This window comes from Giraffa tippelskirchi, chromosome 10, assembly GCF_054371585.1.
Source record: "Giraffa tippelskirchi isolate mGirTip1 chromosome 10, T2T-mGirTip1v1.2.pri, whole genome shotgun sequence".
NCBI classification, from domain to species: domain Eukaryota; kingdom Metazoa; phylum Chordata; class Mammalia; order Artiodactyla; family Giraffidae; genus Giraffa; species Giraffa tippelskirchi.
The window spans coordinates 58,936,321-59,080,499 of record NC_137284.1 but is presented as its reverse complement, the minus strand read 5'-3'; the positions used below and the strand labels follow the sequence as shown (position 1 = coordinate 59,080,499).

Here is a 144,179-nt window from a genome sequence, read left to right as displayed (position 1 = left end):
ACTGGGTGAGTATGTTCATTCTGACACATTCTTTATAATTATAGAAACATTAGTAGCTTCAACTGTCCAGTCAAGGTGGGAAGATTTGGGGCCAGTTTTATTTTCCAATATTTATTATTAATCTTTAATGCTCACGTTTTTTCTAGGGTGCACATTTATAATTATAATAATAATTTATAATCAATGGACAAGAGGCATGGAATAGCCTCAGTGGACATCTGAAAAGAAGTGTAAAAACTGGAGAACCATATCATGAAATATCTTCAAAGACCAGTTAAAATGCCACACAACATGTTGTCAATGATAGGCAATGCTTCTGGGAGTCTTGGAAGGGAGAAGGGGAAAACTGGGTGAGTACTCGGGCCATCACAGAGGAAACTGCTGGACAAGTTGGCAGTTTATCCAGCTGAGTTCTTCAAAGAGCAAGGTAACTGAACACACAACTGTGAACCTCTTTAATCTAGTATCCTCCTTGTCAGGTTAATGAAGGACATCCTTGAAGGAATTAAATGAGGGTGGCCTTGCAGCTCTGTGTGAGGGTGTTAGGCTCAGTCATGTCTGACTCTTTGTGACTCCATGGAGCTCACCAGGCTCCTCTGTCCATGGAATTTTCCAGGCAATAATACTGGAGTGGGTAGCTATTTCCTTCTCCAGGGGATCTTTCTGACCCAGGGATCAAACCCAGGTCTGCTGCACTGCTGGCAGACTTGACCATCTGAGCCACCAGGGAAGTCCTCTGCCAGGCACAAAAGGAGGTGTGGAGGGAAGTTGAGGATTCTGCTGTTACCATCTTTCTGTTCCCAAGCCCAGAAATTTCTTTTAAAAAATAATAATGAAATATCTTTACCAGTTTGTGTTTTTCCCAATTAGAGAAAAGAGAGTCTAGAGACTGGTTTAGGGATTTGGAACCCAGGTCAGAGAAGCATTGCTGGGTAAACATTACTCTCTGCAAGCTCGTCTTGCTCACTGGGAGCAGTGCAATGGCAGCTTCTGACAGATGGTTTGGTGATTTTGTTATAAGGAGTTTCATTTTCCAAGAATGAATTATGAGGACTTTTTTACCCTCTCTTTTGTTGTCTTAGGGCTATCTTATCTGAAAATGTGTTAATTAAGTTATCATGCATTGCTAGCCCTGCACATTTGGTACAGGCAAATTACTTCTTTTTTTAAAAAAAAAAATTAGTTTATTTATCTATTTTTTAACTTTACAATATTGTATTTGTTTTGCCATACATTGACATGAATCCACCATGGGTGTACATGTTTTCCCCTTCCACAACCCCCCTCCCACCCCACCCCCCATCCCATCCATCTGGGTCATCCCGGTGCACCAGCCCCGAGCACCCGGTATCATGCATCGAACCTGGACTGGCGATTCGTTTCACATATGATAATTTACATGCTTCAATGCCATTCTCCCATATCATCCCGCCCTCACCCTCTCCCATAATGTCCATAATACTGTTCTATTTGCCTGTGTCTCTTTTGATGAGACAGGGTTATCTTTACCAATTAACTAAATACCATATATATGTGTTAGTATACTGTATTGGTATTTTTCTTTCTGGCTTACTTCACTCTGTATAATAGGCTCCAGTTTCATCCACCTCATTAGAACTGATTGGAATGCATTCTTTTTAATAGCTGAGCAATATTCCATTGTGTATATGTACCACTGCTTCCATATCCATTCGTATGCTGATGGGCATCTAGGCTGCTTCCATGTCCTGGCTATTATAAACAGTGCTGCGATGAATATTGGGGTACACGTGTCTCTTTCAATTCTGGTTTCCTCATTGTGTATGCCCAGCAGTGGGATTGCTGGGTCATATGGCAGTTCTATTTCCAGTTTTTTGAGGAATCTCCACACTGTTCTCCATAGTGGCTGTACTAGTTTGCATTCCCACCAACAGTGTAAGAGGGTTCCCTTTTCGGCACACCCTCTCCAGCATTTATTGCTTGTAGATTATTGGATAGCAGCCATTCTGACGGGCGTGAAATGGTACCTCATTGTGGTCTTGATTTGCATTTCTCTGATAATGAGTGATGTCGAGCATCTTTTCATGTGTTTGTTAGCCATCTGTATGTCTTCTTTGGAGAAGTGTCTGTTTAGTTCTTTGGCCCACTTTTTGATGGGGTCGTTTATTTTTCTGGAATTGAGCTGCAGGAGTTGCTTGTATATTTTTGAGATTCATTGTTTGTCCATTGCTTTATTTGCTATTATTTTCTCCCATTCTGAAGACTGTCTTTTCACCTTGCTTATAGTTTCCTTTGTTGTGCAAAAGCTTTTAATTTTAATTAGGTCTCATTTGCTTATTTTTGCTTTTATTTCCAATATTCTGGGAGGTGGGTCATGGAGGATCCTGCTGTGGTTTATGTTGGATATTGTTTTGCCTATGTTTTCCTCTACGAGTTTTATAGTTTCTGTTCTTACGTTTAGATCTTTAATCCAGTTTGATTTTATTTTTGTGTATGGTGTTAGGAAGTGTTCTAGTTTCATTCTTTTACAAGTGGTTGACCAGTTTTCCCAACACCACTTGTTAAAGAGATTGTCTTTTCTCCATTGTATATTCTTGCCTCCTTTGTCAAAGATAAGGTGTCCATAGGTGCGTGGATTTATCTCTGGGCTTTCTATTTTGTTCCATTCATCTATATTTCTGTCCTTGTGCCAGTACCGTACTGTCTTGATGACTGTGGCTTTGTAGTAGAGCCTGAAGTCATGCAGGTTGATTCCTCCAGTTCCATTCTTCTTTCTCAAGGTTGCTTTGGCTATTCTAGGTTTTTTGTATTTCCATACAAATTGTGAAATTATTTGTTCTAGTTCTCTGAAAAATACCGTTGGTAGCTTGTTAGGGATTGCCTTGAGTCTATAGATTGCTTTGGGTAGTATACTCATTTTCACTATATTGATTCTTCCGATCCATGAACATGGTATATTTCTCCATCTGTTTGTGTCCTCTTTGATTTCTTTCACCAGTGTTTGATAGTTTTCTATATATAGGTCTTTTGTTTCTTTAGGTAGATATATTCCTAAGTATTTTATTCTTTTCGTTGCGATGGTGAATGGAATTGTTTCCTTAATTTCTCTTTCTGTTTTTTCGTTGTTAGTGTATAGGAATGCAAGGGATTTCTCTGTGTTAATTTTATAACCTGCAACTTTACTATATTCATTGATTAGCTCTAGGAATTTTCTGATGGAGTCTTTAGGGTTTTCTATGTAGAGGATCATGTCATCTGCAAACAGTGAGAGTTTTACTTCTTCTTTTCCAATCTGGATTCCTTTTATTTCTTTTTCTGCTCTGATTGCTGTGGCCAAAACTTCCAAAACTGTGTTGAATAGTAGTGGTGAGAGTGGACACCCTTGTCTTGTTCCTGATTTTAGGGGAAATGCTTTCAGTTTTTCACCATTGAGGATAATGTTTGCTGAGGGTTTGTCATATATAGGTTTTATTATGTTGAGGTATGTTCCTTCTATTCCTGCTTTTTGCAGGGTTTTTATCATAAATGAATGTTGAATTTTGTCAAAGGCTTTCTCTGAATCTATTGAAATAATCATATGGTTTTTATTTTTCAATTCGTTTATGTGGTGTGTTACACTGATTGCTTTGCAGATATTGAAGAATCCTTGCATCTCTGGGATAAAGCCCACTTGGTCATGATGTATGATCTTTTTAATATGTTGTTGGATTCTGTTTGCTAGCATTGTGTTAAGGATTTTTGCATCTATGTTCATCAGTGATATTGGCCTGTAGTTTTCTTTTTTTGTGGCATCTTTGTCAGGTTTTGGAATTAGGGTGATGGTGGCCTCGTAGAATGAGGTTGGAAGTTTACCTTCCTCTGCAATTTTCTGGAAGAGTTTGAGTAGGATAGGTGTTAGCTCTTCTCTAAATGTTTGGTAGAATTCAGCTGTGAAGCCATCTGGTCCTGGGCTTTTGTTTGCTGGAAGATTTCTGATTACAGTTTCAATTTCCATGCTTGTGATGGGTCTGTTGAGATTTTCTATTTCTTCCTGGTTCAGTTTTGGGAAGTTGTACTTGTCTAAGAATTTATCCATTTCTTCCAAGTTGTCCATTTTATTTGCATATAGTTGCTGATAATAGTCTCTTATGATCCTTTGTATTTCTGTGTTGTCTGTTGTGATCTCTCCTTTTTCATTTCTAATTTTGTTGATTTGATTCTTCTCCCTTTGTTTCTTGATGAGTCTGGCTAACGGCTTGTCAATTTTATTTATCTTCTCAAAGAACCAGCTTTTGGCTTTGCTGATTTTTGCTATGGTCTCTTTTGCATTTATTTCTGCCCTAATTTTTAAGATTTCTTTCCTTCTATTAACAGTTGGGTTCTTCATTTCTTCCTTTTCTAGTTGCTTTAGGTGTAGAGTTAGGTTATTTATTTGGCTTTTTTCTTGTTTCTTGAGGTGAGCCTGTATTACTATGAATCTTCCCCTTAGCACTGTTTTTACAGTGTCACATAGGTTTTGTGTTTTTGTGTTTTCATTTTCACTCATTTCTATGCATATTTTGATTTCTTTGATTTCTTCTGTGATTTGTTGGTTATTCAGCAGTGTGTTGTTCAGCCTCCATATGTTGGAATTTTTAATGGTTTTTATCCTGTAATTGACATCTAATCTTACTGCATTGTGGTCAGAAAAGATGCTTGGAATGATTTCAATTTGTTTGAATTTACCAAGACTAGATTTATGGCCCAGGATGTGATCTATTCTGGAGAAGGTTCCGTGTGCGCTTGAGAAAAAGGTGAAATTCATTGTTTTGGGGTGAAATGACCTATAGATATCAATTAGGTCTCACTGGTCTATTGTATCATTTAAAGTTTGTGTTTCCTTGTTAATTTTCTGTTTAGTTGATCTGTCCATAGGTATGAGTGGGGTATTAAAGTCTCCCACTATTATTGTGTTATTGTTAATTTCCCCTTTCATACTTGTTAGCGTTTGCCTTACATATTGCAGTGCTCCTATGTTGGGTGCATATATATTTATAATTGTTATATCTTCTTCTTGGATTGATCCTTTGATCGTTATGTAGTGTCCATCTTTGTCTCTTTTCACCACCTTTGTTTTAAAAGTCTATTTTATCTGATATAAGTATTGCTACTCCTGCTTTCTTTTGGTCTCTATTTGCATGAAATATCTTTTTCCAGCCCTTCACTTTGAGTCTGTATGTGTCCCTTGTTTCAAGGTGGGTCTCTTGTAGACAAAATATATAGGGGTCTTGTTTTTGTATCCATTCAGCCAGTCTTTGTCTTTTGGTTGGGGCATTCAACTCATTTACATTTAAGGTAATTATTGATAAGTATGATCCCATTGCTATTTACTTTATTGTTTTGTGTTCGAGATTATACACCCTTTCTGTGTTTCCTGTCTAGAGGAGATCCTTTAGCATTTGTTGGAGAGCTAGTTTGGTGGTGCTGAATTCTCTGAGTTTTTGCTTGTTTGTAACGCTTTTGATTTCTCCTTCGTATTTGAATGATATTCTTGCAGGATACAGGAATCTGGGCTATAGATTATTTTCTTTCATCACTTTAAGTATGTCCTGCCATTCCCTTCTGGCCTGAAGAGTTTCTATTGAAAGATAGCTATTATCCTTATGGGAATCCCCTTGTGTGTTATTTGTTGTTTTTCCCTTGCTGCTTTTAATGTTTGTTCTTTGTGTTTGATCTTTGTTAATTTGATTACTGTGTGTCTTTGGGTGTTTTGCCTTGGGTTTATCCTGTTTGGGACTCTCTGGGTTTCTTGGACTTGGGTGATTATTTCCTTCCCCACTTTAGGGAACTTCTCAACTATTATCTCCGCGAGTATTTTCTCATGGTCTTTCTTTTTGTCTTCTTCTTCTGGGACTCCTGTGATTTGTATGTTGGTGCTTTTACCATTGTCCCAGAGGTCTCTGAGATTGTCCTCATTTCTTTTAATTCTTTTTTCTTTTTTCCTCTCTGTTTCATTTATTTCTATCATTCTATCTTCTACCTCCGTTATTCTACTGTTGGTTCCCTCCAGAGTGTTTTTGATCTCATTTATTGCATTATTCATTATATATTGACTCTTTTTTATTTCTTCTAAGTCCTTGTTAAACCTTTCTTGCATCTTCTCGATCCTTGTCTCCAGGTTATTTATCTGTAACTCCAATTTGTTTTCCAGATTTTGGATCATTTTCACTATCATTATTTGGAATTCTTTATCAGGTAGATTCCCTACCTCTTCCTCTTTTGTTTGATTTGGAGGGCATTTATCCTGTTCCTTTACCTGCTGGGTATTTCTCTGCCTTTTCATCTTGTTTATATTGCTGTGTTTTGGATGGGATTTCTGTTTTCTGGCAGTTTGTGGTTCCTCTTTATTGTGGAGGTTCCTCTCTGTGGGTGGGGTTAGACAGGTGGCTTGTCAAGGTTTCCTGGTTGGGGAAGCTTGTGTCGGTGTTCTGGTGGGTGGAGCTGGATTTCTTCTCTCTGGAGTACAATGAAATGTCCAGTAATGAGTTTTGAGATGTAAATGGGTTTGGTGTGATTTTGGGCAGCCTGCACATTGAAGCTCAGGGCTATGTTCCTGTGTTGCTGGAGAATTTGTGTGGTATATCTTACTCTGGAACTTGTTGGCCCTTGGGTGGTGCTTGGTTTCAGTGTAGGTATGGAGGCGTTTGATGAGCTCCTATAATTTAATGCTTCCTGGATTCAGGAGTTCTCTGGTGTTCTCAAGATTTGGACTTAAGTCTCTGGTCTCCGGTTTTCAGTCTTATTCTTACAGTAGCCTCAAGACTTCTCCATCTATACAGTACCAATGATAAAACATCTAGGTTAATGATGAAAAGTTTCTCCACAGTGAGGGACACGCAGAGAGGTTCACGGAGTTACATGGAGAAGAGAAGAGGGAGGAGGGAGATAGAGGTTACCAGGTGGAGACGAGGGGAATCAAAAGGGGAGAGAGCAAGCTAGCCAGTAATCACTTCCCTATGTGCTCTCCACCATCTGGATCTCTCAGAGATGTTCACGGAATTACACAGGGAAGAGAAGCGGGAGGAAGGAGACAGAGGTGGCCAGGAGGAGAAAAGGGGGAATCAAAAGGGGTGAGACAGATCCAGCCAGTAATCAGTTCTCTAAGTGTTCTCCACAGCCCAGAACACACAAAGAGATTCACAGAGTTGGGTCGAGAAGAAAAGGGGGAGTGGGGAGATGGAGGTGACCTGGTGGAGAAAAAGGAGAGTTAAAAAGGGGGAGAGAGCAATCAAGCCAGTGATCTTGCTCCCAAGTAAAAATGGGTACTGAAGATTAGGTTCTTGAAGATACAAAGTTGATAACTAATACTAAAAAGCAAAGATTAAAAATCTAGAGTGGAGGTTAGGTTCTCAAAATACAATGTTAAAAAAAGAGAAAAAAAAGAAGAAAAAAGAAAAAAAAGAAAAGAAAAAACCCACCAGAGTCACAAAAATTATAAAATATATATATATGAAGTTTACTTTAAAAATAAGGTCTTAAAAAAATTAAAAAAATACAAATCAAAATAGTCATTTTTTTTGCAAGGTAATAATAGGTTATAAAAATGAAAATTGAAGGAGTAATAGGGGACTTAAAAATAAAATAAGGAAATAAAATAAAAGTTAAAAAATTAAAATAATAATAATAATAAATGCTTTAAAAATGATAATAGTAAAAATATATCTAGGGCTTTCTCTGGAGCTGTTATGGACAGTGTGGGGTCAGTTCATTTTCAGATAGTTCCTGGGTCCAGCTTGTACTTCTCAAGGTCTCTAGGCCCCTTCCTATGTAGTCAGTGCTAACTACAGGGTTTTAATCTGTTGCATCTGTCACTTTCAAAGCGGGTCCCTCTGTTTCTTTTAGCTTCTTCTGATTGCTGGTCTCTTCAGTTTCTAATTTCTGCCCTGACACAAGGGGGGCGGTGGTGGTCACTTTTTTTTTAGTCTCACTTGTTCAGCCGTGCTGTGGGGAGGGAGGAACACTGCAAAGAAATCTCACTGGCGTGTGTTCCAATGTTTCAGCCACACTGGGTTTGCCCCCACTCACGGTGTGTGTGCTATCCCAGTCTACACTGCTCAAGCTCTAGGTTACACTGCCGGGAACTGTCTGAAGCGGCCCCTGGGGTTGCCTGTACTTCCCAGGTCTAAGCCGCTCAAGTTCAGGTTCCTGGGAACTTCACAAAGGTGCAGACTTGGTTGAGCCTGGGTTTTGTGCCCTTCCCAGGTCCGAGCAGCTCTGGTGACCAGGTTTTTGGCTAGTGCGGTCGGGGGCTGTGCCTTTTTCCCCTTCCCCCAACCCAGTCACTCGGTTTTCTGGGTGTACAATGGGCGCAGGTTCCCAGGTGTGCCATGCTCTCCCCTGGAGAGCTGATCTCTGGCTGCGACCCTTTAGGTGGGTGTCGACCCTCCAGAGTCCCAAGAAGTCCTGGTTAGCAACGAGATCTGTTTGCAGTTTGGTATAGGATGCCTCTCTGGGGCCCCGATTCCACCCTTCCGGCTCTGGCTGTCCTCACTCGCCTGCCTCCTGTGGGAGATGGGCTGGTCCACAGCCGGCTTGCTCTGCTCCCGCCCCTCCCTGCCCAGCCCCCGCTTGCTAGCTGGGGATTTGCGAGTCTGGCCTGTGTACCCACTAGGAGTTGCTGTTAGGTACGTAAACCACGGGTTTTACTTATTTATTTATTTTTCCTCCCAGTTATTTTGCCCTCTGCGATTCCAAGGCTCGCCACAGACCCACCGGAGAGAGTGTTTCCTGGTGTTTGGAAACCTCTCTTTTTTAATACTCCCTTCCTGGGATGGATCTACATCCTTACCTCTTTTGTCTCTCTTTTTATCTTTTATATTTTGTCCTACCTCCTTTTGAAGACTATGGGCTGCCTTTCTGTGTGTCTGATGTCCTCTGCCAGCATTCAGAAGTTGTTTTGTGGAATTTGCTCAGCGTGTAAATGTTCTTTCGGTGAATTTGTGGGAGAGAAAGTCGTCTCCCCATCCTATTCCTCCACCATCTTAGGACTGCCTTGGCAAATTACTTCTTACGAGACAGCTTCTCCTACTTAGAATAGCAGCAGCAGCAGCTGCTGCTGCTGCTAATTTGCTTCAGCCATGTCCGACTCCGTGCGACCCCATAGCTGGCAATCCCCTGTCCCTGGGATTCTCCAGGCAAGAACACTGGTGTGGGTTGCCATTTCCTTCTCCAATGCATGAAAGTGAAAAGTGAAAGTGAATTCGCTCAGTTGTGTCCAACTCTTCGCAACCTCATGGACTGCAGCCCACCAGGGTCCTCTGTCTATGGTATTTTCCAGGCAAGAGTACTGGAGTGGGGTGCCATTGCCTTCTCCGAGAATAGCAGCTGAAGTAATTCAAACCAAGAGAGCAGTCCAGAAGGGTCTGGCTTGAGAGGTGAGCTGGGCAAAAGAAAGAGTTGTCAACTAAAAAACTGCACAACTGGAGAGTTGTGAGTTAAGTTATATTTTGGGCAAAGTGAGGACTGCAGTCTGGGAGACAGCACCTCAGTCCTGGAGAGACTGCTCCAAAGAGGCAGAGGGGCAGGTCAATATATCAGATTTTGGTGAAGGGGGAGTTCAATGCAATTAAGCACTCATTTTACAAAAGGTTTTCTGCTGGTCTCAACAACCTGATGTCATCATGAAAGGATTTAGTGCTTTTCTATATGAAGGGATGCAAGGATTGGTATCATGAAATCAGCTCCTGAAAATATATAACTATCTAAAGACCTGTCCCACCAGATTCCCTGGAGCACAGAATGACTCACTCCACCCTGAACTCCTTCAGGAGGTGTTGAAGGCCAACAGCTGTAGCAGCACAGTGTTCAATCTCCACAGAGGCAGATGGCAAATCCTTTGTTGGCAATGCTCTTGTTGTTGTTCAGGCACTCAGTGGTGTCTGACTCTTTGCAATCCCACAGGCTGCAGCACCCCAGGCCTCCCTGTCCCTCACCATCTCCCAGAGTTTGCTCAAATTGTGTCGGTGATGCCATCCAACCATCTCATCCTCTGTCATATCCTTCTCCTCCTCCTTCTCCTCCTGCCTTCAATCTTCCCCAGCATCAGGGTATTTTCAAATGATTCGGCTCTTCACTGACAAAGTATTGGAGCTTCAGCTTCAGCATCAGTCCTTCCAATAAATATTCAGGACTGATTTCCTTTAGGGTTGACTGGTTTGATATTCTTGCAGTCCAGGGGACTCTCAAGAGTCTTCTCCAGCACCACAGTTCAAAAGCATCAATTCTTTGGCGCTCTTGGCAAGTGCCAATTTGTAGTTGGCAGAGTAAAGAAATGAGCAGACCAGGCTCAAAGGCAGGCAGGATTCCTGTGGTGGCCCTTGGTTAGGTCCATTTCTCTTTCTGTTTTTTCTCCTCAAAAGAGACTTGTTATCCACCCACTGATCTCTGTTTCCCCAGGTCACTCTCCCAGCTGCCTTCCTACTAAATCTCTCTTTGCTGGCTAAACACTGGCCTTTCTCAGCTGAGAGCCAGCCAGGAAAATACTATCTCTATCTCAAATTGGCTGGAGTTTGGTACTCTAGGAATGGAAGCAACAGTTATGGTCTTACACTGAGTGAGTTGGGTATTCATTGCAAACAAATGACCATTTTTGTTGTTGTAGTTTAGTTGTTAAGTCGTGTCCGACTCTTTTGTGACCCCATGGACTTAAGCCTGCCAGGCTTCTCTGTCCATGGGATTCTCCAGGCAAGAATACTGCAGCAGGTTGCCATTTCCTTCTCTGGGGGATAAGCATCTACTGTCTTCAGTGGCCCAGGGATTCAAAGATTAAAATGTTTCTGTCCTTGGGTAGTTTGGAACCTGCTTTGGGGGTAAAGTGATTGTTTTCAAGAACAATAATAAGCTCAGCAAGACAGATGCAGCCCTGTGTTATGAAAGGAGGATATTCAGAGAATTTTCTCTACTGCTCTCCCTCCCGTCACACGAAGCAAACTTCATGTGTTTGTTACGTCCTTACGGTGTTAGGACTTTGTGCTCTCCGCACTCCATGACTGTCTTATGTGACCTGGCACACAGTGTTTGTAAGCCATTATTTTGGAGCAGAGTATGCACAGGTGTAAATCAGAAAGGGCTTACTAGTCATGAGAAGTGATGCTGGAGGGTCAGGGAAGAGGGTTGGAAGAGCATTCTGGTCAAAAAATAATACATGTGCAACTGTCCAGAGACAGATAATCCCTGCCCAACTTCCTGGGCTCACTGGCTCCCACTTCAACCAGGAATTTTGAGGGATTTCCATGCAGGTATACGAACATAAGACTTCCCTGGTAAAAACAGCTTAGTTGGTCTCCTAACTTTGACATTAGTTAGGAATCCTCATTGGCTTGCCTTCTCTTCCTCCCATTCTTTCATTCTTCCCCTTTCCACTGCTCCTTTATGTCCTATTTCCCGTTTTCTTTTCCCTAAGGTTCCCAAGCCTTGCTCATCCCTGCAGGTGAAAGAGGGCCTCAGTACACCGAGCTCATCTGAGCATTCCTGCACAGATAAATGCTTTGGAGTTGGTCTTTTGCATGGCTCGGCCATCCTAACTCCCTCTAGTATTCTTTTCTGTGCCTGGCAGAACCGAAGTTCTGAGAGTTGATGTGGCTGCAGCATGACATAAAAACATTCATTTTCCACTTTTGTATTTTGCCTCTGCAGTATTTAATGAAAATCTCTCCTCTCTCCACTGCCTCACCACCTAAAAATCTGCATCAAGTTCAACCCTCTACTCTTCAATTCCCCCCAATGGAACTTTTCACAATGTTTGGGCTCCCCATAAGATCTGAAGATCCGGTTCATGGCCTTGATAAAAGGCTGGTAAAATGTTTTTTGTTTTTTTTTTTACTTCCATCTTCTCCGCTGGATTGTTCAGTTTTGGCTTTCTTATCTTCCCTTGCATCTTAGTAAGATTTCCTTCCAGATATATTTTCAAATGACAACAGCACTGCTATCTTCTGAGACGCTAACATCACTTTGGCTACTTTAGGAAAAAAAATGTGTCTGTCTTTCCATCTTATTAAGAAGCATCTGCAATCTCTCTGAAAACACATGAAAGGGATACACAGAGGGCATCCTAGAATCTGAGCGGCCCGTTGAAATTAAAGCCCATTAATGTTTTTTATGACATCAAAGTGTTACCCATGCATTTTTAAAAAATGTACTATTTTATTTTGGATATGGGTAGGGTAGGATGTAAAAGCCAACATATTTGCTTCTCCGTTTATCATGGGAATCAAAGAAGAGGGAAAAGAGAAAAGGGAAGAAGAAGAAAGACAGCTCTGACTCTTTTCATCTCAGGTTATTTCTGAAACGACAAAGTGATCTTTCACAATTCTCAGAGCTCTCTTCTTATTGCTACCGTGCCTCAGCTCTCAGGGGTGACTTACCCCAGAGAGGGTCACTTTCAGCCTCTGTGGCTACTAAACTGAGGCAGACGTAGCCACAAGGTGTCACTATTGCTAAAATAGCTCTCCGCCTACAGATTTCCATGTGATTATGCTTGTATAACTCAGCTTTCATTTTGTTTTTAAGCAGGGTCTTTGGGAGAGGCACTTTCGGATTGCCAGGATTAGTTGCCTCCTTCATTTCAAACACACTGTGACCTTGAGCGAGGCTTGGATTTCTCATCTGGAAATTGGATAGAAGAAAACAATTCCTGTTTTTCAAGATAGCTGTCAGCTTTAAATTAGAAAACCTTGGTGTAGCTGAGTTTCACAGGCAGCACAGGAAAAGCTCTCAACAGCACTTAGCTCTCTTAACTCAGAAAGTGAGGACTGTATTGGGAGACAGGAATGGGTGAGAAGGTGGTGAATTTTTGAGCCTGCCTGTCTGCCTTCCTTCCCTCCCTCCTTCCTTTTGATTTTAGAGTTTGCAAAAATATCATAGTATATTACAGAGTTCTGGCTATTGTTAATAGCTGTGCTATTAAAATTATTTGGGAAAAGCTAAACACTACAGCTTCCTCTGACAGAGTCAAAATATTAAAGTCATATTATAGTGTTGAAGGAGTCCTGCTATAAAGAAACCTGTTTAATCAACCTGTTTTTTGGAATCCAAAGTTACCCAAGTTTCTTGGAGCCAGGAAATATAATTTTTTGTTTATTATCACCCAGATTGGGCAACTTTAGTCTGTTCATTTTTTTGTTTTTTTTAATTGGAGGATAATTGCTTTACAAAGTTGTATTAGTTTCTGTGTACAACAGCATGAATCATTCAAAAGGAAATGGCAACCAACTTTAGCATTCTTGCCTGGAAAAGTCCATGGATAGAGGAGCCTGGTGGGCTACAGTCCCTGGGGTCGCAAAGAGTCAGACACGACTTATCGACTGAATAGCAACAACAGCAATACATATATCCTCTTGAGACTTCCTCCCCTCCCAAATTCTATCCCACCTTCTAGGTCATCACAGAGCCCTGAGCTGGGTTTCCTGTGCTATATAACAGCTTCCCACTATTTAGTCTGGTTTCACTTCTTTGTTGTATAGATGAGAAAACAGGAACCCAGAGAGTGAGATTTCGTTCATAAAACACATGTCCTGATTGTTGAATATTCAGGAATTATGTGAACAGAATATTCTTGGAGCCCAGAGCAGCCCAGCCCCAAATATGCCTTAATTGCATGTTGATTACTTTGAATTAAATTTACTGACAACATGGGCAATGCAAGAGGGACACTTTGACCCTCTTCTCTGTCTCCCTGAAAGCAGGAAATAAATCTCTCATGTGAAAAGTCCCAGCATCTGTAGATAGAGGGCCTCCCCTATCTCTAGAGATGGGATATTCCGGCCAGGAAGCCCACAGAGAAGGTGAAATAAAAAACCTTGTTACTTCTTTAATTTTATTAACCCATACCCCAAATTGGTTTAGATTCTTAACTAATTGAGAACCCAAAGCCTGAAGTTTCTTTGTCCTGTTGATTCCTCACAAATGTATTTGTTTCTTTATCTGAAAAGTATAAAAGCTGCCTGCTTTGGCCACTTCTTAGCTCTCATTTCTAAGAGACCTCCATGAGCACAATTAAAATTTGTTTCTTTTTCTCCTGTTAAAATGTTTTTAAAAAAACACATGTCTTGGATGTGGTAGAGCTGGTCTGGAACCACTGCTGTGTTGGAGTTGGTTTGTACCAGCTCACATGAAAGTTGCTCCTCTCTTTCCAGTCCTGTGTTGAGTGATAACCAGGTTTGTTTGCTTGATGTGAAGCAAGTCAAAGGCTGAGATGAGGTGTTGCACAGCTGAAGAAGAGTTTATTCACAAAGCAGCCAGGCAAGAAGATGGGAGAACAAGTCTTAGACCTGCCTCCCAGAAGGCCAGCTGTTGGAGTATTTATGAGATAAGCAGGTAGGGGGAAGGCTGGGGGAAGGCCGCTGGAGGCAAGGAAGGGGAGGAAATCTATGTTCTGCGCAGGCGCATTTGGGTCACGTGCTTTTGCTATTCAATATGGAGGCACTTAGCATGAGCTGAGGGTGGGGTTTCCAGCCCTTTGACACCTAAAGGCCATTCATCTGGACAGCTGCACAGGCCCAGCCTTAGGGTCCCAGCCAACCCCCCAGCCAGCCTGCCCTGGGAGGAGTTGATTCCAGGTTCCTACCAAACAACTGGATTGTGTAAAGGTAGGAAGGTACGAAACTAAAGACAGGAAAAAAGAAAGGAAAAAAAAACCAACTAAAATAAACTTAATCAAAGAAGGCAGTTTACAAGCAAAGAGGTTCTCTTATATGTTACTCTGTAAGACAAGTTCAAAATTTTCTTTTAGATATCAGCTCCTGATAACTATATGGGGCAGTTTCAAGGCTGAAAGCTTGAAATCAGCCTTGGTAGGTAGGAATAGCTACACCGCAGAAAGTGTCAAGCACCAAAAATTACTATTTGTTTTCTTCAGAGAAAAGATTTACCAGCATACCAGCATGTTAGAACACAACCCCACATTTCAATGAGGATTTTAGCTTCTAAGGTACTTCAAAGTAGGTATTTTGGTAGAGGAATGACTAAAGTTCAGAATCTTAGTACCACTGAAAATGAAGTGAAAGTCATTTAGTCATGTCTGACTCTTTGTGATCCCATGAACTGTAGCCTGCCAGACTCTTCTGTCCATGGGATTTTCCAGGCAAGAATACTGGAGTGGGTTGCCATTTCCTCTTCCAGGGGATCTTTCTGACCCAGTGATTGAACCCGCGTCATTCTTATGTCTCCTGCATTGCAGGCAGGTTCTTTACCGTCTGAGCCACCAGGGAAGCCCAATACCACTAAACGCGCATGCATATATTGATGTCGTTGGGGAGAGAAGCAGGATATAGCCCTCCCATGCTGGGAGGTATTTCAGTTTCCGTCTGGGCTCTAGTCTGGCAGGACATAAATTCAGTTCAGTTGCTCAGTCGTGTCCAACTCTTTGCGACCCCATGAATCGCAACATGCCAGGCTTCCTTGTCCATCACCAACTCCCAGAGCTTGCTCAAACTCATGTCTGTAGAGTTGGTGATGCCATCCAACCATCTCATCCTCCGTTGTCCCTTTCTCCCACTGCCCTCAATCTTTCCCAGCATCAGGGTCTTTTCAAATGAGTCAGTTCCTCGGATCAGGTGGCCAAAGTATTGGAGTTTCAGCTTCAACATCAGTCCTTCCAATGAACACCCAGGACTGATCTCCTTTAGGATGGACTGGTTGGATCTCCTTGCAATCCAAGGGACTCTCAAGAGTCTTCTCCAACACCACAGTTCAAAAGCATCAATTCTGCGGCACTCAGCTTTCTTCACCATCCAACTCTCACATCCATACATGACCACTGGAAAAACTATAGCCTTGACTAGACTGACCTTTGTTGGCAAAGTAACGTCTCTGCTTTTAAATATGCTATCTAGGTTGGTCATAACCTTCCTTCCAAGGAGTAAACGTCTTTTAATTTCATGGCTGCAATCACCATCTGCAGTGATTATGGAGCCCAAAAAAATAAAGTCTGACACTGTTTCCACTGTTTTCCCATCTACCTCCCATGAAGTGATGGAACCAGATGCCATGATCTTAGTTTTCTGAACGTTGAGCTTTAAGCCAACTTTTTCACTCTCCTCTTTGGCAGTCAAATTTCAAGATAGAGGAAGATTATTTGCTAACTGGCCAGTATCTCTTCCAGCCCAACCTTGACTCTTGGAGTAGCTTCAGAGACCAGAACAAATTCAGTGACTCCATCCATCCCACTGCTGGCTCACAATGGTTAATTTTGTAGGTTCATGGGGTGTTATGATCTATCATAATTCATAGATTCATGAAAGTCTCTCTTACCAATATATAAATGTTAACAGGACTCGGGAGGTTGACAGCCATCACTGGAGTACTTTTTTCCATGCCACACACTGCATTCAAAACTTCTCACACTCAGTCCTAGTCTTACAGAGGAGAGAACTGAAATGCAACCAAGTTTAACAATGTGTCCATAGTCACACAACTAATACCCATCTGCCAGACTTTAAATAGCATGGTTTACCCTCAAGCCACTTTCAGCATCCTGAGGAGAAGCAGAAAGGAGGTGCCTGGCAGGGACATTTTGTGAACAAGAAAATACCCCAGAACCAAGGAAGAAACCACTGTTATGGGGGGAGCCATCTGCCTGCTCTGTGTAAAACCCACTCTTGCCTTAGACAGGACAGTAGAAATGAACTAGCTCCATGCCTAATGGTGGGATATTAGCTAAATACACTGGGAGACAGATCGCTGGTTTCTGAACAGAGAGAATATGGAAGTTAAAGTAGCTTTTACAAATAATAGTTTGGGTGTTAAACCAGAATGACAAGCTGCTTCATGTTTTGGGGAAATGGTTTCATATCATTCATTGATCGTTTCAGTTGCAACAACATTAGCATCAGCAGAGACTCTGAAGTTTGAAGTAAGATGGCAGCTGAAAGCAGGAGAAGCCCAGAGCCACGTGGACACTGGCAGGGGGCCCTGGACTGTGGGGTTCCCCCAGCAGCGAGTTGATGCTGTGGAAGCCCAGAGCCCAAGTATAAGAGAGTTGGGACCACTGCTCTGTCCTCTGCATGTTCCTCAGCTCCACTTCTAGCAGCAGTGGGTGCCAAGAACCCAGCTTTGCAATAAGAGAGGCTAAGGACCCCTGGAAGTAAAGAAGAGGACATGGTCACTCCAGCTTCACAGGGGTGTGCTTAATCCTGCTTTTCAGTTTGGAGAAGAAGCACTGGAGCCCTGAAACCACCTTTGTATTCAGGCTCAGGTATTCAATTTGTGCTCTCTCTGGTCTACTGGTTGAGCTTCACATAGATATATCATCTTGGAGGGCTTATCTATTGTTGATAAACCTGAATTTGACACCACCAGATTCAAACCAGAAATTACTTCCTATACCATTATTTACGGTTCAAATCAGATAAACGCCACTTCTCGATGATGGATTAGAAATCTGTTGGTCACAGTCAAGCATCCCCAATCAAGCCCTCATTATTTGAGGATGGCTGAATTGTCTCTCTTTTTAAGCATGGAGTATGCTCTTTAAGGGCTTCATTGGTGGTTCAGTGATAAAAAATCCGCCTACCAATGCAAGAGACATAAGAGATGCAGATTCAGTTCCTGGGTCAGAAAGATCCCCTGAAGAAGAAAATGCAACCCACTCCAGTATTCTTGTCTGGGAAATCCCATGGACAGGTTAGCCTGGCAGGCTTCCAGTCTACTGGGTCCCAAAAGAGTTGAACACAACTTAGTGACTAAACAACAACATTTTTTTAAAAATATATATATATAAAGAAAAGTCCTGGGCTGAGCATCTTATATCCTGAAGTGGAAAAGCTGGAAGTGAAGTCTATCATGACCATAACTCCCTTCCAAGGGGGTCTGAGAGCAGCTTTGATGTGCTTGCTTATATACGTAACCAGGAACTTCCCTGTAGCTCAGACAATAAAGAACCTGCCTGCAATGCAGGAGACTTGAGTTGGATCCCAGGGTTGGGAAGATCCTCTGGAGAAGGGAAAGGCAACTCACCTCAGAATTCTTGCCTGGAGAATCCCATGGACAGAGGACCTGGCCGGCTACCAGTCCATGGGGTCACAAAGAGTCAGATACATCTGAATGACTAACACCACTACTACCACCACCTCCACCACCACCATGCTCTGCATTATATGGTCCTGGATTATTCTTCCACTGCAGCTGTAGGACACAGCCTGATGGCAGGACTGGCTGACCAGGAAAAACCATCAGATCATAGTTCTATATTCCTTCTAGTGTGACATCCGTAGAGAGCTTGTGGCCTAGCACTAGATTGTTCCCCCAGTTTACAGGCTTCCCACCAAGGAGAGTCAATGAAAAGTTCAACCCATGCACTCAGCAAGAGTAATCTGCACACGCCCCTGGATTGGGAGCTAAAGCAGTTTAAGAGTGACAAAACATGAACATTTAGAGTCTGATAGAATCAGAAGTCTAAAAAAATAATAATAATAGAATATTAAATAAAATAGCAAGCACTACCATCCCTATGATGAAACTTTCACTGCCTACCATTTTATAAGGCACAACAGATTCCAAAGTTAATTGTAAAGTGGGAGGACAACTACATCACAGTTGTGTGCTTATCTCCCTCCACCACAGCAGCCCATTAGCACTGCTTTATCAGAGGATGTTAGAATGCAGACACATCAACAAAGCTCATTTATTAATGCCATGAACAAAATTAGATCATCAGAGCTTATTCCTAAATTTTTGGATCAAAGCTGAATATTAATAAGTAAATAGTTCAAAACAAAAGAGTGCATAGGCTACAGAAAGCTCTCGTCTCCCAGTCGCCCTTCCCAACAGGATTTTCTCCATCTTTGAACATATAAAGTTGGCTCTATTTGCCTAGGTCACCTGTATCTTGGTGACTTTCTGCATGTTATGGGACAGGGGTGTGAGACAACCTGTGTTCAACCCCTGTCTTTCTCCTGTTTCTCTACTCTCCTCCATTATAGAGGCTTCCTTAGTGGCTCAGTGGTAGAGAATCTGCCTGTGATGCAGGAGCCATGAGTTCCATCATGGATGGGGAAGATCCCCTGGAGTAGGAAATGCTACCCACTCCAGTATCCTTCCTGGAGAATCCCATGGACAGAGGACCCTGGCAGGCTACTGTCCACGGGGTCGCAAAGAGTCAGACATGACTGAGCGACTAAAAAAACAACTCCTACGTTATACCTTGCCTCCAAAAGATCTGATCTACTTACCATTCGATGAATGTAATTTATTTTTCTGTCCCTGTGTGTCCACCTGTGCTATTGTTTCCAGCTGGAGGCACCTTCCTTTCAGTTTTAACTCTCAAGTACTACTCACCCTTCAAAACTCAGCTAGAAATCACCTAAGCTGGCCCTGAGAACAAGATACAATCCTATCCATCTGTGGTCATCTGAAAAGATTATTTTTAAGTTTTTGTGTGTATAAGAATCATATGTGGAGCATATTTAAAATGTAGATGTCTAGAACTTAATCCCAATGATTCTGACTAAACAGATCTGGGATGAGGCTCCATCATCATCATTAAAAATATATACGTACCATGAGTCCATTCTGATGCACTAAGTTTGTGGACCATTACTGCTATAGATTGATGTACATGTTCCCACCTCCAGTTCACAGACTGAAGCCTAGTCTCCATTGTGATGGTCTCAGGAAGCTTTGGGATGAAGTTCTGAGAGTCAGGTCCTCATGAATGGGGTTACAAACCTCATAAAGGAGGGTCCAGCAAAATGTCATTTTTAAGGCAGTTCTCATTTATTCTCATTATAAAAATAAAAAGTTTTTGTCCCTATCTTTAGGACAGCAAGAAAATTTGTCAGTTTTGAGGGCACTGTTTGTATTCAGTGCTCATGGTTGTGACTTGATTCCAGCTAACTCATCAACACATTCAGAAGTAGCTGCTGCTGCTAAGTTGCTTCAGTCGTGTCCGACTCTGTGCGACCCCATAGATGGCAGCCCACCAGGCTCCATCGTCCCTGGGATTCTCCAGGTAAGAACATTGGAGTGGGTTGCCATTTCCTTCTCCAATGCTGCTGCTGCTGCTGCTAAGTCGCTTCAGTCGTGTCCGACTCTGTGCGACCCCATAGATGGCAGCCCACCAGGCTCCACTGTCCCTGGGATTCTCCAGGCAAGAATACTGGAGTGGGTTGCCATTTCCTTCTCCAGTGCATGAAAGTGAAAAATGAAAGTGAAGTCACTCAGTCGTGTGTGACTCTTAGCGACCCCATGGACTGTAGCCTACCAGGCTCCTCTGTCCATGAGATTTTTAGGCAAGAGTACTGGAGTGGGGTGCCATTGTCTTCTCCGTCAGAAGTAGCTGAGGAGTCTCTATGTCCAGTCTGAGTTGTTTGACAAACAGCCATTTTCTCATTTCCTCCACCGGAAAAAACTATGGTTTCTCATTTGCTCAGTGGCTTCAGTCATGTCCGACTCTTTGGAAGCCTATGGACTGTAGTCCACCAGACTCCTCTGTCCATGGGATTCTCCAGGCAAGAATACTGGAGTGAGTTGCCATGCCCTCCTCCAGGGGATCTTCCCGACCCAGGGATCAAAACCATGTCTGTCTGCATCTCTTGCATTGCAGGTGGCTTCTTTACCCACTGAGCTACCTGGGATATCCTTCATTAAGCATCACCTAGCTAAACTTACTGAACTATTTTTTTGCAGAGAAGCCTTGACCCTATTTTACTTAATTTGCTTTGTATTAAAATTGTTCGATTAGACCTGGGAAGAAAAATAAGGTGTGCTTCTAATGTTTATATGAAAGCCATTTTTCTAAATGAGTTCCTGTATGAATAGATATAGCATTTTATCAAAAATTAATAGTCTTGTCCTGAAAAAAACCCATAGCACTATACGTTAATTATCCAAAGCAGTGGCTTTATTTATGACCTCTTTGACACAGACTTTACCTCAGTAGTCTCAACCCCAGAAGCTGTGAAGAAAAAAAAAAAAGGAACTGAATGTAGGTTTTCAACTGGAGTGATGGTTAATTACTTCTGTTCTACACTATTTGTCCTGGAAGGTCAGGAACATGTTAATGAGTTTCAATTAAGTTACTTCTACAAAACTAAGTTTAGCTTTGGGAAATTCTGCCAAGAAACAGATTGTGTCACATAAGGTGAGATGTTGGATGAATATTGTCTTGTTAACAGTGAACATATACACCTGACCCCTTTACTTTTCCATTATCTGTGATTCAGAATCACTGATGTGTGTTATGGGGTTAAGGTCGTGATTACAAGTGGCTGAGGAGGAAGCAAAAGAATTAATAGGCGAAACAACTGTAACTCTAATACATTCTATGAAACCTGAAAGGAGTTTTGTGGGCTGCTACACCCTAAGCCTTGTCAGCAGAATGCTGATGTGGGAAGGTGCGTGGCTTGAAAGGAGAGGTGGGAATTAGAATATTTATCAGTGTATTCTTCACAGAACACTAATCCGTTAAAAAACAAGCGAGGAAAAAAAATTTTTTTCAACGGCCAAAGAATTTGGGAAACATCATATACTCTGTCTTCTCATGCTGCCTTGGGGATTCATACAACTGGAGATTCTGAAATTCCTACAATTAAAGAAAGACCAAAAAAGTAATTAAATTTGTTAACTAATCGTGCATGTGTGCTAAGTCGCTTCAGTCATGTCGGACTCTTTGTGACCCTATGGACTGTAGACCGCCAGGCTACTCTGTCCATGGGATTCTCTAGGCAGGAATAGTAGAGTGGGTTGCCATGCCCTCCTCTGTTGTTAACCAATACCTTCTGATATTTTCCTGAACTCAACACTTATCCTGAGAACCATCCGTGAAAATTATGTTCTGGTGTCTGGGAATCTGAGTCTGGGGAAGATTCCTGGGACTTCCAGAACCACTAAGAAAGACCAGTTCACTGTGCCTAAACTATTTATACAAACCATGTGGTTTATGAAGAAAACTTGGCTTTCCAGAGGAGTCTGGGGTTTAGGGATGTGCTAGGCAGAGGCTGCCTATGTCAGTAGCCCCCGGTAAAACCTTGGACGTGGGGTATCTAAAGAATCTCTCTGGTTGGAACATTTCACACATGTTGTGACAAGGCACTGCTGGGAGAAATTTGGTGCATCTGTGAGATTCACTGAGGAAGGAGCCTTGTGCCCAGTTTTCCCTTTCCTAAGTGTACCTGGTATCATTTCACACTAATACTGCTGAGTCCTATGAGTCCTTGGAGCAAATCACTGAACTTGAGGGTGATCTTGGGCACCTCCAAACACAGGCGGTGAACAAGAAAGACACGTTTCTGCCTGCACAGAACTCACCATCTAATGATATTGGTAATAAACCAATACTTATAAAAATGATCTTTTATAAGCCCATAGGCTTAAGATAAATAGTTTATAAGTGTTTCTCTGGTGATTCAGTGGTAAAGAATCTGCCAGGAGACACGGGGTTGATCCCTGCTCCCGGAAGATCCCACATATTGTGGAGCAACTAAGCTTGTGTGCCATAACCAGTAAACCTGTGCTCCAGAGCCCGGGAGCTGCAACTGTTGAGCCCACGTGCCACAACTACTGAAGCCCATGCACCCTAGAACCCTTCTCTTGTTCTCTGCAACAAGAGAAACCATTGCAACGGGAAGCCCTTGCAGCAACTAGAGAGTAGCCCCTACTCGCCACAGTTAGAGAAAAGCCTTCACAGCAACGACGACCGAGCACAACCAAAAATAAATTCGAGAGAAAAAGACAAATGTTTTTTTAGAAAAAGGAAAAGTTCAAGTTCTGTGAGACAAGTAATAGCAAACAGAATCTGGATAGGAAAAAGGAAATGAGAATTAAGCTGAAGGATGGACAGGAGTTGATAAAGATGAAAAGAAGGGTATGAACAATTTAGACAAAGGGAACAATGATTACAGAGACTAAGACTGTTGGTGATGGTGCACCTCATAAGCAACAAACCAGTATTTGAAACGGTTTCCAGGCTCTCTGTTAAATATTTCTTCTATGGCACCCCTAACGCAATAATGCTCAACACTAATACCATCCAAAAGATGCCTTTGGTCCATCTTAACCTCTTCACCTCCCAATCTTGCCATTATATCATGTATTTATCAGAAGGAAGTCTAGTCATGCTTAGAATATTTATAGCTTGAGACTGACCTCAGAGTCAAAAGATCTGGCTTCTGTTATACATACACTATTGGCCAGCAATTGCACCATTAGGTATATACTCAACAGAATCGGCACACATACATACACCAAAGTAGATGTCCAATGAAATTCGTAACAGAAAAAAACCATAAATGACACAAATGTTTCCTATAGAAGTATGGACAAACAAATTACGATGTATTTATATAATGGAATATTATACAGCAGTGAAATAGAGGAAAACAACAGAATGGAAAAGACTAGAGATCTCTTCAAGAAAACTAGAGATACCAAGAGAACATTTCATGCAAAGATGGGCTCGATAAGGATAGAAATGGTATGGACCTAACAGAAGCAGAAGATATTAAGAAGAGGTGGCAAGAATACACAGAAGAACTGTACAAAAAAGATCTTCATGACCTAGATAATCACGATGGTGTGATCACTCACCTACAGCCAGACATCCTGGAATGTGAAGTCAAGTGGGCCTTAGAAAGCATCACTATGAATAAAGCTAGTGGAGGTGATGGAATTCCAGTTGAGCTATTTCAAATCCTGAAAGATAATGCTGTGAAAGTGCTGCACTCGATATGCCAGCAAATCTGGAAAACTCAGCAGTGGCCACAGGACTGGAAAAGGTCAGTTTTCATTCCAATCCCAAAGAAAGGCAATGCCAAAGAATGCTCAAACTACTGCACAATTGCACCTATCTCACACACTACTAAAGTGATGCTCAAAATTCTCCAAGCCAGGTTTCAGCAATACGTGAACCGTGAACTTCCAGATGTTCAAGCTGGTTTTAGAAAAGGCAGAGGAACCAGAGATCAAATTGCCAACATCTGCTGGCTCATCAAAAAAGCAAGAGAGTTCCAGAAAAACATCTATTTCTGCTTTATTGACTATGCCAAAGCCTTTGACTGTGTGGATCACAATAAACTGCGGAAAATTCTGAAAAAGATGGGAATACCAGACCATCTGACCTGTCTTGAGAAACCTGTATGCAGGTCAGGAAGCAACAGTTAGAACTGGACATGGAACAACAGACTGGTTCCAAATAGGAAAAGGAGTACGTCAAGGCTGTATATTGTCATCCTGCTAACTTAACTTATATGCAGAGTACATCATGAGAAACGCTGGGCTGGAAGAAACACAAGCTGGACTGAAGATTTCCGGGAGAAATATCAATAACCTCAGATATGCAGATGACACCACCCTTATGGCAGAAAGTGAAGAAGATGTAAAGAGCCTCTTGATGAAAGTGAAAGAGGAGAGTGAAAAAGTTGGCTTAAAGCTCAACATTCAGAAAACTAAGATCATGGCATCTGGTCCCATCACTTCATGGGAAATAGATGGGGAAACAGTGGAAACAGTGTCAGACTTTATTTTTGAGGGCTCCAAAATCACTGCAGATGGTGATTGCAGCCATGAAATTAAAAGACTCTTACTCCTTGGAAGGAAGGTTATGGCCAACCTAGATAGCATATTTAAAAGCAGAGACATTACTTTGCCAACAAAGGTCTATCTAGTCAAGGCTATGGTTTTTCCATGGTCACGTATGGATGTGAGAGTTGGACGGTGAAGAAAGCTGAGCACCAAAGAATTGATGCTTTTAAACTGTGGTGTTGGAGAAGACTCTTGAGAGTCCCTTGGACTGCAAGGAGATCCATCCAGTCCATCCTAAAGGAGATCAGTCCTGGGTGTTCATTGGAAGGACTGATGTTGAAGCTGAAACTCCAATACTTTGGCCACCTCATGTGAAGAGTTGACTCATTGGAAAAGACCCTAATGTTGGGAAGGATTGGAGGCAGGAGGAGAAGGGGATGACAGAGGATAAGATGGTTGGATGACATCACCGACATGATGGACATGGGTTTGGTTAAACTCCGGAGTTGGTGATGGACAGGGAGGCCTGGCGTGCTATGATTCATGGGGTCGCAAGGAGTTGGACACGACTGAGCGACTGAGCTGAACTGAACTGATACAGCAGTGTATTTGAAAAAACTATTGGTACATGCAGCAAGATGGATGATCTCAAAAAATACGATGATCAAAAGAAACCAGACATAAAAGAGATCATTTATACTGATTTATATCAAATTTCAAAACTATGAAACAAGTCAGTGGTTATAGAAGTGCAGAGATTGGTTACCTTGAAGTATAGTGAGTGACCAGGAGTAGCATAAGTAGCATTGCTGTTGCTAAGTCACTTCAGTCGTGTCCGACTCTGTGCGACCCCACAGACGGCAGCCCACTGGATGCTACTAATATTCTATTTCTTGATCTGGGTAGTGAATATATAAATGTGTTCAGTTTGTAAAAACTTACAGTCCATGGGGTCACAAAGAATCGGACATGACTGAAGTGACTTAGCACACAGCAGCATGCATGTCTTCTAGAAACCTCTTCATTTAAGAAGAGATCCCAGTCTCCCACCTCCAGATCCCTGATATTTGTCCAGCATTATAAGAGGGCCTAAAATGTGACTGGATTGCAAGTATAGTTGAAAAGGTAGAGGAACAGAGGTGATGGGGGGCTGAGGTAGAAACTGATATCTTAGGAAGCCGTAGAAAGGACAGTAGGTGTTACAGGACAGGTTAGAGAAGGTATAACAAGACATTACAGTGCTTGGATTTAGATAAGAAAGGAGAGACTTTTGCACTCCTACATAAGAGAAGGGCCTGGTTTTCTGGGATCTGCATACAAGGTGATTGACAGACACAATCTGCTTCCTACTTCTGTCTTCCGGCCCAGCCAGAGCCTTGCACTCATCCATTTGATGTAAAAGTTCGTGCTTAGTTTGTCAGTCGTATCCAACTCTTTGTGACCCCACCCATGGACTGCAGCTGGCCAGGATCCTCTGTCCATGGGGATTCTCCAGGCAAGAACACTGAAGTGGGTTGCCATGTCCTCCTCCAGGGGAACTTCTCAACCCAGGGATTGAACCCAGGTCTCCTGAATTTCAAGCAAATTCTTTGCTATCTAAACCACCAGGGAAGCCTAAGAAGACTGGAATGGGTAGCCTATCCCTTCTCCAAGGGATCTTCTCGATCCAGGAATCAAACCGGGGTCTCCTGCTATCTAAACCACCAGGGAAGCCTAAGAAAACTGGAATGGGTAGCCTATCCCTTCTCCAAGGGATCTTCTCGATCCAGGAATCAAACCGGGGTCTCCTGCATGGCAGGTGGATTCCTTACTAGCTGAGCTACCAGGGAAGCCCTTGATGTAAAAGAGGTTGATGCAGAAGACCATAACAAGCATGGTAGCTGCCCTGAATGATCTTCTAATCTTAAGCCTTCACAGAGATGAAAGCTTGCCTACAGTGAAAGTGAAATTCGCTCAATCGTGTCCGATTCTTTTTGATCCCATGGACTGTATAGTTCTGGAGTGGGTATACTGGAGTGGGGAGCCTTTCCCTTCTCCAGGGGATCTTCCCAACCCAGGAACTGACCTCAGGTCTCCGGTGTTGCAGACGGCTTCTTTACCAGCTGAGCCACAAGGGAAGGCTAAGAATACTGGAGTGGGCAGCCTATCCCTTCTCCAGCAGATCTTCCCGACCCAGAAATTGAACCGGTGTCTCCTGCATGGCAGGAGGCTTCTTTACCAACTGAGCTCTCAGGGGAGCCCAAGCTTACCTAGAAAGTGACAAAAGTGAGGGTGGGCAGGGTGGGGTGGGAAATGAGGGGTGAGAGGTGGAGCCTAGGTGAAGGGAATGGGGGAATGGGAGAAAGTGCTGCATATGGGAACGCTCTCCAGAAGTAGGCTGGTCACAACTTGCCCATGAAAAAACTCAAGAAATTTTGTTATCTAACTTCGTGTCCCTTTTCCTCTCCATTCTATCACTTCCCCAGAGCCTTTTGTCTTGTCTGTAAAAGAAAGGCACAGAAATGGATAATCTCCTAGGTCCTCGCCAGCTCTGACAGCCTATGACTAATCCTTGCGTGTGAATGCAGTGCTTCACAATGTAATACCACGTTGCCTTTGGGGAGAAAACTATACTGAGTGTGGAATTATGAATTTGACCTTTGAAATTTAAACTGTTTTGATTGTATTTTTACTGTGTTCCTAAGGGAGCGGTTCACGTTGCTTTTGTATTTGAAAACTAAACATAGTTCTTAGAGGGAATTGGTGAAAATGACGATTATCCATCATGCAACATTGGGGTCTGTCTCAAGGGCTGGTTAGAGGGCGTGTGGCTATTTGAGGTGGAAGAAATAAAGCAGGAGAGGAAGTTTATTATGCCAAATGCAGTGCCCACTAGAAATCCTAGGAAACACAGCCTCTTGAGCTCAATGGGATTTTGAACCACTTGCTATTTGAAATAATTCACTCTTGCCTAAAGGTATAAAAAATATTTTTCCAATTTTCCTCTTGAAATATCACCAGCTGTCCCAGACATTTTAAAAAATAGCAGTATTTGGATGTATTGTATTTTAAAAAGAATCTGCAAGATTCAGCTTACTTTTGCCTTAAGGCTTTGTGACTTTACATTTGCAGTCAATTTGAAAAATAGTTGGAGAAATCTGTTCAACTTTGAACACAATGAGACTTACGCATCTCTCTTTCTTAGACTACATGATGATCCCGTATATTTTGATAAACAGCCAATAAAATGACCCCTAGGAAAGAGGTAAATCATATCCGTATCTCTAAATGCTTCTGGCAAGAGAACATGCTCTTTTGGGGACATAAATTGAACCCAGCAACAGTTCCAAAATCTTTCTTTTGGATGAACCTAAGAGAATTCTTAGTTCATAATGGCCTGGAGGAAACCCCTGAGTACTATATGAATTATGTGGCATCTTCTGAAAATGGTTATTTCCATATTTTGTTTAATATGTGACATTTGTGTCAAGAACTCTGTGGATTACAGATATGGACAGAATTGTTTTATTTATTACATCAGCTTATGTTCCCTGTGGTGCCCCACAGGTAACTGAGATAGATTTAATGGAAGAAGATTTCTTTCTTTTCATTGTTGATGTTGTTCAGTCCCTCAGTCCTGTCTGACTCTTTGTGACGCCATGGACTGCAGCCCACCAGGCTTCCTGTCCTTCACCATCTCCTGGAGTTTGGTCAAACTCATGTTCATTGAGTCAGTGATGCCATCCAGCTATCTCATCCTCTGTCGTCCCCTTCTCCTCCTGCCTTCCATCTTTCCTAGCATCAGGGTCTTTTCCAATGAGTCAGCTCTTAGCATCAGGCGGCCAAAGTATTGGAGTTTCAGCTTCAACATAAGTCCTTCCAATGAATATTCAGGGTTGATTTCCTTTAAGATTGACTGGTTTGATCTCCTTGCTGTCCAAGGAACTCTCCAGAGTCTTCTCAAGCACCACAATTAGAAAGCATCAGTTCTTTGGCACTCAGTCTTCTTTATTTTTTTGTTTTTAAATTACTTTATGTGAAAGTAAATTATGTCCTACTGCCTTAGGTCAAGTTCCTGAGAAACTGGTTCTGGGACAGAAGTTTGTGAGCAGGATGTTTACTGGAGAGGGTGGGTACTCTCAGGAATGATGTCTTTGATGGGTAAAGGAAGTAAGATTAAGTAGAGGAAAAAACTGACCTGGGGGTATATGGCTCCTATGGCCACAAATTCACTACTGAACTCTGTGAGATGGTTAGTTTTATGCATCAATTTTGCTGGGCCAAAACATGCCCAGACAGTTGGTCAAACATTGTTCCAGGTGTTTCTGTATTCCAAAGGGAGGGTGCTTCTGGATGATCTTAACATTTGAATTGGGAGATTGAGTAAAGCCAATTGTTCTTCCTAATGTGGGTGGGCTTCATCCAATCAGTTGAAGGCTTAACAGAACAAAGGAATGACCCTCTTCCTGCCTGGTAATTTTCAAACTGAAATATTGATTCTTCTTGCTTGAAGTTGTTCACTGGGATATCGAGCTCTTCCTGATTCTACAGCAGCTTGTGACATTGGCTCTGAAGATCTTGGACTTGCCAGCCTCTATTTCCATAACTGTGTAAGCCAATTTCTTATTATAAATCTCTCTCTCTATGTTGCATTTGCAGGAGGAAAATTACTCCACATAATTCTTCTAGAGATACCTGGGGACAACAACATTTTAAGAAACACAAATCTACTGGACCCACTCTAGGAGGTACTGACCAATGACAAAGCCATTCCTTGTGACATTCTGGCCATTGGGACAATCACAATAACTCTTGGTGAAGTGCATTCTGCCTTGAATTTTAGTATTCACATGCCTTTTAGGTAGCAGGGAGTTTTTTCATCCAGCTGAAAATAAAGAAAATGTATATTCGATTGAGTTTTCTTTTTCTCTGTTCACTGAGTGAAAGACAGACATCAGCAGTGCAGAGAATTGGTATAGGAGATTTGCAATGATCAAATAATGCTTGGAAGGCTTGATTTGAACTCTGGCTTCTTATTTAGACATGCTGACAACTCTGAAGGCATTGTGCTGCTCCATAGCTTGGACAGCCAAGCAACTAACCATGAAATAGGAAAAGAATTTCAAAACAATTTCTTAAGAAGTGAAATGTGAACAATAAACTTACCAATTCCATTTAGTCATTTTTATTGACAGAAACTTCCTGTTTGAATATCTGAATGAAATATTCATTAATAGATTGTTTAAGGTACTGTATACTGCCTTTATTTTTAGAGGGATTTTTTTAAAATAAAACTAAACAAACTTCCTTCCTTCTCTCTCTTCCCTTCAAAGGGTAGTTTTTCCTACAACATCTACAAACAAATGTCACAAAATATAGCACTTGATCATGTATTCCTTTGCTCTGCATATATAAAATAAGAAAATGAACTGAAAGCACTTTGAAAATGTAAATTACCATGTTCCTATAAAATTACTATGACAACATTGGGAGGGCTGGATGAGTTCTTCTACTGTTGTACAGGCTACTGGAAAATAAGAATTTGTCTTCTGCTCTTTTTGTAGCCCTCATGAGTCTTGGCATGGACTGAGGCAAATAACAGACACTTGTTGACTTGACAATATTTTATCACCATTTCTAATCTCACATTTACTCTCCATGTGTGTGCTCAGTCGTGTCCAAATCTTTGTGACCCCATGGACTGTAACCCACCGAGCTCCTCTGTCCATGGGTTTCCCAGGCAATAATACTGGTGTGGGTTGCTATCGTATTCCAGAGGATCTTCCAGACCCAGGGATCAAAGCCACATCTCTTGGGTCTCCTGCATTAGCAGGTAGATTCTTTACCACTAGTGCCCCCTGGGAATCACTATAGTTCCTCTCATTAAAATCTGATAAAAATTGATTCCTAAAACCATCAAACTATCACCTATATTTTAAACACATCGGATAATGACTATAGGAAAGTTGGGTGCTCTTGCATTAGAAACATGTAGCATCTGGCCTTTCTTCCATTAATTTTCTCCACGACAAAAATTGCCTTTGACCTTGGGAGCTCTTTCCTGAGAAGCCTGACTGTGACTCCAAAATCCTAAATACTGAATAAAGGATTCCCTGCCAGTTAGTGAGGGTTCCTACTCAATCAAGACTCAGGGTGACATCTTTATCAGATTTCTTCTAGATATTAATTCCAAGTTATAAGTCCATTTAGACTTCTGGGAAAGAAACTAGTTAGGACATCATAAAACTTGAGCTTCAAGGCCAACACTGCCACCAGCAAGTTGAATGACCCTAGGCAAGTGATTAAATGCATTGGAACATTCATTTTCTCAGCTTCAATTTAAGTGATTTAAACCAGATGTTCTCAAGGTACCCACTGCCAGTTGCGGAGCTTTGTGATGCAGTGGATGGAAGCTAGGCAAATCACAATTTTGGGGGGCTCTCAGTGGTTGTAAAAATCAAATTTTAAAAAAATCCAGTAAAATATGCTTTTTTCTCATTCTTCTACCAGCAAAAGAACACTCAGGCTTGACATAGCTGCTACACATTTCCATGAGCTTGTGTTTACAAATTCTTGATGATTCTTTAATTTTTATAGTTTCTGTGTGAGGCGAGCAACCACACTGGTTGTAACTGAGGTAACCAAGACTTGGCTGCACAAAGTATTTGGAAGGGTCTGTGGCATAACTTAATTTTTCTGCAACCATTTTCTGGGTCCCATCTCTGGATGGCACATTGAGACAATGAATGTAGCTATTCCTTCACACTCCTACAATGGCCATGCTCTGACTCTAAAGTAAAAACTTTATACCACAGTTCATTCTGAGAGGCTTTGGACAATGATGTTGTCATATGTCTGGATCAGAAGGTTCCTAATTAACCACCCAATCAGCCAAGGATGCTGCAGTTTATAAAACTCCAGAAAGTGAGCTTCCCTGCTCTGTTCTGTTCTAGCCTTGAGCTCCAGGAGGACCACAATTGTTACATCATGCCTGAAGCCCCAAAGCCACCTGTGCCTCTCAGTGGCTTGATACCCAGCTCAAACAGACCTACCAGGAGCTATTAACATGAGGTGAGGATGGTATGAGGAAGGGGATGTGAGAGTAATATGTAAAGTGCAAAGCAAAAGCATGGTATTCTCTGTGAGAAAAAGAGAAACATCACATAAACATGGCTGAAATTTGTTTATATCATGAAGGCACATCCTGAGTGGTCACAAAGCAAGTAATGATAATATTTAGAGTTGTTTTGTAACTTCTTGACTAAAGCGCAGTGGCAATCACAGAGTGTTTGTCATCCATGACCGGTGCTTCTAGAACTTATCTGAGGAAGACTCCTCAGTGTGTGTGCCCTCTTCCTATTGGTATTTCTCTTTGTCTCTCCATCCTCTCTCGCTGTGTCTCTCTCTGTCTCCATCTCGTTCTCTCTCTCTCACACACACACACAAATACAGAAGCACACACACACTCCTTTATAACAGCCTAACAATTTTGATCACAGGGTTCTCTGAGGACTTTAGACAGAGGTCCAGTTATTTTCTATAGCTTCCCAAATTGTTTCTTTTACAGGGATGTTTACAATCTTAGAACGAAATCAATGAGTCACTGTATGGTTGACAAACACTCTCATTGCGACAATGATCTTTTTTCCTACGTGCAGGTTTTACTAAGTCATACTTACAACCTTGTTGTTTGTGGGTAGAAAGCCAATTTAATTTGTATTTCACTGGATATTCATTTAATTATATATTAACTAGGAGTAAACTGTATACAAATCTTATCAAGTAACTTGGAGACCTCAAAAGGGCCTGGAATTTGTGTGGCATCTGAGAATTCATAAATTTTCCTCCCACGTGTGACAGGGTTAAGGAAGACTCATCTCACAGAATTCTAATACTTTTATGAGAAGTTAGAGAGAAATATGAGGACAGGCAGGAAACTTATTAAATCTGTTTATCACCATACTTCTAGCTCTCTCAGTTTGAACAAAGGACCCAAGTTGAAGGAAGCAACTAATGCTGTGTTGACAAGCAGATGTGTAATGGAGATCTCGTTGTTTCCCCAAGTTGTTTTGAACTACATCTGCTGTATTTTACTTTTTCGGAGGAAAATAGGTTTTTAAGTTCCTCTGTATGCTGTGTAAATTTTAAACTACCTGGACTTTTCAAAAAAATCTGTATGTGTGTGTTAGTTGCTCAGTCCTGTCTGACTCTTTGTGACCCCATGAACTGTAGCCTCCTAAGCTCCTTTGCCCATGGAATTCTCTAGGCAAGAATACTGGAGTGGGTTGCCATTTCCTCCTGCAGGGGGTCTTCCCGACCCAGGGATTGAACCCAGGTCTCCTGCATTGCAGACAGTTTCTTTACCATCACCAGAGACACCAGGGAAACCCCTTTCAAAAAAATAAATTCACATAAAGTATGATTTCATGGATGAAGTTCAGTGTCCAAGAGAAGTTGCCCCCTGGTCTCACTTGTTAATGAATGTGGTCTGTCGTGGTAACGGGAGGTTGTTGTAATCAGCATAAAATATCAAATCTCTAAACACCTGTGAAAGTTTTCTTCCTCAGTTCAAGGTAGACTGAGCCACAGTCTCCTGCGAAATTCAAAAAATACGCATCTGAAAAATCAATAGGACCTGGAATAATGCCTAGGACACGGTAAGCTCTGGATCAATATTTATTCTTTAATGAAAATTAAACATTTTCAGATGGAAAGCAGTATATCCTCTACATTATCCTAAAAACCATAGAAAACACAGCTTGGAAGGGCATTCAAACTGCTATTCCCAAACATCAAGCGCACCAGAAAGGTCTGGAGACCTCCTGCTGTTCCAGGCTGACCTTTTCCTGGCCAGAAATGAAAGGAGTTTGGGAGGTCTGGGGTGTCAGGAAGCATTTAACAGGAGGCTTCCTGTGTGCTGTTTTCGGTCTTGCATAAATCCTCTGTTCCTTATTAGCTCCTGAATGCAGGTGCGAGAAGGGCCGGCAAGCTGGCTCCTGGGAATAAGGAATGTATGCATTTCCTTCATTAGCTTTTCCATACGGTGAAAAGTAACTATTTGCGACCTTCTTCCTTTTTGATATAGAAAGTGATTATTTACAACCCCCTCTCTTTGAGATGGATTCTAGCCTCATGTTTCCTGGATGATTTGTAAGATTTTTCATCCTTATCTTTGCTGAAAAAATCTATCTTGTAAGACGGTATATATATGCCCACATTATGTTGAATAAATGCCCTTGTTTCATCAGAGAATGGGTCCCCGTGTCTTTTTTCATTTCTTTCTCTCTCTCCTTCAGGCTACTTCTATGGAGCACAGGGGCCCGCTGTGCCTACTTACTTGCCCAGGCTTTCAAGACCTCTTCGAGAGGGCGCCTGGAGCCTACGTAGGCGGTGCTAGCTCTTTGTCTTAGAGTTAAATTGGCTTTCTGTGTAAACCAGAGAATATCAGCCTCTTTCCTTCTTTCTTTCTTTCACTTTCTTATCGTCGACTCCATACCACCAGGTTCTGGTCCATTAAAGGATCCCAACATGGGGTTGACACCTGGGCAGTGTGTGTTACTCCAGTTATGGTCAGCACTTCCTTATAAACCATTATAGGAGAACACCAGTGTTTCAACAACCAGTAAGACTACACATCGTCCAATCAGTCCATGAAAGTGAAGTCACTCAGTCATGTCTGACTCTTTGCAACCCCATGGACTGTAGCCTACCAGGCTCCTCCGTCCATGGGGTTTTCTTAGTCCAGTATATGAAAGGAGTGGTCACAGCAACAGCAACAACATTCCTCATCCCCTTAGGGCAGCGGTCCCCAACCTTTTTGGCAACAGGGACTGGTTTCATGGAAGATGGATGTGGGGAAGTGTGGTTTGGGGATGATTCAAGGACACTACATTTATTGTGCACTTTAGTTCTATTATTATTACTTCAGTTCCACCTCAGATCATCAGGTATTAAATCCTGGAAGTTGGGGATCCCTGCTTTAGGGGATAAAACAAAGGGTAGAACATGTGCAGGGCAGAAGCCCCTCATTCCCAGTCTTCAGCATCTTGTTTTATTTCTCCCACCTCTGAGAGAAGAGGCCCTGGAAGGGGTTCCTGGCCAGGTCGATTTAGAAGGGCCAACCTTGGAGCTGCTCTCTGAGGGACGTGCTGATGCTCTGCCTGCAAGCGCTCTGTAACAGCAGCCAATGCTGATGAGAATAAATGATCACAGTGCTTGGCCTTTGAAAGGATATCAGGGTGACCCAACAGAAGTGCAGGTGTCTGATCGGTTAGGCTAACTCAATCACAACAGCTACCATATTTGATTTGGAAAAAGAGCCAAGAAAATTATCGGCCAGTTAGCACCTGAATGTAAATGTTGATCTAGTTTACTCATCTATACTAGGATCATGACACAGCTAAAAAACATTCCTCTGTTGTGATTAAGCCATGTGGATACAAACGACTAATATGGATTTACAGTTTACAAACAGATATTAATCTTACAACACAGCATGTTCTATATCGTTTTACGTTTAACCTATTGCGACATGGATGCTCAGCTAAGCCTTGTGGTCTTGCACTTACTCAAGCCTTCTCGTCATTGAAACATGCTTATTTGCTCTATACTAAAGATCTCTTTCAGAGATCATCTTCAGTCTTCCTTTTCCCTTAGCTTGATGACTTGTCATTTTCCAAAATAAAAACAGTAGCAGTATCTTACTATTTGTAATTCTTGAAGATCTCTTGAAATAATATTAAATATAAACTACTAATAATCTGAGGGAAATATGGTTATCTTTGGTCTAGAGAAAAGAGAATTGGTACTTAACTGTTTCTTGAAAGGGGAAGATACAATCATATTCTCTTTAGGAATGAATTTTTTATGGATGATATCCACAATCACGTATGGAGGATAGGGTAGATATGTAAAAAACTGTTTATTTGTTTATTCTACATTGTCTGAAGAAATGTTAACTAAAGTCCTAGGCAATTCTTTTCCTACTGTCAATGAACTTGTAGATACATTTGATAAGGACATAAGAAGTTCAAACAGCACTATTTAAATTTTGACAGCATGGATTGATTTACCATGAATGAAGACAAACTCACTATTCTTTCTTTAAGAGGAGTGAAACTTGTTTGTTGCACAGAAAAAGTCAGTAGGAAAACTGGGAACACAGACATAGGAATTAATGCTGTCAATAATGGGTTGGGTCTCTGTCCTTCCCACTGACTTCCTCTCTGCAGTTGCCACTTGCAACTAGCTCTTTTCCTGACTGGACCTGAAGTCACTTGTGTGGATGGAACCAAGTCACTCTGTTTTGGAAACCAGTCTCAGAAGTGATTGCATCTCAGGACTTCCCTGGTGGTCCAGTGGCTAGGACTCTGCACTCCCAATACAGGGGCCCTGGGTTCGATACCACATGCCACAACTAAGGGTTCAGTTCACATGTTGCAACTAAAAATCTCTCATGCCACATGAAGATGGAAAATTTTTAGGGCTGCAACTAAGACCTGGCACAGCCAAATAAATAAATAAATATTTTAAAGTGGTTGCATCTCTTATCTCATGGTGGTTCTCAGTCTAACATCCTTGACCAATACTAAGTCTTATTCCTGCATGGCCTGTTTGCTGGACTCTATGCTTCATACTACTGGGAAATTCCATGGACAGAGGAGCCTGGGAAGATTCCCTGGAGAAGGAAATGGCAACCAGCTCCAGTATTCTTACCTGAAGAATCCCATGGACAGAGGAGCCTGATGGGGTCCATGTGGTCACAAAGAGTTGGACATGACCACCACCATGCTTCATAGGTAAAAATTTGTGCTGCCCTTGGGCCATACTACTAAGTTGTCTGTGTGCCTGGATACCAATTAGAATTGGAAAACCAGTCAAGACACACTAAAGAGTCCAGCTCTAGCCCAGGAATTCTCAGAGGCATAGAAGGGCACTTTCATGTTTATTTTCCTGCCCCCAGGATTTCTGGTTGTCATCTCCATACATTTTTTCTTTTCTGTACACAGGATAAGGCGATGCCTTTTTACTTGGCAAAGTCTATAATATTGAAAAGTTGTCACAGAGCACAGATCCATCTGACAGTGAATCAATAGTGATTATTAGAGCACCCAGCTATCTTATTGGCTATGTGGTTGTGAATAAGAACACTTGATGCCTTGTATGCTGCAGTCACTGTTGGCCGATTACCTCTAACTCTAACACACAGACACAAAGAGCAACAAAGTTTTCCTAAACTGTAAAACACAGTTCTCTTGATTCTTCCTTCCAATTTCTCATTCAGTTCCAAAGGGATTTTGATTACTTCAGAGCACTGACCAAGATAGATAGCTAGACACTAGGGAAAAAATAACAAATGACAGATTATGAAAAAAACCATAAGACATTTTTGAGAGACGTAGCAAAAAAAATTCTAGTAAAATGTCCTGAAATACCTAAGTACAGTAATTATGTGGAAAATAAATGGGGCAAAAGCAAGAAACTCCATGTTATGTTCTCTGACTGAAGAATAAATGACCAGTTATCTACTTGTGGTGAGTTAAATAATGCCTGTGTGTGCTGTGTGCTTAACTGCTCAGTTATGTCTGACTCTTTGTGACCCCTTTGACAGTAGCCCACCAGGCTCTTTAGTCCATGGGATTCTCCAGGCCAGAATACTGGAGTGGGCTGCCATGCCCTCCTCCAGGGATCTTCCCGACCCAGGAACTGAACTTGCGTCTTCTGTGTCTCCTGCGTTGGGAGGCGGATTCTTTACCACTAGCACCACCTGAGAAGCCCATTTCACGTCACTATGCACTTACAGTGAGTTAAGTAATGCACCACTCTCCCAAAATACCTGCATTCTAAAACCTGGAATCTGAAGTTTAGCTTTTTTTGGGGGGGAAAAAAGATCTTAAAGATGTGGCTAAGAATTTTGAAATGAGGAGTTGTCCTGCATTAGCCAGGGGAGCCCTAAATCCAATCACATGTGCTCTTATGAGAGGTAGGCAGGTATCGAAGGTGATATAAAGACACCTCTACAGAGGAAGATATTAGAGTGACATGGTTACAAGTCAAGGAATACCAGTGGTTGCCAAAAGCTGGAAGAGACAAGGACCAGATTCTCCCCTAGAACCTCTGTGGGAGGCTCCCAATGTCTTGATTTCAGCACAGCAATACTGATCTCAAATTTCTGCTCTCTAGAACTGTGATAGAATACATTTCTGTTATTATAAACCATCAGCTTAAATGTTTGTGATCATTTATTATAGTAACAATAGGAAACTAATATTTCATCCATGAATCAGACAAAAGATGTTTTACTGAAACATGCCCAGTAGGCATTTATCTCAGGTTGGTGGCACTCTTCCCAAAAAAAAAAAAAAATGCAATTATTGAGTAGAATTTTCAGAATGGCTTTCTATCTTGGGTGTCTCCATTCCTTCTACTTCTCTTATTGAAAAAAAATGCAGAGTATTAACTTGGCTAAGCAGATATGGCTGCTGATGTGGAAGGTTTCATCAGCAGTGGAGAAGAGGGAGAACGAGAGTTATCAGTCCTGAGATTGCAAGGAAGTCAAATCAGATGAGGCCTGGCATGATGAGTAAAGATAATGTTGTACCAAGGATTAGGAGAGTTGAAATCTAACACTGGTTTCCAGTGATTACTTATGTCTTCCTGGGCAAATGACTCTGTTTCTCTAGGTCTCAATCTCCTCATATATGAAATAAGAGAGCCAATTAGACACACTTAGTAATTCCTTGAAGCCCTAAGATTCTACAGCTTTATCCAGCCTAGAGTTGGAATTAAAAAAACTGTAACAAGCTCAGCCTTATGTGTAATTAAAGAATCGTAGTCACTTATATGTGTATCAGACATCTCACTATCCCCATCATATGTACATCACACATCAGGCATAAGAGTGTGTGTGTGTGTGTGTGTTTGTGTGTAAAATTCCTCTATCCATTAAAAAACTTCTGGATGAAATGATATCACACAGAGTAAATACATTTATCAATCTTCTTTGTAACTCTTCTCATTTGGTCATTGTTTGGGACATATTACACTATAACTTAGTTTATACATCCATGTCTTGTTCAGTCTCTAAGTAGTGTCCAATTCTTTATGACCCCATGGATTGCAGCATGCCAGGCTCCCCTATCCTTCACCATCTCCCAGAGTTTGCTCAAATTCATGTCCATTGAGTCAGTGATGCTATCTAACCCTCTGTCGCTCCTTTCTCTTTTTGCCTTTAGTCTTTCCCAGCATCCTGGTCTTTTCCAATGAGTGACTCTTGCCATCGGGTGGCCCAAGTATTGGAGCTTCAGCATCAGTCCTTTCAATGAATATTCATGGTTAATTTCCCTTAGGATTGACTGGTTTGATCTCCTTGCAGTCCAAGGGACCCTCAAGAGTCATCTTCAGCACCACAATTTGAAAGCATACATCTGTCTCTAGCACTAAACACTAATTTTCCTGAGAGAAGGAACTGAACCTTATTCATCACTGACTCCCCAGGATCCAGCACTTAAATGTCAATAAATATTTGTTGGACAGACATGACTGACTAGCTGGTCTTGCCTCCATGACAGGCTATCAGAACGCACATGTGACATTGAATGGAAGGTCCCAGTAAGGGCGTAGCATTGAAACAAACAAAGTAACTTGCATCTCCTATCCGTAGTGGACAGTACCATCCTTAAAGCATCTGCTGCTGCTGCTAAGTCTATTTAGTCATGTCCAACTCTTTGCCAGGCTCCTCTGTCCATAGGATTCTCCAGGTAAGAGTACTGGAGTGGGTTGCCATTTCCTTCCCCACCGTAAAGCATCTTTTCCAGGCTCTTTTTCATAGCTCAAAGACTTTATCATATTTTCTTTGGGGAGAAAACTGTATATGTGCTTTATCAGAGGTTTGCCTTTTTAGAACTATTATTTATCTCTCTAAAGCACCATTAAATTGTTAATTGAAATAAGAGACAATTTGTAACAGGGACTTGAAGAAGTGGTAATTAGAAATAAGTGCTGTATTTCGATGGAATGCTTTTCCTTATTATTAGCTTGCCTGTCAATTCTTTTTAAATTACACTGTTTGGTAGATGAACTTCAGGTATTTTTCCACTGAAAAATGACAGCGAAGAAAATTGCTAAGCAAGGCGACAGTAGGTAAAGAAATGAGTATTTGGTTGGGCTACATTAATTTTATGATTTTTCTCACCATTTTTTAAAAGAATTAATCCAACTTGTGAGGAAGAAAATGTGCTGCGTTATATATACTCCACTCTACCTGAAAAAATTAGTCTACAGACACAATGTTCTCAAGCCCTGGATTAAGCTTGCTTTGTAAAAAGATACTCTTTAACACTTATGGTTTAAAAATCAATCCATTAGAAGGTCCTTAATTTATAGCATCTTTAGGAGAAAGCACTAATACCAAACTAACAATAAATTAACAATACTGCACTCAGAGTTTTTGTTGTTCAGCCACTCAGTTGTGTCTGATTCTTTGCGACCCCACGGACTACAGCACGCCACTCAGACAGGAGACCCTGTATTTACTCTGAACTCCCTCTGTCACTGTGAACCAAGATGTCAGATGTTTTATTTCTTTTGAGGCTGCCCTGGGTGCTGCTGGGGTCATGGTATCCTTTCCACATCCTCAGGCAAGTCATTCAAATGACAACTATAGTTTGTAGTATAGGATCTGTTTTATTACACTCTTGACACATCATCTAAAAAATATATACTCAAATGAGTTATAGTTCAGTTCAGTCGCTCAGTTGTGTCCAACTCTTTGTGACCCCCTGGACTGCAGCACGCCACACTTCCCTGTCCATCACCAACTCCAAGAGCTTGCTCAAACTCATGTCCATCGAGTCAGTGATGCCATCCAACCATCTCGTCCTCTGTTGTCCCCTTCTCCTCTTGCTTTCAATCTTTCCCAGCATCAGTGTCTTTTCCAATGACTCAGTTCTTTTCATGAGGCGGCCAAAGTATTGGAGCTTCAGGTTCAGCATAAGTCCTTCCAATGAGTATTCAGGACTGATTTCACTTAGCTAGATATACTTTAACTAATGTGTCAGATTTCTTTCCTTCCAAATCAATTTTTATATTTCTGTTAAATTTGGTCCCTGGGGAAGTTGTGTCCTTACTAATTGGTCTGTGGGTGCAAACAGATCAATTCTAAACTGTTCCTTCTCAGCACCGGACCCTCTTTTCTGTTGTTACTAGACTGCTTTCTCTGTGCCTCTAGTCGCAACACCCCTCTTGCTGGACCATCTTCATCACTTCTCTGCTCTTCACTCTGCAATTGCTTTTTAAAGATCTCTTAATGTCTGTTTCTTCTAAATGCCATCTTTCTCTGGCTCCACCAACTAGGCTATAGACTGTATTTCTGTTAGTTCACAGCTTATTATTAAATGATTATCCCCCAATTTCTATACCATATCATGAGATAGGAATCGTGAAAAAAATTTCAAAACTCTTATCATGGGGCTGGGATTTTCAAAATATTCACCAGCTTTAGCAGAATATGAATAGAGCTGTATGTAGAAGAACATGCAGAATTGCATGTAGCTCTTGAGTTCTCTTACCCAGGTCACTATTTTTGGATGGTGTCTCAAAAGAGTTGAGAAATCCCAGCCAGAGTTTCCTGGGGAGTTCAGACCCCGTGAGAAACTTTATCATAATCAGTTAATAATTGCAGGATAATTTATGACATTAACATTTATTCATTCACACCCTCATCAGCCACTCCAGACTTCAAACAAAAGCCAATCAACTATTAGGCAAAATTTCTCCAAATGGTACAGCAACGTTCTGTCTCCCAAGTCTTACTTTCATGCAACGGAGAGTGTTGTAATGCTACCAAGGTCACACTTCTCCTGGGGCAGACCCAGGGAAGCAAGTAAGGGAAGAACAGAGTGGTGTGGCTTTGGGAAGTCAGAATCTTCCAAGATTCTTCATTTGCTTTCCTACTTACCCACTACCCTGGGGATTAGGGTCTTGAAGAGTAGAGGAGATTAACGGCCACCATCAATGTTATCCCCTGATTTAAGTTGCAGGGCATGAGCCACCAGACCTCTGGGCCCAGGGTCACTCATCAGTTTATATCACTGTGAGTTGGTCCTGGCATATTAAAAAAACCAGAGGAAATGTCACTTATTCAATAGAACAAGACAAAGTGGAATAAAGAAAGTAAATTACGGTGGGGATAGGATGCTGTTGGAAAGAAGCAGGTGGATGGATCTCGGATCTTGATGGCTAAGATCCATCTTGGGTCTTAAATGGAACAGATTGCTCTTCCTCTGGGGAAAACCAAGAGTAAATAAATCACTTGGTGCCCCTTCAGCTCCCTTCATTCTCTGCATACTTAAAGCGCATATTTAAAGTGCTAATCTGGACTTGCTTCTGAATTTCTAGATTCACCTGGGTGACTTCCTCTTTGATCACTACCAAAGTTATCTCCCTTAATGCAAATCGACAGTCTAAAAGCCATAAGCATTTTCAGAATAAATCAGGATCGACATAACTAAATAATACAGTGAGAGACTTTATCAAGAAAATGTAATATCTAGGTCAAATCAAAGTCACACAACAGGGCTCCCCGAGTGGCTCAGTGGTAAAGAATCCACCTGCCAGATCCCTGGTCCGGGAGGATCCCCCATGCTGAGGAGCAAGTAAGGCCATGGGCCACAACCACTGGGCCTTTGCTCTAGGTCCCCGGAACAGCAACTACTGAGCCCACACGCTACAACTACTGAAGCCTGAGCACCTAAGGCCTGTGCTCTGCAACAAGAGAAGCCACCACAGTGAGAAGCCCAAACATCACATCAGAGAGTAGACCCAGTTGGCCACAACTAGAGAAAAGCCCATGTAGGAATGAAAACCCAGTGCAGCCAAAAATAAATGAAATAAAACTATATTTTTTTAAAGTCACTCAAAGGAACAAGAATTTATTTTGTTATAATCCCTTGCCTCCAAATAGATTTTGATTACTTTGATTACCAAGGATGTTTGGCAAAGAAAGCCAGCTTGGGACTTGCAGTCACAGTCCTAGGTTCTTTTTCTGGGTTGGCTACACAAGCTTTGTGACCACAGGCAAATCATTTAACCTCTCTGTGTCTTTCCTCTGTTTTCTCATCTGTAAAATATGGATAATAATGCATGCTCTACACCAATTTGTTCTATATACAGCTCATAACACTAATTATATAGACTAAATAAAAAAAAAAAGAGATGTACCACAGCAAAATCATCCTAATTCAGTCCTCTTCTCTGCTCCTTTATATCTAAGGTAAAGTCACAGAGTGTTTAGATAGGTGACCTGATACCTGAAAATCTTTCTAGAAGGCTGTCTCATTTAAGAAGAAAGCAAAATTAAAAAATAAATTAAAAGTTCTTCAGGCATAACTTTCCTTGGAGGTGAAATAAAGCCAGGACCCTGACACTAGCTGATGTGGCCGTGGGATTATTTTGGGGAGGAGTGGGAAGGTCACACAGGAAATGAAGAGGATGGCTATGATTTTAGTTGTTTGCAGTCAGCTCCTCTGTTGCGGGCAATTGTGGGAGCTGCAGGGAATGAAATCTGAGATGGGTGCCTTGGACCTCGAACCTGTAAAGTGCTGTCTGACTAGCTACCATTCTTTTGTGTGTTACACAGCCACTTTCATTGGAGGGATTAAAAAGTATTTATGTTATTATATGATATTTCTCTTTTTCTGATTTACTTCACTCTTATGACAGTCTCTGGATCCATCCACATCTCTGCAAATGGCACAATTTTGTTCCTTTTAATGGCTGACTAATATTCCAATGTATATATGTACCATATCTTCTTTATCCTAAATGATAGACATTTAGGTTGCTGCCATGTTCTAGATATTGTAAATAGTGCTGCAATGAACATTAGGGTGCATGCGTCTTTTGAAATTATGGTTTTCTCCAGATATATGACCAGGAAGGGGATTGCTGGGTCATACAGTAGTTTTTAGTTTTTTTAAGGAATCTCCATACTGTTCTCCATAGTGACTTATCAATTTACATACCCACCAACACTGTAAGAGGGTTTCCTTTTCTACATACCCTCTCCAGAATTTATTGTTCGTAGATATTTTGATGATGACTGTGACAGATGTTTACAAGACTCACTGTGGTAGTCACATCATAATATATGCAGACATCAAATTATTAGATAGTATACCTGAAACTAACATAATATCATATATTCCAATAATGAAAAAGAATTTGTCTTTCAAAAGAAAACTATTTATGTCCTTTTTCTTTGTTGTTGTTGTTGAGTCACTCATTTGTGTCTGACTCTTTGGGACCCCATGGACTGTAGCCTGCCAGGCTCCTCTGCCCATAGGATTCTCCAGGCAAGAATACTGGAGTGGGTTGCCATTTCCTCCTCTGGGGGATCTTCCTGACCCAGGGATTGAACCTGCATCACCCCCATTGGTAGGCAGATTTTTTACCACTTAAATCATCTGGGAAGCCCCCCCCCTTTCTCTTAGTATTTGCCAGATTTGCCAGAGGAAATGCCTGGACATTTTCAATTTCTAAAAGTTTAAACAAAAGTAAAGGCAGAGAGATAGGCTGGAGGTAGCATTGCTTTCCTTTCCTCACTGACAAATGCAAATGTGCTTATCGGATCCCTAGGTGCTCCAACTTCTGAACACCACCCTGCAAACAGTCTTACTATGGACAAGTAGGATTTGTCTAGCCAAGGACTGGTATGATTTTTTAAATGATTGGGGTGCATAGAGATGTCTGTTTTAGGATTCAGCCAAAGTGGCCAAGTTTTTCATTTTTTTTTTTTTTTATAAATTTATTTATTTTAGTTGGGGGCTAATTACTTTACAATATTGTAATAGTTTTTGCCATACATTGACATGAATCAGCCATGGGTTTACATGTGTTCCCCTTCCTGGACCCCCCACCCACCTCCCTCCCCATCCCATCCCTCTGGTTAAAAATTAATTGAACTTGCTTGTTATGTCATTGGGTAAGGACTGGGTCAGGATTTGAATGCAGTTTTTTCCAACTGGCAGAGTCAGTAAGTGTGTCACCTCTCCACCCTGAGGCAGTGGCTATGATCCACATCCCCCAGCACTTATTTGAGCCTGAAAGGGTTTGAAATGATAGAGAAGTGGCAGAAGGAATACCTCATTTCTGATCACATTCATGAGCTTTCTTCTCCCTTATAGATTGTGAAACCTTTACTGTCCCCGTTACTGACACTTATGAAACATATGGGTTCACTTGGCTGTCACAGAGTTCTATTTGCATTTGTTAAATAGCAAGTGGAAATTCGTCATGAGGACTTTTGGAAAGTGAGCATGGAAAATAATGAGAAGGAAAACATCCTCTGAAAATTCAAGCAATTTACAGAGTATGAATGTGCTTTCTTTAGAAACTCTGGAGTCTTAAAGTTTTTAATACTTTTAACTCAACAAACATATGTGTTGTCAGTTGTGCTGATACTGTTAGCACTTTACAATGATCAACCTTTCAGTTCTTGTGAGAACTTGTGAAATAGATACAATTATTTTTTCTATTAATATTTTGCAAGTGAGGGAATGGAGGCACACAGAGGGTACATGACTTCTGTCCAAAGTCACAAATCTAATTAGTGGAAAAACTAGGATTCAAACCCAGGTTCCTGTTCCAGAATCCATGAGCCTTCAGCTTTGTTGCTTCTAGGGAACAGCTGGAAGAGGCATGATATAAACAAACAGTCAGTAAGGCGTCTAAACATTATGAACCTGAATGCTTTCCCCTTGGATCATCAGCTTTTTATTAGCCACATATAAAAATATATTCAAAGCATTAAACTTAGAAGTCTGGTATTTAACAGATTCATATTTTAAAAGGAACTGAAAACATTTTTAATCAGTGAGGATTCGCAGGAGGAGGAAGCCCTCTGTGCGTTCTTGTTGGACCAACCCTGCCTCAGTCTGTGCACTAGAGACTGGAGACAGTTTACTGATCACTATGTGCAGGGGGCTGGGAGCCGGGGGCGGCGGCCGAGAGGGGCTAGGCCGGGCTGGGGGCTGGGGGCGGTGGCCGACAGGGGCTAGGCGGGGCCGGGGGCTGGGGGCCAGCGGCGGCGGCGGCGAGAGGAATTACCCAAGGCCCAAGGTAAGAGAAACCCAAATAAGACGGTAAGTGTTGCGAGAGGGCAGACACACTGAAACTAGAATTACAGAAAACTAGCTAATCTGATCACATGGACCACAGCCTTGTCTATCTCAATGAAACTAAGCCATGCCGTATGGGGCCACCCAAGACGGATGGATGGGTCATGGTGGAGAGGTCTGACAGAATGTGGTCCACTGGAGAAGGGCATGGCAAACCACTTCAGTATTCTTGCCTTGAGAACCCCATGAACCGTATAAAAAGGCAAAAAGATAGGACACTGAAAGATGAACTCCCCAGATCAGTAGGTGCCCAATATACTAATGGAGATCAGTGGAGAAATAACTCCAGAAAGAATGATGGGATGGAGCCAAAGCAAAAACGATACCCAACTGTGGATGTGACTGGTGACAGACGCAAAGTCCGATGCTGTAAAGAGCAATATTGCATAGGAACCTGGAATGTAAGGTCCATGAATCAAGGCAAATTGGAAGTGGTCAAACAGGAGATGGCAAGAGTGAACGTCGACATTCTAGGAATCAGCGAACTAAGATGGACTGGAATGGGTGAATTTAACTCAGATGACCATTATATCTACTACTGTGGACAAGAATCCCTTAGAAGAAATGGAGTAGCCATCATGGTCAACAAAAGAGTCCAAAATGCAGTACTTGGATGCAATCTCAAAAACGATAGAATGATCTCTGTTCGTTTCCAAGGCAAACCATTCAATATCACGGTAATCCAAGTCTATGCCCCGACCAGTAATGCCCAAGAAGCTGAAGTTGAACAATTCTATGAAGACTTACAAGACCTTCTAGAACTAACACCCAAAAAAGATGTCCTTTTCATTATAGGGGACTGGAATGCAAAAGTAGGAAGTCAAGAAACACCTGGCATAACAGGCAAGTTTGGCCTTGGAATACAGAACGAAGCAGTGCAAAGGCTAATAGAGTTTTGCCACGAGAACGCACTGGTAATAGCAAACACCCTCTTCCAACAACACAAGAGAAGACTACACGTGGACATCACCAGATGGTCAACACCGAAATCAGATTGATTATATTCTTTGCAGCCAAAGATGGAGAAGCTCTATACAGTCAGCAAAAACAAGACCAGGAGCAGACTGTGGCTCGGATCATTAACTGCTTATTGCCAAATTCAGACTTAAATTGAAGAAAGTAGGGAAAACCACTAGACCATTCAGGTATGACCTTGATCAAATCCCTTATGAGTATACAGTAGAAGTGACAAATAGATTTAAGGGACTAGACCTGATAGACAGAGTGCCTGATGAACTATGGACAGAGGTTCATGACATTGTACAGGAGACAGGGATCAAGAAAATCCCCATGGAAAAGAAATGCAAAAAAGCAAAATGGCTGTCTGAGGAGGCCTTACAGATAGCTGGGAAGAGAAGAGAAGCAAAAAGCAAAGGAGAAAAGGAAAGATATTCCCATCTGAATGCAGAGTTCCAAAGAATAGCAAGGAGAGATAAGAAAGCCTTCCTCAGCGATCAGTGCAAGGAAACAGGAAAACAACAGATTGGGAAAGACTAGAGATCTCTTCAAGAAAATTAGAGATACCAAAGGAACATTTCATGCAAAGATAGGCTCAATAAAGGACAGAAATGGTGTGGACCTAACAGAAGCAGAAGATATTAAGAAGAGGTGGCAAGAATACACAGAAGAACTGTACAAAAAAGATCTTCATGACCCAGATAATCACGATGGTGTGATCACTCACCTAGAGCCAGACATCTTGGAATGTGAAGTCAAGTGGGCCTTAGAAAGCATCACTCTGAACAAAGCTAGTGGAGGTGATGGAGTTCCAGTTGAGCTATTTCAAATCCTCAAAGGTGATGCTGTGAAAGTGCTGCACTCGATATGCCAGCAAATCTGGAAAACTCAGCAGTGGCCACAGGACTGGAAGAGGTCAGTCTTCGTTCCAATCCCAAAGAAAGGCAATGCCAAAGAATGCTCAAACTACCTCACAATTGCACTCATCTCACATGCTAGTAAATTAATGCTCAAAATTCTCCAAGCCAGGCCTCAGCAATACGTGAACCGTGAACTTCCAGATGTTCAAGCTGGTTTTAGAAAAGGCAGAGGAACCAGAGATCAAATTGCCAACATCTATGGGATCATCGAAAAAGCAAGAGAGTTCCAGAAAAACATCTATTTCTGCTTTATTGACTATGCCAAAGCCTTTGACTGTGTGGATCACAATAAACTGTGGAAAATTCTGAAAGAGATGGGAATACCAGACCATCTGACCTGTCTCTTGAGAAACCTGTATGCAGCTCAGGAAGCAACAGTTAGAACTCGACATGGAACAACAGACTGGTTCCAAATAGGAAAAGGAGTACATCAAGGCTGTATATTGTCACCCTGCTTATTTAACTTATATGCAGAGTACATCATGAGAAACGCTGGGCTGGAAGAAGCACAAGCTGGAATCAAGATTGCCAGGAGAAATATCAATAACCTCAGGTATGCAGATGACACTACCCTTATGGCAGAAAGTGAAGAAGAACTAAAGAGCCTCTTGATGAAGGTGAAAGAGGAGAGTGAAAAAGTTGGCTTAAAGCTCAACGTTCGGAAAACTAAGATCATGGCATCTGGTCCCATCACTTCATGGCAAATAGATGTGGAAACAGTGTCAGACTTTATTTTTTTGGGCTCCAGAATCACTGCTGATGGTGACTGCAGCCATGAAATTAAAAGACGCTTACTCCTTGGAAGGAAGGTTATGACCAATCTAGATAGCGTATTTAAAAGCAGAGACATTACTATGCCAACAAAGGTCTGTCTAGTCAAGGGTATGGTTTTTCCAGTGGTCATGTATGGATGTGAGAGTTGGACGGTGAAGAAAGCTGAGCGCCAAAAAATTGATGCTTTTGAACTGTGGTGTTGGAGAAGACTCTCGAGAGTCCCATGAACTGCAAGGAGATCCAACCAGTCCATCCTAAAGGAGATCAGTCCTGGGTGTTCATTGGAAGGACTGATGTTGAAGCTGAAACTCCAATACTTTGGCCACCTCATGCGAAGAGTTGACTCATTGGAAAAGACCCTAATGCTGGGAAGGATTGAGGGCAGGAGAAGAAGGTGACGACAGAGGATGAGATGGCTGAATGGCATCACCGACTTGATGGACATGGGTTTGGGTAGACTCTGGGAGTTGGTGATGGACAGGGAGGCCTGGCGAGCTGCGATTCATGGGGTCGCAAAGAGTCGTACACAACTGAGCAACTGAACTGAACTGAACTGAACTGATTTCTATTCGTGACTTCATCCAGCTCCGTGGCTCCAACATTGAATACCCAAATGTCTACTGAAATTTCCATTGGGGTAACTTAAGAAGTATGAAACCTAAATATAAGTATGGCCCAAATATAATCACTGAGTTTTGCTATAAAATCTACCCCTCTTAAAGTCTTCCTCATCATATGAAATGGCATCACTACCTACTCAACTTCTCAGGAAAATTTTCGTCTTCCTTGAGATTTCTCTCTCATAGAGATTTCACGCTTAATCCATCAGTAAGTCTCATGGCACTAATTTAAAAACATGTCCTAACACTCATCATGTCATCTTTAAGCCACTACCATTCTCTACCCTCAGATAGTATTTAAATTTGTGTTATTTCTTTATGTATGCAATATTTATCTTCATCACTACAATATAAGTTCCTTGGGAGTCTAGAAGAATGCTTGGAGCACAAAATATCCTTAATAAATGCTTTTTGACGAGCTGGCTAAATTAGAAAAGTGAAATGAAGTGAAGTTGCTCAGTCGTGTTCGACTCTTTGCGACCCCATGAACTGTATGTAGCCTACCATGCTCTTCCATCCATGGGATTTTCCAGGCAAGAGCTAAAAAATTTCCTGAAAATATAAAAAATGAATGAAGGACTAAAGATGCTATTAATTCTACAAGTGGCAAATAAGGACTTTTTGAGGCCTTGGTTATGGCATTCTACTTCTTGAATTAAGTGCAAATATTAGTTTATGAAATTGTTATTTAAGTTTACAAACATATCTTATAGCCTTTTGTATGTAAAGTGTTTCATAAAATGAAAGGATGTGTTACAGAAGTTGGAAAACTAAGGTTATGCACCAAATGTAATCTACAGCCTGCTTTTGTACAGCTTTTCAGCCCAGAAGAGTTTTTGCATTTTAAAAGGTTATTAAAAAAGAAGAGGTGACAGATATAGCATGTAGCCTACAAAGCCTAAAGTATTTACTATCTGGTCTTTTACAGAACATGTTTGCTGCTTTCATGAAAATACAGAGATCAGTAGATGTTTTATTGTATTAGAAACTTTCAAAAATCCCCATATTTTACGGTGAGGATTTGATGAAGAAGGTGATGCATAAGGAAGTGGCCTGAAGTTCTACAGACCTGATAAAGACAATTCATAAAAAACCCATAAATAATACAAGTGCTTCTAATTGACACAACCAAGGTCAATTAAATTTAATGCCAAAGTATATTAAGGAGGGACTAATTGCTGAATATTAAAGATTTGAAAGAAGAAACATTTATAATTCAGTGCTCATTTAATATAAAATGTATGGCATACATTTTAGAATAATTTTCCATTTCCTAAGGGGTTTACAGATTTTTAACTTTTTCTTCAGCTTGTAGATAAAATTTTGTATCTTAAGCTTAAATTCCTATTCCATCTCTCCCAATTGAAGACTAATTAAAACATTAAGCCTGAAAAATATTAAATTGATTACATGAGAGAAAAACTGTTAGGTAAAGTACTTATGGAAAGTGGATTAAAATGTTTGGGTCTGTATTGAATATTTACTAGCTATATCCTTCAATAAATTAACAGGATTGCCAAAGTTTTTATTACTGCTGCTATTAAAAGTGAACGCCAAAATAGCCACTGCATTGGATGCCAATAAATGAACCTTTTAAGCAAACATTATTCCTTTTAATCAGTTTTATCTTTCCATCTTGGATATTTACACCAAATATTAACTTTTAGGTAATTCAATGAACATAGCATGCTAACTTAAGAGTCTGGGTAAGCTGGGGGTAGAGCTGTATTTTTAAGATGCTTTTAGCTGTTATTCTAAGCCTATGACTTTTTTTTCTTTCAAGTTAAATGAACAAATTAAACAAATATATTTATGTGTTTTTTGTAGTAGGTAAGTTACACTTTTCTGCACCCATTCCTCTTACATGTGTAACAGCAAGCAGGCTATTTCAGTCGGGGGGAGGGGGGTTGCCCCCAACCACCACAAATTGTATGCAGCACAGGTGGAACTGTCAATCAAAGTTCCCTGCTCTTTCCCAACAATAGATAAGTTCCTGACCTGAGCCAGACTAGAGGAAGGGACCCCTATCTCTTGAGAAGAATGACTCACAGATGGAGAAGCAGTTGGCACCCAGGAGAGAGTCAGCCTGCTGAACAGGATGTCTGAGCTCTTCTGTTTCTTGTTCCCTCTTCGACTGTTTCTTTCACTTTCTTTAATTCAGTGCCCCACACCCTGCCAATCAATTTCATTTTTTGCCCCTCCCAGCACACACATCTGATTTTGTCTCAAGTGAAGCAGGGTCACTTTCTTTTGTTTACTATGCCCCATCAGAATATCTTCACTTCGGTTCATGTGACACAGAACTAAAGCCTGAGAAGTATAAAGTTATGAACTGCATTTAGAAGATAAAAGCTGTTAAATCTTGGCACAAGGTATTTCATTGCATTTTGATATACACACACACACACACACACATATATATATATACATGTATATATTTATATATATTTGCCAGGTTTATTTAATCTAAACTGCAAATGCTTGTGTACCATGAACAGTCTGTTTGCAGCAAGAGATGTTATCTGAATGGTTTCATGTGTATTGATGTTAACCCAGTGTATTGATGTTAACCCAGTATGATCTATGTGGTTGGGAAAAGTGCTTTCCAGTCCTCTGATATTTATTTGAACCGTGTGAATTCTTTCAGATAATATTGATTCAGGTAAACAGTGAAACAAGAGTAAACACTAAGCAAACACATCTACTTTACCATAACCAGTGAAACTATGTTGTTTGTTAATAGCACCTTCTTGTAATATCCAGTATAGGCAAAAAAAATTTTTTTCTCTAATTTTCCACTGAAATTTGTAGAGGGGGCTAAAAGATTTGGAAAAAGGATCATCTGTAAGAAATAATCATAGATTCTATTTAGAATGCTTATCATTAACATCATCTAATCAGCCCTCACAACAACCCAAAATGCAGGCATGATTTCTGTTACCTAGTGAAAAAACTGAAGCTCAAAGAGGAAAAATTGACTTGCCTGAGGTCACCCCTTATTTATGAAGGAACAGAGCTGAAATCTGAACCAAGGAATATCTGTCAGCAAAGCCCAAGCTTTGACCCACTACACTATTTAATGTCTATAACAGATTCTATACTCTGTTCATCAGTCCATGAAAAAATATCTACAGGGTGCAAGAAAAAATTGGATACAATTTGTCACACAAAATGGCTTTTTAAAACCAACTCAGATAAGAGACTTTGGTAGGTTGTACTTGAAAAAAATAAAATTGTGGGAGATATATATATATACACATACATATATATATGTATATATATATATATATCACAAATTTCAATCTCTGCCTTCTCACCCTGATCAGAACCCTAGAAATCATAAGTTCAATGCATAATATTTATGGTTACTAAAGAGACAAGTTCAGAGTTCCCTTTAGCAGTAAAATTTACAAAAAAAAAAAAAAAAAACCTTGAAGCATTCAAATGTGAGAGAAAAGTGCCATAATTTTATCCAGTGCTCTCACAAACTCTAATGTGAAAAATGGGCATTAAAAATAGAAATTTCCAGAAATCAACTTGTACAATTGGACTTGGTGGAGCATACGGACAGTGGGGATAGGGGACAGTGTTCTAAAGTGAGAATATAAATTCATGCTACATAAGAAAGGCATTTCCTCTAAAAATTAGGTTGAAAGAAAATCCAAACCCAGCATCTGTTAGGTTGCCTTCTACAGGTGTGTTTTCAGAGTGGACTCGATGTCACCTGGGAACTTGTTAGAAATGAAAATTCTCTGGCAGCATTAGACTTTACTGGATTAGAAACTCTAGGAGAGAAGCCTAGCAACCTTCGTTATAATAAGCTCTCCAGGTGATTCTGATGCATGCTCAAGTTTGTAAACCACTGAGCTCGAGGTATTGATACAAACCAGTCCTACATCCTGGATTTCAAGCAGAAGCATATAGGTCCTTACTGTCAGATGAGACTCAGTGGAGCTTTCCATGAAGGGAGAAGAAACTCTAAATAGTGCAGCATTTACTTTATGTTTAATCTCCCCATGATGTCATCAAGGGATCTCAAAAACCGTCTGTCTGGCATGTATAGCAAATATTAATCTTACGCTATAATTGGGCATGTAAGAAACTTTGTATATTTTCTGTTCATCCCACATCTCACCAAGTTGGCAGAGAATCCAACCAGAGGCAATCTTAGGACCTCCTTTCCCTATGGTTTTAGGTGCATCTTTGATTGAATCATGAGTGAGTGTTAGAAAACTTGGAAATATCAGGAAGGCATCTTGGGTTTTCAGTCCACACCAGTTACCACTGAGAAATCCACTGTAGAAGCCAGGAGGCCCACTTAGTTCTGGCTCTTCTGCTATTTTGTGGCAGACCATCATTGGGAACCTCTGTTCAATGGTCTAGCTCCTCCGGGAATATCATGCAGACATAATGTGGGAGGTCTTAACAGTACCCCTAGGAGATCTCCAGAGGCTGAGAACAAGTTCCCACAGTTTTGGCAAACACAGCCTCCATTCCATTTCCATTCTGAAAAAAACTCATTTTTCTGTGTAGCTACCCTCAAAAATACTCTCAGCTGGGCTTCCCTGGGGGTATGGTGGATAAAAATCTGCTTGCCATTGCAGGGGACAGAGGTTCAATCCATGGTCTGGGAAGATCCCACATGCCACAAAGCAACTAAGCCTGTGTGCCACAACTACTGAGCTGGTGCTCTAGAGCTTGTGCTCTGCAAAAAGAGAAACTGCCATGATGAGAAGCCCGTGCAGAGCAATTAGAGAGTAGCCCCCACTCACTGCAACTAGAGAAAGTCTGTGTGTAGAAAGAAGACCCAACACAACCAAAAATAAATACAAGTAAATTATTAAAAAACAAAACAAAACAAAAAACCCACTCTCTACCAAGGCGTCTAACATATTGTATCATGTTTTCAAAGAAAATTGGAATAGGTATTTTCTTTAGATACAGCCCCTGTTTCCCCATACCCAAACCCCTCATCATTTACTGGTTCCATGAAAGAAATTTCTGTATGCTATTCAGTCATACACTAGCCTGACTAGAGCTCGTCCTCTGTAATCTCTCTCTGTGATGACTGCCCAGCTATAGGATTAAGCTATTTATCCTATCTAGGGTATCTGAACATTGCTGATGGGTTGGTCTTAGTAATCAAAACCATCTTTATCTTGTAGTTGTATTTATTGAGCCCTTGCACTATGGTAGACAGTGCACTAGGAGCTTTCTATACTTTCGCTTGTTTTGTCTGTTGTTGGTGTGCTCAGTCATGTCCGACTCTTTGTGACCCTTTGGACTGTAGCCTGCCAGGCTCCTCTGTCCATGGGACTCTCCAGGCAAGAATACTGGAGTAGGTTGCAATTTCTTTCTCCAGGAGATCTTCCCAACCCAGGGATCAAACTCATGCTTCTTGCGTCTCCTGCATTAGCAGGCAGATTCTTTACCACTAGTGCCACCAAATAGCCCTATGAGGCATTTCTGGTTGAAGTGCTTGAACCAGCTTGTCCTAGATCACAGAACTCTTGGGTGAGCAAAAGGGATCAGGATTCAGATCCAGCTCTGTCTCATCTCCCCAGTACCTGACAGAGACTTGGCTCTTTTTCTGCACCACACTGCCTCCTGCTCTGCCCTTCTGAGGACAACCAAACAAGGAACTCACATTTGGATCAACTGTCCAAAAGTGCATCAATGTAGCCAAAGCACCTGCTAGGTACCCCTTCAGTTCAGTTCAGTTACTCAGTTGTGTCTGAGTCTTTGCAACCCCATGAAGTGCAGCATGCCAGGCTTCCTAGTCCATCACCAACTCCCGGAGCTTACTCAAACTCATGTCCATTGAGTCGGTAATGTCATCCAACCATCTTATCCTCTGTCATCCCCTTCTCCTCCTGCCTTCAATCTTCCCCAACATCAAGGTCTTTTCCAAGGAGTCAGTTCTTCATATCAGGTGGCCAAAGTATTGGAGTTTCAGCATCAGTCCTTCCAATGAATGAAAGAAAGAGAGAAGTGAAGTCTCTCAGTCGTGTCCAACTCTTAGTGACCCCATGGATTGTAGACTACCAGGCTCCTTTGTCCATGGGGTTTTCCAGGCACAGGAACTCAAATAGGTTGCCATTTCCTTCTCCAGGGGATCTTCCCAACCCAGATATTGAGCCCACGCCTCCTGCATTGCAGGCAAATGCTTTACTATCTGAGCCACCAGGGAAGCCCTATGAATATTCAGGACTGATTTCCTTTAGGATGGACTGGTTGAATCTCCTTGCAGTCCAAGGGACTCTCAAGAGTTTTCTCCAACACCACAGTTCAAAGGCATCAATTCTTTGGCTCTCAGCTTTCTTTATAGTCCAACTCTCACATCCATACATGACTACTGGAAAAAACATGGCTTTAACTAGATGGACCTTTATTGGCAAAGTAATGTCTCTGCTTTTTAATATGCTGTCTAGGTTGATCATAGTTTTCCTTCCAAGGAACAAGCGTCTTTTAATTTTATGGCTGCAGTCACTATCTGCAGTGATTTTGGAACCCGTAAAATAAAGTCAGCCACTATTTCCACTGTTTCCCCACCTATTTGCCATGAAGTGATGGGACCGGATGCCATGATCTTTGTTTTCTGAATGTTGAGTTTTAAGCCAACTTTTTCACTCTCCTCTTTCACTTTCAACAAGAGGTTCTTTAGTTCTTCTTTACTTTCTGCCATAAGGGTGGGGTCATCTGCATATCTGAGGTTATTGATATTTCTCCCAGAAATGTTGATTCTAGCTTGTGCTTCATCCAGCCCAGCATTTCTCATGATGTACTCTGCATATAAGTTAAATAAGCAGGGTGACAATATACAGCCTTGAAGTACTCCTTTTCCTATTTGGAACGAGTCTGTTGTTCCATGCCCAGTTCTAACTGTTGTTTCCTGACCTGCATACAGGTTTCTCAAGAGACAGGTCAGATGGTCTGGTATTCCCATCTCTTGAAGAATTTTCCGCAGTTTATTGTGATCCACACAGTCAAAGGCTTTGGCATAATCAATAAAGCAGAAATAGATGTTTTTCTGGAACTCTCTTGCTTTTTCAATGATACAGTGGACGCCCCTTGGAAGTCATCAAAATGACTGATTAGTAATATATTGGATTAAAGCTCTCCTTGGTGGTCCTGCCCAGTATTGTGAATCAGAATCACATACTGGAGAAATAAGAGTATTCTCTCCTGGAACAAATGCTAGAAGCTCAATGTATTTGGCATTTGATCAATACATCCTAACTCACTGACTGGTGCAAGGGTCCAGACCAAAGAGGCTGTGAATTTTGGAATAACTGTTGAAGAGGGCTTAAAAAAGAAAAACAAGGCTAAGCTAATAAATTCACATTAATAACAATCTTTACTTGGCATTTATAAGTATCAAGCTCTATGCTAAGCATTCCAAATAGTATCTCAAAAACTCTATGAAGTTGTTTTCTGTTCCCTAGGTACATCATCTGTAAAATAAAATTATATTAGCATCTCCATTACAGCATCATTTTGAGGACTAAATTAATGAATACGTGTCAAATGTTCAGGAATGAACCCAGTACATAATAGACAGTCAATAAGTGTTAGTGATTATTTTCTCCCTTTTACATATGAGAAAACTATGGCTTAGCCACCCTGAACAAAGTTGCCCAAAATAGCCTGGTTAAGTGTGAGAGTGGGTTTGAACCTCTCTGATTCGGAGAGCCATGCTGTAAATACCACCACACTCCAGTTTCCCTGTGATTTCCTGTGCACCTTTCACGTGTCAGGAAATAAAGCTTCTAGATCCCTCCCACCTCACGCCTAAAAAAGTGCACTTGGTCCTCCTAGACTTGATTACCTCTGCCTACTCCAAAATATGGTGGTGGTGGTGGTTGTTTGTGGCTAAGTCGCGTCTGACTCTTGAGACCCCATGGACTGCAGCCTGCCAGGCTCCAAAATATAGAAAGACCATTTACTGAGAGAGAGTACATGAAGTTTATTATCAAGAGCGTTAACAGGAATCAAGATAAACTTTCAGTGAAAACCATTGACGCTTTCATTAAGCACTGACCTAACCACTGAAAAGCCCTTTGATGGATGTCTCTCCGCTGTGGCTCCCGCAGAGGCCACCCAACTGCCTGAGACAGTAATGTAATCAGGTAACCTTTGTCTGTGACAAGTCCCGGGCTAGTGAATGTTAAAACACAACAAAAGGAGATGACTTTTTGATTGACACGTCTGTTGCGTGGATTGGCCTCACTGATAAAATCAGTCAAAACAAATCCGTTTATGCACCAACACATGCTTAGAAAGACTGTGTTTGGAAATTTCCTGCCAGATGTGATCTTTCCTGCTTTTGCTTTGAAAGTCCTCAGTGTCATCTATCTTACGATAAAGGAGGATGTTCATAAAGAGAGTTCACTATACTTCTCAATTTTTAATTACATAAGATCACACTGAGAATCTGTTAAAAGCAGCTTCCAGGGCCATAGGAGCAGAAATTCAGATTCAGTAAGTTTAGAATCAAGTCAAAGATTGTATATGAGCTAAGTTGCTTCAGTTGTGTCCAGCTCTTCGCGACCCTGTGGACTTTGTGACCCAGAGAACCCGCTGGGTTCCTCTTTCCATGGGATTCTCCAGGCAGTGGGTTGTCATGCCCTCCTCCAGGGTATCTTCCCAACCCAGGGATCGAACCTAAGTCTCTTATGCTTCCTGCATTGGTAGGCAGGTTCTTTGCCACTGGCGCCACCTGGGAAGCCCCATGTATATGTATATATAATTTTTTTAAATACATTTTATATTTTAAAAACCATGCCAGAGGTGTCCCTGGGCTTTTGACAAAGTAGGATATGAAAAAAAAAAAAGGTTGACAATGTTTTAAATAAAACATTAATAAAAGTGAAGTTCAAGTGAAGTGAAAGTTGCACAGTCCTGTCCGACTCTTTGCGACTCCATGGACTATACAGTCCATGGAATTCTCCAGGCCAGAATACTGGGGTGGGTAGCTGTTCCCTTCTTCAGGGGATCTTTCCAACTCAGGGATCAAATCCAGGTCTTCCACATTGCAGGTGGATTCTTTGCCAGCTGAGTAAATTCATTAATAAAAACGAATACAGAGAATATGAATTCCACATGACTTTTTATTTATTTATTTATTTTTAATAAATTTATTTATTTTAGTTGGGGGCTAATTACAATATTGTAGTGGTTTTTGCCATACACTGACATGAATCAGCCATGGGTTTACATGTGTTCCCCATCCTGAACCCCCCTCCCACCTCCATCCCCATCCCATGTCCCAGCCCTGAGCATTTGTCTCATGCATCGAACCTGGAATGGTGTTCTGTTTCACATATGATGATATACATGTTTTAATGCTATTCTCTCAGAAGGTCCCACCCTCACTTCTCCCTCAGAGTCCATAAGACTGTTCTATGCATCTGTGTCTCTTATTCTGTCTCGCATATAGGGTTATCGTTATCATCTTTCAAATTCCATATATATGCATTAGTATACTGTATTGGTGTTTTTCTTTCTGGCTTACTTCACTCTGTATAATGGGCTCCAGTTTCATCCATCTCAATAGAATTGATTCAAATGTATTCTTTTTAATGGGTGAGTAATATTCCATTGTGTATATGTACCACAGCTTCCTTATCCATTTGTTTGTTGATGGACATCTATGTTGCTTCCATGTCCTGGCTATTATAAACAGTGCTGTGATGAACATTGGGGTACACGTGTCTCTTTCAATTCTGGTTTCGTTGGTGTGTATGCCCAGCAGTGGGATTGCTGGGTCGTATGGTAGTTCTATTCCTAGTTTTTTAAGTAATATCCACACTGTTCTCCATAGTGGCTGTACTAGTTTGCATTCCCACCAACAGTGTAAGAGGGTTCCCTTTTCTCCACACCCTCTCCAGCATTTATTTCTTGTAGACTTTTATATAGCAGCCATTCTGACTCGCATGAAATGGTACCTCATTGTGGTTTTGATTTGCATTTCTCTAATAACTTTTTAAAGTGAATGACTTGATATATACAATCTTAGGTAGAATGTATAGTCCTAGCAGCAAGCACTGATCTTTTCACTTGATATTCCCAGCGCCTGGTATGAGGTGAGTGTTAGGTATTGTTGAATGAAGGAAGAATAAATAAACAGTAATCTGAGGGTCTTGTCTCATTTTGGTATCCTTGGTTTTGCTTTGCATTCAGTGAATAATCCTTAATAGACATTCCATATTTGCAAAAATGGTATAAAACAAAGATATCATTGAATAAGTTACTCTTAAATAGCCCCCGAACTACAAACTCCCAGCTTGGGGACACCTTTCTGTATGAACTACTCGGGAGGAAGATGGTCCATTTCCACGGCTTAGAGATGGCTTCCCAGTCAGCATCATTCAGTCCCACTTCACTCAGGTTAGCTCTTCAGGATAACCTTCCTATTTAACGTTGCTCTTAGCTTCACTGAATCGAGAAGACAGGGGCTTTGAAGACTCTTTCCATGTCTGGTTCCCTAGGAAGGAACCATACACAGGACACATGCCTTGTTCTTAGGGTCAGCCTCTTCCCAGTATTTATGATGACATCACAAGGAAAGAAGCATTGTGAAGGAATTGACTCCTGAGAAGCAAACCTAAGTCCAAGTCTGTGATGAAACACTCTGGTCTCCTATTCTTCCTCCCTTCAACTTATACCTAAAAGACTTCACATAATTTAGAGGTAAGAACAGAGAGAGGAAAGAAAACTTCTAGGTAGGCATGGTTTTCCCTTTGTGGTTATTTAGTCACTCAGCATGTCCAACTCTTTGTGACCCCTTCGACTGTAGCCTACCAGGCTTCTCTGTCCATGGGATTCTCCAGGCAAGAATACTGGAGTGAATCGCCCTTCTCCAGGGGATCTTCCTGACCCAGGGATTGAACCCGCATCTCCTACATTGGCAGGTGGATTCTTTACCACTGAGCTACAGGGGAAGCCCATGGTTTTGCCTATCCCTCTCTAATTTGTGGCTTTTTAATATGAGTAAATTACATCTCAGAGCCTTTATACAACTTTCCCCAAATGACACCATCAATGAGAAGCTGAGGTGAGTTTGAATCCAAACCTGATAGGAGAGCACATGCTCTCTGTTCCCAAACACTTCTTCCCCAGGGGCAGCAGAGGATAAACACAGACACCTGGGGGATGTTAGGGACATGCACAGAGGTTTCCTTTCTTAAGTTCCATGTTTTAAGTTCAAGTATATTTTCCACTTTCACAGTATAGATGTGTGAGATTGAAGGTAAAAGAAGTGATTATTTCCTCAACATTTCAAGTAAAATAACACTCTAGGAAGATGAACCACACATTTAATACCTCCAGCAGATCAGGGTGAATGTTACCCGAGGGTGAAGCCTGCCTCTAGTGTTGCTGATTTATCCCTATTATCCCAACCTACAAGTCATCTCCAGTGGGAATGGAAAGTTTAGGCCAGTAAGTATCAGAAAGAGTAACCTCAGTACAGAAACATAAAATCCTCATCTTGACATACTCAGCATCAAATTCAACAGGTTCATCAGTTCATCCAGTTATCTTTGGATGTGGCTTGTCTACTGTTGCACTCAAACATTATACATTAAGTTACTCCATTCAAAGTTCAATGCAATAAATTATTCTTAGAGAGTAAAACTAAGTAAAACTAGTAAAACTAATAAAACTAGTAAACTAGTAATAAAACTAGTAAACTCTCTCTTAGAGAGTAAAACTAGTAAAACTAATAAAAAACGTTGGTTTCATTAGATATGAACTGTATATGCTACAATGCTTCCACCTATTTATCAGCTCTGGACTTCCTGAAGTCAAAGGTAGAAAGTAGAAGAGGAAAAGATTTAGTTTATAAAATGTTTGGTAAGACATTATACCACAACTGGGGAAGCAAATGCTTCCTTTTGCTTGTGAATTGTCAGGTCTTAATTTCTAAGTTCAAAAGAACACTACTTTTAAATGAAGGGCATAGTACTGCATATTGTTTTTCAGCAGTGAACATAGGGATGTAGACTTTTTTTCAATTAGTGTTTTCATTTCCTTTGGATCAATACTAAAAAGAGGAATTTCAGGATCATATACTAGTTCTATTTTTAATTTTTGGGGGAACCTCCACATTGCTTTCCATAGTGGCTTTTTATCAATTTACATTCCCACCAACAGTACGATAGGGTTCTCTTTTCTGTACATCCTTACCAGCACTTGTTATTTCTTGTGTTTTTGATGACAGTCATTCTAAAAGGTATGAGGAGATATCTCCCTGAGGTTTTGATTTGCATTTGCCTGAGAATTAGTGAGGTTGACTAGATGTCCATTGGCAGATGACTGGATAAGAAAGCTGTGGTACATATACACAATGGAATATTACTCAGCTATTAAAAATAACACATTTGAATCAGTTCTAATGAGATGGATGAAACTGGAGCCTATTATACAGAGTGAAGTAAGTCAGAAAGAAAAATACCGATACAGTATATTAACGCATATATATGGAATTTAGAAAAATGGTAACAATGACCCTATATGCAAGACAGCAAAAGAGACACAGATGTAAAGAACAGACTTTTGGACTCTGTGGGAGAAGGAGAGGGTGGGACGATTTGAGAGAATAGCATTGAAACATGTATATTATCCCATGTGAAACAGATCGCCAGTCCAGGTTCGATGCATGAGACAGGGTGGTCAGGGCTGGTGCACTGGGATGACCCTGAGGGATGGGATGGGGAAGGAGGTGGAGGGAGGGGAGGGTCTGGATGGGGAACACATGTACACCCATGGTTGATTCATGTGAATGTATGGCAAAAACCACCACAATATTGTAAAGTAATTAGCCTCCAATTAAAATAAATTTAAAAAAAAAGAAAAAATAATAGTGAGGTTGAACACCTTTCCATGTATCTATTGGCCATATGTGTATCTTCTTTGAAACAAAATATTCAAATCCTCTGCTCACTTTTAATGGGATTGTTTTGGTTTGGGGTATTGAGTTATATGAGTTGAAGGGCATATATTTTTACAGAATATGCGTTTAATGTATTTGACCTTTCTTCTAATACTCATTGTTTGGGCTCCATTTCCCTATACAACAACCTAGACATTGTCTCTAGGGGAAGAGTCTTTATGTATGTGGGACTCACCTGGTGAGGTGAATTAAGGATTGGGGCTTTGCTTTGGCTTCTATCCTATCACTGCAAATGGTGTTGTTATAAGACTTCTACAAGTTTTGTAGTTTTATAGAATGGGAGCAAAAGTCAGATACCAATTACTTATCATGGTTGAGATCATATATTTGCTTGGATGGTCTTAGAGCAACACACACAAGAAACCTGAGCTATTTTAAAACTGCATTAATTGCTAGACTTTTGATGGAGGAAAACCTCAGGGGTAACTATAAGCATTTCGAAGATATTTTCTTTTCCTGAGGATTTATCAATTTAATTAAGCTCTTATTTGAGAACAGTCAACTGACTTCAATCATCACAGTGAATAATTATAAAATAAAGACTAACAGACCAAAACAAACCTAGGTGATCATTATTCTCATAAGCTTCCATCTAATTGAGTTCTTAAAAATTCAGAGTCATCGTCCTATATAAACCATGTTGACCTTAGCAGTTATTTTACCAAAAATTAACTTAGATTTAATAGACCATTTTTAGGATATATAATTTCTTTGAGTCGGTAATGTCCCATGTGCCAACTGGAAATTAACAAGTTTCATAAAACATTTCTGATCACTACCTGCCCCCCAAATAGGGCTTCCCAGGTGGCTCTAGTGGTAAAGAACTCACCTACCAAGAGAGGAGACTTAAGAGACTCCCATTCAATCCCTGGGTTAGGACGATCACCTGGAAAAGGATATGGTAACTTACTCCAGTATTCTTGCCTGGAGAATCCCATGGACAGAGGAGCCTGGTGGACTACAGCCCGTAGGGTCACAAAGAGTCAGACATGACTAAAGTGACTTAGCATGCACCTTCCAATAAGATTAAATTTCTGGAAGAGAATTCTACTGACCAATTCATATGCCTTCCTCTCCATCCATAAACAGAGGATGGCCCTTCACCTTGGCCATGCATAGAGGAATCAATCCTGTGTGTATGTGTGTGTGTGTGTGTGTGTGTGTGTGCGCGCGCGCATGTGTGTGTTAGCCACTCTGCCGTGTCTAAATCTTTGCAATCCCATGGACTGCAGCCCACCAGGGTTCTCTGCCCATGGGATCCTCCAGGCAAGAATACTGGAGTGGGTAGCCATTTCCTTCTCCAGTGGATTTTCCCAGCCCAGGGATCGAACCCAGGTCTCCCATGTTGCAGCAGATTCTTCACCATCTGAGCCACCAAGGAAGCCCCAATATCTTGCTTATGTCCCAAAACAATCTTAGGTATCTTGAAATACAGGCACAAATGCAAGAGAGTCATTTACATATGAACTAGAGAGCAACCACTTTTTAGTAACATGGCCAGTAGAATATATTTGTAAGGAAATATTTGGTGAAATGCTTATTTCTCAAATGACTGTGGCATGTTCTGTCGAAACAGTTGATGAGAAAATTGCTCAGAAATATGATAACAGGTAGCACTTCCATCATGGTGATACTTACTTGGACTTAGGTATTTCAAGAGCCATAAGCTTCAGCTCCTCTATATTCTTTAACCTTACATCCCTCCCCTGTTGTATGTGCTTGTGAAATGAAAGAACCTTTTACTCTCCTGTTCCCTTCAGGAAGTTTTTCTGTGTGTCTGTATCTATGTAGATGTAGACATCAAATCTGGATAGTCAGGAGGTCATTTGGAGTGAGGCAGAAGATCATAGCTGCTGGAATCAAAAACTCACATGTTACAATGGCATAATCAGTGCATAACCAATGCCTGTGATCAGAGTTTTATGGTCTCAATGATAAGCAATATAGAAAACCAATTTTCCATTTAAAACTGAATCCCAAATGGTCATGTTGAGTGTCATATCAAAGTAGATTTTAGGCTACTTTAAATTTATATTCAAAACAACAGTTCTTTATCTTTCTTTCTTTTTTTTTTTTTTAGTTCTTTATCTTTCTTTGCAGTATTTCTCGTGGGACTTCCCCCAAAGTACATATCTATCTAAAAGGCAGCCCCAGCCAGGGCTGAGAGTTAAGTTGCTAGGAGAGAGGAAATTTTGGACACAATCCTCACTAACAGAAGTGATTCATTTTTCTTTGTTGACCAGCAACAGTTCTGGTTCTTACTGTTTGCTGCATGGAGAACAATCATCACAGGACACTTGGGTTAAATTTGTTGAAGAGTAAAAACTAATGGAGTAGGTGAGCCACTACTCTATTATGTACTGAGTAGTGAATGACCTTGAGCCACTCACTCAAATACAGGAGCTTGGTTTCTTCGTGTGCAAATGAGGTCTATTCTTGGCTGTATTCTTGGTCTATTCTTCCAGCTGTAACTTTTCACATTCAGAACTTGAACGTGTGTATTCAATATATATATTCTGAGGGGAATTCATTTTTTAGGTATTATGTTAAGGACTAAATATAATGACCAAGTTATTTTAAGCATAAATCTCTAAAATTATTTCATACTTGGTCAAATCAGTTCTATCTCCATACTCAACATATAAATATGCACACACACACCCAATAAACATCAGTAATAATCATCACTAGATTAATATATTAATATTGAGGGACCCCAACATATAAGCAGTTTAATTAAAATATGTCTAAGGAAGTCAATACACAATAGTACAATTAGCATTCTTCAACTTAGATGCTTATCTTTTAAGGGAAAGCTAAAAATTATCAGGGTTTTGTATGATTTATAAAGAAATAACCAATTAAAATTAAAACTGGATGTATACATGTGTTCATTTTATTAAAATTCAATGAGATATAGAATTAGGACTTAGTACTTTTCAGTTTATTTCAATAAAAAACTTTAAACATTTTTTAAATGCTGGAACTCAGCATCTTAATTACATCGATCAATAATAAGGTTTCTGTTCAGAGTCACTGAAAAATTAACTGTGTCACAAAATCACATTATGTAAAGAACTTGTGGCGCTCATATTTGGATAGATGTTAAAGGGTATAGATAATGCCATAGAGCAGTGAAATTACCTGCAACTGGCAATTATGTTTCATATGCAAAATTATGCTGAGAAATTTAGGATCTTTCTGTTGGAAGTATTAACATAAAAAAATTTCAGAGATTTCAATAAAAAAAATCATCACCATACACCATATTGCAAAGTCACTACGATATGTCAGCTTAACTAAAATGATGTTTTGGTGTTAACTCAAACAAGAAAAAAAAAAACCAAAGGTTTAACACACTTTGGGCTGGGTCCTTGGCAAAGTAAAGAGCCTGTCTGTTGGATAGCTTCTCTTTTTTAAAGGAGGCTTATAGAGGGAGAAGAGACCCATAAGTCATTTTCAGGCATGTTTCTGGCCTCAGAAGGGCCTTTTACCAAAAGTAAAAACCCCTGTTATTATTAGCAGAGAGCAGAGATGGTGGAAAAGTATGCCCACATACATTTGAGTCAACCTGAGAGGGTTATCCAACTCGGACTTTACCATAAGTATGCACTATTTAAGACTGAAGATCTAGGATGCTTTCAGTGTGGGTCAAATATACCCAGCTCTCAGGCTCCTTTGTGCAGTGGGGTCCAGACCAGTTTGGGGACTTGAGGTCATCTCTGCAGCTATCAAGAGGGGCGCTATTGCCCCGGTCTGTGCAGGAGTTTTGGGCTCTCTATCCTCTGTGGATCTAAGTGTAGACCAGTAGCTGCTTTGGATTGTTGTTTGAATGGCAACAGACCGCCTGAGGTTAATTATGCAATACATCATGACTGAGCATGCATCAGCAGTGATTAATCCCATCTCAAACTTGTGCTGGGAAATAAGAGGTGAGACTGATGGACTCAATGTCCTGCAAGTGAGTTAATATCCTCTAAGAGCTGAGGTCTAAAATGCTACCTCATGGCTGGTGACACATACCGGGAGAGGCCCTTTGGTGGGTATTTCACTTCATAAACACATTTGCAGGAAGTATAGCATGCATGCAAGGCCTTCTTGTAACTAGAATGAGTGTGCAAATGATGTCACACTGCAACAACTTTGGTTATGCTTTTCCTGAACAGTAAAGAAGAGCAGGCATCTATTATTAGGCACAATATATGGATGAGGGTATGAGAAATTAAGTGCCTCAATCAAACATCACAAGCCACTAAAAAGGAAACTAACTGAAGAGACGATGAATTCACAGAGAGCAGAGGTTCACATAAGTAGCAAGATGGTGCCTCCAGTTAGAAGTCAAAGGACAATGCAAAGCCAAAGAATTGAAAGTTTCTTTTTACAATAATGGAAATTTCTGAATGCAATTTGAAGAAATCGACATAGTGTTTAAAGGGGTTACTTTTATAGCAAAGAACAAGATTGGGAGAGAGAAATTACTACCTATACAAGTAGTATAAAAACTAGAAGGTAAATACTCTTTGAGCAGTTACTATATTCCAAAACCTCCACTGTGGACTTTGCATGTATTGCCTCCATGTTAGCTAAAAGGGGCTTCCCTGGTGGCTCAGCCATAAAGAATCTGTCTGTCAATGCAGGAGATGCGGGTTCAATTCCTGGGTCAGGAAGATCCCCTGGAAAAGGAACGCACTCCAGTGTTCTCGTCTTGACGGACAGAGGAGCCTGGCAGGCTACACAGTTCATGGGGTTGTAAGAGCTGGACATGACTTAGCAACTAAACTACCACTATCAAGGTAAAAGGGAAGTGATACTGACTCCATCATATGAATAAAAAAAAAAATTATTGGTGAAAGGCTTTGCAAGGTCACCTCTAACTAAGTAGCAAAGCCTAGGTTGTTTTTTTTTTAATTTTTTTTTAATAAATTTATTTATTTTAGTTGGGGGCTAATTACTTTACATTATTGTAATAGTTTTTGTCATACATTGACATGAATCAGCCATGGGTTTACATGTGTTCCCCTTCCTGGACCCCTCACCCACCTCCCTCCCCATCCCATCCCTCTGGGTCATCCCATTGCCCCGGCCCTGAGCCCTTGTCTCATGCATCGAACATGGAATGGTGTTCTGTTTCACATATGATAATATACATGTTTCAATGCTATTCTCCCAGAACGTCCCACCCTCACCTTCTCCCTCAGAGTCCATAAAATTGTTCTATGCATCTGTGTCTCTTATTCTGTCTCGCATATAGGGTTATCGTTACCCTCTTTCAAATTCCATATATATGCATTAGTATACTATATTGTTGTTTTTCTTTCTGGCTTACTTCACTCTGTATAATGGGCTCCAGTTTCATCCATCTCAGTAGAACCGATTCAAATGTATTTTTTTAATGGCTGAGTAATATTCCATTGTGTATATGCACCACAGCTTCCTTATCCATTCGTCTGCTGATGGACATCTAGGTTGCTTCCATGTCCTGGCTATCGTAAACAGTGCTGCGATGAACATCGGGGTACACGCGTCTCTTTCAATTCTGGTTTCCTCGGTGTATATGCCCAGCAGTGGGATTGCTGGGTCATATGGCAGTTCTATTCCCAGGTTTTTAAGGAATCTCCACACTGTTCTCCATAGTGGCCGTACTAGTTTGCATTCCCACCAACAGTGTAAGAGGGTTCCCTTTTCTCCACACCCTCTCCAGCATTTATTGCTTGTAGACTTTTGGACAACAGCCATTCTGACTGGTGTGAAATGATACCTCATTGTGGCTTTGATTTGCATTTCTCTAATAATGAGTGATGTTGAGCATCTTTTCATGTGTTTGTTAGCCATCTGTGTTTCTTCTTTGGAGAAATGTCTGTTTAGTTCTTTGGCCCAGTTTTTGATTGGGTCGTTTATTTTTCTGGAATTCAGCTGCAGAAGTTGCTTGTATATTTTTGAGATTAATTGTTTGTCTGTTGCTTCGTTTGCTATTATTTTCTCCCATTCTGAAGGCTGTCTTTTCACCTTGCTTATAGTTTCCTTTGTTGTGCAAAAGCTTTTAATTTTAATTAGGTCCCATTTGTTTATTTTTGCTTTTATTTCCAATATTCTGGGAGGTGGGTCATGGAGGATCCTGCTGTGATTTATATCGGAGAGTGTTTGGCCTATGTTTTCCTCTAGGAGTTTTATAGTTTCTGGTCTTACGTTTAGATCTTTAATCCATTTTGAGTTTATTTTTGTGTGTGGTGTTAGGAAGTGTTCTAGTTTCATTCTTTTACAAGTGGTTGACCAGTTTTCCCAGCACCACTTGTTAAAGAGATTGTCTTTTCTCCATTGTATATTCTTGCCTCCTTTGTCGAAGATAAGGTGTCCATAGGTGCGTGGGTTTATCTCTGGGCTTTCTATTTTGTTCCATTGATCTATATTTCTATCTTTGTGCCAGTACCATACTGTCTTGATGACTGTGGCTTTGTAGTAGAGCCTGAAGTCAGGCAGGTTGATTCCTCCAGTTCCATTCTTCTTCCTCAAGATTGCTTTGGCTATTCGAGGTTTCTTATATTTCCATACAAATTTTGAGATGATTTGTTCTAGTTCTGTGAAAAATACCATTGGTAGCTTGATAGGGATTGCATTGAATCTATAGATTGCTTTGGGTAGTGTACTCATTTTCACTATATTAATTCTTCCAATCCATGAACACGGTATATTTCTCCATCTGTTTGTGTCCTCTTTGATTTCTTTCATCAGTGTTTTATAGTTTTCTATATATAAGTCTTTTGTTTCTTTAGGTAGATATATTCCTAAGTATTTTATTCTTTTTGTTGCAATGGTGAATGGTATTGTTTCCTTAATTTCTCTTTCTGTTTTCTCATTATTGGAGTATAGGAATGCAAGGGATTTCTGTGTGTTAATTTTATATCCTGCAACTTTACTATATTCATTGATCAACTCTAGTAATTTTCTAGTCGAGTCTTTAGGGTTTTCTATGTAGAGGATCATGTCATCTGCAAACAGTGAGAGTTTTACTTCTTCTTTTCCTATCTGTATTCCTTTTATTTCTTTTTCAGCTCTGATTGCTGTGGCCAAAACTTCCAAAACTATGTTGAATAGTAGTGGTGAAAGTGGGCATCCTTGCCTTGTTCCTGACTTTAGGGGAAATGCTTTCAATTTTTCACCATTGAGGATAATGTTTGCTGTGGGTTTGTCATATATAGCTTTTATTATGTTGAGATATGTTCCTTCTATTCCTGCTTTCTGGAGGGTTTTTATCATAAATGGATGCTGAATTTTGTCAAAGGCTTTTTCTGCATCTATTGAGATAACCATATGGTTTTTTTCTATCAATTTGTTAATGTGGTGTATTACATTGATTGATTTGCAGAGGTTAAAAAAACCTTGCATTCCTGGGATAAAGCCCACTTGGTCATGATGTATGATCTTTTTAATATGATGTTGGATTCTGTTTGCTAGAATCTTATTAAGGATTTTTGCATCTATGTTCATCAGTGATATTGGCTTGTAGTTTTCCTTTTTTGTGACATCTTTGTCTGGTTTTGGAATTAGGGTGATGGTGGCCTCATAGAATGAGTTTGGAAGTTTACCATCTTCTGCAATTTTCTGGAAGAGTTTGAGTAGGATAGGTGTTAGCTCTTCTCTAAATTTTTGGTAGAATTCCGCTGTGAAGCCATCTCGTCCTGAGCTTTTGTTTGCTGGAAGATTTCTGATTACAGTTTCGATTTCCGTGCTTGTGATGGGTCTGTTAAGATCTTCTATTTCTTCCTGGTTCAGTTTTGGAAAGTTATACTTTTCTAAGAATTTGTCCATTTCTTCCAAGTTGTCCATTTTATTGGCATATAGCTGTAGGTAGTAGTCTCTTATGATCCTTTGTATTTCTGTGGAGTCTGTTGTGATCTCTCCATTTTCATTTCTAATTTTGTTGATCTGATTCTTCTCCCTTTGTTTCTTGATGAGTCTGGCTAATGGCTTGTCAATTTTGTTTATCTTCTCGAAAAACCAGCTTTTAGTTTTGTTGATTTTTGCTATGGTCTCTTTTGTTTCTTTTGCATTTATTTCTGCCCTAATTTTTAAGATTTCTTTCCTTCTACTGACCCTGGGGTTCTTCATTTCTTCCTTCTCTAGTTGCTTTAGGTGTAGAGTTAGTTGATTTATTTGATTTTTTTCTTGTTTCTTGAGGTACGCCTGTATTGCTATGAACCTTCCCCTTAGTATTGCTTTTACAGTGTCCCATAGGTTTTGGGTTGTTGTGTTTTCATTTTCATTCGTTTCTATGCATAATTTGATTTCTTTTTTGATTTCTTCTGTGATTCGTTGGTTATTCAGAAGCGTGTTGTTTAGCCTCCATTTGTTGGAATTTTTAATAGTTTTTTTCCTGTAATTGAGGTCTAATCTTACCGCATTGTGGTCAGAGAAGATGGCTGGGATGATTTCAATTTTTTGAATTTACCAAGGCTAGATTTATGGCCCAGGATGTGATCTATCCTGGAGAAAGTTCCATGTGCACTTGAGAAAAAGGTAAAATTGATTGTTTTCGGGTGGAAAGTCCTGTAAATATCAATTAAATCTAATTTGTCTATTGTATCATTTAAAGTTTGTGTTTCCTTGTTAATTTTCTGTTTAGTTGATCTATCCATATGCGTGAGTGGAGTATTAAAGTCTCCCACTATTATTGTGTTATTGTTAATTTCCCCTTTCATACTTGTTAGTATTTGCCTTATATATTGTGGTGCTCCTATGTTGGGTGCATATATATTTATGATTGTTACGTCTTCTTCTTGGATTGATCCTTTGATCTTTATGTAGTGTCCTTCTTTGCCCCTTTTCACATCCTTTATTTTAAAGTCTATTTTATCTGAAATGAGTATTGCGACTCCTGCTTTCTTTTGGTCTCCGTTTGCATGAAATATGTTTTTCCATCCCTTCACTTTCAGTCTGTGTGTGTCCCTAGTTTTGAGGTGGGTCTCTTGTAGACAGCATATATAGGGGTCTTGTTTTTGTATCCATTCAGCAAGCCTTTGTCTTTTGGTTGGGGCATTCAACCCATTTACATTTAAGGTAATTATTGATAAGTATGATCCCGTTGCCATTTACTTTGTTGTTTTGGGTTCGTGTTGAAACATCCTTTCTGTGTTTCCTGTTTAGAGAAGATCCTTTAGCATTTGTTGGAGAGCTGGTTTGGTGGTTCTGAATTCCCTCAGCTCTTGCTTGTCTGTAAAGCTTTTGAATTCTCCTTCATATCTGAATGAGATCCTTGCTGGGTACAGTAATCCGGGTTGTAGATTATTCTCTTTCATTACTTTAAGTATGTCCTGCCATTCCCTTCTAGCCTGAAGAGTTTCTATTGAAAGATCAGCTGTTATCCTTATGGGGATCCCCTTGTGTGTTATTTGTTGTTTTTCCCTTGCTGCTTTTAATATTTGTTCTTTGTGTTTGATCTTTGTTAATTTGATTAATATGTGTCTTGGGGTGTTTCGCCTTGGGTTTATCCTGTTTGGAACTCTCTGGGTTTCTTGGACTTCTGTGACTATTTCTTTCCTCATTTTAGGGAAATTTTCAACTATTATCTCCTCGAGTATTTTTTCATGGCCTTTCCTTTTATCTTCTTCTTCTGGGACTCCTATGATTCGAATGTTGGGGCGTTTCATATTGTCCCAGAGGTCCCGGAGGTTTTCCTCATTTCTTTTGATTCTTTTTTCTTTTTTCCTCTCTGCTTCGTTTATTTCCATCATTCTATCTTCTACCTCACTTATCCTATCTTCTGCCTCCGTTATTCTACTGTTGGTTCCCTCCAGAGTGTCTTTTATCTCCTTTATTTCATTATTCATTCTATATTGACTCCTTTTTATTTCTTCGAAGTCCTTGATAAACATTTCTTGCATCTTCTCAATCCTTGTCTCCAGGCTATTTATCTGTAACTCCATTTTGCTTTCAAGATTTTGGATCATTTTTATTATCATTATTCTAAATTCTTTTTCAGATAGATTCCCTATCTCCTCCTCTTTTGTTTGGTTTGGTGGGCATTTCTCATTTTCCTTTACTTGCTGAGTATTTCTCTGCCTTTTCATCTTGTTTAGATTGCTGTGTTAGGCGTGGCCCTTCTGTATTCTGGTAGTATGAAGTTCCTCTTTATTGTGGAGGTTCCTCACTGTGGTTGGGGTTGGACAGGTGGCTTGTCAAGACTTCCTGGTTGGGGGAGCTTGTGTCGGTGTTCTGGTGGGTGGAGCTGGATTTCTGCTCTCTAGAGTGCAATGGAGTGACCAGTATTAATTTTTGAGATGTCTATGGATTTGGTGTGCCTCTGGGCAGCCTGTATATTGATGCTCAGGGCTATGTTCCTGCGTTGCTGGAGAATTTGCGTGGTATGTCTTGCTCTGGAACTTATTGGCTCTTGGGTGGAGCTTGGTTTCAGTGTATATGTGGAGGCTATTGGATGGTCTCTTATTAATTAATGTTTCCCCTGGCTTTCAGTCTTATTCTTGTAGTAGCCTCAAGACTTCTCCTTCCATACAGCATCAATAATAAAAACTTTTAGGTTAATGATGAAAAGATTCTCCACAGTGAGGGATACCCAGAATGGTTCACTGAGTTACACGGAGAGATGAGTTGGGGGGGGGGTTTGAGGTGACCAGGAGGGGAAGAGGGGAATTCAAATGTGGAGAGAGCAATCTAGCCAGTAAGCACTTCCCTCTGTGCTTTCCACAGTTTGGAACCCTCAGAGTGGTTCACAGAGATACATAGAGAGGGGGGAGGAAGGTAATAGAGGTGAGCATGAGTAGAAAGGGAGGAATCAAGAGGGGAGAGAGAGATCTGGGCAGTATCCTGTTCCTGAAGTGTTCTCCGGTACCCAGAACACCGTCAGAGATTCACAGAATTGGGTTGAGAAGAGAAGGAGGAGGGTGGGAGATAGAGGTTCCCTGGGGGAGAAGAAAGAGCATCAATAGGGGGAGAGAGTAATCAGGCCAGTGATCACACTCCTGAGTAAAAGTGGGTCCTAAAGATTGGGTTCTTAAATGTACAAAATTGACATCAAATATGTAAAACAAAGATTAAAAATCTAGAGTAGAGGTTAGACTCTTATAAAACTTACAATATAAAAAAAAAAGAAAAAAGGAAACAGTGTAAAAAGAAAAAAAACAGTAAAACAGTAAAAAAAGAAACAGTAAAAAAAGTAAAACAGGAAAAAAACAGTAAAAAAAAGAAAAAAAAACACAAAAGGTATAAGATATATGTATGCAGTTTGCTTCAAAAATAGGGTTTGTTTTTTTTTGCAAGTTAATAGTGGGTTATGAAAATGAAAGTTAAAGGTGTAATAGAGGACTTGAAGAAAAAGGATAGAAGAGAAAAAAATATTTTTTTAATTAAAAAAAATTTTTTTAAAAAATAATAATAATAGTAAAAATATATATATCCCGGACTTTCTCTGGAGCTGTTGTGAGCAGTGTGGGGTCTGCTCAGTTTCAGATAGATCCTTGTTCCTGCTTATACTTTTCAAGATCTATAGGTCCTTTTCAATGCAGATGGAATTAACTACAGGGATTTTAATCTGTTGGCCTGTCACTTCCAAAGCGCTTCCCTCTGTTTATTTGGCTTCTGTTTGGAGGTCTCTTCAGTATCTAATTTCCGCCCTGCAACAAAGGGGTGGAGGTGGTCTCTTTAGGTTCGCTTGTTCAATCGTGCTGTGGGGAGGAAGGAACACTGCAAACCTGGCGTGTGTGTGGTGAGCTCGCAGTGTCTCGGCTGCACTGGGTTCGCCCCCGCTCACGGCGTGTGTGCTTTCCCCGTCTACCCTGCTCAGGCTTCAGGTTACTCAGCCGGGGAGTGGGCCGGGGAGTGGGCCCTGAGATGCGTGCACTTCCCAGGTCTAAGCCGCTCAGGTTCAGGCTCCCGGTTACTCCAAAGGCGCAGACTCGGTTTCGCCCGCGGCTTGTGCCGTTCCCGGTCGGAGCTGTTCAGGCGGCCAGGAGTTTGGCGAGCGCGCTCTCCCCTGTTGGGGTGGTGCGAAAGCCTAGGTTTTGATCCACATCCACAGCTGGCCAGTGGTCATGCTCTAGTCTCCATGGGGTATTCTCACAAAGAGGAAGTAAAGTTGTTGAACTTGAACATAGCAACCACTTTAAATCAAGACACCATCATCATCATTTGTCTGGACTACTGAAGGAACTTTCTACCATTATTTCTGTTTTTACCTCCAACATTATCTATTGCTGTGCTGTGCTGTGCTTAGTTGCTCATTTATCTATGACTCTTTGTGACCCCACAGACTATAGCCTGCCAGGCTCCTCGGTCCATGGAATTCTCCAGGCAAGAATAACTGGAGTGGGTAGCCATTCCCTTCTCCAGGGAATCTTCCTGACCCTGGGATTGAATCCAGGTCTCCTGCATTGCACGCAAATTCTTTACCATCTGAGTCACCAGGGAAGCTCAAGAATACTGGAGTGGGTAGCTGTTCCCTTCTCCAGGGGAACTTCCCAACCCAGGAACTGAACCAGGTTCTCCTGCATTGCAGGCTGATTCTTTACCAGCTGAGCTACCCGGAAAGCCCCTATGTGACAAATTATCCCAATTTTTAGCTGCTCAGAATGACAAACACTATCTCACACAGTTTCTGAGAGTCAGGAATCTGGGCGTCCCTAAGCTGGCTTGTTCTGGCTTTGAGTCATCAGGATGTTGGCAGGGATCATCTAGAGTCATCTGAAGGCTTGAGTGTGGCTGGAGGATTTGCTCCCAGCCTTCATTCCCTCACATGGCTGTGGCAGGAGTTCCCAGTTTCTTGCCTCAAGGACAAGTTCCTTACAACATGGCAGCCGGCTTCCATCAGAGCAAATGATTAAAGAGTGTGGTGGAGGCCACATTTTTTTCTTGACCTAGCCTTAGAAATGAAGCACTGTCACTCTTGTTATGTCCTACTTTTTAGGAGTGAGTCACCAAGCCCATCCACATTCAAGGGAGGGAGAATTAAGCTCCATTTCCAGAAGCAATGGGTATCAAAGAATTTGCAGGCATAATTTAAAATAGCTTATGCCCATCTTCAATAGATTTCTGTATGTTGGCATCATGACCTTTTACTAACAAATTTGTCTCCATCTCTATTCTTATTAACCTTTCAATGGTATCTCATTGATTTAAAGATAAATGCCCAACATCTTTGGTTCTACTTGATGACAGTGCCCCACCCTCCAAACCCCTCTAATGTCATCTCTTGTTTTTCCTTTGCTCTCCATTTTCTGGTCACACTCTCTCACTTTCAGTTCCACCAAATTCCTTTTAATTCAGGGCCTTTGCACATGTTCTTCTTGCAACCTAGAATGATCACCATTTTGCACTCACTTCTTCATCATTCACTTCTTAGTCCATAGGATCGTTCCTGAGGAGAGCTTCTTTGACTCTTTACCCTTTATTGGCTACCCAGCTACAGTTCTTGTGATAGCCTGGACTTTTCATTCATGGGGCTGATCACAGTTTATGACTACTCATTCATCTCACTATTTTGCTATGGCTGTAAGAGACTGATTTAGGTATAACCTAGGCTGGGCCGGGGGCCAGGGGCGGCGGCCGACAGGGGCTAGGCCAGGCCGGGGGCCGGAGGCTGGGGGCCGGGGGCGGCGGCCTACAGGGTCTAGGCCGGCCCGGGGCCCAGGGGCCGGGGGCGGCGGCCCACAGGGAAAACTAGCTAATCTGATCACACGGACCACAGCCTTGTCTATCTCAATGAAACTAAGCCATGCCGTGTGGGGCCACCCAAGACGGATGGGTCATGGTGGAGAGGTCTGACAGATTGTGGTCCACTGGGGAAGGGCATGGCAAACCACTTCAGTTTTCTTGCCTTGAGAACCCCATGAACAGTACGAAAAGGCAAAAAGATAGGACAATGAAAGATGAATTCCCCAGGTCAGTAGGTGCCCAATATACTAATGGAGATCAGTGGAGAAATAACTCCAGAAAGAATGATGGGATGGAGCCAAAGCAAAAACGATACCCAACTGTGGATGTGACCGGTGACAGACGCAAAGTCCGATGCTGTAAGAGCAATATTGCATAGGAATCAGGAATGTTAGGTCCATGAATCAAGGCAAATTGGAAGTGGTCAAACAGGAGATGGCAAGAGTGAACGTCGACATTCTAGGAATCAGCGAACTAAGATGGACTGGAATGGGTGAATTTAACTCAGATGACCATTATATCTACTACTGTGGGCAAGAATCCCTTAGAAGAAATGGAGTAGCCATCATGGTCAACAAAAGAGTCCGAAATGCAGTACTTGGATGCAATCTCAAAAACGATAGAATGATCTCTGTTCGTTTCCAAGGCAAACCATTCAATATCACGGTAATCCAAGTCTATGCCCCAACCAGTAATGCCGAAGAAGCTGAAGTTGAACGATTCTATGAAGACCTACAAGACCTTTTAGGACTAACACCCAAAATAGATGTCCTTTTCATTATAGGGGACTGGAATGCAAAAGTAGGAAGTCAAGAAACACCCGGCGTAACAGGCAAGTTTGGCCTTGGAGTACAGAATGAAGCAGGGCAAAGGCTAATAGTGTTTTGCCACGAGAACGCACTGGTAATAGCAAACACCCTCTTCCAACAACACAAGAGAAGACTCTACACGTGGACATCACCAGATGGTCAACACCGAAATCAGATTGATTATATTCTTTGCAGCCAACGATGGAGAAGCTCTATACAGTCAGCAAAAACAAGACCGGGAGCAGACTGTGGCTCAGATCATGAACTGCTTATTGCCAAATTCAGACTTAAATTGAAGAAAGTAGGGAAAACCACTAGACCATTCAGGTATGGCCTAGATCAAATCCCTTATAATTATACAGTGGAAGTGACAAATAGATTCAAGGGACTAGATCTGATAGAGAGAGTGCCTGATGAACTATGGACAGAGGTTTGTGACATTGTACAGGAGACAGGGATCAAGACCATCCCCATGGAAAAGAAATGCAAAAAAGCAAAATGGCTGTCTGAGAAGGCCTTACAAATAGCTGGGAAAAGAAGAGAAGCAAAAAGCAAAGGAGAAAAGGAAAGATAATCCCATCTGAATGCAGAGTTCCAAAGAATAGGAAGGAGAGATAAGAAAGCCTTCTTCAGTGATCAATGCAAAGAAATAGAGGAAAACAATAGAATGGGAAAGACTAGAGATCTCTTCAAGAAAATTAGAGATACCAAGGGAACATTTTATGCAAAGATGGGCTCGATAAAGGACAGAAATGGTATGGACCTAACAGAAGCAGAAGATATTAAGAAGAGGTGGCAAGAATACACAGAAGAACTGTACAAAAAAGATCTTCACGACCCAGATAATCACGATGGTGTGATTACTCACCTAGAACCAGACATCCTGGAATGTGAAGTCATGTGGGCCTTAGAAAGCATCACTACGAACAAAGCTAATGGAGGTGATGGAATTTCAATTGAGCTATTTCAAATCCTCAAAGATGACGCTGTGAAAGTGCTGCACTCAATATGCCAGCAAATTTGGAAAACTCAGCAGTTCCCACAGGACTGGAAAAGGTCAGTTTTCATTCTAATCCCAAAGAAAGGCAATGCCAAAGAATGTTCAAACTACCACACAATTGCACTCATCTCACATGCTAGTAAAGTAATGCTCAAAATTCTCCAAGCCAGGCCTCAGCAATACGTGAACCGTGAACTTCCAGATGTTCAAGCTGGTTTTAGAAAAGGCAGAGGAACCAGAGATCAAATTGCCAACATCTGCTGGATCATTGAAAAAGCAAGAGAGTTCCAGAAAAACATCTACCTCTGCTTTATTGACTGCCAAAGCCTTTGACTGTGTGGATCACAATTAACTGTGGAAAATTCTGAAAGAGATGGGAATACCAGACCATCTGACCTGTCTTTTGAGAAACCTGTATGCAGGTCAGGAAGCAACAGTTAGAACTCGACATGGAACGACAGACTGGTTCCAAATAGGACAAGGAGTCCGTCAAGGCTGTATATTTTCACCGTGCTTATTTAACTTATATGCAGACTACATCACGATAAACGCTGGGCTGGAAGAATCACAAGCTCGAATCAAGATTGCCAGGAGAAATATCAATAACCTCAGATATGCAGATGACACCACCCTTATGGCAGAAAGTGAAGAAGAACTAAAGAGCCTCTTGATGAAAGTGAAAGAGGAGAGTGAAAAAGTTGGCTTAAAGCTCAACATTCAGAAAACTAAGATCATGGCATCTGGTCCCATCACTTCATGGGAAATACATGGGGAAACAGTGGAAACAGTGTCAGACTTTATTTTCTTGGGCTCCAAAATCACTGCTGATGGTGATTGCAGCCATGAAATTAAAAGACGCTTACTCCTTGGACGGAAGGTTATTACCAACCTAGATGGCATATTTAAAAGCAGAGACATTACTTTGCCAACAAAGGTCTGTCTAGCCAAGGCTATAGTTTTTCCAGTGGTCATGTATGGATGTGAGAGTTGGATGGTGAAGAAAGCTGAGCGCCGAAGAATTGATGCTTTTGAACTGTGGTGTTGGAGAAGACTCTTGAGAGTCCCTTGGACTGCAAGGAGATCCAACCAGTCCATCCTAAAGGAGGTCAGTCCTGGGTGTTCATTGGAAGGTCTGATGTTGAAGCTGAAACTCCAATACTTTGGCCACCTCATGCGAAGGGTTGACTCATTGGAAAAGACACTAATGCTGGGAAGGATTGGAGGCAGGAGGAGAAGGGGACGACAGAGGATGAGATGATTGGATGGCATCACCGACTCGCTGGACATGGGTTTGTGTAAACTCCGGGAGTCAGTGATGGACAGGGAGGCCTGGCGTGCTGCGATTCATGGAGTTGCAAAGAATTGTACACGACTGAGCGACTGAACTGAATTGAAGGGATTGTAGCTTTGTTCACTAAGGAATTCTAGCACTTGGTACAGGGTTTAGCTAGTGTTGTGTATGTGTGTGCGTGCTCAGTTGCTCAGAAGTGTCTGACTCTCTGCAACCCCATGGACTGTAGCCTGCCAGGCTTCCCAGTCCTTCACTATTTGCTCAAACTTGTGTCCATTGAGTCAGGGATGCCATCCAATCATCTCATCCTCTATCACTCCCTTCTCCTGCCCTCAATCTTTCCAAGCATCAGGGTCTTTGTGGCCAAAGTATTAATATGTCTTTATCTCTAAACTTAAATATAGACCAAAAGAAAAGCATACCATAAATGTGCATACAATGCAATATACCAACCATGGGAACTCCAGCAAGGGAATTAGAATTACAGGAAAATAAGGAAGGGATCTATGTAATCAGAATTCTGCGGGCTAAATCATTAAAGAGATATAGCCTTAATCTTAATCACACTAAGATTAGGAACAGCTTTGGTTCTGAAATTTTAGCATATATATACACATTTCAAGGTGATTCTGCAGGTAAGAGACTCATTATCCTTAGAAGTTTTATTCTGATGTTTTTCCCCATCATCTGCTTGCAACTCCATCACCCACAAACTAATCTTAAGAGATACACACATGGCAGTGGTCTCTGAGCTGTAAGCTGTGGACAAGAACAGAGCCTAAAAAGTATCACTTTCCCATTCTCATCCTCTCTGTTAATGTGACAAGGGTGAGATTACTGGATTAGAAGTATTCCAAGTTTGGGAGTGTCTTTTGCAGGAGACTTCATTTCACCTAGGTGAGAAAAGGCATCCACTGCTACTCATTTTGTTGTCAAACCCTTTGCACTCCTGGGTGCTTGCCTTTCAGAGATCCATTCACAGAGCCTTGCAAGTGAGAAACAAAAACAGCTTGCTGGGAAATGAGTTCAGTCCCAGCAGTGCAGCTCTGAGCCTGGAGGGAGGACAAACAAAGCAAGTTCAGTGTCTCTCTCATTACGGTTCATCTTGCCCCAGCCTCTTAAAAGCTCTTCTATTGTGCCCAGGCCTAAAAACCTCCAGTGATCTGACTGAGCCTCTCTAATTGGGTACTTGCAGTTCATCTTATTTTTTGTTAAAAAAATAAGCTCATCAGCACTGTAGCCTCAGGGGTCCACATGGAACATGTTTATAAAGAGGTTTGTGTGTTTATTAGTGTTACACAAAGCCCATTACACAAAAGCCTCAGAAATGCACCAGACTCAGCAAGCTTCCAAACATGAACACTTGGAGTGACAAGCCCTAAGTCATTACTAGTGACAGGCCCCCGGGGCCCTGAGAAGTCTCTCCTTTCCCTCAGCCCAGGTGATTTGAGTCAAGGGACTTGGAAGGGGACATCTCTCCGAAAAGTCACAGCCCTTCATTTTGGGTAGAGGTGGTAGGAAAGACATTTCCTTCAAAGCAAAACTTACAAAGCACCTACTATGTGTCTGGCATGCTGACTGATATGAACATGCTGGCATGTGGATGCTCCCTGAACACCAAAATAATTTATGTAGTAGATGGAGTTTCTGGTCTCACAAAGTCATGCTCATGCTCAGTCACTTAGTTGAGTCTGATTCTTTGCAACCCCATGGACTGTAGCCCACCAGGCTCCTTCGTCCATGGGATTTCCAGCAACAATACTGGAGTGGGTTGCCATTTTCTTCTCCAGGGGATCTTCCCAACCTAGGGATCAAACCCGCATCTCCTGCATTGGCAGGTGGAGTCTTTACCACTGAGCCACCTTACAAAGTCACTAAGGTACAAAAAGATGAATGACTTGTCCCAGGTCCTACAAATAAGAGGAGACAAAATTTAAAAATATGCAAAACCAGGTCTATTAAATCACGGAGTCTCTCTTCCTCCTACCAGAATGTATAGCCTCTTAATATAAATCACTACTTGCACAACAGCCCCTTTGAGGGTCTCATCCCAAACTAGGGTAGAGTAGTACAAGGAGACCAAGGGGCCTGCAGACCAGAGATGTGGTTCACTATCTGCCGGATCACCTGCCGGACCACCTTGCTGGGTTGTTTCTTCATTGGGATCAGATTGGCTGTCCCGCTGAAGGAAGACTTTGAGCACAAGTCATGCATCAAGTGGGCTTCCCGGGGGTTCAGGTGGTAAAGGATCTGCCTGCAGTGCAGGAAACCTGGGTTCAATTCCTGGGTCTGGAAGAACCCTTGGAGAAGAAAATGGCAACCTACTGCAGTATTCTTGCCTGGAGAAGTCCACAGACAGAGAAGCCTGGTCAGATATGACTGAGTGATTAACACACACACACATGCATCAAGTAACAAATATGTCAAGAACTAAGAAGATATAATGTTCCACAAGGATAAGCACAGCAGGAAGAAAGCCAAATTAATTTCAACTGTTGCCAGAGGTGTGCGGGGCAGGGGCAGGGGTGGGGGCAGGCAGAGACATCTCAGCAATTGATATCAAATGCCAACTATTATGAGTTAGAGCACAAGAGCAAGTGATTTCTGATTAAACCTGATCATATTGATTCATAGAAACCATCAAGTAATTGTCTACTAATAGCAGCTGCCTGAAAGGCAGTGAAATGCTTATAAAGAAGTCTCAGTTCCACGCAGCCTAAGCACTTTCCAACACCAGAAAGGAAAGAACAGATTTTGTGACTATGCTAAATCTATGTAATTCCCATTTTTAATTATGGCACACAATGGTGGTTGATTTACATATGCTTCTCGGTCTTTTCCTCCTCCTCCTCCCACTAAGGTACATAATAAATGTTGAAGCAAGGCAAGGATGAAATGCAAATAAGCAAAGACTGTATGACAGGGTCATGGAGTCCTGCTTCCTAAGGCCAACTGAACTCATTTCACTAAGATAGGAAAGAAACATTTTTACCAGTAAGGTGTAAGTGTGTTAGGTGCACAATTATGTCCGACTCTTGGCAACCCCATGGACTGTAGCTCACCAGGCTCCTCTGTCCATGGAATTCTCCAGGCAAGAATACTGGAGTGAGTAGCCATTCCCTTCTCCACGGGATCTTCCAGACCCAGGGATCAAACCCGAGTCTCCTGCATTGCAGGCAGACTCTTTACCATTTGAGCCACCAGAAAACAAGACATAAATGGGAACCTGATTAACCCAATGTTCACCAAAAATATGCTAAGGTATAAACCCATTCCTCAAATATTTTTTGCTAAATGGAGGTTCGATTTTTTGCACTGCTTCTGCATAAATGAAATAAAACATTTTGGAGTTGGCCATTACCATCGGTCATCTGTTTGTAATCAAAATAATTGGTACAGAGTCAAAATAGTCTTTTTCTTCATATTCCATATGCAGTTGTATGTTAGAAAAAGCGTTAGTCATTCAGTCGTGTCTGACTCTTTGTGATCCCATGGACTGTAGCCCGCCAGGCTCCTCTGTCCATGGGATTCTCCAGGCAAGAATACTGGAGTGGGTTGCCATTCCCTCCTTAGGATATCTTCCCCACCCAGGGATCGAACCCAGGTCTTCCACATTGCAGACAGATTCTTTACCATCTGAACCACCAGGGAAGCCCACGTGTTAGGAGACTATCTGCAAATTAAGATCCTGGCAGCAGTCAGTGCAGAGAAAATCAGCAAGGTATCATCAGCATAGGTGTTATTTTAAGGACTCTAAATCCATTTGTGTGTTCCAAATGTGGGTTTGCATTGGGAAAGACCCAAGGCATTTTTTATTTTAAACCAAGATGGCAAAGTATAGCCCAAGGACCAAATAGAGCCCCCTTCACCTATTTTTATAAATAAAGTTTTATTGGGACAACAAGTGATGCTCATTTTTTTCTGTAATATTATTATCTGTCTGCTTTCAAGCTCTGAGAGCAGACTTGAGTAGTATTGAGAGATCTGCAATGCTGAATATATTTACTACCTACTGCTTCATGAAAAAGTTTGTCTACTCCTAATCTAAACTATGCCCAATTCTGCTTCTAATTCTACATCAGACACCCAAACAAATCAACAAAGCTTACTGTTGTTGTTCAGTCAATTAGTTGTGTCAGACTCTGCAACTCCATGGACTGCAGCACGCCCGGCTTCCCTGTCCTTCACCATCTCCAGGAGCTTGTACAAACTCATATCCATTGAGTCAGTGATACCATCCAACCATCTCATCCTCTGTCCTCCCCTTCTCCTCCCGCTTTCAATCTTTCCCAGCATCAGGGTCTTTTCTAATGAGTCAGCTCTTCTCATCACGTGGCCAAAGTATTGGAACTTCAGTTTCAGCATCAGTCCTTCCAATGAATATTCAGGGTTGATTTCCTTTAGGACTGACTGGTTTGATCTCCTTGCAGTCCAAGAGACTCTCAAGAGTCTTCTCCAACACCACAGTTCAAAAGCATCAATTCTCTGGTGCTCAGCCTTCTTTATGATACAACTCTCACATCCATACATGACTACTGGAAAAACCACAGTTTTGACTATACGATCCTCTTATGGGCAAACTGATATGTTCGCCTCTCACTGAGTCATGTTAGGTAGAATCTTCCCTGGTAACATCTTCTAACCAAGTAGAAATTACGAGGCTGGCTGCTTGCATAGCAGTTCCAGGGTCATGGCTAATACCACAACCTTTCATGCAGCAAATATGGACTCACAGCCCCTCTCCTATGGTTGTCTTCTCAGTGGTTTGGGTGATATATGACATATGAGGCCCAGTTCACGTTACGACACAGCTGACCTTCTGCCTGGACAAGACAGACTCATAAGAAACTAGTGCCTACAAGATTTAAATTTTGGGATTAGCCATGCCAACAACCTATTCAGAGTGTTTTAGGCTTAAACAAAATAACTATTATTTTGACTTGGCAGGCATTCTTTGCTTACAGTTACATGAAGACATTCCTACTTAAATGCTTTTGATACAGCAGGTTATTAATATAAAAAATATATATACAAAATATATAAACAACTATTTGTATGTAACATCAAGAGAATATTCAAACATGTTTAGTCTATCTATAAAGTTTCCAGAGTTGAGAGGAAAAGATGACAAACAAACAAACAAACAAACAAAAACAAGTACTTTGAGATCCCAGAGTGACCGGTAGGCATAATCTGTTCTAATGCACTGTACATGTCAGAATTTAGAGCCCCAGAATTATTGCTTTAAAAAAATTATTTTGTATTAGGGTATAGCTGATTAGGGCTTCCCTGGTGGCTCAGGGGTAAAAATTCCACCTGCAATGTAGGAGATGCGTGTTCGATCCCAGGGTTGGGAAGATCCCCTGGAGAAGGAAATGGCAACGCACTCCAGTATTCTTGCCTGGGAAATCCTATGGACAGAGGGGATTGGAGAGCTACAGTCCATGGGGTTGCAAAGCATCAGACATGACTTAGCGATTAAGCACATGTGCAGAGCTGATTAACAATGTTGTGATAGTTTTAGGTGAACAGCAATGGGGCCTCAGCCATACATATACATGTATCCATTCTACCCCAAACTCCCCTCCATTCAGGCTGCCATATAGCATTGATTAGAGTTCCATGTGCCATTTAGTAGGTCCTTGTTGGTTATCTATTTTAAATATAGCAGTGTGTACATGTCCATTTCAAACTCCCAAGCTATCCCTTCCCCTCAACCCTTACTCCCCACCGCTCAGCAACCATAAGTCTGTTCTCCAAGTCTCTGAGTTTCTTTCTTCTTTGTAAGTTCATTTTTCTCATTTCTTCTTAGATTCCACATATAAAGGATGTCATACAATATTTCTCTGTCTGACTTACTTCACTCAGTGTGACAATCTCTAGGTCCATCCTTGTTGCTACAAATGGCATTATGTCTGGAATAACTGCATTTTGAATGATACCTTCATTACTAGGAAACTGTTTACAACTAAGCAGGATATGACCAATGCTTCATACAATATTTTGACTTCTCTATAATATTCTGATTGTACATTCATAAGAAGATAAGGGCTCTTGTTCTTTCAGAAAAAAAGAAACACGTTTAAAACTTGGCATGTTTCTGGCAGTAAGTATTCTACAAGGGTTCATGACATTTCCATGAAGCTGTCTATAAAGCATCACCTATAAACCTCTTTGACACTATCTACACCAAAACATCCCAAAAGCAGTCAGAGGTGAAGGCTCTGGAGTCTAATTAACCTGACAGTGTCAGGTTTTCAAATTCTCTCCAGCCTGAATATCCTAGGAAATTTCATGTGTTCATTAATTCAACAAATATTTATAACATTTAAGGCAATGTTATGGATACAGAAACGGCTAGGAACAGGTCCTTGCCTCCAAGCACCTCAAAATCTATTTGTTTCATAAGGGCTAGTTTGAGCTGTGGGTTGAAAAATTCAGAACTTTTCTGTAGTAAATCAAATTGAACTGATCAGAAAATCATTTCCTAGGCGAAAAGGATTTTTCTAGATGTAAAGAGATTTTATGCTGTTTTGAAAAGGCTGCAGTTTGTTTTTTAACCAATCTTCCTGAGATATGCAAGTTTAAAATTTTTCATGATAAATTTCTTATTGATTTCAAATAGTTCAGCCTAATGCAAGAATTTAATACTACTTTTTTTGAATGAGAGGAAGATATTGATAGCTTTTGATAATTGTGAAAGATCAAAGCTTTTAATAGTAATGTTGTGTTATTTAAAGACAAAGTGCTCAGTCACTTCAGTCGTGTCTGACTCTCTGCGACCCCATGAACCACGGCCCGCCAGGCTCCTCTGTCCATTGGATTCTTCAGGCAAGAATACTAGAGTGGGTTGCCATTTCCTTCTCCAGTGATAAAGTATGAAGTGAGTGAAGTGAGTGACGTGAAGTCACTCAGTTGTGTCCAACTCTTTGCGATCTCATGAACCGTAGCCTACCAGGCTCCTTCATCCATGGGATTTTCAAGGCAAGAATACTGGAGTGGGTTGCTATTTCCTTCGCTGAAAGACAAAGAGGGAAAAGCAAAACTTCCTAGCCCCTAAATGCAACTGGATCCCAAAATAGAAAAAGGCCATTAGTGAAATAACTAGGGAAATCTGAATGAAGTCTGTAGTTTAATAGTATAGTACCAATGTTAATTTCTTAGCTTTGATGAATGTACCATGATTATGTAAAATGTTGGCATTAGGGGAAACTAGATGATAGAGTATATGTGTTAGTCGCTAAGTCATGTCTGATTCTTTGCAACCCCATGGACTGCAGCCCACCAGGATCCTCTGTCCATGGGATTCTCCAGACAAGGATACTGGAGTGGTTTGCCCTTTCCTTCTCCAAGAGTATATGGTAAGTGTTCTATTTTTGCAACTCCTAGGTAAATCTGAAATTATTTTAAAACAAAACTACTGAAGAATAGGGTCAAGTTGTTGTTCAAAGTTATTTAGATTTTCTCATATCTTAGAATAGATGTGAGAGAACTTTAACAGGAGCACCTGAAATTGGCCAGATAGATAAGCATGATCTGAACTTTTTTGAAAGTAAGAGTGTGGAAGTATAAGTTTCCAGGGCTCTTTCAAATGTAGAATATACCACTCTTCTATGAGATTTAGAGACAAAAGCATAAAATTCTCTGAGAGTAGAACTAGAGGGATCCTTTGGTTTATTCCAGTGCTCCTCAATTTATCCATCAATACATTCCTTATGGCCAGAGAGTTCACGTGCACCTCAGAGGGTATGGAGGTGGTCAGAAATGACACACCTCTAGACAGAAAGTGTCTTCGCGCAACTCAAGTTTAACTTTAAAAGTTCAGGCAACACATTATATTTTATATTATTTACTTATTTAACTGTTCTCTTGAAGTTCTTATAAAATTGATGCTCCAAAAAGCCAAAACCAAAAGTTGATTCTCTTATATATATATATATTTAAAAAGCTGATTCTATCATCTTGATCCAATGGTATCATTTAATCTTTGCTTTACATGAAATTTGGTGAGGGCTGAGAGTGGGAAGAGAGGTGGACTATAGTTTCAAAAGCCTAGAGTTCCTGGCCTAATTGAGTTCATGCAATTTCCTCAAAACCTGCATCACCTGAATGAAGACCGGCTATGGTTTGTGTGTGTGGGTGTGCATGTGGGTCTTGGCCATGGAATGCCACACTCACTTTTCTAGTAACAGGATCCTTCAGTCAGGGAAGCTTCCATCCCAGATGGTACCTCAGGAACTTTCCCATTTTATGTCCCCTGCCCTTTTTGTCATCTCTATTATTTTCCCCACAGAGAAAAGGGGAGGGCCTTTTTCAATACATCAGATTCAGTCAGTTGAGCAGTCCTGGGGACTGGCTTGCATTTATAAAATGCTTTTCTTTCATCTTGTTTCACTGATAAGACCATTGTTATGGGATCTGAAACACTGAATGAAAATAGGTGCCCTCCAGGGTCCCACTTCTGTCAGGTCTATATGGAATAAGGAGAAGCGAATTCACCTGGATGACTTCAGGCAGTAATGATTTAAGGGCAGGACTTCCCTGCTGGTTCAGTGGTTAAGGATCTCCCTGTCAAAGCAGGGGACACAGGTTCAATCCCTGGTCCGGGAAGATCCCACATGCCATGGGGGCAGCTAAGCCGGAGCACCACAACTACTGAAGCCTGTGCATCCAGAGCCTGCGCTCTGCAACAAGAGAAGCCACCACAGTGAGAAGCCAGCTCACCACAACTAGAGAGGAGTCCCTGCTCACTGCAACTAGAGAAAGCCCGTGTGCAGCAGTGAAGACTTAGTGCAACCAAAAATAAAAATTAAAAAAATAATAAGATTAGAGTAAAACTCTGATTTGAGAAAATCAGTCCCTAAATTCCATTTATATAATTAAAGGCAAGCCAGTTTGAATTATTTAGATAATCCCCCAATTTACGGATTGGATTGGCTTAATCACTTGATCTGAGATTTATTTCTCAGAGACCATTTCCATAATCACTCAGGAAGTTCAATGTTTGCTGGTTTTTGTCTTCAATTTTGGTTGATGCCTGAAATTAGTATAAGAACTATTCTACCTAGTACTCTATCAATTAATTAGAACCACAATACCATGTACATGGATATAAACTGCAATAAACCTGAAGAACTAAGCATCTTAAATATTAAATTGTACATCTATGTTCTAAAAAGTACAACAGGAAATCTAACACCCTATTTTCTGGTATATGGTTAATTTTGTAACCACAGTTCCAAAAAGTATGTTTTATTTTTCTTTTCTCGTTAGGGAGAACCAAAACAAAACAAACAAACAAAAAAAAACCAAGTCAGCCCATGTGGAAAAATCAAATCAGTCAACTCCACCTGTTCCCATGTAATTATACAAGTGATACCAAATCTGATCCTCAGATCAAACTTACAAGAAACTTTATATGGACACATTCAGGAGGGGCATGTTAATAAAAGTCATGAAAGGGGTATTGGTGATATGGCACTGTACCATTTTAGAAGTGTCATTTATTTCCTATTTTGTCACAAAGTAAGAGTGTTTCCTCTATTTTTCCACTGATGCCCTTCTGAATTCATTTTTAAACATCTTTTAGAAATGGAAAATGTATTTGCCAAGTTTACAATTTAATCATTTTCATGGGTTGTAAGTTTAAACCAGAACTGTCTTTTCTACATGATATTATTCTAATCCTAGCACATAGTTCAAAGGGAATTGCTATATTTACCTATCCCCAGTATTCATAGAATATCAATGCATTGGATTTGTCCTCTGTGGTTTTTCTTAAGTTTGTAGGAAAAGCAATGTGAATTTTAATTGGATTACATCATGTAGGAGATATGAACATTTTTTAACATTTCATGCTATTCGTTAGAGTTTATTCTTGTTTTGCTGGTGATAATATCTAAAATTGCATTTGGAAGCATAAACGCAAAATAAAAATCTCTTACTTTTAAAAGTCACCCTACAAAAGACTACAGTTTATCTTCTGGAATCTGAAGATGCGGAAAAATGTCCCCCCAAATTGAAGCTAAACCATAACACATAAAACTTGATTTTGTAGTCCAGATATTCCTTCTTTCCTTTGCCACACACATATCCCTAACTGTATTAGCTTAGGATCTCAAAAAAAACAAGAAATAATTACATACACTAAGTCGTTTTAGTCGTGTCTGACTCTTTGTGACCCTCTGGACGGTAGCCCATCAGGCTCTTCTGCCCATGGGATTCTCCAGGCAAGAATACTGGAATGGGTTGCTGTGCCCTCCTCCAGGGGATCTTCCCGACCCAGGAGTTGAACCTGCATCTCTTATGTCTCTTGTATTGGCAGGCAGGTTCTTTACCACTAGTGCCAATTGGGAAGCCTACATATACATTACACATATACATAGAGGGTAGGGTGGTGCTCATGGGATTATGGAGTCTAAGAAGCCCCAAGATCTGCAGTTGGCAATCTGGAGACCTAGGAGATCCAATGAACCCAGAAGCACTAAAGGATGAAGGAGATGTCCCAGCTGAAAGACAGTCAAGCAGAGAGAATGAATTTTTTCTTATTCTGCTTTTTGTTCTATTCCAGCCTTCAACAGATTGGATGAGGCCCGCTGACACTGGGGAGGGCAATCTGCTTTCATTCAGTGAATATGTTTAGGACAATATCTGTACACCCTATGGCCCAGTCAAGTTGACATTTAAAATTAACCATTCTACTGATCAAATCATGGCAGGATATTGTTGTCAGAGAGTTGTCAGAGAGCTTGCAAGCTATCTTGATATCTAGTCTCAGAAGAGCTCTGAGAGACAACTCATGCAAAAAACCACAGCATCTATCATTTCTATCGTTTAGCGTACTTACCTCCTCCTGTCCTCTGATTCCTTGGGAAATACTTCTTGCACTTTATCCACTTCTGATGGCATATCAGTTATGCTTTAGCAATGGTCAGTCCCAGTACTCCATTCCCTTGTGCACACTGAGTATAAACATAAGCCTATTTTGCAAACAGGACCAAGGAGGGTCTTGACTGGGATTGACACACACCTATAGAGAAAAATGTTGCTTGCTTTCTACTGGCTCTCAAACTAGGATGGTGTGAAGCTGTGGTTGCAAGTGGCCATATTCTCTCGTCACATGGAAGAAACTGTAACAAAAAGTAAAGAGACTATCATGCAGAGATAAGAAAAGACAAACAGAAACATGACGTGGAGGGGAAGACAAACTGTTCTGTCTGTCATCCCCTCTTTTTCAAAGAGAAGATTTGAAATTCTGGGTACACTTGGGCCTGAAGGCATCATTCCTGGACTTTTTTGTTAAGTGAGCTAATAATTTTTTTGTTTAAGTTCATTTGAATTGTGATCAAGAGAACCCTAATGAATACAAACTGTGCTTCTATGCTTCTATAAAAATTCTTTTTATTGATGCTGATACCTACATCCTGAGGAGAATCTGTCATTTGGTAGATTGCCCTTGTTGACCCAGCATACAGCTTTGGGTAGTGAGAGCTGAGAGCCACAGGAGAGGATTATGATACTTGATCTTCCAGTGAACTGGTCTTGGAGAACAGTGGAATGGCAGTGTGACAGCCCAGTTACCCCCTCCCAATGATAATAAGTCAACAAGCAATAAGACAGTCAGAAGGTTGCCTATAACTACAATGATTTGAACTGCAGACATTTAAAAGATGTAAGTCAATGGATACACCATTCATACTTCAGGAGGAATGATATGAATCATTCCATACGAAGCAGCAGTTTTCGGACACAAATACTAACTAGATTTCCAGTAAGACTCTTCCCTACAAGAGGTCTAAAAGAGCATCATAAAGCCTCTGCAAAGTGTGATGAAAGATAAAATGCAAAAGGTGATTAGAGGCAAACAAACTTGAAGGCACCATTGAGATCCTTTATGAACTTAGACCTCCACCAACATCTGAGAAATAAATCAACATCTGATTTCATAGCTATACACTATTCAAGGGCTGAGACTACGTGTTTTGTAAGCAAAGCTGTTACAATAGTACTTTTGCTAATTAAAATTATTTTGCTAAAAAAAAGGTTTCAAAAGGCACAGGATGTCATCTAGGTCCCACAGATGGGTCACCGCCTCCTGCTTTCTGTCTCCTTCCCCACATACCCTGCATCACAGCATAGCCTTTCATTAGAGCACACATTTCTCAGTGTCCTAATTATAACATCAGCCACACAGCACAGTGTTCTGCAAATGGTGGGCTGGTAGGATTGTGTTGTCAGAAATTTAATATGATAAGAAAAGAGATAGAAATGGTTGTATAATCTGGAGGAGGGAGTCATTCTCTTTTGTTATAGTATAAAAATTGAAAAAATATTCTCAAGATAGATATTAAAAATAAAGGAAAATGAGTAACCTCACTTCTTGGAATGACCACCTTCCCATTACAGATTTTACTCTCTTATCCATTTCAAACTTATTCCTTATCTTTGCCCAAAAGGTCCCTGTGTAGCCAGACTAAGGAAGTCAAAGCTTTTCCATCTTCTAGGGAATCCTAGTCAGTATAATATACTGACATAAAAAAAAATACATCATTAAAAGTCAGATTTGGGTCAACATTTTTTTTTCCTGTGACTCTTGTATTTTCTCGGATGCTCCGGATCCACAGAATAACCCCAAATACCACATCTCTCAGTCACGTCATTTGAATGGTACTAGCACAACAAGCAATCATCAACCCAAGCTCGATTCATTCATTACAGTTGGACCCCCGTATACAGATAGATGTCGTGCTGAACAATGGCTTCACGTATTCCATCAGCTCTTCCACAGCACAGAGCTCTGGCAATTCACTCCCTTCAATGAGGTTCTCAGCGCAACCCAGATAGTCTACCAGATTAGGACTCTGAAGGAATGCTTCCTTACGGATTCACTGCAAGTGATATTAGAAGAGGTTCCTTCTGAAAATGGGAAGATATAGCTCCAAAAGAGTTCACTTCCCTTTCTGTAAACCTTGGGATTTTCATGTGGAAATAATCTATACAGATTTAACGTTCTCAGCATTTATTTATGTTTGTGGATTTCCTTCCAACTCCCACACACATTTCCCACATCCTGCTTCTCTGGAAACGTAGACTATTCTAGGTCTGCTCAGAGTGGAGCATAATGGAATAATTGTTTCACGATTCCCATAAACTCTGCTTCCCAGTGGGCCCTCCAGCCCACTCTGCCCTTCCACCAAGTGGTGCCTTGCAGTTTCCTGTAGTCCAATTGGACTCAGGTTCTTCCTCCCTTCCTCTCATATGGCTGGGTGCCTAGACCCTGACCCCTGCCACTTCTTGTTCCTCTTTCTCTTTTCTTATATGAATACTTTCCCATTGTTCCTTATGCTGTATGTCCTTTTTAATTTTTGTATTTATTGTGTTTTTCAGCTGTGCTGGGTCAACGTTGCTGCATGGGATTTTCTCCAGTTGCAGTGAGTGGGCATCTCATTGCTGTAGCTTCTCTTGTTGTGACGCATGGACTCTAGGGCATGCAGGCTTCAGCAGTTGTGGCTCCCAGGCCCTAGAGTATGGGGCTCAGCAGTTGTGGCACACAAGCTTAGTTGCTCCTCAGCATGTGGAATCTTCCAGAACCAGGAATCGAACCCATGACTCCTGTATTGGCAGGCAGATTCTTTACCATTGAGCCACCAGGGAAGCCCCTGTTTTGATCATCTGCCAGTTCATCACACATGGTTGGATTTGAATCCTCTCCAGAGTTAAACTAACGAATGTGTTCTCTCTGTTACCACAGAAGATGAATTATTTTTGCCTTGACATCAAATGCCTTAAATAGCTACTTCAGAAACCCAAAAGGATAAAAGTAAGAATGTAAGCCGAGAAAACCCACCAAAACCACTCCCCCTCAAAACAACCCAGAAATACTGTTACAAATAGCAATGTAAGGGTCAAAATATTGTCTCTCTCCTACTGAAACTTATTTTTCTAATTTCTCCTATATTTGAAACTGATTTTTCCCCCTCAAGAGGTGGAAGAGCTTTCCACACTTGGAATTTACTTCTAAAGTATTAAAGTCAAAATTACCAAACATTTTAAGGCTTGCTTTATAGTTTATAAATATTACTGGATTTAGTATATACTGATGATTCAAAAGTACTTAAGTAGACCCCAGAAAAATATTCATTTATTCAACAAAATATGTCCTTATACCAAAGGAAGGGATAGTGACAAAAGGCCAACAATTTTTGAATATTCTATGGAAAATGGATGCTATGGTGCAAGAAGGGATATGTATAAAATAGAAAGCTGTAATGGTATAAGTGTGGAGTGGCATGGTCTAGATAGTAATGGTGGTGGAGGACAAGAGGAGAGGGATTTGAGAGTGGGTGTAAAATCAACAGCCTATGTTGATGGACAGATCTTGGGTTTGGACAGGATATAATTTCCAAAGTGTGAGGTGTCAAGGAACTGGAGGCTTCTGGATGTGTTAACTGGATGGTTAAAGTACTGTTCCTGAAATTAGGAAAAAATGGAAGAGAACATTTAGGGGAAGCAGGTTAGGAGTTTGGTTTTAGACAGGTTGAGTTTGAGATATGTCTGAATTCATCCCAAAGGAGATATCAGACAGGCAATTGGATGGATGTACACGTCTGGAAGTCAGGTGAGTGGTCTGTGCTGGAAATCCAAATGTGGAAGTTGCCACTGTGTGGTTGTTAACAACATGAAAATAGATGTGGCCATCTGGCGTGAAGTTGTAGAATGACAAGAGTCCCTGGGAAAGTGCTTCTGGAAGGACAAACTATCAAAAGGGATGAAGGAGCTAGGGCCATACAGCTAGAAGGCATTGGGGGAGATTGCAATAAAACAGATAATAAAACAGATGCTCTAAATATAAAAGCAATGAAAATATGGCTAATGATACTACAAAGTCACATAAAAGCTCTTTATACTTATGGACATGGACTTAAAAGCTGTTTCTGTGCCTAGGGGACTTAAGTTACAGGAAACTGGAAGGGAGGGATGGAGAGCAGAGTGGTTGGCATCATCACATGGCAGGCAACTTCCCAGCGCTTTACAGCCTAACTGTGTTTAACCCTCACAGTAACTCTAACGAGTGAGGATGCTAACATTCAGGGAGGTGAGCCAAGATGACTCGCCCAAGTTCACACAGTGCTGGGAGGCAGCAAGAGCTAGAACTCAACACCCAAGGTTAAAGAGAACCGATTGAATTTTGTTGTCGATAATCTTTTTCTTAAAAATTGGGGAACACATGTGGACCTATGGCTGATTCATGTCAATGTATGGCAAAAACCACTACACTATTGTAAAGTAATTAGCCCCCAACTAAAATAAATAAATTAAAAAAAAAGTAATGACGAAAGTACTCTTTCTAAAAGTGACCTCAGAATAAATTTGCAAGTCACCTCTGAAATAATCAAAATAAAGAAATAAAACATGATCATCTTCAGTTAAAGACATTTTTTTGATGTATGAACTATTTTTGAAGGGTCGTTATAAAAACACCTATACCCTGCCATGTGGTCACCCTGCTTCCACTCTGCAGAGCCACCACTTTGAACACTTTCAGCTGTATGATTGCTCTTGGTTATGTTGTTGTATTTATTTTCATATTTCTAAATGATATGTGGGTGGATATAGCCCAATTACAGATGCTCATTCCCCCCTCTCTTCCTAGCCAATACAATTATATCATGATTTCAGTTATAGAAAATCATGTTATATATCAGCATAACTTAGTATTTACTGTTCATTAGAGACAGATGTAACATATTTACATTCTCTCTTCAGTTAATAACTGCCTCATTTAACTTGCATGCTTTTTAAGAAACCAATTCCTTTTTTAAGTCTTTATTGGATTTGTTACAATATTGCTTCTGTTTTTATGTTTTGGTGTTTTGGCCCCAAGGCACATGGGATCTTAGATCCCAGACCAGGGATTAAAGTTGCCCCCCCTGAATTGGAAGGCAAGGTCTCAACCACTGGACCATCAGGGAAGTCCCTTAATAAACCCATGCTTAATTTCCCAGCCTAATTACCTCAGTGTTGCTGTAAGCCAATGACTAGTTGTTTCAAAATACTGAAGCTTTTCAGCTAAGTCCTGTTTCCCAGCTCTTTCATGCCTAGTTATGTTTTTATTCTCCTCTATTTATTTTCTGTCTCCCAGGTTTTCCTGGAGGTATGCTCTTCTCTTAGGCTCTCACCGCATCCTCTTTCAAATGGAATCTATTATCAGAGGATGGAAAGCAATCTGATACCTGTCCAGAGTCATTGACACTTTGAGCACTGGTTCCCTCAACTGTGAAATGTAAGGCTTGTTTCCTGCAGCAGGCAGGTGAATAAAGGACAGAGGGATCCTATTTGCACCTTGAAATCAGTCTAAGAGGCCATCGTGTGTCACCGTGGGTATTGGAGTGTTGCCTTGTCATTCTCATAAGCACTGGCATGTTGATTTAAGACAGTAACTTAACTTTCCACAAGGACCTTCCCTCCAAAAGATGGGTACCATAGTCATTCCTAGCTACAGAAATAGTCAAGTGAAAACTGACTTCAAAACCATCTGTAAACTCTATATATTATTAATCTTTCATTAAACCAAATCATTCCTTAAAATGTAATTTATGTTCAGTAAGTTGTTTTTCCTAGTTGTTCAAAGCACATTATTAAATATTTTATAAGTGACTGCTGTCACTATGTCAGAAATATAACATCAGGGGATTCTACATTCATCCTTAGGGAAATCATTACGCAGATTCAGAGCCAAGCAAACTGGTTTACAGTAACTATTCATTCATCTTTGAAAGGACTATTGTGACTTTAGAAAAATCAAGCAATTTTAACTATGTACAACTGAAAACAAGATATGTTTAGATATTTCAACTGGATTGTTCAATCTAATTGTCAATCACTCTAATAGAGATCTAGGCTGGACTTTATAAAGGATCACATTATCTTGATCTAAAGACAGTGACAATCTCTGGCTAAGGATGGCACACAGACCACAAAGCAGTAGGAGGATAAAGACTAAGTTGTCAGATCTCTTCTGATCAAATTCTACTGACAGAAGTTCTCTGGCCTACCCATAGGCTAGGTCAGTTACTCTCACACTGAGGTCCTGGCCCTGGCAGCATCAGAATCTCGTAAGAATTTGGTGGGGAAGTTCTGAGGCCCCACTGGAAACCTCCTAAGTCAGAAATTCTGTGAGCAGGGCCTAGAGCCTTAGTTCTCAAATTTTAGTACATGGCATCATCTGGACACCCATTGCAGGGATTGACCCTAATAGAGTAGTTCCAAGGCACACTGGAGCTGCTTGGTCTGGGGACCACACTTTTTGAACTGATGTCCTACAAATACCATATGAATTAAATGGGTTACTAAATGCAAGGTGACTCTCTTTGTCCTGTGAGTTTGTCGGGGGAACTTATCTGATTTCCTTTGGATATGTGCACACTTAGGGAAGAAAAGGGGAGAGTCAATCCTGGAACACACACTTATATCACACCTACTCTGTGGCAAGCATGAGAAAGACAAGGACCATACCCTGGAGTTCCACACCAGCAGGGGAAAATGACTATATATATATATATATATATATATATATGTATACACATATACATATACATAAACAATAAAACAATACATTTTTTCACTTTTTATTTTATATTGAAATATAGCTGATTAACAATGTTGTGACAATTTCAGGTGTACAATGAAGGGACTCAGTCATACGTATACATGTATCCATTCTCCCCCAAACTCCCCTCCCATCCAGGCTGCCACTAATATTGAGCAGAGTTCCCTGTACTATACAGTAGGTCCTTATTGGTTATCCAGTTAAAATACAGCAGTGTGTACATGGCCATCCCAAACTCCCTAACTATCCCTTCTCCCCATTCTTTCAACTGTGGCAACCGTAAGTTTGTAAAACAATACATTTTAGTTATGGCTGTTTTACAAGCTTTAAGTGTCAAAATGGATAAGTGCTGTGCTAATGCAGCATCTAAGAAGGGAACCTGACTATCTGGGGGAACAGACTTATAAACATGACTGCAGTGGGGAGGAAAGAGAGGGTGGGAAGTATGGAGAGAGTAACATGGAAACATACATTATCATATGTAAAACACATAGCAAATGGGAATTTGCTGTATGACTCAGGGAACTCAAACAGGGGCTCAGTAGCAACCTAGAGGGGTGAGATGGGGAGGGAGGTAGGAGGGTAAACTATGACTGATTCATGTTGATGTTCAGTAGAAACCATCAGATAATGTTTTATTTTACAGCTCCTTAGGACAGAATTCCAACATGGATCTCACGAGATAAAAATCAAAGTGTTAGCAGAACTCGACTCTTTCTTGGAGGCTCTAAGAGAATCTGTGTCCTCACTCTTTTCAGCTCCCAGAGGCTGCACTTATGCTTGACTCATGGTTCCCTCCCTCTGTAGTCAACTCCAAGAACACTGTATCTCTATGCATGTGCCTTTCTTTAGGGTCCCATTGTCCTCTGACTCTCCTCTTTCTCCTCCTTCATCTACTCTTAAGGACCCTTCAGATTACACTGGGACCACGTGAATAATCCAGGCTGATTAAGGTCAGTTGACTAGCAACTGTATTCTATCTGCCCCTATACCCTTAAGTGCACACGAGTGCATACACACACACACACACACACACACACACACACACACACACACAAAGTTCTGGAGGTTAAGAATGTTGTCCTTCAGTTGCTAAGTCATGTCAGACTCTTGCAACTCCATGGACTGTAGCCTGCCAGGCTCCTCTGTCATTGGGATTCTCCAGGCAAGAACACTGGAGTGGGTTACCATTTCTCCAGGGGATCATCCTGTCCAGGGATCTAACCCACGTCTCCGGCATCACCAGGTAGATTCTTTACTGGGGAAGCCTGGAAGTTAGGATACTGTCATTTTTAATGAATGACATTTTGCTTTCTACAGATGGCATGAACTTAGCAGAAGTAAAAGAACAGATTCCATAAACAACACATGCAGGTAGAGACCCAGGGCATGACAGGAGCGTGACATTTAAAAAGGTGAGCAAACTACAGTGTGATCTGAGTAAGAAAGTGAAGGAGAATACGGTGAAAGTGGAGGATGGCATTCAGGAGACAGGGTCTCCAGAAGACACACATTTGTAAACAAATTAATTAAAATCATAATTTTGACAGAGGAGATGAATGAAAACAAAAACAAGCTACCAACATATGCTGGAATCATTAAAACGAACATCCTCCAAAACTTTTAAACAGGTAATGAGCAGACATATCCAACTCTCAAAGTGCTCATTTCACTTCCTAATAATGATTTATCTATTGCTGGGAATACTTAAAGTTAGACTGAGGTTTCCAAGATTTCTGCCAGAAATATCAACAGAAGAAAGGTCACTGTTCTTCAGAGATACATGATAGATGAAGAGCTTTTAGTAGGAGAAAGGAAAGTTTCCATGTTATTTTTCTTACCCAGGCAAACTACTTTTTATCTATTTGATATGATAACAATTTTTAAAGGATAATTTATCATTATGAGCAAACATTACACAGAAATTGCAAGGCAGAAATATTTCCTCTCTGGCATCTAAAATGTTCTGAAAGACACCCAGGAAGATCATTGGTACATAAGATAACTTGCCTAGTTTGCCCTTGGGAAGACTCTAGAAGGGACTACTGTTTTGGGTTTAAATGCAGTTCTCTGAGCTAGTGCAGAGGTTCTTAGGCAGCCTGAAATTCCTGACATTACCTGAAAAGTTAATGTCCATGTAGGTCCATTTTCCAGGTCCATTGTTTTGAGGGAAGGAGATTGTGGCTTTAATCAAAGAATTCTCACTTTAAAAAGAATAAGCTTTTCAGGGCAGTAAAACTGTATGATAGTGAGTTAATTCCTAGGCAGATTGATAAGAAGTCCGGGGTCCCCAGTGAAGAGAAAGGGGTCTGGGGCTCTCGAAGTAGAGATAAGGGTCTGGGGTTCTCAAGGAGGAGGAAAGGACAATTTTTTTTTTCCTCTACATTCCTTAGTCTTAGTCACATAAAAGGTTTTTTTCTTTAAACCCAGAACTGATGATTACACAACAAACAACTCAGTTTAAATTCTGTACTAGGGATTATATTAATAACAATGTATCCTGCTTGAGGACAGTTTCTCCTTCCTGAAAACCTTCTGACTAATCCTGGTATCTTAAAACGTATATTATGGGAGTGGGTCTGGTAAAATTTTCACAGACTTGAGACATTCTTTTGATTTATTGTAATAATTAATTAAAAAGTATATAACTCTCTGGCATTCTCCGTCCCCCTTCTGATGTCTATGTCAGAAGCTTTCCCTGTCCACTTTTATACTTTAATAAAACTCTGCTACATAAAAGCTTTTGAGTGATCAAGCCTCGCCCCTGGTCCCGAAGCTAAATCTTCTTTTTTGGAGATCACCAAACCGACATCGTACACCGTAAGCTATCAATAGTATAGTGGCGGATCCATGTCATTATACATTTGTCCAAGCCTACAGACTGTACAACACCGAGAGTGAACTCTAATGTGTTATAGACTTTGGGTGGTGATGATGTGTTGCTGGAAGTTCAAAGAGGTACAAGCATGAAAGCAGGAACACCATCATAACTGAGAATCACCATACACATTTTGGTAAATATCTTTCAGATTCTTACATCTCTCTTTCTATCTCTATGCACACTCACATGTACACACACACACATACACACAGAGGTTGCTGTTGTTGTTCAGCTGCTCAGTCGTGTCTGACTCTTTGTGACCCCATGGACGGCAGCACGCCAGGCTTCCCTGTCCTTTACCATTTCCTGGAGCTTGCTCAAACTCATGTCGGTGATGCCATCCAACCACCTCATCCTCTGTCGCCCCCTTCTCCTCCTGCCTTCAATCTTTTCCAGCATCAGGGTCTTTTCCAGTGCGTCGGCTCTTCGCATCACATGGCCAGAGTATTGGAGCCTCAGCTTCAGCATCAGTCCTTCCAATGAATATTCAGGGTTGATTTCCTTTAGGATTGACTAGTTTGATCTCTTTGCAGTCCAAGGAACTCTCAAGAGTCTTCTCCAGCACCAATTCAAAAGCATAAATTCTTTGGTGCTCAGCCTTCTTTATGGTCCAACTTTCACATCCATACAGGTTAAATGTATATATTTACATAAGAATAACTTTTCATAGAAAGAATACTCAAAATACGTTATAAATAAAATTTTATGATACTGGCACGATTTATGTATGGTTGGTTTCACTAATGTTATTTTCTGTTGGTATTTTTTTTTTTAATGATAAAATGAACATTATAGTGGCTACATCATTTTACAGTCATTTTCTCCTTCGGGAAAAATGTCAGGATGTTATTTCTGCTTCAATGTATAAAATCACGGGGACTTCCTTGGTTGTCCAGTGGTTAAGACTCCTCTCTCCCAATGCAGGGGAACCAGGTTCAATCCCTAGTCAGGGAACTAGATCCCCTATGTCATAACCAAGAGCCCAAGTAATACAACTATGACCTGGTGCAGCCAAATAAAAACAAATAGAAGTATCAAATCATTAATCAACATCAAGAGCATATTTCTGTTAGACACTTAACCACTGGATACTCGCATTAAAATTTTTTTTACTAATCTCATAGGTTATATACCAGACTCTGTTGTTAATACATGATATTAATCTCATTAGTTAGTTTGAACATCACTGTTAACTTAAAAATACCTCCTTTTGATAAGTGCCTCTATTCTAAACTTTATTGAAATATTTCTTTTATTAATTGAATTTCAAGGCTCATTTCAAATTATAGCAAGTTATATATTTTGACAACATATATTTTCCATTTATAACTTTAACCTTACATTTTAGCTGCTGCTGCTACTGCTGCTAAGTCGCTTCAGTCGTGTCCGACTCTGTGCGACCCCATAGACAGCAGCCCACCAGGCTCCCCCGTCCCTGGGATTCTCCAGGCAAGAACACTGGAGTGGGTTGCCATTGCCTTCTCCAATGCATGAGAGTGAAAAGTGAAAGTGAAGTCGCTCAGTCGTGTCTGACTCTTAGCGACCCCATGGACTGCAGCCCACCAGGCTCCTCCATCCATGGGATTTTCCAGGCAAGAGTACTGGAGTGGGTTGCCATTGCCTTCTCCTAAATTTTAGCTAGTATAGACTAAATCATTAAAACAACTAGATCTCTAAATTTATAATGGCTCTTCAATGAAGTGATTTGGGGACCTAGATTCTTGGGTCCTGTGACTTTACTGTCAGAAAAAGATTCAAGCATTTGTGACATCTGCCTTACCATCATCTACCTCCAGCTGAGGTGGGAAGAGAGCATGGGGGGAAGTACACTGGCCTTTCATGATTCTTGGCCCAGAAATCAGCATGCATTGCTTTCACTTATATTTCACTGATCACACTTAGTGGCAAATGTGATGGGGAAATTTAGTCCCTAACTGGGCTGTTACATTCCATGTACAACTGTATACTATAGAAAGGATGAATAAATTTAGGAAAACAGATACAATTTATTTTTTAAATTTTTATTTATTTATTTACATTTCTAAATTTTTGGCTCACTGGGTCTTTGTTGCTTTCAGCGGCCTTTCTCTAGTTGCAGCAAGCAGACGTTGCTCTCTAGTTGCAGGGAGCAAGCTTCTTATTGAGCTTCTTATGGGCTTCTCTTACTGTGGAGCATGCGCTCTAGGACCACATGCTTCAGTAGTGGCAGCACACAGACTCAGCAGTCCCGGTGTGCACACTCTAGGGCTCAAGGGCTCAGTAGCTGTGGAACACAGGCATGTAGAATCTTCCTGGACCAGGAATCAAACTCGTGTGCCCTGCATTGGCAGGCAGATTCTTATCCACTGTACCACCAGGGAAGTTCTACAGATACAATTTCTGATATAACTCATTTGAACTATTTTGGCAAGCAGAAGTTTTAAAGTTTTATGAAGTTAAATCGATCATTCTTTTTCTTTGCAAATTATTTTCAGATTCACTGCATGGTAGCATGGAGACTGAGCAGAAAGTGGTAACCTAGAACTTGCAACAGTCTTCTCTCTCTTTGGGCTGGGGAGATAGTAATTGGAGTTCAGAGCCTTCGGGGCAATCAGGACTTGAAAGATCGAGATCCCAGGAAAAAGGGAGCCTACAGAAAAGGAAGTCAACCCTTCTTTAGATATCCTGCCTTCAGTGCATTTATTGATCCCTTAACCAGTGAAAGCATGGTGAGAGGCTCTGAAAAACCATGCAGAAAACAGTTTCTTAAAGGCTAATCCTTTAAGCAAAGAACACAGTGATTAGATGGTTCCAGGAAGATGGAATTTTGAGTTCACCAGGGAGCAATGGCCCGGGTCCAGGAGGAATGAGAGCCTGAAGGGGCTATCTCTAGAAGTAACAGCAGATCAAAAACAGAAGAGCTTAACCAGCTATAACTGCCTACTAGAATAAAATTAAATTTCTTAAAATTAATATCTGATAATTCCATGGAAAGCTCTCCATATCTATTTATGACTAGAGTGATAAACTGGTTACAGAGAACCAGGGATGATTCAATACTTTCTTTTTCCTTCATTTTTTTGGTTTTACTTGGATCACTGAAAGAATGCTGGCTAACTGCCTTGGAGATGTAAGGTTATTTGTTTTTGCTTATTTTTTTTATTTTCCAGAGGACATGATTTGCTTGTCCTGCCATGAGTTAAGCAGCCTGTGTGTATTGCACACACACCCCACCCCCACCCCCCAAAAAGTGTTCTTTCTTCCTTTTTACCTTTTGTGGGCCACAGAGACCCTACAATTCTGGGACAGTTGGTGGTTCACATTTGATTTGGTTCTGGTTAGAAGTTGGAATTTTTACAAACAAAGAATTTATTACTGCCATTTAAAAACAAATTGTAAAACAATTGTTTAGGTATTTGCAACTGGTTTAGGTATTTGATATGAAAATGTAGTCCCATTCCTTTATTTTAATGCTACTATATATAAAGGGGGGGGAGGGGCATGGGGGTGGCAAAATGCATTCTCTTCAACTCTACATGTTCCATACTTGCTTTTTGTAATTAACACTAAATGTGCTAACTTTATTGTTTTTAAATCACATTTTTGGTTCAAAAAACTTATTTTTGTTACATTCTACAAATACCTTCCATTTACATTTTTTAGAAAAAATCTGAAGAGGGAAAAAGCCATGGAAGCTGAAACCTTTTCTACTTCTAACAAATAAGCAGGGAATAAGTCTGCTTGTAGAAGGTGTTTTTGGAAAAAAAAAATTAATTTCTAATTACATCTCAGTAAACCTACTTTATTTCTTCAGCAAAATGGATTTTTAACAAATATAATAATGTGAAATTCTGGAAATGGAAGGCATGACAAAAAGAGCACAGGCCCTTTTTACCATTAGATTGCCATCAGTTTGTGTACAGCGTATTATAATTACATTGTATAAATGTTGTACAAAAAGTAAGAGTCAATTTAAAATTTGAGGTCATTAGTGGCATCAGAACAAATTGTCTGGTCTGAAATAGAGTCCTCCATCTTCTCCAACACATACAGAAATTAAATGCATGTCAAATACAACTGAAAATAGCTGGACATTTCGATAAACATAAAAACTGTGTCCTATAAATTGAACTAAATCCTGTGGGGCCTGTGGGGGACAAAATAACTACTTTTGAGCTCTACTTTTGTCTTAAGGATTTTCATGAAAGAGGTTTTTTAAATTTTGTATTTATTTGAAACGTTTCATAATTAGTTCCTAACAGAACTGTTTGACTCACCATAAAGTAGAGAAAATAAATACATTTTTAAGGTGCGGATTTCTGTTCTATTTAGATTTTAAACGTTTAAGGAAAGTTTGCTAATTTCACCCCATTCTTTTTGTAACAGAACCAATTCAGAAATTTGTGGTGGATCAGTTTGAGAATCATTTTATTTTACTAGTACAGATTTCAATTTTATGGGTATTTTACTTTTCAAATGTATAATAGATATGCTCTGTCTTTATACTAACTCAACCCATTTTAATTTTTACTGAGATTCTCATCTGTTTATCTAAATCTTTGATGCTTTAGGCCCATGCATGTTTCCAAAGCAGAATTCATTTTGTGCTTTAAAAGCACTGAACAAATCAGAAAATGTATCACACCATATACTGAGATGAAAAAGGCTGAATTTGTGTGATTTTTTTTTCCAGTAAAAATATTTAAAATTTTATGAAGTGACATTATATATATTCTACAATTCAATTAAGAATTAATATATATGCTAACAAACAAGACCTGTGACTAAAAACAAAGAGAAAAAAGGGAATACAAACAGACCCACAGATGATTCAGATATTGAACCCATGTATTAGTAACTCATAATAAATATTTTCAAGAAAACAGGTGAAAAATCATCAGATCTTAATGATTCCATAATGAATTTTTTCAAATATGTGAGGAATTAGAATAGCTTTGACAATAATACCTGATAAGTCATAACTAGAAAGGAGAATTACAGGCAAATTTTTCTCATAAAGATATATAAATTTTTAACAATATTGTCAAAGTAAATAGTATATGAAAAAATAATACTATATCATGATCAAATTGATTTTATTCTGGGAATGCACAGTTGGTTTAACATTTAAAAATTAATTTAATTCACCACATTAAAAGAAGAACTCAAAAGCTGATCATCTCAAAAAATTCAGAAAAAGAATGCAGTAAAATCCTACAGCCATTAATGATTTTTAAAAAAAACTTGGGTAATAGGAATATAAAATTCTTGAGTCTGACAAAGCATTTATAAAAGGTATCTAAGAAAATATTTATATGCAAAGTTATAATATTGAAAGTTATCACATTGACTTGGACATAAGTACAACACTGTCCTGGAGATCTTAACCAATACAATAAAGAAAAAATAGGGAAAGAAAAAGGATTAGGGGTTGTAAATAAACAAATAAAATAATGTACTTTTTATAGACAATTTAATTGTCTGAAGCAGTGGGTAATCTGTCAGAGTACTTTTATTGCATTTCTATATACTAGCACCAATTAGAAATGAAATTCTTAAGAAAGATAGCATTTATAATAACATCAAAAATATCAATACATAGGGATATATCTAGCAAAAATTTTTCAAAATGTCTACACAGAAGACTATAGAACATTATTGTTTGAAATTGAGGAAACTCAATATTATTAGAAAAACACATTGTATTTAAGAACTGGAAAACTCAATGTTGACAGTATCATTGTTCCCCCGCTGCAATGCAAGCTCAGTCAAAATACCAATAGGATTTTTTAAAATGAAACTTGACAAGTTGTTTCTAAAGCTTATATGGAAATGCAAAGGGGTCTTAGTTAAAGCATTCTTGATGAAGAAGAACATTGCAGGAGGACTTATTTTTACTAACTACTAAGTCTTATTATAAAGCTATTGAAGAGAGTGTGTTCTTGCTCCCAGTGCAGAGGGCCTGGGTTCTATCCTGATCAGGGAATTAGGTCCCACATACCATAACTAAAGATCCGGCATGCCGCCACGAAGACTGAAGATCCCACATGCCACAGCTAAAACCCAGAATAGTCAAATAAAGAAACAAATAAATACATATTTCTAAAAAAGATAAGAGTGTGCTGCTGAAGCAAGGATAAAAGAATAGATGAAGGAAATAAATAGATAGCTTATAAAAAGGCCACAGGTATAGGGGTGTTTGGTTTATGAGAAGGAACTGGGGGGTAGATGGGAAAAGAACAGTGTTTGTAATAATAATGATAATGGAAAAATTGGGTATCCATATAGGAAAAAAACGGACTTGATTACTATCTCATACCATACACAAAACTAATTACAGTTAAAGTAGAGATATGTGAATGACAAAACACTAATAATTTACAATGCTAGAAAGATTCAGATATCTATTACATTGTTCCTCAAAACCGTGACTACTGAAGACCATACACAGTCACCACTTTCCAGCATCTTCAGATGACTTCAGGGAAACTCAAACATAACTCTCCACCCCTCCCCCTAATAAATCCTGCAGATTCATCAACTGCCATTACACAGTGGTAAGCCAGGAATTCCATGGCAGTCCAGTGGTTAGGACTCTGAGCTTTCACTGCAGGGGGCCCAGTTTCCATCCCTGGTCTGGGAACTAAGAATCCACAAACCACCCAGTTCAGGCAAAAAAAAAAAAAGGAAAAAAAAAACAAAACAGTGATAAGACAAAATTAGAGTTCTGGACATTTTAATCGGATGTGTTTGAAGGGAGTGGACATGAAAGCAAGGAAACGAAGAAGCCCTAGCAAGATTTGAGGTGTTTGAAATTTTAAATAATGTTGTTAGTTTTGAAATGGAAAGAAAGGTAGAAATCAAAAAGACATTTCAAGAGGACTTGGCCATTGGGTCGATAGTGTTGGCCAAGTGGGGGAAAGTCATAGTGACTCAGAGGTTCTCAGGCTTAATGATATTAACAAGGGCAGAAAATCAGAAAGGCAAGTGCTTTGGGGTAGACAGTGATTGAGTTTGAGTTGATGGTGGGATATCCAAAGAGAACTGCTCAAAAGGATGGTAGAAATAAATTACTGGAAGTGAAGAAAGGGGCCAGGTCTAGAGTGATAGAGTAAGGATGTCAGTAATGTCTGCGGATAAATGACACATGGCTGGCTACTCCCTGTCTGTCCCAATTCTCTCACATCCGTTCACTGAGTGATGACTGTGGTGTCATCTGCGTAAGACCAGCTGGTTTTGGAGTGGAAGGGAAAGCTAGTGCTGGTGAAAAAGGAGACAGACAATTCTTCAGAAGGCTGCCTGTGAGTAACTCTTAAGTCCCACAGATAGTGAGCAAAATTTTGAATTGACCTTGTCTTAAGGCCTTCCAGATAAAGAGATGTATTAATAGACTCTGGCAAACCACTCCATTATTCCACTAGCATTAGAGTCTGTTACGTACTTTCTTTCAACAGTTAAGCTAACCCTCACCCAGCAGAATATTAATGGGTGAAGCTTCACCTGTGATTTCCAGGTGGTGCAGGGATAAAGAACCCGCCTGCCAATGCAGGAAGTGCAAGAGACCCGGGTTCGATCCCTGGGTCAGAAAGATCCCCTGTAGGAGGAAATAGCAACCCACTCCAATATTCTTCCCTGGGAAATCCCATGGACACTGGAGCCTTGTGGGTTTCAGTCCATGGGGTCTCAAAGAGTTGGACACAACTGAGCATGCATCTTTTACCTTTATGAAGGCTTACCTGAAGATGGATCCACTTAGTTTCTTCAGTTGAGCTGGTCATCTGGTGTGGAAGAAAAGCTTCTTTGTAACTCCTCTTTTCCTATCCTCTCTGGTATAGGCAAAAGGCACTAGATAAATATTCATGGCCATACATAATGGATGTCATTGGTCACGAGCTAATGGATGGCACCTGTAGCAAAAGAAAAAGTCATTATTTAATGGAAGAAAGTTCTAAGTGGTCCAGATATCAGACTACTGCATAATCATGAATATTTATGTAACATATTATCATTTAAAAACACATTTTAAAATCTCTCCAACCTTTCTAATTGAGCTAGAAAAATTCACACTAGCCTAGAACTAGACATCCAGGCTAAAGGCCCAGAAGTGCCATATTCACATTTTAAAAGTTTGAGGCGTTGGGGCTGTGAAGGCAAATTCTCTCTCCCTTGTTTCTACAAAATCAATTTTTCTAATTTTCTCTGTAAGAATTGTTATTTCCACATAATTCCTTGCTAATAGTTATTGCTCAGATTATGTTTTTGACCTTGAGGCCCTATTTATAGAGAATTTTAAAGGAGGTGGTGGAGGGAGGATTTTGGCAAGAGAAAAAATCAGATTCTTAGCATCTCCCATAAAGATCTACTTCAAACAAGATCAGGTCTTTATCCTTGCCTCCCAAGAGAAGATGGTCTTCTAATTGCAATAAAGAAAATTCAACAAGATAAACAGGAGTGAAAGCATGTGGCCAAACACGTCTGGGTTCAGAACACAAATCATTGCCCTAACTAACAAACCATAACTTTCATGGCCAGTTTATGATAGTGATAAAGGCCTCAGTGATGTGAGTGAGCACCTAGCCCTAAGATATTCTATGAAACCTGTTTATTACTCAGAACAGAGATCAGTAGCTTTTATGCAAGTGCTCAAACCACACATGTGCTTTAATGTACTAAGAAATAACCTTTCCCCCTACCCCTGCTTGCACTTGGAGAATCTGCTCTGCCCAAAATACTGGAATCCCTAACACACAGCATCAACTTCTTGGACCAATCAGGGAGGGACCCCTTATCCATGGTTGACCAATCAGATTTTCTCTTCCAGAAAACTGGGACTGAGAATACTGTGGTACAAGGATCAAACTGGACCATCAAAGAGACATGATGCAGAGGCTTTTGTTCTGTAACAGTTAAAGGAATCCAATGTTCAAAGAGAAGAGTAAACTAGGTGAGAGATACAGAGAGGAGGCACCACACAGCCCCAGAGGGACAAAATCAGCTGCATCTGGTCTTTCCGCAAAGAAATTAGGTTGTACTTTGTGCAGCTGGATTCCAAAATGTCCACCTTGAAATTCTGCCTTCCTCCTTGTCCCCAAATGCAAAAACCAAAAAGCCCTGCAAAAATATAACATCATGCCAGCTTTACTCACTGTTAACTTTAGTGTCCATTAAAAAATACTATCCTGTAAAGCAATTTGTAAGTTAGATACTCTGGTTTCTAACTTTGAGACATAATGCAGAGTCTTTTGAAACATATATTGATATTTGCTAAGCAATGGAAATTACATCTATCATCGTTAACCTAAAACATTGTTTTATAAATGTTAGGAATGTCTCTAAAATTGGACAATCATAAGGGCAGCCTATGCAAAGTGCCATTTGAAATTTAGCTCTTGCTATGGGTCCAGATATTCAGGAAAAAAAAAAAAATCAAAGCTACTGATTCATTGACATTAAGGAAGGAGTCATTTCCCAGAATGAGGTCTTAGAAACACATCAGAATTGCTGGAAGATTGAAATATCTTGGAGTGAAACATGAGAAAAAGTCTTATCTCTGCAATCACACTCTATCTATCTTTCAGATTCTCTGATATCATGCCTACCATGATAAAAAATTTTTCTACTGCCTATACCCACCAAGTCACGTGAAATTCACTCACCTACGGTTCATTAACCACTTACTAAGACAGAAGCCAACCTGGAGGGTGGTTTGGGAAAATGGTGCAACTTACAACCCCTTCCATTCCTTCATTCCTTTTGCTTGGGGCATCACATATTCTATTTTCTTGTTTCCCTGAAAATTTCACTTCTCAGTTATATCACCTTGATCAGTATTTGTAATGGAAACACAAAAGACCCTGAATAGCCAAAGCAATCTTGAGAAAGAAAAATAGCGCTGGAGGAATTCCTGATTTCAGACTATACCACAAAGCTATAGTCATCAAGACAGTATGGTATTGGAACAAAAACAGAAATACAGATGGAACAAGATAGAAAGCCCACATATAAACATATGCATCTTTGGGCACCTTATCTTTGACAAAAGACACAAGAATATACAATGGAGAAGACAGCTTCTTCAATAAGTGGTGATGGGAAAACTGGATGGCTACATGTAAAATAATGAAATTAGAACACCTCCTAACATCATATACAAAAATAGTCTCTGTATGGATATGTTTGTCCTCTATATTCCCTCACTCTCTTCCTTTTTATCTACCAATTATGTCCCCATTACCTTGGAAGATTTATGTCTGCAGACAAGAGCCAGTGCAATACACATGTTTATCATTCTTTGCCATCTCATTCACATGTAACATATGTGGTGCCCCATGAGCACAGAAAGCCAGTGGACTCATAATGCATGAAAGTTCAGCAAAACTCACTTTAAAGTGAGTACAAGTGTGTTAAGTCCATGACTGAATAAGTATGGGCCCTGACAACCCTGAAAGAGCACATGAGCCAGAACATCTTTTGCAGAAAGGAGAAAGTAACCATTTGGATTTTTAGGTCACCAGCTCAGTAAAAACCAGCTTTGCCTGTCTGACATTATATTCTTAGTACCTTTCATTATTTTATTTTTTCTCCCTTTTACATTTTATTATTATATCTCCCTATCATGTAGGGGCAGGGGGGCTTCCCTGGTAGCTCAGTTGGTAAAGAATCTGCCTACATTGCAGGAAAACCCTGGTTCATTTCCTGAGTCAGGAAGTTATCCTGGAGAAGGGATAGGCTACCCACTCCAGTATTCTTGGGATTCCCAGGTGGCACAGACAGTAAAAATTTGCCTGCAGTGAGGGAGATTCGGGTTGGATACCTGTGTTGGGAAGATCCCCTGGAGGAGGGCATTGCAACCCACTCCAGTATTCTTGCCTGGAGAATCCCATGGACAGAGGAGTCTGGCAGGCCACAGTCCATGGGGTTTGAAAAAGTTGGACACAACTGAGTGACTAAGCATAGCACAGTACCATGTAGGGGAAGCAGTTTTTAAGAGGATAAGTACTTTTGTAATTTAAACAGTCTGCTTTGGTAAACTTAACATTCGATTTAAAAAATTACATTAGTATGAGAAAGCTTTCTAAGTAATGATTTTTCTGACATGTTTTGATTATAGAACACATGTACTTCTTACAAAAGAAGGAACTGTCACAGATTGTAAGATAAAATGCCATCATTTCTCTTATTGAAGCTTCAGTGTTTATTTGGAATAACTATTTCTGATAAAATCTTCACTTAATTCTCATGTTTTTAGAGAATGGTTGTATATTTTATGAAGACTGTTTTCCTCTCAAAACGTTATTGGATTAAGCTTATTTCCCAGGTTAATAACTTTTATTAAAAATTGGCTTTTTTGACATGTACACAGTTTAAATCCATATATTTAAAATGTATAACCAACAAGGACCCACTGTATATCACTGGGAATTCTGCTCAACACATGGCAGGCTGAACGCGAAAGGAGTTTGGGGGAGAACAGATACAAGTATATGTATGGCTGAGTCACTCTGCTGTGCACCTCAACTATCACAACATTGTTAATCAGCTGTATTTCAATATAAAATAGTTTTTAAAAATGGTTTTGTGTGTGTTTTACAAAACCAACTTTAGGGCAGAGACTCACTCTGCCACTACTATAGTCAATGTTCCTATTGAGAAACTATAAAGGAACACATGGAGCAACAGACTGGTTCCAAATAGGAAAAGGAGTACGTCAAGGCTGTATATTGTCACCCTGCTTATTTAACTTTTATGCAGAAAAACACTTATATGCATCATGAGAAACGCTGGGCTGGAAAAAGCATGAGCTGGAATCAAGATTGCCAGGAGAAATAGCAATAACCTCAGATATGCAGATGACACCACCCTTATGGCAGAAAGTGAAGAAGAACTAAAGAGCCTCTTGATGGAAATAAAAGAGGAGAGTGAAAAAGTTGGCTTAGAGCTCAACATTCAGAAAACTAAGATCATGGCATCTGGTCCCATCACTTCATGGCAAATAGATGGGGAAACAGTGGAAACAGTGAGAGACTTTATTTTTGGGGGCTCCAAAATCACTCCAGATGGTGATTGCAGCCATGAAATTAAAAGATGCTTACTCCTTGAGAGGAAAGTTATGACCAACCTAGATAGGATATTAAAAAGCAGAGATATTACTTTGTCAACACAGGTCCATCTAGACAAGGTTATGGTTTTTCCAGTGGTCATGTATGGATGTGAGAGTTGGACTACAAAGAAAGCTGAGCACGGAAGAATTGATGCTTTTGAACTGTGGTGTTGGAGAAGACTCTTGAGAGTCTCTTGGACTGCAAGGAGATCCAACCAGTCCATCCTAAAGGAGATCAGTCCTGGGTGTTCATTGGAAGGACTGATGTTGAAGCTGAAACTCCAATACTTTGGCCACCTGATGCGAAGAGCTGATTTATTTGCAGAGACCCTGATGCTGGGAAAGATTGAGGGCAGGAAGAGAAGGGGATGACAGAGGATGAGATGGTTGGATGGCATCACCGACTCGATGGACATGGGTTTGGGTGGATTCCCGGAGTTGGTGATGGACAGGGAGGCCTGGCGTGCTGTAGTTCATGGGGCTGCAAAGAGTCGGACGTGACTGAGCAACTGAACTGAACTGAACTGACTGAAGTGATCAGAGATTGCCTTCTCAGAAATCTCTAGTACATAGATTATCTCAGTGTCACACAGCAGCAACGACAAAACTGCAAGGATCCAATGGCTTTTGTTCATCTACTGTGTATCAGATTTTTTTTTTAATTCCTCATTTAATCCTCACCATAATCCTGTGAGGTACAATGAAATTCTAGGGAAAACAACCATTCCAGTACTACTCCACCTTCACCAACAAGCTTATAAACTCTTTAAACTGGCACCTTACCATGTGTAAATAGTATTTTGGTATCCTTTGTGTAAGTTTAAAAGATCTAAGTAGGGGGAAGCTTAGGAGTCCTTCAGTCCCTTAACTAATAGCCATGATTCTTTCTAGTGATGCATCCAAGTCAGTAAGGGAAATGAAGTCTCCACTGCCTCTGAGGAGACCCAGTTACTTTGATAGACTAGTTCAATAGAGCAGGATCCTAGTAAAAGGGGCTTGGTTTTACTCTACACCACTGGGTGACCCGGGCACCAAGTGGCTACCCTCTTCTGTCCCTTTAATGGGTCTCAGATTACTTATGTGTGAGACCAGAAACTTGGGTAAAGTTTTCTTTGACTTTACCTAAACTAACTCGTGGTGACAGGCAGTGAGAGGCGGCATCAGGAAAGAAAAGTTAACCATCCTCTCACGGTCTGGGAAGGACAGATGTACTGATTTAAATTCGGAGTCCGGCAGCTGATAGTAAGAGCCAGTCCAGGAGCGGAGATCCAGCGTCCCTGGTCCGGAGTCTGAGTCCCAGGTCCTGAGTGGCAGCTGAAGCAGCATGCGCCCCTTTTCCGGAAGCCCCGCCCACTTCTCCACCTGGGTTCACCCCAAGTCCCGGCCTCACGCTCGGCATCGGCGGCGAACTATATTTCCCAGAATGCCATTCAAGCCGCTTCGCAGGGCGCCAGTAAGCGCCTTGGGTGACGCCATCAGCCAGCGCGGTGTTTAGACGCTACTGATGTCGTGGCGCATCGGAGGAAGTTGCTGTTTCGCCGGGTCCTGGTCCTGAGGACGCGGTCCAGGTGGCCCCTGGCCTCTTCCTGTCCACCCCTCCGCCCGCCTTTTCCTCCGCTCCTCTGGCAGGATGAGGCGTGCAGGCCTGGGTAAGAAGAGGGCTGAAATTCGAAGTTCCGGGACCCTAGAACTGGTGGTGCTGGGCGCAGGGTCGCGGGGAGAAATCGGACTGGCCTCTTGTCTCTGGAATCTGACACAGAGAGCAGGGTGTATGGAGGGGTCTTTGGAGGTGGTGTCAAGTGGAAACACCACCATTTGTTCCAGATCCTAAGGGGTTCCTTAAGTTTGGTTTTGTCTCAAGTTATGGATGGTAGGTTTAAATGGAATAGTGGAGAACTAGGGGTGAGGTATGTACAGGTGCCAACGCAGTGAGGAGTTTTTTTGTAGTGTTATTGAGTGAGCGCGGTTATGGAAATTGCTGAGTTTCCATAGTCGCTGAAGTCTGTCTTCGGCTTCTCTCTACTGGACCTAATGTTAGTTTCTTTAGAAGTGAAGTTTGAAGAGTGTTTCATGCAAAGCACACTGATAATAATCGTATTAGCCCGGTAACAGTGAGTTACACAGGTAAACACACGTGTCATTTTTGTTAAAGGCCGTGATGTGGATCTTCAGAGTCAAAGGCCATTTTACCCAGAACATTTCTTATTTGACCCTTGTAAGGGTGAGCCGGTAGAATGTAGTAATACCTGGTGACTTAGCATTTGTTCTTGACTTTTGGCCTAGGAAGTAGTTCACCAAGCAGCAGAACAAATTAGGCACAAGGATTACAATGGGCTGTTACAGCACAGAGCCATTAAAACAGCATTTTCTGGTTCTGGAACTATTAAGAGATGACTGGGAAAAAAGTAAAGAAACCTGCTATATTAGTATATAGTATACCTGAGAAAATATATGAAATACTGGAGAAAGGATAATGTTTGTTACCTTTTTCAATTCTTATAATTCGATGGAAAAAAAGTTTTTCAAGTGTCAGGTATTTAAAGTTAGTGAAAGTTGCCAGTAACTCTAGGCATGTACATTGATTAGTAAATTGTAGTATAAGAAAAATCTCTTGAAAAATGTAGTTTTGATGAATACTTGGGTCACAAAAGGAAAATTGGCTGGGTAAATTGTAGAGAAAAAAGATAACTCATTTTGAATAAGTTTAGTTTTATATGCCTAGAAGAGTTTCCTTTTTATCATTAATGACAGCAAACATTTATTGTGTATTTGAGTAAGCCGTAGGTATACAGTCCTTTGTGGCTTCCCTGGGCGTAGTAGTAGATAATCCACCTGCCAATGCTGGAGGTGCACAAGAGATGCGGGTTCGATCCCTGGGTCAGGAAGATCCCCTGGAAAAAGAACCCACTCCAGTATTCTTGCTTGGAGAATCCCATGGACAGAGGAGCCTGGCGGGCTACAGTCCACGGGGTTACAAAGAGTCAGTCAGGACTGAGCACTCACACGCAGTCCTGTGTAGCTCTGTTCATGCTCACCAAAGCTTCTAATCTAGTTGAGGAGTAGAAATATGTACAAAGATAAATTATAGTACAAGGTGGTAGCTATACAACCAAATACCAAATAAGTTCTACAGGCCATGAATGTCCCAGGGATTTCACAGAGAGCGCTTGGTAATTTGTGTGGACACAGAAGCCTCAACTGCAGCTTAAATAGCAAAGTGTAGGAGAGTTTGTTTCCAGTTGGAAGGGTGACCCTCTCTTTGCTCCAAAACAATTGTAGGACTAGAATCTAGAATTATGAATGATGTGTTTAAGGGATTATGATTAAACCAATTCGGTTGAAGTAGGTGACATAGAACCAGAACCAACCACATCATTGTGGAGACCTTTGAGTACCAGGTCAAAGAATTTGGATCTCATCAATACATCTTTGGGCCTTTTTGAAAGTTTTGTGCAGCAGCATGCTGTGAAATTGCAGAGAGAGAAATGAGAAATGGTGGTTCTGAGCCCTGACTACACTAGAATCACCTAGAGAGCTTTTAAGGCTTGAATACCTAGACCCCAGCCCAGACCAACTAAGTTAGAATTGCTAGGATAGAGTGGATTTTTTTTTTTTTTTCCAGTTTGCTTTTAAACTCCCCTGTAGTTGAGAGGAGGAAAGGTGATTCCTTAGGTGTCTGTTATTGTAAATTACATTGGTGTGATGTGACATGATGTGACAAGAGCTTTTTTTCTTTTTTAAGTATCAATGTGTATTGGGGTCATGAATCTGATAAATATTCATGTAGAGAAGCCCCCGCACTTCATGTGCATGCTTGGTGCCTCAGTCGTGCCTAACTCTTTGTGACCCCAAGACCTATAGCCCGCCAGGCTCCTCTGTCTAGGGAATTTTCCAGGCAAGGATACTGGACTGGGTTGCCAGTTCCCTCTCCAGGCCCACAGTTCACGTGACTGTCTAAGTGACTTGGCTCATTTATGACAGAAACTATCCAGAAGTAGCATTTGTTTATGGACACAGTCTGAGGATTATCTTTGACACCCATTAGCTTTCCTACAAATTTTCATGCCAGTAAGTCACACAAAAGAAGTGGCTAAATGGAATAACAACTCCTAACTTTTGATTTTTTTTTTTTTAAATATTGGGAATGGATGATGGTGTGAGGGAAGATTAACTCTTTAATAGGAGAAGGTGCTTTGAAAGATTTCTGGACAATAAATAAAATGGGCATTTCACTTTTAATAAATGGAACAGTGCAGAAGAACTCTAAAAATAAAAATAAGATATGCAAAAATAATAATGAAGGAAATGGAAACAAATGGCCATTAATTTAGAACTGAATTCCTTGGGGAAGTTGTCAAGTGATTAATTCAACCAGTCAGTAATGACTTACTGGGTGAACATTATATATGTAGCATGTTAATCATATAAAATATGAAGATATTTTTATTTCCTTTAAGGATTTTGGTCTTTATTAAAGTAGAATTTGTATAGCATATCATTGATGAATAGGGTGAGAATGGATTTTTTAAATGATTCTTTTAATTGTTGAGTAGAGGGAAATATTATGTCTAGTCACTTATCCTTACGTTGTACAATGGTACACGTACAGAACTTTGTAGATAATGGATCAGCAATTGAGGGAAATTTGAGGAGAGAACTCTTTCTCCTCAGTAATATACTTGTTTAACATTTTGTTGTGGTTTTTGTGGTGGTGGAGATTGTGTGTCTACTGCTTGAAGTACTTGTTAGGTACGAGGATACAGAAAGGATGAGACACCGCTTTTGGCCTCAAAGAAGCTTATGATCCCACTGTTGACAAAGGCAGACACATTCCAAGCTGAATAACTGAATTCAGATTCTGTTCATTAATTAGTTCATTTACAAGTATTTACTGGCTATGCCTTACTGTGTATATGTGTTTGGGGGGGATCTATGGCCATGAGCAGAACAAATTTAGTTTCTGCCCTTGGAGTGCAGTCCAGAGCATGATGTTAGTATTATGTATAGTCAGAGCTGTAAGAATTCAAAAGAGAGTTTTGCTTTTTAGAGAAAGTGAGAGTTTTACTATGCCTTGAGAGAGCTTTCTGTTCACTTTCCAACACTTCCTTCAGTCACCAGTGTTGCCTGCTACTTGCTGCCCTCCCATCGTACTGTCAGTGCCACTGCATCCACTCTGAGTAGACGGAGACCTCTAGTCTCTGTATTATCCCTTTCCTCCATAGTGTCAGGCTTCCATTGACAGTACAATCCTTGTCCAGTCTAGTCCCCAGAATCCACATATATCACCTACTCTTTTGACAAGGAATCTCAACGTCTTGGGGCTCTGTTCTTCAGCAGCCCCAACACTGCACTCCAACTCTTGTTCAGTCCAACCCTCCAGGTTCTCATGGGATGACACAGGCTGATCAGTTTTTCTGCAGAAAAATCATACATCCAGGTGAAAAATCACACTACAATATAATTGCCTCAGCCACGATTGCTTTATCCCTGTAGTAATCTTGTACAACCCCAGTTATTTTCCTCCATTATTCTCTACTGTTTTTCACCCCAAAAGATCACCATTCTTCAAAGACAGGCTTTTCTCTTATTTCACTAAGAAAATTGTCAAGTTTTTTTTTTTCTCTTTTAAATGCAGTTAGATAATACCCTCAACTATGCTTTCCTTTCTCAGTCCTCCAACGTGTTAGTATACGTATTTACTGTTCAAGGCTTACTCCACTGGTTGGAGTGCCTGATGAATATCAAGTTATATTGGGCAGTGCCTGGGTCTGTTGTCCTGTATGCCAATGCTCTTCCCTAGAAGATGAGCTTTGAAAAGTATTGATAGCATCTAGAAAGGACATGGGATCTGATGCATGATAGTTTCTCAAGTATTTGTTGAAGAATAAATGAGTCTCCCTCTTAAATCTCAGTTAATATTCTCCATAAGTTATTCTATCTCTCTTCTGTTTAAAAGAGATGCCCATAAAGGACCTTCCTTCTGCCATAAACTCCATCCTGTTGTATTATCCTGTCTCTGCCTTTCCCTTCACAGCCAAGCCTCTTCCATAGGTAGTTGATGTTACTAATTTTAGGTGTGTGTGTGTGTGCATGTTTTAATGGTATGGTTCTAGAGAGCAGGAAATATGTCCAGAATACCCTTAAATATCAGTGTCTATTTCAGAGTCTTGTGGGCAATCAGTAAGCAGTCAACAAATGCGTATTGAGCTGAATTCAGTATCCTTTGCTTAAGAGAGGTTATTAGAGTTGCTCTGACCTCTATTTGGTTATTAATTTTTAAAGTTCATTTGGAGTGTGAGTATTACAGACATACCTGGTCTGTCTGTCAGAGCCCTCCAGGGGTCTTTTTTGGTTGTTTCTAGTCAGGGTTTCAGAAGGGACTTGTTTTTGCTACAACTCTGCTTGGGACGGATCCTTGCAGGTGAAGGAGTAGCCCCTGGCAACTATGGGAACTATGGCTATCCGAATAGTGGGTATAGTGCCTGTGAAGAGGAGAACGAGAGACTCACGGAAAGTCTGAGAAACAAAGTAACTGCTATAAAATCTGTAAGTATATAACATGTACTTTTTAGTTTGTACATTTATATATATATATATGTTTTTTTTCATGGGAGGAAGGGATAGTTAGGGAGTTTGGGACAGACATGCACACACAGCTGTATTTAAAGTGGATAACCAACAAGGACCTACTGTAGAGCACAGGGAACTCTGCTCTGTGTTATGTGGCAGTCTGCATGAGAAGGTTGTTTGGAAGAGAATGGATACATGTGTATCCATTGAGTCCCTTCTCAGTTCACCTGCAACTATCACAACATTGTTAATTGGCTGTACTCCACTACAAAACAAAAAGTTTAAAACTGTATACTTTTATTGGCATAGGGGATTTAGTCCCACAAACTGTATAGTTCAGTGATATGAGCTTTCCCCCTAGATTTAACAATTCAGAGATAAAAAAGCACCTAGGTAGCTCAAATCAGTTCAGTTCAGTCACTCAGTCGTGTCCAACTCTCTGCGACCCCATGAATCGCAGCATGCCAGGCCTCCCTGTCCATCACCATCTCCCGGAGTCTACCCAAACCCATGTCTATCGAGTCGGTGATGCCATCCAACCATCTCATCCTCTGTCGTCCCCTTCTCCTCCTGCCCTCAATCTTTCTCAGCATCAGGGTCTGTGCAAATGAGTCAGCTCTTCGCATCAGGTGGCCAAAGTATTGGAGTTTCAGCTTCAACATCAGTCCTTCCAATGAACACCCAGGACTGATCTCGTTTAGGATGGACTGGTTGGATCTCCTTGCAGTCCAAGGGACTCGGAAGAGCCTTCTCCAACACCACAGTTCAAAAGCATCAATTCTTCGGTGTTCAGCTTTCTTTATAGTCTAACTCTCACATCCATACATGACCACTGGAAAAACCATAGCCTTGACTAGACGGACCTTTGTTAGCAAAGTAATGCCTCTGCTTTATAATATGCTGTCTAGGTTGGTCATAACTTTCCTTCCAAGGAGTAAGCATCTTTTAATTTCATGGCTGCAGTCAAAATCCGCAGTGATTTTGGAGCTCCCAAAGGTAAAGTCAGCCACTGTTTCCCCATCTATTTGCCATGAAGTGATGGGACCAGATGCCATGATCTTAGTTTTCGGAATGTTGAGCTTTAAGCCAACTTTTTCACTCTTCTCTTTCACTTTCATCAAGAGGCTCTTTAGTTGTTCACTTTCTGCCGTAAGGGTGGTGTCATCTGCATATCTGAGGTTATTGATATTACTCCCGGCAATCTTGATTCCAGCTTGTGCTTCCTCCAGCCCAGCATTTCTCATGATGTACTCTGCATATAAGTTAAATAAGCAGGGTGACAATATACAGCCTTGACGTACTCCTTTTCCTGTTTGGAACCAGTTTGTTGTTCCAAGTCCAGTTCTAACTGTTGCTTCTTGATCTGGATACATATTTCACAGGAGGAAGGTCAGGTGGTCTGGTATTCTCATCTCTTTCAGAATTTTGCACAGTTTATTGTGATCCACACAGTCAAAGGCTTTGGCATAGTCAATAAAGCCGAAATAGATATTTTTGTGGAACTCTCTTGCTTTTTCGATGATCCAGCGGATGTTGGCAATTTGATCTCTGGTTCCTCTGCCTTTTGTAAAACCAGCTTGAACATCTGGAAGTTCACGGTTCACGTGTTGCTGAAGCCTGGCTTGGAGAATTTTGAGCATTACTTTGCTAGCATATGAGATGAGTGCAATTGTGCAGTAGTTTGAGCATTCTTTGGCATTGCCTTTCTATGGGATTGGAATGAAAACTGACCTTTTCCAGTCCTGTGGCCAATGCTGAGTTTTCCAAATTTGCTAGCATATTGATTGCAACACTTTCACAGCGTCATCTTTTAGGATTTAAAGTAGCTCAATTGGAATTCCATCGCCTCCACTAGCTTTGTTTGTAGTGATGCTTCCTAAGGCCCACTTGACTTCATATTCCAGGATGTCTGGCTGTAGGTGAGTGATCACACCATCCTGATTATCTGGGTCATGAAGATCTTTTTTGTACAGTTCTTCTGTGTATTCTTGCCACTTCTTCTTAATATCTTCTGCTTCTGTTAGGTCTCTACCATTTCTGTCGTTTATTGAGCCCATCTTTGCATGAAATATTCCCTTCGTATCTCTGATTTTCTTGAAGAGATCTCTAGTCTTTCCAAGTCTAATGTTTTCCTCTATTTCTTTGCATTGATCACTGAGGAAGGCTTTCTTATCTCTCCTTGCTATTCTTTGGAACTTTGCATTCAAATGAGTATATCTTTCCTTTTCTCCTTTGCTTTTCACTTCTCTTCTTTTCCCAGCTATTTGTAAGGCCTCCTCAGACAGCCATTTTGCATTTTTGCATTTCTTTTTCTTGGGGGTGGTTTTGATCCCTATCTCTGTACAGTGTCATGAACCTCCGTCCGTAGTTCATCAGGCACTCTGTCTATCAGATCTAGTCCCTTAAATCTATTTCTCATTTCCACTGTATAATCATAAGGGATTTGATTTAGGTCGTGCCTGAATGGTCTAGTGGTTTTCCCCACTTTCTTCAGTTTAAGTCTGAATTTGGCAATAAGGAGTTCCTGATCTGATCCACAGTCAGCTTCCGGTCTTGTTTTTGCTGACTATATAGAGCTTCTCTATCTTCGGCTTCAAAGAATATAATCAATCTGATTTCGGTGTTGACCATCTGGTGATGTCCATGTAGAGTCTTCTCTTGTGTTGTTGGAAGATGGTGTTTGCTACGACCAGTGTGTTTTCTTGGCAAAACTCTGTTAGCCTTTGCCCTGCTTCATTCTGTACTCCAAGGCCAAATTTGCCGGTTACTCCAGGTGTTTCTTGACTTCCTACTTTTGCATTCCAGTCCCCTATAATGAAAAGGACATCGTTTTTGGTTGTTAGTTCTAAAAGGTCTTGTAGGTCTTCATAGAACCGTTCAACTTCAGCTGCTTCGGCTTCTTGAGTGTTACTGGTCAGGGCATAGACTTGGATTACTGTGATATTGAATGGTTTGCCTTTGAAACAGAGATCATTCTGTCATTTTTGTGATTGCATCCAAGTACTGTACTTTCTTTTATACAACTGTCATTTATTCCAGGGAAAGAAATTTCCATGAGAAAAAATCTTTAGTTTAATAAGGAGCCTAAATTATCAATATTGGTATTAAAACTCAAGTAATTCTTAATTTCCTCCAAATGTTGTATTTTCTGAATTATTATCATTATATGATATTGCTTAGTTCAATAATCAATTCCTGTTGATTTATTAAGACCTTGAAAATAATACTCATTTCAGAATGTAACAGTCTCCAGGCTGAATACAATTCTACTTTCCAAAAACTAATGAAATATCAGTTAAGTTTTAGCAACGTGACTCGAAATTTGAACATGATCTGAGTACAGGTTAGAAAATGTGGTCAGTCAAAACTTATGTTGTGTATATATATATATATTTTAACTTCAGCTTTTTTTGGTAGTTAAATCTAAAATACTGCTTGTAGTATTTTACAATAACACAATACAGTTACAATGTAGTAATATCTCAGACCATTCCACCTTCCATCCCCAATCAGCACATCATCTGACTTTTCTTCTTCTAGTCTTAAAAGCTACAAATCTCAGTCTTCTGTGTTTCTGCCTTTGTACCTCATTTCAGTCACCAAGTCCTTTGTTCTTTCTCTCAACTGTTCCTATTTTGACCTTCCTGTTTCTAATACTGTGCCCCGGTTTTCTTCAGTGGACTATTGGGAAAGCCTTTTAACCTATCTGTTTCCCATTTTTATATGTTTTGGTCTGAGCTGCACCCAGTAGTCATCACAGTCATCTGTTTGGTTTCTAGAGTTTTTTTTAAATTGCATTCTACACTCCCAGAAGCCTTCAGTGGCCTCCCGTGATGTAAGAAATGAAGTTCACACTCTGTAGCTTGATCAGATAGGTTCTACAGAGATTGTCCCCAGCTTTTTAGACCTTACCTCCTGCACCTTCAGAATATGCGCATGCTTTCTGCCAGATTTGAGTATCCCTTGTGTCCTGTGCGTGCTGTCACCCTCCCACTCCTGTATCTTTGGTCGTGCAGTCCCCTTGCCAAAGGCATCCTCTCCCTCCTGACATTGGCTGAAGTCTTTCCCATCTGAAAGTCTGCATCTCTTTTCACCTTCTCTCCTCCAGGCTTTACCTGATCACCACATAAACCAAACCTTTTCCTTGTGAACATAAGATCATTTGTACCATTTCTATAGCACTTATTGCATAACGATCTGCATTGGAATTACTTGTATGTAAAAGAAATTTATCAGAATACAGAGTTTTCTGTTGTACTTAGTTTTACATTCTACATAGCACTTAATGTATTTCCTTATAGTGTATTGAGTTAATATGTATTAAATAAAGGAATTACCAAAAGATAGTTTTGGTTATGTGTTAAAATAAACGTGTGTGGTACACTTCTAGAGCATTCATTGGAAGCTTGTGTTGCCAAAACTTAATTGATAGTTCATTAGTCTTTGGAAAATAGAATTGTATTTCAGCCTAGAGACTGTTATCTCCTGAAATGAGTATTGTTTTCAAGATCATATTAAATCAAAAAGAGCTGATCTATGAACTAAGCAATATTGTATAATGTTAATAATTTAGAAAATACATTTTGGAGGAAATTAAGAATTAAATGATTTTTTTTAAAATTCCAATATTGATAATTTAGGCTCCTTGTTAGAAGAAAGCCTTTTTCTCATGGATATTTCTTTCCGTGGCATGAATGACAGTTGTAAAAGTAGTTAGGTGATTTGGGCTGTCCAGTTTCATAGTTGATTACTATTTCTGAATTGTTAAATTTTGGGAAAAAGCTTATATTCTGATCTATAGATTCCTAGAATGGTTTTGTGTTAATATTACCCCAGATACCTTGCACACAAAATAAGTTGAGGACAATATTTGCAGTGGTTTACCATGGGCTACTCTTGTGGCTCAACTGGTAGAGAATCCACCTGCAATGCAGGAGACCTGGCTTTGATCCCTGGGTTGGGAAGATCCCCTGGAGAAGGGAAAGGCTACCCACTCCAGTATTCTGGCCTGGAGAATTCCATGGACTATACAGTCCATGGGGTTGCAAAGAGTCGGACACGACTGAGTGACTTTCACTTCACTTTCACCATGATTTTTAGTAGTTTCCAAGATTTAGTAGTGGTGTATTTATTCAGCTATTTTAGAGGTGAAGTCTTTGATGAATTTGTCATATGAAATATTAGATAGGTTTTGATTTGAATAGCAGCTGTAGTCACTTATGATGCTTCATTTAGACTCAGCCTCTTCTCTGCATAGCTTCATGATGTGGATAACACTAACTTGTAAATTTTTTCCAATTTATTATCAAATTTTAAAGAAAAAACACCTTTAGAATCTAAAGAAATAATTAATTTAGGCATATACACAAAGTAATGTCACATTCATTAGGAAAATATTACTTATATCTGAACTTGATAATATGGGAACTTAGGTAACATTTAAAAAATGTAAATGAAGAAATATGCAAAAAAATGCTATTGTGTGAATGATATAAAGAGAGAAAAAAGAATTCAAGGATAAGAGGACAGGAAAGAAACGTGTACCTAAATTAAAAGATGAAATTGAATATTAAGATTAAATCAAAATGAAGAACAGGGAGACAATGTCTATAGTTGAGAAGGAATCGAGATTCTAAATTAGTTTTCTTTTTAATTATGAAACTAAGGTAACTTTATAGGAGACTTGGAAAATACAGAATGAAATAGTATTTCCACTATATATTACAATTAATTTTTTAAGTAGATTAAGATTTTTAGTTGAAGTTTCAATATCAAACTCTCAAAATGAATAGAATGAATAGACAGAAAAGTAGATGATATAGTAGACTTGAAAACACTGTGAGCCAATTCAGTATAATTAAGATTTATACGGTTTTCACACAACATCAGGATACAAATTCTATCAAGTTCCCACAGACTATAAACTAGGAAACACTGAAGCACATCCGGAGACATAAGACCAAGTGCAAAAATCTGATGGCCTAAAAGTATTGAAATCATACAGTGTCTGTTCTCTTACCACTGTGGAATTATGTTAGAGATCAGTATCAAAAAATATTTGAAAATAACCCACATATTTTCAAGTGCAATGTGACATTTCCCAAGAGAGATCTTTTGACTTCGCCGTTGAAAGCCTCAATAAAGTTAAAAGACTGAAAAAACAGAGGGTGATTTCAGAGAAGAAAGCATTTAAATGTGAAGTTAATATCAAACTGAGAACTTAATATCAAAGATACTTTTAAAACCCCATATATACTATGTTGTTAAAATAAAAAAAGGAAATTAACATATGATACAGTATTATTAACTAAAGTACAGCTTTTATCCAAATTTCACAAAATTTTATGCTAGTGTTCATTATTTGTTTTTATCCCTTATTCAAGATTCCATATTGTATTTAGTTGCATTGAACAGCTTTCAGCTGCATGCAACAAATTCTGATAAATTCTCTTCACTTTTATTCTGCTACAAATATTTTCTAATTTTCTTTGTTATGGCTTCTTAGATACACCCATCATTTAAAAGTGGACATTTAATTTCTAAATTAGTTTTTATTAATTTCAGTGGGAAAAATAACCAAAGAATAAAGTATATTTTATATTTTTAAGAATGCAGTTTTATTTGAGAAAACATTTATGCTTAGGATGGCATTATTGTTTTTACTTTATAATACTTAAAAACATTTAGGTAAGTAATAATGTTTGTGCTTTCTTCTTTGTAGCTTTCCATTGAAATAGGCCATGAAGTTAAACATCAAAATAAATTATTAGCTGAAATGGTAAGTGGTTATGATTTTAACTTTAAGAAATTGATTGGGTATTCTCAAATTTGGCTTGGAATAATTCTAAGAGTTGTTTTTGCCCTATTTTTACATTTTTCATCTTGCCTAACCCATATGAGTAGGAGGGGGAGGTAGGAGTGAGTGTATATTTTATCTTGTATTTAGAAACACTGTTAAAGACTCAGGACAAATGACTATTTCAAGCTGTCTTTAAGATCTCAGTGGCTATAGACTGCCAAGTAAATGCTTTCTATCCAGTCAACCAAATGTCTTTCACTTAATGTAAACCTGTCTTCTACTTGATCTCCTAAGGATCACTGTGAACAAGTCAATAAGATTGACTATAGTAACATCCCCAAGCCTTTTCTCTCTAAACAAGCTCAGTAAGGTATACCTTTTCTTGCTAGAGGCTCTTTTCATTCCTTACTGTTTATTTTGGATGTCAAACGCCTCTGCACCTTCCCTAGTTTCTTCAAATGCTTTTAAAATTGTACTATTTAAAAATGAATATTGCACTGAAAATTTTCTAGTGAAGGTTGTACGTTAGAATCACTTGAGCAACTTTGAAAATATCCATGCCTGGTTCTCACTTGAAATATACTGATTGAGAATTTTAGGGAGAGGGGTGTCACTTGGTATATGTATTTTGAAAAAATTTTACATCCCAGGTGATTTTGTTGCATAGCCCTAGTGAAGAACTGTAAATGTAAAGTGCTTAAGCTACCTAGAACCTGAGCTGTACAAAGGCTATCATTATGTCAGGACCTTACATCTCAGGTTATTGAGATTTCTAAGAAAGTGTCGTCTTTGCAAATCATACGTAGTTCTCTCACCTTCAGGACTTTTCTAGCTATGTTTTAATGTGGCAGTTTTTCCCTATCCGTATTTGAAGTCTTTACCACAGTTTACTCCCTCTGCATGATAGTCTCTTAACTTTTAATAGATTCTGCTGACCTTCGAAGTCAGCTTCCTAAACAAAAGGATCGTAAAAGTAAAGGTACATTTAACTGCTAACCATATTCAGTGGATAAATTGCTGTACTGGGAAGCAAGCAACCATTTAACCTTGGAGAGTGGTACGTCCAACAAAATGAGGGGGAAACCTGTGTGATGGTAGATGAACCTCTTACTTTTATTGTTAATGTTTTTTAACCCACACTATGGGAATAAGACCTAAATATTTCGGGATTTTGAATTACTCTAGAGTTGAAAGAATGTTTATTGGATAATGAAAGAGCTTTTATTTATTGAGAAAATTATTTTGCATGGCGTAATCAAGTTGATTATCCAAGTTATACATAGGCTCCAGAAAATGTCATTAAAAGTGTATTCTAATAACAGTATATTAAATTACTCAAATATGCATATGTAGAATGTTAGAATCCAACTATTATGTTTTCCTTTTTTCCTCATAGGATTCACAGTTTGATTCTACAACTGGATTTCTAGGTAAAACTATGGGAAAACTGAAGATTTTATCCAGAGGAAGCCAAACGAAGTTGCTGTGCTATATGATGCTATTCTCATTGTTTGTCTTTTTTGTCATTTACTGGATTATTAAACTGAGGTGATGCAAGTCAGCGTGAGTTTGGAATTTGTTCCATCTTAACAGCTTGGAGTAGTACATCAGTAAAAAAAAAATCAGCATCAAAACATTCCTAAATTTCAGCTACTATGGCTCTTCCCGTCAAAGAGTACTGAATCTTACTTGTTTTATAAATCATACCAGATAATATAGTGCTCTTTGGATACTGTTTCTTAATGATTCACTTTTTGCCTCTATTTTCAGGGGTACTGAGATGCTCTGAGGTTCACTCTGGCCCTAACAATCTTTTCCTGTTTTTTGCTGTGAGATTAAAGAGCAGTTATAAAATTCTGTTGTTACCATAAATGTAGGTTTAGGTTCCACATAAAGAACTTAGTGGGAGAGTAGCAATGCCTAAAGAGCCTGGTGCTATGCTCTTGAGGTGGTAAGCAAGTCTGTGATGGATGGTGAATGTGTTTTCCTGAATTGTCATCGCCCCAATGTTGTACTCTTCTTTCCTCCTTTATTTCGTTTAAATTGTAGACTGATTTTTTTTTTCCTACAGTTTTCCTAATAATTTTTGATGATATGACTCTTCTTCCCCCCCTCTACCCAAGAACCTCATTCTTTACTAAAACTTGTTATTTTGGCATATTTCTAGTAGGATCCAAAACAAATGTGTACCAGTATAGTTGTCATTTTATATTAACTTTATATATATATAACATTGACTTGGCTTATAATAGTTTTATGATTTTAGCCACTTAGGCCATTTGGTTATCATTTATGACAGAATAATGTGAAGCTAAAGTAATTGCTAAGCTCTGAATGGAAATAAAATGTTCAGGAAAAGTAATTGCCTCTGCTTTATTATGTGCTCAAAATAAATATTGGAAATACTCAGGCATTGAACTTGGGGTTAAGGGCACTGTTGTTTTAATCCAGTGTATTTGTTTATAGGAAACAAAATGCAAAAATGGACTGCTAAGTAGATGTCAAAATGTTGTGAAATTGTCTGTATTGCTACTGTTTTGGAATTTGCTCATTTATGGGCTTCAAAAATAAAATTTTTAATAAAATATATTAATTGACTTTGTTGCTTCTTTGTTCGAGTCTTTTTTTTTTTTTTTCCATAAACCAAGAATTCATTCTGAAAACTCATAACAAACTCAGGAAAGCTTAATGTATTATTTCACTACTTCAAACAAATGAGATAAATCATGACAACAATTTCAAAAGTCTATTTAATTCTTTCCTCCTTCTGCTTGGGGACCCCTAGGAAAAAGTACTTCCAGAAATAAAATTTTGGGGAAAACATCAAATATGGGAAAGTTCTAATATTTTTATAATCCTTTACAAACCCATTGCTAAATCTGAAAAGGTCATTATTGCTGTTGGTGTCTGGGAGGTTGATTGTAATAATTGAATAAGCAAAATATTCATGTTATCATTTTTATTCAAACATAAGACTTGTAGCTGTTTGTCTGGTGGGTGACACACTGTAAATCCTGTGTTTTAAATGATAAAAGAAGCTTCAGAAAAATCTCAAGTCTCTAGATTTTTTCTGAAAAATATCTAGTTATTTCACTAGGAGTTGGTCCAAATGGTAGAAATTTTAATTTACCTACTCCATCCCCTGTGGATACCAGGCATGAAAGTCACTCAGTCTCATCTGCCTCTTTGCAACCCACCAGGCTCCTCCATCCATGGGATATTCCAGGCAAGAATACTGGAGTGGCTTGCCATTTCCTTCTCCAGGGGCTCTACCCTGACCCAGGGATCAAACCCAGGTCTCCTGCATTGCAGGTGGTTGCTTTACCATCGGAGCCACAAGAGAATCCCCTATACGAGGCATAGGTTTCCACAACGAGGAAAGAGAATACGTAGTACTGATAGACTTGAAGTTCAGTTCAGTTGCCCAGTCGTGTCCGACTCTTTGTGACCCCATGAACCACAGCATGCTAGGCCACCCTGTCCATCACCAACTCCCTGAGTCAACCCAAACCCATGTCCATCGAGTCAGTGATGCAATCCAACCATCTCATCCCCTGTCGTCCCCTTCTCCTCCTGCCCTCAATCTTTCCCAGCATCAGTCTTTTCCAATGAGTCAGCTCTTCGCATCAGGTGGCCAAAGTATTGGAGTTTCAGCTTCACATCAGTCCTTCCAATGAAAACCCAGGACTGATCTTCAGGATGGACTGGTTGGATCTCCTTGAAGTCCAAGGGACTCAAGAGTCTTCTCCACACTACAGTTGAAAAGCATCAATTCTTCGGCGCTCAGCTTTCTTTATAGTCCAGCTCTCATATCCATACGTGACCACTGGAAAAACCATAGCTTTGACTAGACAGACCTTTGTTGACAAAGTAATGTCTCTGCTTTTAATATGCTATCTAGGTTGGTCATAACTTTCCTTCCAAGGAGTAAGCGTCTTTTAATTTCATGGCTGCAATCACCATCTGCAGTGATTTTAGAGCCCAGAAAAATAAAGTCAGCCACTGTTTCCACTGTTTCCCCATCTATTTGCCATGAAGTGATGGGACCGGATGCCATGATCTTAGTTTTCTGAATGTTGAGACTTAAGCCAACTTTTTCACTCTCCACGTTCACTTTCATCAAAGGGCTCTTTTGTTCTTCACTTTCTGCCATACGGGTGGTGTCATCTGCACATCTGAGGTTATTGATCTTTCTCCCGGCAATCTTGATTCCTGCTTCTGCTTCCTCTAGCCCAGCGTTTCTCATGATGTACTCTGCATATAAGTTAAATAAGCAAGGTAAAAATATACAGCCTTGACGTACTCCTTTTCCTATTTGGAAGCAGTCTGTTGTTCCATGTCCAGTTCTAACTGTTGCTTCCTGACCTGCATACAGGTTTCTCAAGAGGCAGGTCAGGTGGTCTGGTATTCCCATCTCTTGAAGAATTTTCCAGAGTTTATTGTGATCCACACAGTCAAAGGTTTTAGCATAGTCAATGAAGCAGAAATAGATGTTTTTCTGGTACTCTCTTGCTTTTTTGATGATCCAGCGGATGTTGGCAATTTGATCTCTGGCTCCTCTGCCTTTTCTAAAACCAGCTTGAACATCTGGAAGTTCACGGTTCACATATTGCTGAAGCCTGGCTTGGAGAATTTTAAGCATTACTTTACTAGCATGTGAGATGAGTGCAATTGTGCGGTAGTTTGAGCATTCTTTGGCATTGCCTTTCTTTGGGATTAAAATGAAAACTGACCTTTTCCAGTCCTGTGGCCACTGCTGAGATTTCCTATTTGCTGCCATCTTGAGTGCAGAACTTTCACAGCGTCATCTTTTAGGATTTGAAATAGCTCAACTGGAATCCTATCACCTCCCCTGGCTTTGTTTGTAGTGATGCTTCCTAAGGCCCACTTGACTTCACATTCCAGGATGTCTGGCTCTAGGTGAGTAATCACACCATCATGATTGTCTGGGTCATGAAGAACTTTTTTGTACAATTCTTCTGTGTATTCTTGCCACCTCTTCTTAATATCTTCTGCTTCTGTTAGGTCCCTACCATTTCTTTCCTTTATTGAGCCCATCTTTGCATGAAATATTCCCTTGGTAGCTCTAATTTTCTTGAAAAGATCTCTAGTCTTTCCGATTCTATTGTTTTCCTCTATTTCTTGGAGCTACCCCGTGCCCAAGGTCAGGGGCAGCGGCCCAGAGGAGCTACCGCAAGGGGCAGCGGCTGCGCTTTGCTGGAGCAGCCATGAAGAGAGACCACACGTCCAAGGTAAGAGAAACCTAGGTAAGACAGTAGGCACTGATAGAGGGGATCAGGGGGCAGACAGGCTGAAACTACAGTCACATACAACTAGCCAATCTGATCACACGGACCACAGCCTTGTCTAACTCAATGAAACTAAGCCATGCCATGTGGGGCCACCCAAGACGGATGGGTCGTGGTGGAGAGGTCTGACAGAATTTGGTCCACTGGAGAAGGGAACGGCAAACCACTTCAGTATTCTTGCCTTGAGAACCCCATGAACAGAATGAAAAGGCAAAAAGATAGGACACTGAAAGATTAACTCCCCAGGTCAGTAGGTGCCCAATATGCTACTGGAGATCAGTGGAGAAATAACTCCAGAAAGAATGAAGGGATGGAGCCAAAGCAAAAACAACACCCAGTTGTGAATGGGACTGGTGATAGAAGCAAGATTCGATGCTGTAAAGAACAATATTGCATAGGAACCTGGAATGTTAGGTCCATGTATCAGGGCAAATTGGAAATGGTCAAATAGGAGATGACAAGAGTGAACATCGACATTCTAGGAATCAACGAACTAAAATGGACTGGAATGGGTGAATTTAACTCAGATGACCATTATATCTACTACTGTGGGCAGGAATCCCTTAGAAGAAATGGAGTAGCCATCATAGTCAACAAAAGAGTCCGAAATGCAGTACTTGGATGAAATCTCAAAAACGACAGAATGATCTCTGTTCGTTTTCAAGGCAAACCATTCAATATCACGGTGATTCAAGTCTATGCCCCAACCAGTAATACCAAAGAAGCTGAAGTTGAACATTTCTATGAAGACCTACAAGACATTCTAGAACTAACACCCAAAAAAGATGTCCTTTTCATTATAGGGGACTGGAATGCAAAAGTAGGAAGTCAAGAAACACCTGGAGTAACAGGCAAATTTGGCTTTGGAGTACAGAATGAAGCAGGGCAAAGGCTAACAGAGTTTTGCCAAGACAACGCACTGGTCATAGCAAACACCTTCTTCCAACAACATCAGAGAAGACTCTACACATGGACATCACCAGATGGTCAACACCAAAATCAGACTGATTATATTCTTTGCAGCCAAAGATGGAGAAGCTCTATATAGTCAGCAAAAACAAGGCTGGAAGCTGACTGTGGATCAGATCATGAACTCCTTATTGCCAAATTCAGACTTAAATTGAAGAAAGTGGAGAAAACCACTAGACCATTCAGGTATGACCTAAATTGAATCCCTTATGACTATATAGTAGATGTGAGAAATAGATTTAAAGGACTAGATCTGATAGAATACCTGATGAACTATGGACAGAGGTTCGTGACATTGTACAGGAGACAGGAATCAAGAACATCCCCAAGAAAAAGAAATGCAAAAAAGCAAAATGGCTGTATAAGGAGGCCGTACAAATAGCTGTGAAAAGACGGGAAGCAGAAAGCAAAGGAGAAAAAGAAAGATATACCCATTTGAATGCAGAGTTCCAAAGAATAGTAAGGAGTGATAAGAAAGCCTTCCTCAGCGATCAATGCAAAGAAATAGAGACTTAAATTTAACATGCAAATTAATTCTTGGATACTACTTAAGCAGAGAAGAGTTGTTAAATCTCAAACAAATAGGCAACATTTTAAGCATCAGAATTCTGGAGCAGAAAACTATAGCACCTGCACCCATAAAAACCATCTACTTCCATCAAGCTAGTTTCCCTGATTTTTCAGTGCTCTTAAATTTCTAATTTTATGTATTGAGTTTGCATCCTTGTAGAAAAAGTGGGAAAAGTGCTTGATAATTATGGGTTCATTCAATCAGTAAATAACTTTATCAGATCATATTGATGAACAAACTTTGATTCAGTATTTCCTGGGAAACACAAAAGCATCATAGTAGGACTGAAAGCTATGCAGTCACACTGCCTGAGCGTAAATCCTGGCTCCCCTATTCATGTCATAACTTTGATCTGATGACCTCTCCACCTCAGTTACTTTATTTGTAAAACAGAGATAATCGTATATAGGTACTAGTAATACATTCATAGAGTTATTACAATAAATAAATGATATTCCTTGTAAAGAACTTCGAATGGGTTCCTGGCACTCAGTGATGGCTGATGCCTTTGTGGATCTATGGACAGGTGCTTGGGAATTTTAATGTCACACTAGCCCACATGTTGCTGATAAATTTTGGCTGCTTTCTCTCTCCCATAATCCCGCCAGGGATATAAGCAGTTGTTTGTCTTTTCTGGGAAGGGTCATCATTTTCTGGAATTTAGGGGTTTTTTTTTATGTTTCTTTGTATCTTCAGCAATCTGATGGGATTTATTTTTTAAAAAACCTTGAGTTATTGGAGTGAGAATAACAAACTTTTCAAGTTTCTGAAAACAGAAATTTGAAAGGAAAGAACTTAGAAAGTTTTCTACTTGGTAAAAAGTTACAAACATTACATTTCTTTTTACTTTTTCTGTAGTTATATATTTAACCTTCTTCTATTTTGAACTGTTGATGAGGTAAGGGGCACAAATGATTTTATTTTTAATTTATTAAACACCAATTAGTTATTCCCACAGTAAATATTAACACCTTTCTCTCCTTATATGTTATTGTGGTAGATGACAGAGTCATTTTCTTGTATATGTATAATATTTTGCTCTACTCAATTCTTTTATCCTTGTACCAATACCATACTATTTTCGTCATTGTAGTTTCATAGTATTTTAATAGTCAACATATACCAATTTATTCTTTTTTCTTATTTATTCTATTTATTTCACGTTTATTCCTTTTTCATATTTATTCTATTCAATTTATTATTTCCGATGAACTTCAGTGTAGTTTGATAGTATTTTAATAAAGCATAGTGGATTTTTATAAGAACCACATTCATGTTTTATAATCTTCACTGGAAAAAAAAAGAAGATAGAAATGTTTCCCTGTTGAAATGTTATGTTTTGACTCCAAGCAATTTAACATTTTTTCACTATATGTTTGTATTTAATGATACATAGTGGTAAACCAGCCCCTTGCAGTTAGTGATGGGGGATTGAGCTTTAGTAACTTTTAACTTCTGTGGTATAAATATTTCCACTACCCTTGATTTGAAGCTGCCAAATGGAACAGCACTGAACACAGAGTTATGAAAACATATGGATAGTTGGCTCTAATGCTGCTGCTAAGTCACCTCAGTCGTGTCCGACTCTGTGCAACCCCATAGACGGCAGCCCACCAGGCTCCCCCGTCCCTGGGATTCTCCAGGCAAGAACACTGGAGTGGGTTGCCATTTCCTTCTCCAATGCATGAAAGTGAAAAGTGAAAGTGAAGTCGCTCAGTCGTGTCCAACTCTTAGCAACCCCATGGACTGCCACCCTCTAGGCTCCTCTGTCCATGGGATTTTCCAGGCAAGAGGACTGTAGTGGGGTGCCATTGCCTTCTCCAATAAGCTGGTAGAAACTGGCTCTAGTACACCACAAGTTATACTGATGATAAATATTCTTTTTAAAAATGCAGAAGTTGGGGCTTCCCTGGTGGCTCAGTGGTAAACAATCTGCCTGCCAAAGTAGCAGATGCAGGTTCAATACCTGGTCTGGGAAGATCCCACATGCCATGGGGCAACTAAGCCCATGTGCCACAGCTCCTGAGCCCACATGGCCTAGAGCTTGTGCTCCACAGCAATGAGAAGCTGTGCACCCAGCTGGAGAATGGCCCCCCACTCGCTGCAACTAGAGAAAAGCCCACAAAGCAATGAAGACCCAGCACAACTAAAAATTATTTGTAAAAGCCATTTTTTAAATGTAGAAGTTATTTGTTCCTTAAATGAGAATCTCTTGCTTAAATTTTAATAGAAAAAAGCTCAGGCAACATAAACTGATAAATTAACCAGAATAATGTTTTTTGAATGGTATATGTCACCTTCTTTTCTCAATATTTATGGGTAAATACATGCTACATGTATTGATCTCCCATCTTCCGGTAGTTCAAATACTGTATACAAATTATATATTTTAAAAATAGATGATTGCTGTTATTCTCTATGGTTTTCCTTCCAGTTAATTGCCCAGAGTGCAGGAATTGTTCTGGATATTTTATAAAGATTTCTCTTTATAGATGAAGGTTATCTTAGCTGAGGAGTTCAAGTCTTACCTGTTTGCCTTTTGAGAGGAGTTTTTCACAAGAAAAACTCTTGTGAAAACTCTTTCAACTCACCATATGAATTGAAGAGAGCTGCAAAGAGATACTAGAATAATCTTTCCTAATCTTCAATGTGAACAGAAAGATCAAAATACACATAAAATATTTTGGACCAAAAAAAAAAAAAATCCATATATTAGGTATTAGACTTGAAAATTCACAAAAGCTTAATTAATCATCCATAGCTTTAGTAGTAAAGGGTAATGCAAAATATAACCACATTATCCATTGTAAGTGTAAGTATTCTACCCAAGTGTTTATGATGCTTAAAAAGAAAAACTAGCAGAGACAACTGCAACATTGTAAAGCAATTATCCTTCAATTAAAAAACAACAACAACTAATGTTCAATGGTTTTTTTTTTTTACTAATTAGATCAACTTTGGAACTTCCACAAGGATCAACTTTATATACACAATTGTATAAAAATTGTTCCTACAGTGCTTTCTCAAAGATTCACCATCATGGTGTGTTTCACACGAAAGCAGACAGCTGAGTTTGACTTTATCAGTATTATGACTTCTCTCAGTCTTCTTTGATGACTCAGACACTAAAGAATCTGCCTGCAATGTGGGAGACCTGGGTTCGATTCCTGGGTTGGGAAGATTCCCCTGGAGGAGGGCATGGCAAGCCACTCCAGTATTCTTGCCTGGAGAATCCCATAGACAGAGGAGCCTGGTGGGCTACAGTCCTTGGAGCCACAAAGAGTCAGACATGACTGAGCGACTGAGCACAGCACAGCACATGACTTCTCTCATGCCTACAGTGAGTTTGGAAATGAGCAGAAAAACCACTACATAGCTGAAATAAAAGTCCAGATAAAACAGGTATCAGTGTATAATAAAAAAAACTTCATTGTCATTCATTTATATAAGTATTTATGCCTTCTCAACTTTATCTCACTAATGAATAGACCATCCTATAAGTTGATAATTTATTAAGCTTTCTGCATTGTTGAATAACCCATTGGCTTTAAAGCGTATAAGTTCTCTTACTTTCAAGGAAACTGGACTATAATCGTTACATGATACGTGAGATAACCTGTATTACAGAAAATTTATTGGACTGAAATGCTTTAGTCTGCTTACATACAGATTTAATGCTTAGTGTCTTCAAAAACTCTCCTTTTAAAATCTTTTAATTTCACATTAATGTATATTTATACTTAAATTATTTGAAAAATTTTTTGAAGTTTTAAAGGTAAGTTGAATTTGTTTTGTGTGAATGCATGCACACACACACCAATTCTACAGAGAACAAATAGCTATGACAATTATTGTTGAAGAGATATATTTTAGATTAAAATTCCTTCAATATTAATGACTTCCTGTGTATGTCATTTCTTGAAAGACAAACAAATTTCTGAATGGTGTATGTTAGCCTGCTCCCTTAAACTCCCTTTACTTTGCATTTACCTCTCATGACTAAACAATTAAAATTTAATTTCAAGTTAGTTCTAAAATAGCTCTATTCACACAGAGAGCTTTTTTAAAGAAGATCAATGAGTATACATTCTTTTTACTGATTATACACTATTTCATCCTCAAAATTCCCACAAAGCGAACTTTTATGAAGGCATGGTGAGAACTGAATGCCAAGGACATGGCATCTACCAATACAAGCCCTTATGATACACACTAGAATTTTCCCTCAAGCACTTGGCAGAGCAGTAGATCTCAAGAGTGTTTGGTAAATACGTTGATGTTTCCTATTAGAAGACATATTTTTTTTATTATCTCTCACCAAAATTTCAGCGCTGAGATCATAGAAAGCCCTCATTAAAAATGTGCAACATAATTAGTAACATTATAAGCCCCAGTTACAAGCTGAGCTTCTCTGAACATTGGAGACACAATACTGTAGCCATTCAATTAATTAGGGGCCAAAAATGATCACTAATTTAAAATTCTTCTTCTGTTTTTCACTTTATAAAGCTGAAGCCCATTCTATTTTATGGGCTAAAATAGAATGCTCTGCCTAACACGTCAAGAACAAATGACACTGAATCAGACACAAGTGGCAGAGGTGCTGAGGAAAGCCATTTAATATTTTCTTCCATCACCAATCACATTTCAAAACAGAAGAGGTTTCCATTCTCCCCCAAACTCCCCTCCCATCCAAGCTGCCACATAACATGGAGCAGAGTTCCCTGTGCTCTACAGTAGGTCCTTGTTGGTGATCCACTTTAAATATAGCAGTGTGTGCATCTCAACTCCCTAACTGTTCCTTCCTTTGCTATTCACCTGTAATTGTCACAACACGGTTTGTTAATTGGATATACCCCAATACAAAATACCAAGTTTAAAAAATAAATTGGAAAAACAGAAGAGGTTTATCAACATCTCTGACCCAAGTTGATCAGGTGGGTAAGGCATCCTATTCCACAAAACCTAGTGGTTTCAAGAATTTTTTTTTTTTCCTGTCTCAAAGTGATTTAGACTTGACTTCTATCCTTAGCCAAGATGTATGCATATCATTCAAAGCCCTACAACAAGATATGTCACCCAGTTAGTCATTGTAAGTGGTGGAAACTTCATTGGCAAACAGATCATATGGCACAATGTCCCATAGAGTGGGACATTATATACTAGTGGAGGCAGTTGTCCAATTAAGACAGCATTCTTGGGTTGTCTACACTTTGTTACCATTGACAATAGAGTCATCACATCTGCTATCTTAATATCTGCTGAAAAAGGAAATTGGGGGAAATAGAAGCTTTATTTTTTATCTTTCAGGACAGGCAGTCCAATCTTATTCAGGAAAGGCAAGTGATAAATATTAGCAACTTAGTAACTCTGCTCTTTCAGTCTGTAATGAATTTTCAGAGCTAAATTTTCTGGTCTGGTCACAGGATTATAGACCTTATCATGATTTGTAAAATGAGAATTCCAACATATATCTAAAAGTCCCAAAGGGAAAATGGACGAAATGGAAATGAGGCAAATTTTGAAGAGACAATGAATGAAAATTCTCCAGAACTGAAAAGAATTACATGAGTTCTTTGATCAATATGCCACTCTACAGTGCAAAGAGATTATAAAGAAAAAAGAAGAAAATAAAAGAAGCAAAACCTCACAGTTAGGCACAGGATATTAAAAATACAAAACATTAAAGATGAAGAAAATAAGTTTTAAATGCATTTCTTTAATAAAAGAACAATTGAACATAGAATGAAGAAGATGAACATAAGAGGAATATTTTAAAGACAAAAAGATATCTGATTTTTCAGGCCATCTTCTTGCCAGTGTGAACTGAACTGTTCCTTCTGTTCCTTGCCCTATTCTCAGATCTTACAGACTAAAAAAAAAAGGGAGGGGGGAAATGGCTTGTGAATAAAATCGCTCCAATCTATAGAATTTCCATAATGGTGACTGAAATAGTATCACTCCTGACACACAGGTGAGGACTAATGGGAACAGAGGCCAGGGAAGAAGAACTAAGCTTAAATGCATGTCCCCAATTCATGCAATTACATCACATCTGTTCTTGTACAGGAAGATAATATGGCCTCAAGTGCACTGCTTGTTTTTAGACCCTTGTACCCGCTAATGCAAAGAATAAGATCCTTAAAAACAGTAATAAACACAGTTAGAAAGGCAAATCTAGGAAAAACACATAGGATTATGGTAATTTAAGAAGACTTGTTTCACTCAGTTTTAACGTCAGAATGTATACCAGTTTCATAGCTGCCCAGATAAGAAGTAACTCCCCAGCAATGGATGGAAATGACTCTGCAGTGTTTTACTCCCACGCCTGAAGTTGAAGGGTCTAAGGAACACAGGATTAAAACTGGACATAGTAGTAGCAGTAGGAGTGTTAGTCACTTAGTCATGTCTGACTCTTTGCAATCCCACGGACTGTAGCCCATCAGGCTCCTCTGTCCATGGGATTCTCCAGGCCAGAATACTGGAGTGGGTAGCCACTCCCTTCTCCAGAGGATCTTCCCAACCCAGGAATCGAACCCAGGTCTCCTGCATTGCAGACAAATTCTTCACTGTTTGAGCTACAGGGACCAAAACTGGACATAATTATAAGCAAAGGAAATAATCAGTTCCATGAGAATCAGGGTTGGCTACTGTGTGCCCTGGTCTATTCCCAGTGCCCAGGTGCTCCAGAAATATTTACTGAATGAGAGAATGAATGCAATCTGAAACACAAAGTGAGATATCAATTTAACATGCAATTTAGATCACTCCAAAATGCATCATACTTCCTCAAGATAGTATTTAAAATAAGCAGAATCTAACTACTCAATTTTTGTGTAATCATAATTAAAAGAGGACAAGTTTATGAAAATTAAGAGATCACGTTAAGCGAAGTTCATTAATTTATGACATGACACTTAAGGGAAAAGACTACTATTTTCAGATGAATAATAAAAACATGTTTTTAAGTAGAAATATTTATAATGCACCTTTCAGCTGGTTGTATGTCCTTCCTATTGCACTGAAAATTGACACAGGTAGGCTTTCTTGGTGGACATTGGTTGTTTTATGTAACCAGCACCCAGGGACTGCCTATTATGGGGCATTCTCAGCTTATATAAGTGTGGCTTCCCAGTTCAAAAGCCAAAGTGACTGAAGACACTCTCTTCTTGCCCTCCTGGTAATTTGGCCATAGGCTCAGAATCCAAGCTTTACCAACCAAGATTTCAAAAGATGCAAGCAGCTGAGAAACTATTAATGGCAGAAGCCTCTGCCTCAACTGTCTAACAGAGATCAATGTGCAGTCCAAAAGCAGCAACCTGAATGTCCCATGTTGAATGGTCTGGCAGAGAAAGTAAAGAAACAGCCTTGGTACCTACAAGTGGCAGTGCCAATGGCCACCAACCGGAGTGTTCATGAGTTGTGATTAGATATGCTTCCTGCTCTCTGGCCAGCCTTCATTTGATTGTCCATACTCACTTTCTGTTCTTGATCCCCTGGCTTTCAGCATGATTATATGGGCAAACTGCAACCAGATTCATTTTCTCATCAAGTTAGCCCAAGCTATTTTCTTAGCATAAAACTTACTAATATACCTCACCATTTGTGGCACAGATCCATGCATTACCATAATTTTAATATTACTAAGAGAAAACATACAAAATGGACATGTGGTCTCTTACATATTTGCCACCTTAACTTACAGAGAAGAAAAAGTTCTCATAATTGTGTGGTGAGTTAATTAATTTGTTAGGAAGTATTTCTGATATGTCTTGGTGCTACATGAACTATTATCTATATAGACAGCAATGCAGACCATAACAGCTGCAGATGACTCTTTTGACTCAAAATCTGACTATGCCATATCATACACTGTCTTTCAGATAATGCTTTCTTATTACAAAGGCATGTTTCATTTTTAACTAGGTAACCTATTTCTTGGGAGTATGATATTGATGATGTTTCTAATGTATACATTGATGCTATTTGCCTATAAGTTATAAGTAACTAAGCAGCTGATTAGTAATATGCTGATCTGATTCATCATTTGAATATCCTTCTGAGTCATACATAAAGATAAAAAAAACTAACTTGTACATGCTAAAGTAATTTAAAAGTCTCATATCATCATTGAGGTCTAGAAAAGAAAACTGAATGCTTTTCCAAAAGATCTGACTTTCTGACTTTGCTGAAGGAGAGAAAATAAGAAAAAAGAATTATATACATCAATGTATATGTTCTATTACATAAAAATATTCTAATTCTACAAATACTCTCAATGGTGAATTTTTGAAAAGAAATAAACTTCTTTTCACTCATTCATTAAGATATCATCATATCAAGAGGAACTTAAACTTTAACAACGAAAAAATAAACAAAAACTTCTCAGTCTTAAATGGAAGGAAAGACGCAATCAAATAAATGTTTCTTTTCCAAAGGATCCAAATGTAAAAATATTGACCCTGATTCCTATTGGAACACCATAGGATTTTTGTCATGCAGAAGACTTCTTGTTCCACAAACTATGAGGTATAATAGTTCCTTTCTGAGAGGAGGTAACATGGGAAGGTGCTACCTGTCAAATCTTCTATAAGCCTGGATAATGTAAGATGATGACTTCACTTACGCTGTTTCTTTGAAAAACAAACAAACAAACAAAAAATCCTCATTATAACTAGATTCCAGTCTATCTTTATGAATTAGGAATTCCAGGTGCTAACAGAGAAAAGAATGTCTTTTCCTTAATCAAGGAAGAATTCATTGTTTACTGGCTTCAGTACTCGATGTAAGGCACGTAGGCTCTCTTTCTCCTTTGACTTCTCTCTAATTGCCCTTCATCAGTCATTAAACTTCTGCACAATTTCTACCATGCAAAAGCCCTTATCTGCTTACTTGGAGCTATTTTATATTACTTATGCATAATGATTTTACAATACATTAAAAAAATAATTGGCACACAGAAACAACTGGTTAAGATATGTTTGGGAAATGGGGTACTATAACATACCAAAATGTAAATGGCTAGATGGATGTTTTCAAGATTAATAATATCCAGTAAATCTTACTATCTGGATAAAGTGAAAGTGTTAGTCATTCAGTCGTGTCTGTTTGCAGCCCATGGATTGAAGCCCGCCAGCCTATTATGGTCATGGAATTCTCCAGGTAAGAATATTGGAGTAGATAGCCATTCCCTTCTCCAGGGGATTTTCCTGACCTAGGGATCGGACCCAGGTCCCCTGCATTGCAGACAGATTCTTTACCATCTGAGCCACCAGAGAAGCTAAATCACTTCTTAAAAGTTAAGAACTGTAAGATATGTGGGAAATTGATAAAACTTTTTAATTCATAGGATAAATGTATTTAATAAGTAGAATATCAACATTTAACATTTTGAAGTCTATAACCACATAAACTATGTCATGAAAAGATATGTCATTAAGAATAATTAGAAAGTGAAGTCGCTCAGTCGTGTCCGACTCTATGAGACACTATGGCCTGAAGCCTACGAGGCTCCTCTGTCCATGGGATTTTCCAGACAAGCGTACTGGAGTGGGTTGCCATTTCCTTCTCCAGGGGATCTTCCTGACCCAGGGATCGAACCCGGGTCACCTGCATTACAGGCAGACGCTTTTACCGTCTGAGCCACCAGGGAAGTCCTAAGAATAATTAAAGCCACAGTAAATATTTATTCCATAAGAATTAAACTTTAAATTATTATTTCTGACATCTGCCTGCTCCTATTATTACAATAAACAGTAAAAAATGCACTTAAAAAAAAAGCTAATGGTTGTGAAAGAAATTTCAGGGTCAATGGGATCCAAACCACCACAATCTAATTTAAGTTAGATCATCACATGATTTGAATTGCCAGATCCCAGAGGTAGGTAGGTGGTGGCAAAATTGAAACTAGATCCGGTTACCTTTTAATCAAGTGCTTGTACCCATATTACCACCTAGACTCCACCTCAACCATGTTGTTTTTCAGCCACTTTTGTCATGTGGATGTTACTCAAAAGAAATACAGTGAACATCAGGTTTCTCTGTTGGTTTAAAAACATAAATGTACAACTAGGCAAGAAAGGCTTGATGATGCTGCCTTAACAAACCACAGGAAATTCTCAGGGGCTCAAAAGGCCAAAATCCATCTCTTGTGCTTGCCACATTCCCGTTACAGGTTGTCTAGGGAGCTCTGCTCTATATTATCCTCTGTACTTAAGCTGAGGGAGGTCCCATCTCTGAGCTTCATAATCACTGAACTGAAGGAAGAAAACTGGAATGTGGCAAACAGTTCTTTATTCTGGGTCCAGCAGGGACATGTGACATTCTGTTCACACTTCACTGCCAAAGCCCGTCTCATGGCCACACAAATAACAGAAGGCAGAAAGGGAAATCTTACTATGTGCCTAGAAAAAATAACAATATTTGGTGAGCAGCAGTGATGATTACATTATATATGTATTTATATATATATACACACACACACACACACATATGTGCTGTGCATAGCCACTAAGTCATATCCAACTCTTTCCAACCCCATGGAGCCCACCAGGCTCCTCTATCCGTGGGGATTTTCCAGGCAAGAATACTGGAGTGGGTTGCCATGCCCTCCTGCAGGGGATCTTCCCAACCCAGAGATCAAACCCAGGTCTTCCACATTGTAGGTGGATTCTTTACCATCTGAGCCACCAGGGAAGCCCATATATAGAGAGCCCATATATATATATATATATATATATATATATATATAGAGAGAGAGAGAGAGAGAGAGAGAGTGGTGGTTTAGTTGCTAAGTCATATTCTGACTCTTGTGACCCCATGGACTGCTGCCCACAAGGCTCCCCTGTCCGTGGGATTTCCCAGGCAAGAATACTGGAGTGGGTTGCCATTTCCTTGTCCAATACATATATATATACATAGTCTTTTGAGCTTTGCAGGGAAAATATTCACTTTATTATACATTATACATACTGAATAATTCCTATATCTGTAAAAATGCTACTAGAAGACAGACAGCTAATGACATTTATCTGATTATACCTACTTGCTTCAAGAAATGTTATTCAATTTTAGAGGATAATATATAAGACGAAACAACTAGAATTTAAAACCAGTTTTAAAAAACCCATATGATTTGAAGATTCAATTTCTTCAGAAACACACTTGTTTATATACTAGACAAACATTTTGCAGATAAATGCTATGTTTCCCCTCAATTCAGTTTTACCCAATTTAATAATGAAGTAGGGCAGACAATTTATGCCATAGGTATTTTTTCTGTTTTAATGGACATGAGTTTGAGCAAGCTCCAGGAGATGATGAAGGAAGGGAAACCTGGTGTGCTACAGTCCATGGGGTCACAAAGAGTCGGATATGACTGAGTGACTGAACAACAACAATTGAAAACTCACCATGGTCTCAGGGAAGTACCTACAGAAAGGATGAAATAGCCTTGTTGTAGAGAAGATCTAAATATCTGAATGGGAATATCAGGATTGTCACTAAAAGCACTAGATGTTTTTAGGGGAAAGAAAGCCAAATAAATTGTTCCTTTGTTGCTTAAACTGTAGCTTATTTAAACACTAACTTTTTTTTCAGGTGCTGTGCAGTTTATATGAGGTTAATATAGGAGCAGAATTGCCTGCACAAAGAGTAATAATATTATGACAATTAAAAGAATGTCATTTACCCAGAGGTCTTAAAAGCCAAATAATTGAAGCTTTAATGGGGCAGGAAAAAGTTCTGAGTCAGAAACACTTAGGTTTAAATTTTAGCTTTTCCATTTTTAGCTGTGTGGCAAGTCACATAATCTCTCTGGCACTGTTTCCTCTTCTGTGAACTGAGGATACCTTTATCTTCACAGGACTGTTGAAGGGATCTGTCATTCATTTATTTAGCAAAATATTGAATAAGCCACTTTGCATGCCATGCACTTTGCTGGACATTAGGGATGCAATATAGCACAGAACAGGCAAGAGAGAAGCCAAATCCATAGATAATAAAAAATAAGCATATTTTGATAAAGAAACAAATAAGTCAGGTAATTAGAGTGAGAATTACTGGGGATGCCACTTAGAGGGCATGGCCAGAGACTGTCTCACTGAAAAGCTGAGGTTGGGAGAACAGAGATGAGTCCAGTGGAGCAAAGGGCTTGGGGTTAAGGCCAATGGAGCTGCAGACATAGAATTGCAGTGGTGGGAGGCTGACTCACAGAGATGCTGCACAAAAAGCATCCACAGAAGATCCAACACTTCTGCCTCACCTCTCCCTTACCCACTGCCACCTACTCAACCTCTTATATTAACAGGCATTCTGCTTTGCACACAAACACTTGAGTGGACACAAACACTTGTATGGTAACAGGTATAGTGAGTTCCAATGGCATAAAATCTAGTGAGTAAAATAGCAACCCATGAAAGCATGTGGAAAAAGTTCATAATTAGTCTGACTATAATAACTTAAGCATAGTTGCATGAGATATTTTCAAAGAGGAGAGAAAATAATTTTGAATACAGTTGTTTCAGTTCAGTTCAGTTCAGTCTAGGAATATGTAATTTTAGAATGGGTCATCAATTCTAAAACACTCAAAGAAAAACAAGTGGGATGTTTTCTTTCTACAATTTAATTAAATGGTTAGTCATTCTGTAGGAAATCATGAGCAAAATAAATATTCTGACAGTGTATTCCTTATAGTCTCAATAACATTCAAATTCAGTTACATGATCTCAGAGGGTGGTAGACAAAGTTGCTAAATTATCTAGAATGAACTGAACAAACATCTTGCTTATAAAGTTTTCACCCTG

General features: G+C 40.0%; 1 protein-coding gene, 1 long non-coding RNA gene and 1 other non-coding gene across 4 annotated transcripts; 1 reads left to right on the top strand and 2 right to left on the bottom strand.

Moving 5' to 3' along the window:
• Window positions 1–79,237: 79,237 nt before the first annotated feature.
• On the bottom strand, window positions 79,238–112,613 carry LOC145522766 (uncharacterized). 2 transcript variants are annotated; one of them, XR_014066157.1, is made up of 4 exons: window positions 112,281–112,613; window positions 106,795–106,965; window positions 89,437–89,719; window positions 79,238–79,642 (listed from the first exon to the last, which is right to left on the bottom strand). It is a non-coding gene; the product is annotated as an uncharacterized LOC145522766 (long non-coding RNA). The 2 variants fall into 2 exon arrangements; XR_014066156.1 differs by lacking the exons at window positions 79,238–79,642; window positions 89,437–89,719 and adding an exon at window positions 103,892–106,318 and having other exon boundaries at window positions 112,281–112,595.
• Window positions 112,614–112,658: 45 nt separating this feature from the next.
• BET1 (Bet1 golgi vesicular membrane trafficking protein) lies at window positions 112,659–126,084 on the top strand. The gene is made up of 4 exons (XM_081531739.1): window positions 112,659–112,807; window positions 117,580–117,704; window positions 124,450–124,506; window positions 125,924–126,084. The coding sequence occupies exons 1-4, from the start codon at window positions 112,789–112,791 to the stop codon at window positions 126,077–126,079; spliced, it is 357 nt and encodes a 118-aa protein (XP_081387865.1). The 5' UTR covers window positions 112,659–112,788; the 3' UTR covers window positions 126,080–126,084.
• A 14,870-nt stretch (window positions 126,085–140,954) lies between these two features.
• Window positions 140,955–141,028, bottom strand: TRNAY-GUA (transfer RNA tyrosine (anticodon GUA)). The gene has a single exon. It is a non-coding gene; the product is annotated as a tRNA-Tyr (tRNA).
• Between the last annotated feature and the right edge of the window lie 3,151 nt (window positions 141,029–144,179).

Excerpts from the sequence above, each read along its gene's own strand:
- BET1 (XM_081531739.1), top strand. Across the intron at positions 117,705-124,449 it reads AAGTAACTGCTATAAAATCT|CTTTCCATTGAAATAGGCCA; the intron begins GTAAGTATATAA and ends TCTTCTTTGTAG. Across the intron at positions 124,507-125,923 it reads ATAAATTATTAGCTGAAATG|GATTCACAGTTTGATTCTAC; the intron begins GTAAGTGGTTAT and ends TTTTCCTCATAG.